The sequence below is a fragment of the Electrophorus electricus genome, chromosome 18 (assembly GCF_013358815.1).
Source record: "Electrophorus electricus isolate fEleEle1 chromosome 18, fEleEle1.pri, whole genome shotgun sequence".
Taxonomy (NCBI): domain Eukaryota; kingdom Metazoa; phylum Chordata; class Actinopteri; order Gymnotiformes; family Gymnotidae; genus Electrophorus; species Electrophorus electricus.
The window spans coordinates 9126242-9270420 of NC_049552.1; the positions used below are offsets into that span (position 1 = coordinate 9126242).

General features: G+C 38.6%; 2 protein-coding genes across 5 annotated transcripts in view; both read right to left on the reverse strand.

Moving 5' to 3' along the window:
• Nucleotides 1-49540: 49540 nt before the first annotated feature.
• On the reverse strand, nucleotides 49541-113238 carry gapvd1 (GTPase activating protein and VPS9 domains 1). 4 transcript variants are annotated; one of them, XM_035536125.1, is made up of 29 exons: nucleotides 113076-113238; nucleotides 97894-98115; nucleotides 96648-96915; nucleotides 95926-96501; nucleotides 95147-95233; nucleotides 94759-94893; nucleotides 87875-88067; nucleotides 84488-84526; nucleotides 77804-77958; nucleotides 75547-75676; nucleotides 75155-75280; nucleotides 74715-74888; nucleotides 68773-68910; nucleotides 67434-67568; nucleotides 65836-65955; nucleotides 62485-62562; nucleotides 61187-61536; nucleotides 60752-60839; nucleotides 60207-60239; nucleotides 59507-59578; nucleotides 55576-55710; nucleotides 55217-55346; nucleotides 54799-54911; nucleotides 54302-54461; nucleotides 53921-54108; nucleotides 52137-52350; nucleotides 51932-52004; nucleotides 51536-51733; nucleotides 49541-50897 (listed from the first exon to the last, which is right to left on the reverse strand). In XM_035536125.1, the coding sequence occupies exons 2-29, from the start codon at nucleotides 98076-98078 to the stop codon at nucleotides 50757-50759; spliced, it is 4434 nt and encodes a 1477-aa protein (XP_035392018.1). In that variant the 5' UTR covers nucleotides 98079-98115; nucleotides 113076-113238; the 3' UTR covers nucleotides 49541-50756. The 4 variants fall into 4 exon arrangements, with proteins under 4 accessions (XP_035392018.1, XP_035392016.1, XP_035392019.1 ...); XM_035536123.1 differs by lacking the exon at nucleotides 84488-84526 and adding an exon at nucleotides 87094-87174; XM_035536126.1 differs by lacking the exon at nucleotides 84488-84526.
• A 25940-nt stretch (nucleotides 113239-139178) lies between these two features.
• unm_hu7912 (un-named hu7912) overlaps nucleotides 139179-144179 on the reverse strand; it is a 13133-nt gene continuing 8132 nt past the window's right edge. Inside the window, exon 2 of the mRNA XM_027030462.2 lies at nucleotides 139179-144179. This exon is cut by the window's right edge and continues 49 nt beyond it. Within this exon, the coding sequence (XP_026886263.2) occupies nucleotides 140992-144179 (3188 nt within the window). The 3' untranslated portion in view covers nucleotides 139179-140991.

The following is a 144179-nucleotide window of genomic DNA, read 5'->3' on the forward strand; positions in this document are numbered from 1 at the left end:
TCTATCCATAATTCCTCTGTCACTTGGCATCCCTGCTCAGCATCTCTGCAGCACAAATCCTTGTGCTTTGTTTGTTTCAGATGATGCTTGTGTTGGAAATCCCCTACCCTACTTTCCAGGCTTTTGACAGCTTTGTCTTGCAATAACAGGTGTCTCCTAATTTTACCTCATGGCTCCCTGATTCTTCCTTTCCAAAAGAGCGAGGCGACGTACATGTGCAGCCTCTCCTCTGCCTCTAAGGTTGGGCAGATGTTAGAATAATGTCAGATTTTCAGGCCTCCCACTCTGATTCAGCTCCTTCCCTTACACTCACGCCAGACCCCCATGGAGAGCTGCATCAGCGCAGAAATGCGACAGGGAGAATCGGAGATGGCCATCTGATCTAACTGACAGCTCCTGGCAGACGTTTTCAGCTTTGTTGACATTTTCCAGCAAGCCTGCTGAACCCCTTCCCACCATCCTCCTCCACACTGAAAGCCCAGAGTCACATACTCACAGAGTCACAAACGAGTCACAGAGGAGCATGCTGTCCTCCTCTCTGCTAATTTGGCTTTTTTCCCCTTTCCCTTCCCCCTTTTTAAATATTCAATGTTTAATATCTACTGCAGAATATATGCAGAAAGTTCTGTTTCGAAATCATCTAACTTTGCATATGCTGTATATTTTTAAATATATTGAAATAATATAACAATATTAACCAAGGTTAATATATGCTAATAATGAGATATAATAACAATAATAATAATAATAATAATAATAATAATAATAATAATAATAATAATAAAGCTTAATATTACTGCCAAGCACTCTGAAGCTACAGTTAATTGCTTCAGACAGATGATTTCATGCACTGAGATTACACAGATTGGGAATTGCTACAGGCTGTTTTAGTGTAGAATTTCCTTTTAGTTCTTGCCACAGAGATTGCAAATCCAGAGAGGACAGGTATCATACAACACCGTAATCCCATTGCCCTATCTCGATGTCACTTAAGCATGATCACCAAATGGATCCAAACCCCTCTGATTTTACAGCACACGTCCAGATGTCAGTGCAGTAGTGGGATCCATGGAATTGCTGTCAAAGTGAGTTTAGGGCCCTGCCCTGGTGCTTGACACGGCTCCAGGCCCCCGATCAGACCTGACATGCGGGAGGGTTATGCTGCCCACTCCCCTCAGTCTGCCAGTGGCGTTTAACACCTCAGTGTGCAACCAGGCTGAGACCGACTGCAGCCCTCTCATCTCATCACATTAGACAAGTTGTGAGGAGCAAGGGTCAAGTGATGGCTTATTTGGAATGCATGTGATCACCACTGAGTGTTCATGGGGAAAAAAATTCAAGTGGGGTGTTTTTGGTATAGTGAATACCAATAAGTGTTATAAGTAGGGCACAAAGTTTGCTGCACGTTTGCTATTGCTTCATTGTTATTATTAAATTGTGTTGTTAAACTTATGCTTAGGCAAGCGGATTTTGTTTTACAACCTGCAGTGTAATCAAACATTAATCAACTATCAGCAAGAATTTCTCAGTGCAAGGCACCGTTTGTTTCTCAATTCATTAGGCTGCAAGGCTTTTATCTTTCTCGTTAATGTGCGACTCCACCCAGTATGTAAGACCACTTCTTTTATGTAACTTCCCCTAGCAGACCCAGACAATGTGAAATTAATGCTGTTTATATTTTAATTAAGCACTGATGTATGTATAACATTCACTAAAACAAATATATACAATATAGGGGTCATGCAAAGGTTAAAAAGTTAAAAAGAAAATCTTCAAAGGAAAAATACTTGTAATGCAAATGAATATAGACACCTAAATGTTCAAATGTTTGTTTTAAAAGTAATGCAATCTAAGATTAACAATGCACACAGACACACTGTATTTTACAAGAATATCAGAAGTCCAATAAAAACAAAACTAAATAGCATTTCACAGAAGCTGTATTGCTGAAGGTTGATTGAACTTGGCTGATCTCAGGTGACCCATTCAATTTTTTTTCCTCTTTCACTCTATTCTTTTTTCTTCTCTATTACAGGAGTGTTGAATGATGGTGATTTGGTTGCAGCCAGTGAGTGTCTGAGGAAAATTGGTTGGTTGATAAAAACCCTGCTATCAAAGAGGGCTACTTTCTCATTTACATTTAGATGAGTATTGATTATTTATTTACTCAGTGGGGTGGGATTCTTTTCCAATCTTATCTCTCTCTCGTCTTGTGCTTGTCACCTGGAGAAGAGCGGGGGAAAGGCGAAAGAGATCGAGTTCTTGACACAGCTCGACGATAACCACATTTTGCAGCGCAGATAAAACTTAGAAGGACTCTCATGCTCTCTATTTTCTCTGTCTTCTTGTTCACTAATTTTGACAGATAAAAGAAAGTTTGAGGAATTAAAACGGATGGGCCGAGGTTTACATGGTAGGGTTGGTAGGGTTTTAGCTGTTCCTGGGAAAACAGGACATTTTCCTAAGTAAAGAGTGTAATTGGTTAGCCATGACTAGTGTGCTTTAAGGATGAAGGTGGTGTGTGCTATGTTTGATCTGTTCAGGACGATAATAAATTCATCCATTAGCATTTCTTCCTTGTTATTAAAAATTAATATACATTTTTCAATGATTTCAGTAAACCTATATTTGCAATTCTATTAGGATTTTGTCTGGAACTTTTCAATTGCTTCATTATTTAGGGTTGATACCCTATGTAGTTATTGTTTTTTAATGTAAAAATATTTAATTATTATTACAATTATTTCAATTATTAAATTAATTGTAGTACTTTAGTCATATTATTTATCATTTATATATTATTAAGTATAGTATGAGTTCTAAATATATCCACATTTTGTTGAATATATTTTTCCAACTATAATGTTTAAGATGAAATATGATTAAATGATAATCAGGTATTAAAGGAAAGCACCTTCTGGTAGTGTATAGTAACTCTGCCATTATATCATCACCAATCGAAGGATGAAATTTTTATAAAAATTTGTGATTGCCTGTAAATGTGTGTATACAAGTCAATACAAGCTTCTAACATCTGTCACTTACTCACCACACTGCATAAGGTTACTCAGTAACATAAATAAAAACAGAAAATGTATTGTAAATGGACTCGCAGGTGCAGCTTCAGCACAGGTTTTCTGGATATGTCTGTCTGTGTGTGCGTGCGTGTGTGTATGTGTGTTACCAAGCAGCATTAGCAGAGGGGCTCTCTGTAGCAGTGGAGGACCCCGGCAGACCCTGCCTCTTCCTCTCAGCTCTGTGACGGCGAGTGAGGCATCTCCTGAGGTGGCCTCTGTCAGCTCTGCTCCACTTCAAAACGCAGACAGGTGCTGCTGCTCCTGCCTGCCTGCCTCCACCGAGCACCTCTCCCACCACATGCTCCTCAAACCCTATGGGCCAAGGTAAGGACAGGCTGTCCCCATGCTCCCACCAGGATGATGTATTAGTCTGACGTGAAAAGAAACAGGGAGCACCAAAGCTTGCTTCCAGCAGCCTTCATTGTGAGATTATTTTGGTTTATGCAGTATTGGTGTGTAGGTGGGATTTTGTTTGTAGTGCACTGCTCTGAATAGCCATGAGTAGCACAGCAGACAGTCATTCATTTGTTTTAATTTAATCAGTATATTTCCATGTTTTTTATCTTTTTTTCTTTATCTTTCTTTCCTTCCTTCTCTCTATCCTTCACAGCCTTTTCCTTTCAGGCATCCAGATTTGCAGACTCAGTGGATGATTACCCTTCTAAACAGATTCAGCAAGACAAATTCAGGACTAGACACAGCATTGTCCAATACTACATCAAGAGTAAAACAAACATCTGTCTGCTTTACCAGTCCTTAATGTCACTAAATGGATGTAAACCTGCATTTGCCAAAGTACTGGGGGCAATTAGCTCAGCAGGACTAAAATGGAGAGTCACTGCCAGAAGGTGACTTCTGCTGCTGCTCAAGAACGTAGTCCCATTTTTCTTTGTTAGCCAGTCAGTCATTAGCCTAGTTACACATCTGGATCCCCACAGCAATTTAAGAATATGGACTACTCGAAGGGAAAAAGCTAATTATCCAAACTGGAGAAGAACATCTTGTTTTTCTAGCTACCCTAATGGATTGGACCAAGGTCTTTTGAAATGTGAGCTTATGAAGGCGATGTGGTTAGAACAATGACTCTCCTCAGAGATGTTAGTCCCTGTTTGTTCTCTGTGCTCTGATCTAATAAGCAAACATAGATCAAGGTTTACTATATCTTTACTGATGGTTAAACATGACTGTTGTAGGATAGAAAAATTAAAAGGTCCTCCTAGCAGGATAGAATGTGGTACTGACCTATTCCAGATCCTTTTCCCTGATGATTTGACCATCTGAACATGTTGTAATGCTAGACCATTTTATTTGGTAATATTTTATTCCACATTTGAAGCAAGATAATTCTACAGACGTTGCCCTCAGGTTCAGAAGCCTTTTCTGCACTAACGTCATAGAGTGCAAAGGCTCCTGTGACATTTTGGGAACCATTTCTAAAAGGGTACATAGTGCCCAAAGTCTTTTCCCTTCCTTGGATGACAACTTTCAGCATCCCTATTTCAACTTCCTTACTTCCTTACTGATATAATACAAAAAGAAAGAAATCCCATTAAATGTCAGTACAGATGTTCTGGGATATAATTGTAATAATTTTTTTTTTCTATTTTACAATTAGATCTTCTCAGCTATTTTTTATAAGTGCAATCAAGAGAGCTTGAACATATAATTCCTAAGCATCTTTTGTTGAATTAAATGTAATTAGTCGCTTAAAAAGTGAGGTCTTCAATATATAAGGGTTTACCTCACACTTATTTCAAAGTAAAGACCAGAGGAGTTCAGGGTAGAAAAGACTTGTACATTTCTAACTATATGAAAAGCTATAAAACCTCATTGCAGCATGTATGACAACTTCAAATTTCCAGAACACTTTTCAGAACACATCAAAGAGGTACTTTTGCAACAAAGGAAGATGAAAATAATCTATGATTATTTACCGAAATGTCCAATTTTAATGTTTTTTCTATACCACAGTTAATTTTACTCTTCTTCTGCACCCTTTTCAAAAAAAGGATAAGGAAATAAATTTCGTTTGCAAACAAGAAGCAACTCTCAAACCTCGTTTGACATGAAAATTTTTTTTATCTAATTAACCTGATAAAACTAGAAAAGCACCCCTCCCAAACTGCAAACAAAAACAGCATGAAAGGCTGACTGATTTAATATTACTTTGCTTTTCTGTTTTGCAGGCTCCATTTCATTTCAATGCTTGCCTTCTTAGATGCGATATGATTGCATTGAGGTGCTTCCTGGCTGTAGAGGTCACATGTTCACAAAAAAAGAAAGAGAAAATGGTCAAGTCTCTGTTACTGTTGGGCTAAGCAGAAATGTCGGTGAATGTAATTGGACTCCAGTTAAAGCTTTCTAAAGCCAGCTCTTTTGGCATGACCTTGACATGAGGGAGTACTGGATGAATAGCCAGGCAGGGACATTCATAAACAACTGAATCTAGGCTTTTGTATGGTCTGATCTGTGGAGGACCAGCAGACAGGTCTGGATTGTTTACCAGATGAGCGGGGCTGTACACCCTGCCCTTGGTCGTGATAAGTTTAAGGTCTGACCTGAAAAGGTGTTTGTCCACACATGCCCACACACAAACACACACAATTGCTTTGATCCTGTTTTCTTACTTAAAAATGAGTAGCAGTTTTAAATTTACTTAATGATTTTACTATCTGATTTAGGCATTTTACATTGTCATTCACTAAGAGTTTCCTCTTTTCAAGACCAAATATGTGTGACATGATAAAGTTTTAAATGCTGTCATTGTGGTATTGCTGTTGCAATTGGTAGAAACACCACTTTGTGGAGGTAACTGATGCCACCAAAGCATGCTGGCTGTCCCATGATGCTTTTGTTGGTGGAGTTGTAGGGAGGACCAAACTGTGCCCAACAGGGAGTAAACAAACACATTTCCCCTCAATGTTCTGACAAGGTAGGACCCCGCCCTGTTCTTGACCCCACATTAAAACCTCATTATGTCTAATGCAATCTGAGCCTGGCTTGCGCGCCAAATAAAAGATCAATTAACATGATTAGTGACTCGAACACAAAAGATTTGCTAGTTCATCACAGATAATTTTGTTTTGTGTCATTGTTAGTTTATTTATTTATTTATCAGATAATCTTTCAACAAAAATACCTGTTTTCATATCTAGCATGTTTGACATCTAATTTCAGTTTCACAGTCACGCTTTAATCAAAGTTTCACAGATCTGCTCTAATCTCAGTTTTATAGTTCTACTTTAATCTGTTTCAAAGTTCTGCTTTAACCTCGGTTTGACAGTTCTGCTCTAATCTCAGTTTCATAGTTCTACTTTAATCTCAGTTTCATAGTTCTACTCTAATCTCAGTTTCATAGTTCTGCACTAATCTGTTTCACAGAAAACCTTACCACACTGGTACACTACTACACATTAAAAGAGTGCCATACATCCAACACTGAGTCTGATACACCAACACACATCATAAATGTGCCATAAAGTTACACTTGAAATGGCTTCCTCATTCACACAATCGTGGCCTCATTAAGGCTGCCATGCACTTTCTACCACGTCTGATATTGTTCTTAATTAATTTCCTGAGATGAGTCCCTGAGCTGCGTTGGCATATTAAACAGTGTACTACCAGTCATGTTGCATGGAAGGGAGATTACTGGCTCATTTTGAGATTAATATCACAACAGTAGTGATATACTGCCTTGATAAACTACTGCGCAGGGTTCACTAATCAACATTCCTTAAACGTTATACATTTCTCTACTCTTCTCCTGCATGATACATTAGTATCCCAGTGGTCAGTTTAGAGTCAGCTTGCCTTGTTTCTACAGCATAGTATTTATTAATAATTAATGGTTTTCTATATGTTAATCTGTAATCTATCCTAGATGTGTCCAGGACAAACTAATTTTTTTTTTATGTAATATGTGAGTTTTAGATTCTATATAGTCTGTTATAGGTTTGTAGCATCTCTTATTAATGAACATGTTTTCCACCAAGGGTCTGTATTATTTAAGTATAATAAAGGCCCTACAACCTAGAAATATCTAGGTCTATATCACCATAGGGAGAAAATGTTGGGGCTTTCAATAAACGTAGTTTAGGCGAAGGATGTTTTGTGTGTCCACAAACATAGAAAATGCTCAGCGTGGGATCTGAGCAGAGGTGAGCTGACAGAGACAGAAAAAGCAGAAGAGAATATGTCTTAATTAATTCCTGATTATGAGAATGAATGCCATCAACCAGTCTTTCATGATAAGGCATGACTGAACATTTACAACACTGTCCCATAGCACTGCGATTTATGCCACAGTTCTCAGAGTTCTGTTGAGCATGCCAAATCGTGTGTGAGTGTGTGTGTGAAGTTTGACTTAGAGTGTCTGGAACCTGTCAAATGAGGGTGCCTTGAAATGTCGGGACAAATCAGAGGAGAAAAATGGAGAAGAGGAACCACTAAAATACTCTCATCCTGCCATCAAGACATACTCGGCCAAGAATGATCTTCTGGAGTACAGTGCAGTGCACTCAGGCACATGGAGTTTGGCTTGTGTCCTGCAATGAGTCACAGCCTTTTATGACTGGGAATATGAACCATACGGAGTCATGCTGTCATAACATTTGGTTTCTCATATAAATATTACATTCTGATTCCATTCATCCATTGATAATTAGTATGTACTGTAAAAGCATTGGGGCAAAATCTGTGTTCCAAAGGGATGTGAATGGCCATTTGCCTAAATAAAAAACAGTCCCAAACTGCATATTATATATGGCATTTCATTATCTAAGGTCTAATTCTAACCTTTGACCTGCTCTAAATAGCCTTAAATTTCATTTTAAACTTAAAGTATCCAAATTCTGTAATTTGATTAAGAATGCAAATACTTTAATAACATCTCCATCTAAGTTCTGTACATCTACAATGAGTCAGAGGAGGGCATCCCATAATACTCAAATTGAAACTGATGATTAAAAAAAATGGTGGTGGAATTAATACATCATCTGTTTAATAAAGCTTGTTAACTGCTGTGCTGGAAATAAATGGGAGGAATTATGCATATGCTTATTGGAAATGTGTCATTTTGTATTAGAGTGAGAAGATCTCACTCACTGGAGATCATGCCTTTATTCTCTCAGGAGTAGAAAGCACTAATGGCTTCTGAAAGCAAAAATCGAATGCAACCATAAAGGTTTGGCCAAAGCAGGGCAGAAGAATATATGATCCAAACACTAATGATGTAATTATATGATACACAATGCTAGTTATATAGCATGCCATGTGATGGCAGTATTAGATGAAATTATATTAGTGTCTGTTATTGTGACCATGATCAGCATCCAGGGAGTCAGCAGGCCGCAGCAGACTCTCTGGTCAGGTCAATCCAGAGGTGGACATTCTGCTCTGGATCTGCTTTGCACCAAATGCATATTTGTCAGAAACAGTAGGTAGGTTTCATGGCTGCTTCCAAAATTATCTTCATGAAACCATTGGCGACTTGATGATAAATCTTTAAAACAAACTAGTCCACTGGACTTTACTACACAGCAAAAAACATGGTGATGAATGATCACCTACAGTGTTCAGCTGTAAGAGTTAATGTAAGCTATGGTTTTGTCATGTGATAAGGCAGAAGAAGAAAGGTTGTTACTATGCTGTTTTCATAAGTAGCTTAAATATGATACATGTTTAAAACTGTATACAAAATTTATATTCTAATTTGATATTTTACATGACACAGTCTGGCTTACCACCAAACATGGTTCAAGATGTTGGAGAGATTGCTTGTGGCACTGTCTCCTTATTAGCTTAAATATATGACACTTCCAAAAAGGGTTTAATGAGGTGATGAGTACCAGACCGCTGTGCAAGCTATCCATATGTCCAGTCCAGTTTCTATGGTACCTCCTGGAGCCTTGCACTTTGACTGACAGCTGTCATGTCTGTGTCACTCCAAAGTGATATTTGTCAGAAGCCATCTGCTTGGTGGACTCTGTTATAATTCCTTTCCCTACCATGAGCCATGCACAGACATACTGACATGCACTCCATGATGGCTGGAGAGGAGATCAATAAGTATGGAAGAAAATCCCTGCAGTGTCTGAAAGTGGTATGTGTTAATTAATTATGCCAATCCATGGCAGAACTTTATTTATCTCTGTAAAGTGACTGTTATTGTGTTCTTGTGAATGACATGAATGAAGTGATTGAATGATGTGTCACATATGAGGACTTAGGTTTGTCAAGAAGTTGATTTAATTCTGAATTAGGAGCCTGTGCCTTTAAAATAAATAAATAATAATAAAATATTTTATATATTTATATATATATATATATATATATATATATATATATATATATATATATATATATATATATATATATATATATATATATATATATATATATATATATATATTCCACACATCTCCTTATGAGCTATGCTTTAATCTCTATTCTGTCTCTGGTGTTAACATCAGTATCGGATGTCCTGTCAGCCAGACACTGAGCAGGATGGGCCACATGGTGTTGTCACTTCATGTGCTTCTGCTGTTTCCAGTACGACCCATACACTATCTAACCTCATCAATGCAGCAAGTGTTAGATATGACCCACTGTTGTTCATGCCCCAAGTCTGCTGTCAAGCAGCATAAATTACACTTATTTAATCCCCTAATGATTAAAATGTTGTCAAATAATGTCACTCTAGAATAATTTTTATATAACAAATGAAAATTGCTATCAGGAAAAAGTCAGTTAAGTTAATTAATTAAAGTAGTGCTAGCTTCTCTGCTTCTCTCGTTCTCTTTTGCTGCACTGGTATGGAAACGCCTGGTTGAAGTGATTGGTTTTAGCAATAATTTTACATAACATAACAATTATGCATGATCATTCCAAGTTCAAGTATTGACAAAACTAAAATAGCACTTATTCATCTCAGGTCTGTTTTTATTGAAGTTTTTCACTGGGCAACAACTCTGGGGTTCCTATCTTGTCTTCTACAAGAAGTAAATTTTATATACTTCATTATAAAAGGCAATAGAATACTTAGGTGATGTTTATGGCAATATACACTTTAAATCATAGTGGACTATTTAAGGTTGAAAATTAACTTAGTTCAGAATTTTAAAAAAACAAAACAAACGATCAGCCATGTTTCGTATTCTGTGTAGCATTGACCTTTCTAAAGAGCACCTTTGGCCACAGGCCCCTGACTGCACCAGAAACGAAAGTGTTAAACATCTATGATCCTTGGAGCATGTGTCCACAGAAAAAGGATGAGGTTCACCGAAGATAAAAAAAAAGGCAATGGAAGAGAATGAAGGAAAAAGGAGTTGAATATATTTTACGTGATAAGAGAAAAGATGAAGCGCAAGAAAAAAAAGATTCTATTACTGTGGCGACAGTTACAAACCTGGCCCTATACAGACTAGCCCTGCAGGAAAGATTGATGCAGTGAGAAGTGACCTTGGTTTCGAGCAGGGGCTGGTGATGTATGTATGAGTATCTGCTTGCTAAATGGACCCAGATTTGTAGCACTAATATACATGGAAGACCAGTACCAAACTCACTACACCGATAAATCAATGGCCATTTTAGGTGTCATTTCTGGTTTATAATCCACGATTGTGACTAATACTCTAATCCGTGTCAGTACTGTCAATCCATATGTTGCTGGTTTATTTATTTATTTAAATATATAATTGATTTATTTATTCATAGTTTTTATAATCCTAAATATTTTTAATTAAGACTGAAAATATAAACAGCACTCATATGAATCCATGCTAAGTAATTTACCTATTGTATAATACATACCTTTTTTTCACAGGTATAAATATATGTACTGCAATTATTTTGCAAAATATAATTTGAAACAAAATGTGTTTTTCTGTCTTGTCTCTCAAAATCATGTGCATACACTTGTCAGCATACATGTGTGTTTGTTTGTATGTCTGAGCTGTTACAGCAAAATGGGACAGTAGTATGGATGGGATACTGGAACCTTGAGGTAACAAGGTTAGTTTTACACATTGATACATGCCTCCTATTCTAATTCATTCAATTGAGTTGGAAGAGAGGGATGAAAGCGGATATGGAAGAAAGCGGACGCTCTCTGCTTCTTCTCCTTTCTGACCTCCGTTCTGAAAGTGACTGAATTTTTTCTTTGTGTTTTTGTCCACAAGAACCAGGTGCCATAACAGAGGGCTGTATTCAATGACCTCTCAGTCTTCTTCTATGTTGGGTTACCTTTTGTAGATCAAGCGTTCTTGTTATGGAAACAGCAAATTGCAAGCAATCTGCAAACATGTAAAGGCAGAGCCACAAACTGTTTAAACAAATCGCTCCCATAATGTATAAATGTGGTTTTTGTATCATTGATGTTGAGTGTAAATCTTTGAGTTGTGCTGGTAAAATATTATCATTGTCAGAAACCAGTGATAGATGGTAGAACATATGCTGTGGTAAGCTCTGACTGGAATGTATATATCAGGTCTGGAGGTATTTAGCTAAAATACTAAAAGGTTTCCCACTTAACTTAATCTATGTTATGTTATTATTATCTATTACCAGATTATAAATGATGATCTTGACTGACATTTTCAATCACTTATAATATCATATCTGACATTTGCATTGATCTCAATATGCTCTGGCATTTGTAATATAACCACATTTTACACCCATGTAAAATTTCAGCTAATCATGAGTAATCCCAATAAAAGTAATGCAGCCTAGATATTTTGTTTCAGCAATAAATTATTTTCACTTTAAACTGGAATTTTCTCTGTTTTTGCAATATCTCAGGGTCATTTAAAAAATAAAAATAGTACAAGTGAGATTCAGCACAGAACAGTATAACATTTGAATATGTTGTCCAAAAACAATTGCTCTTTTTGTCTTTGAGGCAATGACCTTGTCACACAGGAAGATGTCATGTTTTACCTGCTTCCAGTCACCAGTGCCGACATTCAACTGTGATTCCATTGGGTTTTTTTTTTTTGGATTTTCCTTTTTGTCTCTGTCACCTAAAATGCATCAGGCCCATCCTGTGAAACAGATCAATCATTATGCTGTTCAGCTCTGTAATGATGTGTTTGGCTTTTGTGTGTATTCCTATCATGTGTGACACTGAGGTCAGAGAGGAGTGTCTCTGTCTCGGATCAGGGCTCCTTCCCAGCTGCCACATGTCATATGAAATTGTACGCATCACCACAATCATCATTCCTCTCTCTCTCTCTCTCTGTCTCTCTCTCCCTCTCAGTCTGTGTGTAATAAAATTGCTGATAAGGTCCCTTTTATCCCACTACCTTTTCCATTTTAGCATGGTGTCGCACTCATTTAATCTGGCCAAACAGTGTCCCATTCGCATTATATTACCAATTCGGCTCCCAGATCTCTTATCAGCTTGGTGATGTATGTATGAAACAGATGTTGTAAGAGAGAGGGAGAATCAGAGGTGCTGAATGAATGAATTATTGGAAGTGGGGAACAAGGAAGCCTATAGATATGGAATTTTTGAGGCTGGTAATATGTTTGCTTTCTCCGCCTTATCACAACAGACAAAAATGGAGCTTATCTACAGACTCAGCTCGAAAGCAGCTCAATGTGCAGATACTTTCTCAGTTCACTCTACTGTCCTTATTATCACTTCTATTTGTTAGTGAGAATGGCAATCTAAAGGGAGTGAATGAAATATGCTAAATGCAGCATATCACATTCATAATGAACTCTTTTTGAACCATATCTACCAATACACACAGCAGAAAGGTCTGAATGGCAGAGCGGTGCATTCCGTCTGCCTCTCTTGCATTTAGAAGTGTCGTGTGTCTGCTCAGTAGCCATAGGGATTGCTGACACAAGAGCAACACCTACTGAGCTCCACAGGGCAACGCGGTGCAGATAATACACCAGCACATATGGATGTCAAGCAAAACCAAAACAAAGAGGGGAGAGAATAGGGGCAGAGAGACATAACAGGCAGCATGCATATGTAAGAGTCAAATTCAAAATCAAATTTATTTATATAGCACATTTACAACACACATCATCATAAAGCAGCTTTACAAATGTTTGGATCCTGATCCCTAATGAGCAAGAGAGTGGTGATAGTGGCATGGAAAAACTCCCTGGGAAGTGTTAAAGATGAAACCTTGAGAGGATCAAGACTCAAGAGGGAACACATCCTCAGTTAATAAACTGTCCATGCTTTATTACATTATATATAGTCCATGTGGTGAATTCACTGTAGGTGTAGGAGACTTATCTTCTCCAGTGAGTCTAAGGAGTCTAGGGTGGGCGAGCTGTTTCTGTATCCTTTGGAGTAGATGGAGTGGGTGGAGTGATATGGCAGCATCCGTTTATCTACTGGCATCGCCAGGACATTTTCTGGCATTGCCTCAGATTCTTTGTCACCAATGAGCAGTTCTAGTCCAGTCTTGCTATTATCTCAGCAATAACATACAGATAAAACAGAAAGCTGTAGTTAGATCTGTAAAGATGAACCACAGATGAACAGTCTATAAACAGCAGATGTGCCAGTGATCAGCATGCAGGTCTGGCAGGTTTATCTATAGCAGCATAACTAAAAGGGAGGACCGGAGGGTGACCAGAGTCCTGAGGGTTCTCTGAGACCTTACAATCCACCCACATCATCATCGCAAACCAACGTGAATGCATGAAGTGGCCAGACAGTAGCTATGGTCTACAGTGTCTCCATGTAAGGTGCAATAAAGGCTGGAATTACCCTTTGTATTGCAATAACATTAGCTTTCCTCTTCTCCTCTCACACAGTGTAGCAGCGTGACATTTGTGTTTTGTTGGTGTTTAATCTTGTGTTCATCTCTAAATAAAAGCAGCTGGCCCCTGCAGCTCACGCCAATCTGATGCGGCCCTGTTTTAATCACAGGAATTAAATAAGTGCGCTCTAGTGCAGGGCTGGGTCTGACAGCAGCTGTGACAAGTGCATTGCAAAGCAAAAGTCCCTCAAGTCAAATAAAGAGAAGAGATGAATGAACACTGAAACAGGCATGAGGGGGACAAGATGAGGACTGACAGAAACCTAAGAGCAAATCTGGAACAATTCATTGGTATGGAACAACAAGATGAGCACTTTATGTGCACCTGTGCATCTAATATGATTTGTATGTGTGATATATGTAAGCACATTATATGTATCAGCATAAATCCATGTGAAGAATTCACAGGATTCTGTCACATGATGTATTATATGCCCACATATAGACTACAGCTAGTCTGGTGAGATGTCTATACTGAGAGGGTTGCCAAATAAAATCAGCTACTGTCTTTAAATGTATTATTTTCCCAACTCATCCATGGTTATAGTCAAATTCTTGATTACAATAATAAGCAAGAAAACAAAATAATTAGTGCTATTTACATGTGGCAGTATATGATGGCAGTTCCTGGCTTCTGTCCTTTCCTTTTTGTTTCTCTTTTCTTTTTTCATAATGTTATGCATTGCTCCCCTGCAACCCAGATCTCCTCCAAGATCTCATTCCTTTGTTGCAGTGGGGCTGAACACTATGTTAACCTAGTAATTGGCATCGGGCCTTCCCCATTATACGGACCTCTATCGAGCGGTTCTACATGACTAGGTAAAGAAGATGGCATGAAGATTAATGAGGGCAGGCGAATACAGAAGGGGTTTCTTTCTTTCTTTCTTTCTTTCTTTCTTTCTTTCTTTCTTTCTGTCTGTCTGTCTGTCTGTCTGTTTGTCTGTCTCTTTCTCTCTCTCTCTCTCTCCTTTCTCCCTCTCAATCCGCCCCCCACCTCCAACAGTTCAACAAAGAGAAGATATCGAAACTCAGGAATAGGCTTCCTAACCTTCCTTTCTTTCTTTTTTTTTTACTCCTCCCACCGTCGCCTGCTTTAACCTGTGAACTCTGGACCCTTTTTGCCTGCTTCTGCCTGCCAGCATGTCCCGGGCCTTGATTGATGTCACTCCAGCAGTCACTCCTTTCTTTCCTTTGAATTGAAGGAGGGGGAGCGGGGTGGCGGGGAGGGTGGGGTGTGGGGCGTGGGGTCGCTCGCCCCAAAATTGATTTTCTACTGCAATCGGCAGCGGCTGCCAGGGAGCTGGAGTGGCAGAGGAGCTCTTTATGCCGTTTCATTCAAAAAACCTAAAAGGTAGCTGACGTATTCATTCAGTACGTGCACAACTCTGGCTTTTGATGGGGTCGTCTCCACCACTAGCCGCTGACTATCGTCCTTATTTCATTTCAGCAGCTTGTGCAGTGTAATCATGAAATGATCTCTACCTGGCAAAAATACATTCGCTCTTGACAGATACCTACCATTTTCTTCATGTAAGATACTACACACTCCATAATTTGTGAATTACACAGCATAAATCATTATAGCCTTTCTGTCTTTCATTTAAGAGCATTTTTCATTACAGCTAAAGAAAGAATACAGGGTTGAAAGTGTATGGTGTTCTTGGGGTGCTCTTTAATCAGATAAATTAGCTGCAGCTATCAAAAGACTGCAATAACACTCAACGCTACTATAAACCTGAGTGGCGCCTGTGCGCCTGTGTGCGTGTATGACAGACAGCAGTTGGATGCTGTGATTTATTTCTGCACCTCTTTCCTATCGATCCACTATGAGGGCTCTCCAAGTGAGTCTCTCCGGAGGGTCCCACCCCCATGAGTGCCTTGCCCACAGCCTCTCCACAGCACGAAGAAAGGAAGTGAGGAAGGAGGGGCAATAGGATAAAGTAGGATGCTGATGATGATAACACAGTTCAATCATCCTGAAGCTTGAGCTCCAGCTGTCACAGCAAACCTTTGCAGAAAAGAAAGTGGCATCATGAAAACAAACAGAAAGTACATGTGCCTCCAAAAGTGACACAAATACTTGAGTGATGTCAGTAATCAGTATTCTACAATAGCTTTCCTTAGCCTTAATAATTTAATGAGCAATCAATTCACAGTCATAGTTGCATGCTGAAGATGAGTACCATGTGAACATAACAAATATAAACACAATTGTATTGTCTGAATATACAGTATGATAAATGATTAATTTAATACTACAGACTAAATGTTAGATAAGAGTAGCATAAAAACATTATTAATTGCGCTTACCTCTTTCTTGCAGATTTTCATATAAGTGGACTCAAAGAATCCCATCTTACTTAGTTTTAATCATAAATGAAAACTCAAAAGGGCACCTAGTCATATGCCGACACATTGCCTCATCCCTTTTAACAAATATGTTTCATAGCCCTATTAAAAGGGGTCTTCATCCGTCCTGTCAAAAGGCAGTCTAGCGGGGTTTTTTAGTTTAATTACACCATCCAATTAAAAGAATCCTAGAGACAGAGAGCAGGAGCAAGGGGGAGAGAGACCCTCTTCAGTGGGTGCATTCTGAATCGCCTCTCCTTGGGTTTGAGTGGATATGACATTTACAAGGCTCGCCTTTCAGGCAGACAATGGTGTGATTGATGAGGTGCAGACGCTATGAAGGAGGCCGATTGCCATGTGGAAGCAGTGCTTAGTGCACTTTGATTTATTTATCATCTGTTTCTAAAACAAGGCAGCCTGCCTGGCTCAGCTCCTGTGCTGTTAGGTAGGGAGTGGAGTGGTGGAACACAGCCTTGGTGCATGGAGAGAGGTTTAAATAGCAGCTTGTACTCTGACTGCAACACGTCTAGTGAATTAGCCTTTGGCACCCAGTGTAATAAGGAGGGGGGAATGGGTTAGTCTTTGTAGTTGTAGATGACTGCAGGACCATTATATATTTATTTATTTAGAAGAAATTATATATTTACCAAAGTAAATTTTATTTACAGAGGTTGACATCTAACTAAGGAATTTTGTATTTTCATGGTTTTTTTTTAACCACATTATTGTTTTTAAAAAGGATACAATCTGTCCCAAAGTTCTCTAAACAGAAAATCTCAAGGCCAAAGACTACACATGTGACAACTAATGGTATGGTTTTCTTCAGTTTTTCCAACCTAGACAGAAATGTGAAAAACTGTAGATTCTGTTCAAATGAATGGAAACCTGTTAGAGCAGTGCTGGAAAAAATAATGCCCTGTTCTCTTGATGGACAGCACGCTTCAGTCAGGGTTTATGTACACACTACCAGTCAATGAGCCTGAAAAAATGTACTAGAATGATGTGATGTATCTGTTATTCTGTTCCAGGCCAAGCCAATCTATCTGCAATGGTCAGTGATATGTTCATATACAGAAGCAATGTTTTTAACATTCCAGATTGAGGATACTATACGGTCTACTTCAAAATACTCATCCTTCTGATTGCACATAGATGGGCAATTCATGCCAGTGTAGTATGAGATGCTTTAACTGTAGCAATATTATAAATAGCAGTTTCTCTCCAGGACTTCTATTACTAATTTGAGACCATAGTTACTAGGGTCAGGTTTATCATTATCTAATATCAAGATATGTTCTTCACCGGTTCCCTTTTTACAGTGTATCTCAGAATCTTTCTTTTTTAATTCCAAACATAATAGCCTCACTACCAACATGACCACCCTACTCTGGGGTATTACTGTAGCTTTTTGACTTCATTATTTGTGCATTTGCATAAACCCCTAAAAAACAAATGCAAATAAAAATGACTCATAAAAGGGAAACGGTTATAGACCCACCCACCACAGACAAAGGTCCCACCCACACATAGACAAACATTAAAAAAGTAAAAGATAGATAGATAGATAGATAGATAGATAGATAGATAGATAGATAGATAGATAGATAGATAGATAGATAGATAGATAGATAGATTTTAAATGTAAAAATAATGTAAAAACAAAAATGCATGTTTGTGTATACACAGTTAAAATCCCCTCATTTTGGCATATATGGAAAAAAACAAAAGGAATAAGTATAATATATGACTTTTTTTATTAATGTGTGCATGTGAACTTATTCTGTGTGCACAAAGATTTAAAAGACCGTATGTGTGTAAATGTATAAGACTACAAGAGTGTGAAAATGTATATGTATGTGTTTAAAATATCAATGAGATGGTAAATGAATTTGTATGGCGAGTTATCAAGATGTTGAGTGAGACTGTTAGATATTTTTGAGATGTAGTCTGTTATGCTGTATTATGCTATCTTTTTGCTACTCTTCAAGAAAAATTAGCTTTCTTTGCTATGGTAATGTAAATGGGTGTGGTACAGAACTGAATAGGGATAGCATCTATAGAGTGGTTGCCTGGTAAATAAACAGATAACGTTAGGACTTGACAGCCCAAATGAATGAAAATTTGTTCAACTATTTGCTGCCAAAAGAGTTGTACAGGTGAACAATGCCAGCTAGCATGAAGGTTATCGTCAGGTGCATTTAGAGAGCACTAGGTACAGGTGTCAGAATCAGCAATCATATCCCAGAATCATATTCCAGAACTTTCACAGGATTACAGTAAGATGTTTGTGGTGGTGAGTTTTACAATATGCATTTCAGGGCAAATACTATCATTTCCATATTCAATTTTGTATGCAGATATTGTTACAGTGTGGAAGTTTATTGTAGATATGTATTAATAGTAAACAAAGTTAAATGAAAGGATTAATTTCTCACTGTGCAACAAATAGTTTCTGGCAAGTTGCATCTGAAATACCGCAATGCATTAATTCTTTGATGTATTCCTGGAGTTACCTCAGCCTACTTCAGAATGCCTGAGCTTCTTCAACCAAATAATACATAAGGAAAGTCCAGATCACAAAATACAAGCTCATTTTGTATGTTCACTTAAGGACCTAAAAGACATATGTGACAGCTAATAAAGGTTTGGTATTATAATAAACAAGTGAACAAATAATACAAAAAAACCTGAATGTATGACTGTATAGAGAAAATCTTTTCAAAGATGACTGCTGTCTTCAAAAATAATGAATTAAGAGGAATGCTTTATAATGAGCCATAGGAATGGCCCTTCACTCATAAAGCATATGGGCAGTAATGCAATATGATGACACCAAAAGACAGTAAAATAGATTTCATCCACATTTGAACAATGAAAGTCAATAAAAGCACTAGGCAAACATAATGATTTTGGCTTAATCTTTTGCACAAAATTGAAATTTTTCATTAATACCAGATGTAACCCAAAAGACATAAAGAACAAAGGGTGGTTGGTCTTCATCAATATGACAGGCTTGGTAATGAATCCATACCCTCTTTAATGAGGACACACATAAAAAGGCTTGTCAGAGTTAATGAAAAACTACTTTCTACATGCTACACAGCCCTGTATGACACCACTGGAAGATAGCAGCCTTTGAATGGTCATCATCATCCATTTCAACTGGTCTATTTTTACCACTGCTCTTTGCACTTGATCTTTTGTTGCTTGTCATTGCGTTAGTTAAATGGAATCGTGCAATGAGTGAATACACGCACATTTTAGCCTTATCTTTCCTCTCCTTGAAAAAGCCAGAGTGCCAGAGAATGGGGGCATTTTAATTGGAACATATTGAGAGGAGAAGGTGCATTGAGGTCCAGTGGAGCATGAATGCTCCATGAAGCTACCTGCAAATGCCTAATCAGAGGTCTGGGATGAACCTTGCCTCTGACAGCCTGCTTCTTTGCCCTCTTCAGCTTATTGAAACTCACATCATATTGCATTACAAAGCTGAGCTTGGACATTATGAGCAATAGAGCTTGACTAAGGCATCGGCTATGGTAGAGGTGGAGACCCATGGTTAATACAGATACAATACTAGTGTTGACTGTATAATACTGATACCAATACCAATACCAATACCAATACCAATACCAATATTGATCAGTTAATAATGATTCCAATCAGAACACCAAGCTAAAATGTAGAACCGGCCATTGATAGGTATCCTGACTCATATTTGACTGGCCCTTCCAGAAGCTGTCGATGTTTAGTTATAAAGAAACGTACATCTTCTGGACTCCAGCTAAGCTGGTCAATAGATGTAGAACTCACTGTACTGAGAATCAGTTGGTTGACTGCAGTCATGCACAGGGTGGTACACAGCATGTTAGCTAAGCACTGGGTCTGTAGTGGCTTGTCCCTGGCAGAGGATGGAGTGGGTTGGAGTGGGTTGGAAGGTGCAAGCAGGAGACAGATGCTTAACGACTCCCCTGGGGCCCTGTCTCTGGCCCCTTATCTCATCCCCAGTTTGCACAAGTTGCTATAGAAACTGCCCCTGAACACACAAAGATGAGCTTCCCTTACATTAGACTAGCAGCTATTAGCTGGAGTTAGTGGACTTGGTCAACCATCTGAAAACATTTAAGTATCATTGGCCACAAAAGACAACTCAGGCTTATAACACCAGGTTTTATTATTTGACCCCTGAAAGTCAGTTGACTTTTATAGTAGTGTTTTCCTATAGTGTGCTCCATCACAGCTGTAGTTGATGGCCTCCAGCAATTCAACTGGTAGGAAAAAGTCCTAGCAACATAAAACCATTGTGTGTTTGAATTTCAAAAAACACATATCAGCATAAGTTGATGTTATTAACATGCTATCTCACATATCTCATACATTGTACTGAAATTATATCATGCTTTACTTGTCAGTTCTGAGCAAATAATAGCTGGTACATGTGTATCTCCATAGTGGAGATCTGTAACTGTTGAAAAACCTGCAGAATAATAATTTTGAATTCCAAAACAGGAGAAAGTAAGAGATTCTTGCTTGTTGCTGTATGAACTGAGGAGACATCTGTTTCTTCATTACCCTTCTCCTGCAGGAACATCTGGTAAAGCTGCTTTCACACTTAAAGTTACCCCAAAGGCTGACAGCAGTCAACACACACACACACACACACACGCACGCACGCACGCACGCACTACCTTATTTTAACCATTTATATGAATTTGTAATTATATTACATGTATTTGAATGCTATGCACCACATGAATCAGCATGTATTAGTATATAAATTATATCTTTATGAAAATAAATCACCTTAAACAGCTAACATAACAGCCTAAAATTAATGAATTCTAGTAACAGCCTTGGAGAATTATACATTGTCAGTCTCTTATATTGCAAGTAATTTATATATTAATAGTCACTTGCATATTAAAGTAGTGATGCAGTACCACTTTTAAAATGCAACTGAAACCCAACCACTACCACCTGGACTGCCCATGCTAGGGTGAGCTCCCTGCTCCCTGTGCCAAAAATCACACTTAGTGCCAAAGTAATCAAAGTGTTAATTTATGTGTAGTGTGAATTTATTTTTAACTCAACAAACTGGTTCAGTCAACCAACTGGCAGAGATAATAATTGGAATTTCATAAAACTACCATCTATATACACAGTTCATTTCACAGTATGACCTAAGTTACTTAGACTACTCAAAGTGCACAGTTTAGCCAGCTAATAACCCTGAAGTGACTGCTTGGTAGAGGTAGTTAGCTGACTGCTTTCTAGACCTCGTCTTCTGCCTGACCCTTGGACACCTCCCGGACGCTACCCTGTGTTTCGACCCCAGACCGACCTGACCACACTTACCTGTCTGATTCCACGAATTAGTTTATTTGCTAAAATAAAACCTCTAGCAATTGGATCCTCTTCTGTGTGTGTGCAAACATTACAGAATACTTCACCTTTCATGAATCCAGCAGAGGTACAAAACAGATTAGCCCAGTAAGAGGTCTCCATGGCCGAGCTACGTGAAACTGTTCAAAGACTTCACAGGTGGTTCTTACTGTAACTGCTGTGGCTCCCTCACCGTCTCCTGCAATTGCTACATGCATTCCCATCGCCATCCCTGAGAGGTTTAATGGCTCTCTGAAACGATGCAAGAACTTCCTGATGCAGTGTTCCATGTACTTCTCCCATTATGCCGCGCAGTTTATCACCTACAAGGACCGTGTACAATTCGTCTTATCACTACTGACTGGTGATGCAGGTGTGTGGGGAACCGCCCTCTGGGATAGCCAGGACCCAGCGTTACAATCAGAGACAGAATTCTCCAACCTTTTCAAGGCTGATTTCGATCATCCTGCAAGTAGAAGAGATCCCGGAACTGTTTTATGCGAGATACGTCAATGGCGGCTGAATATGCTCAAGAGTTCCGTACAGTCACTGCTAGCAGTGGCTGGAGCGAAACTGCATTGAAAATTTTGTTTCGTCAAGGACTCTCTCCAGAACTCCAGACAGAACTCACGTGCCGAGGGGAGTCAACTACACTGTCCGAACTGTTCCAACTTGCTATTACCGTGGATAACCTTTGACGGACACATCAGCCCTTACATCGCGCACCTTGGCCCATGTTTTCCTTCTGGAGAACTCTAACAGCGAATCCAGTAAAATCCCCAAGCCGATGCAAGTGGGTTGCTCGCACTTCACCCCCCAAGAACATGCCAGATGATTCGCCAGTGGGTTGTGCCTGTACTGTGGCGCTAACGGTCACTTCCACGACTACTGCCCAGTCCGCCCCCGTCGAGAGAACGAGAGGACTTCTACGTTTGGCACACACGTAGGAATGTCTTCTCTACTGTATATTAATCATCAGCTTACACTCCCTGTAGTCCTTACAGCCGACGGTAACAGTGCTTCTCTCTCTGCCTTGGTGGATTCTGATGCAGCAGGGAATTTTTGGATGTTGGGTTAGCTACACGACTAGGAATCCCTAGACTCGCCTTAGATCCCCTGTTACGTGGTAATTCCCTTAATGGCCAACCTATAGGTGAGGGTGTAGTCCAACACAAAACTGTCTCGGTCACACTAAAGACCGGCTTGTTTCATTGTGAGTCAATTCAATTTATATGTTTACCTATGTCCCGTGACTTCATTATACTCGGCTTTCCCTTGTTGTCTACCCATGTCCCTAGTATCTTTTGGTCCAAGGCTAAACCACTATCATGGAGTAAACACTGCTTTCAGAACTGCATGTCTTCTCCACTACTGTCGAGAGCCCAGAGATGCCAGCACTCCAGTCTATCCCTCTGCTCTATAGACCCTTATTGGATGTATTCTCTAAGGTTAGAGCGACTAAACACCCACCTGATTGACCTTGTGACTGTGCTGTAGAACTCCTTCCTGGGGCTTCCCTACTGCAAAGATCTAAGCCTTACCCTCTTTCCCAGCCAGAGGAGGCAGCTATGGAGGTGTACATCACTGAGGCACTACAACACGGTTTCATTCGGTCCTCCACTTCTCCAGTCACTGCTGGATTCTTCGTGGAGAAGAAAGGAGGAGGTTTAAGGCCATGCATCGATTACTGGACTCTTAACGAGGTGACAGTAAACTATTCCTACCCTCTTCCCCTCATCTTTTTAACCCATGAATGACTGCTAGGAGCAACCATCTTCACGAAATTGGACTTGTGTAGGGCTTAAAACCACATAAGCATACGTGATGGGTGATGAGTGGAATACAGCCTTGATCATAACGCGAGGCCACCATGAGTACCTAGTAATGCCGTATGGGTTATCTAATAGTCCCTCAGTTTTCCAAGCCTTTATGGATGAAATATTTCGAGATATGATGGGCAAGTTCCTGATCGTGTACATAGATGACATCCTCGTGTTTTCCCAATCCGAAGCAGAGAATGTGGATCACGTAACGGCCATCCTGACACATCTCCGACAACACTGCGTGTATGCCAAGGCCAAGAAGTTCGAGTTCCACAGGAACTGCGTCACTTTTCTAGGGTGTACCTTCAAACCAGGAGTCCTCTCCATGGTCCCTGATAAGGTGACTGCAATCCAAAATTGGCCTAAACCCACCACCATCAAGGAGTTGCAACGATTCTTGGGTTTTGTCAACTTCGACAGAAGGTTCATTCAGGGGTTTGGTGACATAGCTGCTCCCCTTTCAGACCTCCTCAAGAAACAAGGCAGACAGCAGCTTCCGTGGACCATGGCTGCGGATCAGGACTTCCTGACTTTAAAGGGGGGTCTTTGTTTTGGCACCCATTCTCCGTCAGCCTGACCCTTCTCATCCCTTCCTTGTGGAAGTGGACACTTCTCATGTAGGAGTGGGAGCAGTCCTGTCACAAAGGCAAGGCACCCCACCTCGACTGTACCCTTGTGCTTTCTACTCCTGGAAACTACAACCCACTTAGAGGAATTATGTAGGAAACCAGGAACTTGTTGCAGTCAAACTTGCCCTAGAGTAATGGAGACACTGGTTAGAAGGGACTGAACACCCCTTCTTGGTATACATGAACCATCGAAACCTAGAGTACCTACAGTCAGCTCGACAACTCAATCCAAGACAAGCTGGGTGGTCATTGTTCTTCGTTAACTTCACTGTGTCTTACAGACCTGGTTCCAAGAATCAATAGGCCTTGTCAGAGACCAAACCGAATCCAGAGACCATCCTGCCTAATAGCTGCTTCCTAGCTCCCATATGGTGGGGCTTTCAAGATGACCTGGAAAATGCTCTGAAGGATGACCCTAACCCAGAGGAATGCCCCCCAAAAAAACATTGCGTTCCAGCTTCCCTCAGAGGAACATTACTAGAATGGGCTCATATGTTATGCAACAGACATCCTTATATCACTCACACCATGCGCATGTTGTCCCATAAGTTTCGGTGGCCCTCCCTTCCTGATGATACGCATGATTACACAGTGTCTTGTGTAGTCTGTGCCCAGTCACGCATCCCTCACACTCTCCCTGCTGGAAAGTTACAGCCCATGCATGTGCCACATGACCCCTGGACCTACATTGCAACAGACTTCATCACAGACTTACCTGCCTCTGAGGGAAACACGGTCATAATGGTGGCGGTGGACAGGTTTTCTAAAATGTCTCCTCATTCCTTTTTCTCACTTGCCTACAGCCTTGGAAACAGCAGAAGCCATGTTCTCTTATGTATTTCGCATATTTGGTCTGTCAGAAGTGGGATGACTCCCCCACTGACATACAGGCTTTAGATCAGTGGTTTCAACAGAGCTCTCGAACATGGGAGGTCACCCACATCCACTTGCAGACGGCTTTACGCACCCGAAAATGTTTGCCAATCGTCACCGTAACCCCAACCTACAACTACATCCTGGTCAGACGGTCTGGGTCTCAACTCTCAACATGAGGCTCAGACTACCCAGCAAGAAAGTAAGCCCCTCAGTCCATTTAAGGTGCTTTGACAGATCAACCCTGTATCCTACAAGCTACAGCTTCCCCCAGGTATAGAATGAATGCCACCTTCCATGTATCTCTGTTAAAACCTATGCACTACAGTCCTGTGTCTGTAGCCATGACCCCAATCAACCCTCCTGCCCTTGTGGAGATTGATGGAGAACCAGCCCATGCCATCCGTGCATTGTTGGATTCCCAGAGACGTGACGGGACTCTTCGGTATCTGGTCGACTGGGAGGGCTATGACCTGAGGAACACTCGTGGGTTCTGAGGGCTGATGTCCTTCCACACTGCTCACCCAGATCGTCTGAGCCCTCAGAGCTGTGGTAGGCCCAGGGCTCCCCATTCTTGGGCGTCTGGTGCCATCCGTCAGGTGGGGGGGTACTGTTACGAATCCCAGGAACAACCCTCAGCCCTGCACAGCCATGCCCACTGAAACCCCCCCCCAATCTGACTCACCAGAATTCTAGCACACACTTGATTCCCATTCCCCTCATTACCACCCTTTTTATAAGCTTCCCTTGCCCATGTACACATCACGAAGTATTGCTTTACCTATGTGGCATACCGAGTGTTTCCTTATCCTGAGTGTTTTCCTGGTTATTGACTCCTGCCTGCTTTCTAGACCTCGTCTCCCGCCTGACCCTTGGACACCTCCCGGACGCTACCCCGTGTTTCGACCCCGGACCAACCCGACCACGTTTACCTTTCTGATTCCACAAATTATTTTGTTTGCTAAAATAAAACCTCTAGCAATTGGATCCTCTTCTGTGTGTGTGCAAACATTACAGTAGCAGAAGTGAAAGCATTGAACTTAATCCACTGATATGAGTATGTATGTTATAACTTCCTATATTTTTTTCATATAATCCATAAAATGTAGTTCAACAGTAAATTACAGTTCCTAAAGCGTGTTAGAAAATACCTATTTACTTACTTTATTTACTCATTTTCTCACTTAGTTAATGTTAGTTAGTCAGGTGCTTTAATTATATTTTAATTTTTAAAAAAAATAATTCCAATTGTTTTCTTTTAATATATGATGCTACCTATTAAGAGCTTCTCCCTGACCTTCAGGAAGAGTTCCAGACCTTAATCTTCATCTGAAGAACAGCCCTCCTTGATGATTGCAGTTGTTTCACATTGATATAGAGTGTGCATATTGAATAAGCTATGATTATGAATGAAGTATTACACACCATGTATTACTTATAATGTTGTCATGTTCTACAGTCCTTTCTGAAGTCACTGGAGTATTAAAAACTCTTTCATGTTATAGCTTCATAAAGCATTATGCTGTATGTTCTCATTAAAACCCACTGGAATGATGTAACATGCTTGGCCTACTGATATAAATGTCTTTTAGATTTAAAATAATTTCATAAGCGTTAGACAGTAGCAGGTTTGGAGTTAATCAAAGATCTTTTGCAGACCCTGTGACAGAAAAAGTTTACTTTTAATGACATCAAATGGGAAAATGCATGAAGAATTTGTGAAAAAAATTAGATAATTGGCCCCTGGACCAAGAGATTGATTGTATAAAAGCTGTTTTCAGTTCAAAATCCATTAGTGGTAACCATTTTTCCTGCTCACTATGACATCCAGTGATTTTATTAATTTTTATTCCCAAAGATGCATGATTCTTGCACTCTGATCTTATGCCCTTTGCAAAAGAGCACAGCAGACAGAGGGAGAGAGAGAAGAGAGATGGACAGAAAGACACACACACACACAGACACACACACAGAGTAAGCACTTAAATGGTGTCATCGATTGTGGCTAATTTGCAAAAGCCCTGAAATATAGAAAGTCTCCAAAAGGGGAATTAAGAAATCTCCATATGCTTACCTCCACTTGCTTATGGATCCCTCTGCTTGATTAACATTAACATGCATTAATATATTGACTGTTGAGATTACAAAGATGCTGATTGAATGTGAAAGCAAAGGTGTATCATCTGGTCCCCATGGCAAAGAGTGGAAAACTGCAGACTGACAGAGGAAGAGTGAGAGAGGGAGAAAGAAAAGGAAAGAGACATGAACAGAGAGAGAGAGAGACAGAGAGAGAGAGATGAACAGAAAGATGAAGAGAGATAGGGAGCTGAAAGGAAAACAAGAAGTCATTGAAAAGCTCTTTTCCTCATCACTCTATTCTTAGTTCTTTTTCCTTTTTCTTATTTCTTATCACAGACACTGTGCATACATTAACATACTAATTAGACCTCAATTAGTAGTTTCACTGACTGCTCTTTTTATCAATGGGACTTTAAAAATGGATCAGACATTAGCAACATTACAGGCTAATTTATCAAAGTTGTTTTAATATTAGACAATTTCTGTCTTGGGAATTTATGGTAATGGTTGTTATATCATAATGATGTTAAATTAACATATGATAATAAAATGCCAAGTTTTGAGCACCCTTACCAGTCATTCATCAAAACTTTAGATTTTAAGTTGGATTTGTATCTAAATGCTGTTATGCCTTTACACTATATTACTATGCAAACTATAACTTCAAAGTATGAATTAATATGCATGTTTAGTTTTATAGAGGAATATTTCAGTGGTTTACATTTAGTCAGGCATCATGTGCTAGTGACTGATAATAGTTTAAGACTGCTGAAGCACCATGTGTTGGTGTCTGAATACAGTTCAAGACTACTAATGTACCTTGTTCTGGTGACTGCATGACAGACATTAAGCATGTTTCCAATGTTTGACTTTCAAAGGTAACATTTAGCATGTATTTTCCAACACCACATCATTTGTTTTCACCTCTCTAAAGATGGCACTTTAAATCTTAGGCTGAGATCATCTGGGCATCTTTCCCTGGAGCCCGCTTGTGAGCACACACTCTAACCATCCAGATGATTAATTTTGTATCCCAACACCTATGATTAACTTGAGCACCTTCTTAAACTCTTATTAAACTCCGAGCTGTTGGGTAGACGTCACATATTCAGCCCCCGCCCCCTACCCCAATCCATGCAGCTGATGCTCTCGCCATCTTGCAGCCCCCGTCTGTTGTTCTGAAGGGACGGGGGCCATGGCCATCTGTTCCCCATCCTCCTCCTCAGCTTCAGCTCCAGCTCCCACAGCTGAGGCGTGCACATCTCCTCTCCTTACCCCTCCATCCATCCACCTCCCCATCAGCCCCTCTGCTCACATTGTCTTTGCCTTCTCCTTGTAGGTCATGCAATATTCAGGCGCTCATAGCTCAGCAATCATGCACTACACGCGCCTTAACTCTGAGGCTGCTGGCAGACCAGCGAGCTGAGCTTGAGGAATGAGGGCTCCAACTCACTGTCCCAATCTAGTCTGATTTAGTGCAAATATGAGGATTTTGAGATTCATACAAATTATATGAACAAGATGATGTTCAGAGTATGTAAAAAAAAAACAGTTCCAAAAAATTATTTTCCTGGTATTTGTAAAAATCTGAATTCTGATTTTAATAGTTAATCGAGAAAGCTGCATATATTCTAGGTAGCATTATACAGGAACCATGGTATTTGGTCTCCGACTAATCAGAGCTGTCCGAATTTAGCATTTTGGAATGTTGTGGAATAACAACAAATATACTCCGGCTCTTCTCTTTGTGAAGGGGTCTTAGGAGACCATACAATTAGGGCATACCTTACTGCTGTCATCATCTTCTGGTGAAGATGGTGTCTTATATTGTCTTATTCTAGATGCAAAGATTCAGAGTCTGGGTACACCTATGGTTATTACATTGCAAAAGCGAGAATATATTATGCTAATTTCTGTCATTCTCACTTTCTTTCTTTGTTGTTTTATTTATTCAGGCAAAGGAATGTGTCTCACATTTAAGCAATGAACCAACACTATTTATTGATTAATTGATCCTCTCTGCTGTGTTTATTTTGTGAATAACTGTGGGGATTGTAGAGGTCAGAAATGCCCTGGTAAACATTAAAATTTTATCTCGCTACACATATCCGACAGCAGAAAAGCTCACAGCCTTACACGTGTGCGTGAATATAAATTACTCACATAGTCTTGCACAAACTAAATCTGAAAAGTGAACTGGGATGCCATTAATAATAAAAGCAGCAGGACTCCATTTATTAAAATAGTGAAAAGTCATGTTTTCTCTGATGTGGCCTATTTAGGAGGACGCATCACTGGGAATAACTTGGCTCACCTGTCACCAACTGTTCAGGCCCCAACTCTGAAAGGAAGCCAGAGAGAGGAGTTAGTGAGAGGAGCTTTAGCATCGAGTATCACTCTGGAGAGATGTAAAAGCCAGAGGAGCATCAAAAAACAGTTTCAACTCAGGTTTCTTTACCTTGTCTGGAATACAAGCTTTCACTCTATCTCTTTCAATGTTTCCATCTTTCATGTTCTCTCTCTCTAGTTTCTGTCTTTCATGCTTGGACCCAAGATTTTATTATCCATGAAAATATTCCATATATTTTTATGTCTGATGCTATAAAATGTAATGAAAGGGGAACACCCCACAGTTCATAAAATACTCGCTTTTTTATTTTATTTTATTTTTTTGTGGCACTGTGTAGACTTCTTGGATAGAAGATCAAAGGCTTTGGACTTTATTTTTTTTATTCTCATATTAACATTCAATTAAAAATCGTCTGTCATCATTATCCCAAATTTGAGCTCATAAATGGATGCTTTATGAGCCATCCTAATACGAAGAATTAACATATATTCCAATTTACTGACACCTACCAGGTTTGATGCAACACCAACCATTCACTCATATCAGTGTCTTATGGTGGCACTAAATTGACCTAGACCAACAATAAGTGGCCCTGTGTTTTTGTATGTGTGTGTGATCAGGCAGCAAATGGTGCTAGAAATTAATAGCCCACGGCCTTAATAATGGAGAAAGGGCCAAATCCAGCTTTTTCCAAAAATTCTTTAATTCTCACAGCCTGTCCCATATGGTGCACAATCTTTCTTTTGGTCCTGTGTGTGTGTGAGACTGTGTGTGAGAGTGTGTCTATATATATATATATATATATATATATATATATATATATATATATATATATATATATATATATATATATATATATATATATATATATATATATATATATATCTCAATGGACAGTGTAATGCATAGAAATAAAAATGTATTTGAATTATGTGACCTTAAACTAGCTAGGTTAGGGGGCTCAAAGGTTATGTCCAAGCATGTCTGCTTCTCTGCCCTTATCCATGGGACAAGGCAGAGGGATGAGAGGGCCAAAGAAGTGCACATGAAGTGAAAATGAACCCTCCCTGGACAGCCGCAGCAATAACCTGAATGGATGTTGTCCCCAAGTGCAATTAAAGTCTCCCTGATTACGCTTCTCTGGCTATCGATTGGAAACTTTCACTTAATAACCACTAGCATGGTCTCTTATCGTAACCTCAGGGCCAGGCTTCAGGACCTAGACCGTTGAAGATTTATGTTCAATTGCTGAATTGCTCCTAGGGGAGTCTGTGTTATTTCTTTATTCCAATGTGTAAAGAAGAATTAAGAATTTATGTTTAATATTTAAGATATTATAGGGGCATAGGGTATTTGTTACATCATCAAATCTGTAAAATGAACACTTTAGTCAGTATTGTATCTTGAATTGTACTATGTATCTGCTGCTCAATTACAGTAAAACCATCAGTGTTTTTTTAAAGTATTTTACATAGTGAACTTACAGTTTCATAGTGAACTTGCAAGGCATGTAAATACTTGCTGGCTCAGATCCAAAAAGTGGGCCGACTCCAAAAGCTATACTGCTTTGATGTGTGGAGGACTCAGACTTCTCAGCCCACACCTTCTCTCCATCCACCTGTTTGGTTGAGTGTGCCAGTGTGGTGTCCTGGACCGCTCGCTGATCACTCATGTAAGGCGAGCACAGGTTGTCCGTGCAGCTGCCCTCAGGCTCTGCAATGTGTTCAGAGGACTGACTGGGGTAGAGACAGGAGGGCAGTAGACAGTGGGTACAAAGGACAGGAGATATAGAGAAACAATGCCATAGCATCTCTCGTTCTCTCTCTCTCTTTCTCTCTAACTCGGTAAGCGAACTGTCTTAATGCAAGTCACATGGCATGCTGCAAGGCTTTTTTTTTTTCAAATCAAGGGCCAATCTTACAGTCCACACAGGTTTATTCTTAAAGACAAGGGAATGTATTTGGTGACAGCTACTGTATCCAGTATACCAATAACTCACCAGAAATCCTCTATACTGCACATTTTTCCAAGTCCTTGACAGAGACTGAAGTGAATTCGGATGTTTTTAAAATATGACATTTCAAACGAGGCATACTGTGTTAGTATACAGTACAAAGAAAAGAAGGCTTTAAGATATGGGGAGAAAAAGTGTGCACTGAAAAGAGCTATCCTTCTGGTGCAAGGCTTGCCCTTTGTGTATAAGAGTAATACCGGCTCCTGTTGTGTCGCAGACGCTTTTCTTCAGCGTGGCAGTCTGGAGGCGACTGCTGCATTTATCACAGGGGTCCATGGAGAGGAGAAGACAATAGCTAATGAGAACTTGCTCCCCATTGGGCCGGAGATCCAGACAATGCAACAACATCTGCGCTGGCATGCTGATGTGCCCCTCCCCAGTGTTGGGTGTGGGGTGCGGGGGGTGTACAGGTTCACCTGTCCTGCGCTTCCAGACACCCTCCACCTATTCTATCCTCCCTCTTCTCTTCCCTTTGTCCTTCCATCAGCTTACTGCTGAAGGAAAGCACACTTGCTGAGGCGACTCCCAGGTCAAAGCAATAAAGCATCTCGCAGCGAGCTCACTGCCTTAGATCGCAACCTGAATCCCAGAAAAGAAACATTTAAAATGTCAGGAGATTTGAGTTAGCACTCTGAAGAGAGAGAGCGTGAGAGGGGGGGAGACAGACAAGCAGACAGATAGACAGACAGAGAGAGAGAGAGAGAGAGAGAGAGACAGAAAGGGAAAACCATATGTGTACTTCACTTCAGCTTTAAGTGATGTTTAACGAATGGGTCTCCTGAGTGGTTTAACAGGACCATGTCCATGAAGCAGTATGTTTCCCCTTTCCCCCATGGAAATGTGCTGGACATTCACATGATTCAGAGACTGAGGAGTGAGGGCAGTAAATATGTCTTGTTCTCTCACAGTTTGAAGATTACTCAAGAATTTCACTTCAATTACAAGAATGTTTGGTTAACTTGTACTTTCTCACAAGTGAAATGTACTTTTCAGTCAGACCACATGATTTTAAAACTTTGAAAAATGTGTAAATAACAAACAATCCTTCTTGTAAAACAACTGATTTATTTAATCACTGATATCCACAACAGTTCAAATACTTCAATAGTTCAATATTACAGAGGTTTGTTATATAACACTATTTAGTGTGTAAGTACACTGTAACATGTGAATCCAGATAACAAATAGCAGTGATCTTTTAGAACACCAAGAGAAACTCTCCTACCTGCAAAGCTTCAGACACCTCACACACTCCCTCTCTCTTTCACCATTCACTCGAGCACACAGTGACCCCCTAAAGGACACAGGAGAAGTGGCTTGTAATTAAAATGCAATCTCCACCACCTCAGCCCCCTGGAGCGGGCACACAGAGCCAGCAGTGTCACCTGAGAGCCCAGGGGCTTAAGGTGCTACCTGACCAGCCATGCCACCTGCGCCCATCTCCTTCCTTCATTAAAGTATTTATGCTACCTCTCCTACCCCCACACCCCCACCAACAGCAGCAGCAGGTCTTCTGTGTGCCCTAGTAAAGTGGTGCTTTATTAGAATTAATGTGGTGCTACAGAGAGGCACGAGCAGACCTGGAGTGGAGGTGCCAGAGGAGAGGCTCCCCAGCTCCTGGGTTGTCACATTGAATAAAAGCGGCAGGGCAAGCTGAGCGAGGAGATGAGCGTAGACGGCCACATGACAGCACTGTTTTCCATGGGGCCGAAGGGAAAGCAAAGTATTTTTCCTTTACAATCTGCTCCCATGCGCATGATAAACTGTTAAGTGTGCCCAGAATAGATGAGGAAGTGCCGTACTGTGGGGATATAGTAGGGGGATACTGCGTGTAATGTTGGTGTCGGGGGCTTCCAATTTGCACGTGGTGCTGCAAAAATGACACCCAAGTAACACTTAAGAGTACATTGTTTTACTGAAAGGCACTTTCTTGAGTGGTTCATCAAATCTTTTTCAGATATAAGCCTCTGTAAATACCTTGATATTAACATTTGTCATTCTATCTATAAAGATTCTTGGACTAAAAGTGCTGATCATTGATCAAATACCTATAATCCAATTTATAATTATACTGAAAACAGAAAACTGTTCATAAGTCAACTTTTAGTCAACCTTTTTAAAGAGATAAATCCATTTTTGTATAGAAATGTATGAAAGTCAACAGACTTGTTTATTTTCACATCCATATGATGCTATTTGAGTAACCATGAGCTGTAATATATGATCACTAACTGGATGGATATCAAACAACAGATTCTACTGAAAATGCACACTAATGACTCAGAATTTTGATTTAGCTCAGCACATACAATGGAAATGAAGAAGCTGGAAACTTATAGTACTTATAGTGATACAAGGGGCACGGCAGATGGGATATCTTCATTCAGTACCAGAAATTAGATGCAAATAACCTCCAAACAAGTATCTTTTCTGAGATGAATGGCCTAAGTAATGGCAAACTATATACCTTCAGGTTTTCATGTGGACTATTGTTTAACACATAAACCACTGACTATATTAACCATTTTACTGTATAAAATGGTTAACACTTATGATAGCTGTGGGTTGTGTATCTATCTGTAATGTTCTCCTAAAGCGCATTGTCCATGTGGTAACCAATTAAACAAGAAAGTATAAATGAGAACAGAAAGGATCATTTCAAAGATACACAGTCTCTCCTTTGAGTGTAACATGCAACTATGATTTTTTAATGTTATATTTGTAAGCATGGCCCAGATGAAACATAGAAATCATATAAACAATATAGACTCCAGATTCCTCATTCTTTGGGAGTGCTTCTGATTGAACATAGAGTATATACAGCAATTCTTGAGAGAGGATCACCAATCTTTCTATTACCCACCAGATATCAATATAGCATGTTTAAAGGATTTAATGCATTATATTCTCATGTAGGACATATGCACATTGTGTATAGAAAATGTGTAACAAATCTTTGCCCTCAGAACAGCTTCACTTTGCATTCAATGGCATCTTAAAGACCATTTATTAAATATTGTTCTCTGATGTCTATATAGAAGATATGTGACATTGGTCGAGCAAAGAATGCCCAGATGCAGTTATACACACCCCTTTACAACCCTATTATTTGCTCCTAGTATGAAACAAGCGGTTTCCATTTTTTACTACCCTTTATTGGTGGATTCATTAATAATTCTTATTGGCTGGTTTACAAAAATTAATTGCTAACTAAGCATATAAGGTGAACCATGAAGCATATAGTCATCCAATCATATATGTTGAGCATACATTGGAGGATATCTCAGCTCTCAAACAAAACTGATTAACAGATTGACTAAGTATTTTGTCAATTAACAGTTAGCTAGCTTGCTGTCAGCCTAGATTGGGTATCTCCAAGCAAGCAAATTAGTTAGCTTCTGAGTTATGTCTTGCTGATGAAATATAAATTAGAAAATGACCTGACAAAGGGGATCATAAAGATACTTATATTGTAAATGTATATGACAGTGTAGGCTAATTCCTTGAATGAGACACAAGCAGGAAAATAAAATGAAACTCCATGTAAATAAATACTAAACTATTTAGATAGCTAGCATTGTCAGCGAATTAGTTGGAGCTTGCTAGTAGCTAGCATTACATATCATAGATAGCTACTTGCCTTTGATGTCGACAACTCAAAGTAATTTAAAACCATGGAGAATTTAAGCAACCAATTATATATGTTTGAGCCCGTATCGGGGATACTTCAGTTCTCAAACAAAACTGATTTTAACAGGATATCTAAGTAATCGAACTAGTGAGCTAGCTTTTGAGTTAATGTTATGTCTTCTTGATTAACTATAAATGAAAAATGTATCTGTTAGGACAGGCTCAGGTCACATGCTTAGGGACAGATTTATTCAGACGAGCGCATATGGCGTCATTTACAGAAGGTTCATAATTTTATTCACATGTGAGCCATAAACAGTGTAGGAACAAGAAAAAGCAGAGGTTTTCATTTGGAAGAAAACAGACATTTTCCTTTTTTTTCCTCTGTTTAACTGGACTTTTATGACTGTTTTATAACACTGTTTAGTTTCCACTAACTACAAGATTAACTAGAAGACTAACTAGATGCAGTGCTGGCCCAAATTGGTGACTGGGAGTGTAAGCCATTGTGGCATGGAAGACAAAGCAGACTCCAAGCAATTTAGCTTCTCTTGGCTTCCCAAGCTAATTCATGCACACTTAAAATAGAACTGACTCATGTTTTTGCATTACATTGGGATAGCATTCACATTATGATCTGGCCTGCATATTAGACCATGGGCATATTAGGTCTTGCAAGATAACATTAGCCGAGTGAGATCAGGTACGTTAGGTTGACTGAAAGGGATTGACAAAGGGATTGACAAAGATACTGTAGACAAAGATATTGTAGATTTACATGACAACACAGGCTATTTCTTTGAATGGGATACCAGCAGGAAAATTAAATGAAGCTCTGTGTACATAAGCTAGGTCATCATACTATTTAGTTACCTAGCTAGTTAGTTGGAGTTTGGTATCGCCTAACATAACCTATACTTGGTTTTAATCTTGACAACACAAGTTGGTAGCTCACTATGAAACTTTCAAGGTAAGATTATATAAGTATAACTGAAAAAAGTGTATAAAATCACATAGCATATCTAGCTGTGCAAAGCCATCTCAAATAGTGTCAATATTGTCTCAAAAAGGTTTAAGAAACTGGAGTGAAATATTCAAACTAACAACCTGTCCAGGATCCTGTTAAATATGAATTCCCAACCATGCCTGCAGAACTGTTGAAGTTTTGGCTGTGTAAGAGCATATTAATATTTCTTGGGGTAGAAAGCAGGCTGGTGAATGCAAAATTTAGGGGCGATAGTATTAGTCACTCAAGACTGTTACGTAACAGTCTAAGATTTTTAGAATTGGTATGTTTTACAACCCTGTTTTACTTATGTGGGATTTACATTTGAAGGAAATGACAACTGAGTTAGAGGTTCATGGTATGTCAGTTCCATAGGCCAAACTCTTTATGCAGCTATGCCAAGCTAAACACAGTTTTCCATTCTATGGCACCTTTAAGGTGTTAATGCTGTAAATTCCCCACTGTCCTATTCCACATATGACAGTATGCTAAGATAAAGTGCTTAACCTGTGCGCAGTAAGTATTGTTAGCGTTGAGGGAACTCCGTTCTTGCCTTCTCGCTCTCATAACAGAGGTGCTTCATGGGCACGGAGCCGTTCCAGTGCTGTCACTTCTTATTGGGCACGTTGGCTTCCGCCAGGCGCCGCCACCTCAACAGGGGCATCACAGCAGATAGAAAACACGATGCATGATTGGTGAACTCTTGTCGTCTTTGTAATTTCATCAGAGTAATGGGATTATATTTCAAATCACCACTACGTCCTTCATTATGCATATAAATTCATCTGACAGACAGAAAAACTTAAATAAAATGTGCGCGTCAGAACCGCTCAACTTCGCATCACTTGTGCATTTGATTAGACAAATAGCACCAAGGTCGCGGCAATGGAATAGGGATGATGAAATAATGTGCTTATTTATTTTTGCTGACGAGTCACAGTAAATTTTTAACACCCAATGTCTGACCTCCCAAAGGTCTATGATGCTTAAGAGGGTTAATAAAGTCAATGTCTAGTGCTGAGGAACCGCATGAGACAGTGTGGATGTGAAAGGCTAGCGTAGCATAAAAATGGAAAAGAACACATGGGTCTTAAAACAAATTACACCCCCACTTCTTTTCTGTCGTAACCAGCACCAGAGCTATCCCAGAGAGGCAGTGGAAAGAAAGGAGAGAGACCAAGAATAAGCTGCTTTTCCACTTAGATACCAATTCTAGCAGTCTCTAAGGGACAATTAAAGGCAGCATGGTGCAGTTGAGGTTTTTTTGCATGCTTTCTGGCCTGTATATTAAAGCTGCCCCAATGATAGTCCCAACACTGGGGCAAAGAAGGAGAGACAGAATAATCAGGCCAGGTAATTAATGTTTAATAGAAGATAAACTTGTTTTTTTGCTTCTATAGACTGTAGGGAAAGGGAAATTGCCTTCTGATTGTGAAAGGTCTTGGACAAACTACACTACTCTAGATTACATTGCATGCATGTGCGTATGTGTGTGTGTGAGACAGATAGTTGAACTCATTAAACCATTAAACTAAAGCACACATCTTTTGTTCACTCTTATCAGTTTTAGATCTGTCTCCAGTACTTTAGAGAGTTTAGCTATCACATATTTTTTTCTTTCATAATGTTAGTGGACCACTTGAAATGGCTTGTGATTTAAACACAATGAACTTTAAAGGCCATTCAGGAATCAAAACTCATCTCCAAGCTGGCAGTAAGTGACACAGCATGCCCATTTAAGCACCGAACTAGTTTCATTCTGGTGTTCATGGCATTTAGCCATGTTCATGGCCTAATTCTGATTGCAATGTCCCTCCCATTTTTCTTTTAATGATAATTATTTAATTCCTATAATTCTATCAACCTTCTGTACACACTCTGCCCAACTTCCACTAGCAAAATAACTCAGTCTTTACATATAATATAGTATAAAATTGTCTGTTTTATTCCTGTACTTTCAGAAAGGGAAAGTATAGGAATAACATGACAAGTGGACAAGATTATTTACAGTTCCCTGTAAGAAAAAAATCATTATAATAAAAACATGTTTATTATAATATTTTTTTCTAGGAATATCAATCACATCAACACTGTTTTTAAACGCCATGTTTTATGGTTTTAACTAATTGTTTCTACATGTTGTAGAGTATTTGGATATGTCTTAAAATGCATACATGATTTATATTAAAGTTGGTTGGTTTTGCTGTTTTGATTGTTGGTAAAACACAGCAATTAATTAAAATCTTTATTTATAACCAGTTTTTTTTTTTTTTTACCTACTGTATGTACTGAATGTTTTGGTGCTGTAAAAAGGTACATGTCAATGCTGAAGAAGTTACTTTCAAAGTAATTATTACATGTTGCTTGTTATAAGTAACAAGGTTTGTTACAATACTACTTTTGTGTCAAGTAGTTTGTTATTTCTTTTGCATTACTTTCACAAAGCCCAGAGGAATAATATAATAATATAAATGGAAGGGAGTAGATAAAATAGAATGTAGAAAATTGCCATAGTAATGTTATTATTAAAATGAGAGGGTTTTTGTTGTTTACAGCTTGCAATTTCAGTGTCTGGGAAGCAGTTTACAGGCTGGAAATAGTATACATTATCAGTACAGGCTTGTATGTTGCATTTTGCACATTCCATCTTAAACAAAAGACTGTGGAACTGAAAGGTGTAGGTAGGACTGGAGCTTAAACAAAAGGCTATACATTTTGTCTTTAATGCCTTCTGAATCCTTTCATAACTCCCTCACCTCTGGCGCCTATTCATACCAGCTATAACGTGATAACAATACGTGCTTCATGGGCAGTCAAGCAAGCCCCAGCTGAAAAATGAAATCTATCCAGGTACTTTTTTTACTCTACATCCATGCATTATTTTTGTCTAATTGTTCATTCTCTTCCTGCAGCCCTTTGTCAGAGGCCACATGGGAGAGAGGAAAATTACAGACTACCTGATAATTAGCAAAGTTCAGAGCTGAACTCAGATCAGTGTGGCACAAGCTGCTCCCCACTACCACAAGCTTTCTCTTAGCAACTAATTAAAGCTGCCTCAGAGAGCTCTGGCTGTAGAGCAGCTAGATGCTGCAACAGCACAATCAAAAAAAGAAAGAGAAACTGAGTGAGCAAGAGCGTGTCTTTAGTATTTCCACCTCCTCCCCTGTCCTCAGCTTTGAATAGAAGCATAGAAATGACATTGCAATTCCTGGTGGTTTGTTATTGTTTCACATGTGAATGGATTTTTCCATATCGAAATGGCAGTGGCAGGAACCATTATGTGCCACTCCAAACAACAAGATATGCTTGGCTCATAATATTCTTTAATTATTCTAATGTCATTATCCATATCCAAAGCCGTGGCAGGACAGAAAGGAGCAGCAGAGCCCAGTGGGTATTAAGTGCAGCTTTTAGTTTCCTATGGTTGAACTAAACTTCTTTCCAAAGTGTTTTGTGATTATTAGCAATATGACCACCAATAGTGCAGATGCATCATCGAATGTCATTTCCCTCACACCCTGGGTGATAGGAAAATCTCCTTAGGGGCCTTGTTAGAGGCAATTATGATTGCACTATTTTTGTTTATTTCTACATTTAATTATCTCTTTGTTTAGAACAAAATATGTATTAATGTGTTGACAGTGGGTACAAAAAAACCCAATAAAATTCTAAAGAGAATATCATGTCTATAAGACAGGTGTATTAGCAATTGCATTTAGGATAGCACTAAACTGTAGTAACAATTGGGATATGTAAGCTCCAGTTAAAGGACACACTAATTAAATCCAGAAAGGTAGACATAATAACCAAAAAGAGCTAGAACACAGTGAGATTTGAGACACAAAGGTAAACAAAATTTATGAGCTTCATTTGTTTGTGAACCTATGTTTTTGAGAGTTGGTGGAAAACCATGAGCCCTGAGGATCATGAAACCTGCAGCCCAGTGTAAACAAGCTTTGATACAAAATAGACATGTCCTTCTGGCTGAAAGGCTGCAATGCAAGCCTATTTGTGATTCAATCTAAGAGATGCATGCAACTAGGGAGAGAAGGCAAGACAGTCATTATTTTCAGAGCAATTAGGGGAAACCTGAAGTCCTTGATAACGAGTGCAAAAAATTCACATAATTAGAAATACACCACAAACAGCATTATTGTCAGGAGAACACCAGCATATAATGAAGCAATTATAAATGAACGGCTGAGCTCCTGTCATTAATTTCTGCTTTTAAGAATATGAGTAGATGAGCAAAGGCTAAATATCTCAGAGAGAGAGAGAGATGAGAGGGTACATAAAGTAGTCAGAGCAAGCTAAGCCACTTGAGGTTCCCTTCATTGGCCTGATAAAGCTTTGTGGAGAGAATCCCCTGAGCCAAAGTGTGAGGGCAACATTTAAGTGTTTACCTGGAAGCAATTACATCCTTCTCAAGTGGTTTGCACACACAAACATGCATTTTTTTGTTCAATAGCAAAAGTCAGTCTAACATCCTTGATGCTAACATGAACCTTCAGTCAACTCTTAATCAACATTTATTACCTGTCACAAGCCCATCACAATTTTGCCATCTGTAATGCTTTATCTCATGTGTGGGTTGGCCAAAATGTGTCAAGTTTTAGCATGTCAAAGCACTTTTTACAACAGCAATTGTCACAAAAACAAGCAAAAGGCGACAAGGAAAACACTCCCTAAGAATATCAGGAAGAAACTTTGAGAGGAAGGGTAGCCCTTGACATTAGATAAGACGATATCCAGCAGCAAAAATAATAAAAATCATCATCATCATCATCATCATGTATAACTGTGTGGAAAAGAACAATAGGATTATGAACAGAATGATAAGGAGGACAATGAGAGAAAGAAAGAAAGAGAGAGTGATAAGGTAAATGAGAGTTATAGAAAGAGAGAAAGACAGAAAGAGAAAGACAGAGATCTCTGACCTTCCTGTAGTGAGTAAGGAAAGAGGCAGGAAGGTTCTCTCCCAGCATAGAAAAATAACTAAAATATATTGATTTTGCTTTGAAATGCACAACAAACTACTTTCAAAGCATGGCAATTTAAAAAAGACTGAATTTCATTAAAAAGCCACACTCTGGAAATTTATTTTCTCTCAATTTTGTCCAAATCATGGAGTGGACACAAATTTATATTAATATATTTTTTACTTTTTGATTTCTACCCTGCCTCTAGTTTAACAAAGATGCACACAAATTCCACAGCCTTCCTTGTATTCATTTATAATTTAAGTGTATAAGGAAGTTCTAAGTCTCAGAAGCTTCAAACATGCAAACATTGTGGAGGGGTTGTGTGTTTAGTGGGGGTGTAAGGGGGACGTCACTCTGTACTCATCAAGTGCATGGAACTTTGTCCTTTGTAGTTACAAATACAATCTTATTAAAAGGCAGACGTATACTACAGGCACACTACATCATTACTTGCCTTGAGAATGCAGTGGTTGAGAAGAAGGCAATTAGACTGGGAAAACTGCGAGGTTGCTATTATTTTAGTATTTAATGACTGGCTGCTACAGCAGGAGCCTGATGCAGAAATGAGGGTCTCAGCACAGAAATTATGCATTATCTGGCAGATCTTCATGCACCCCCCTTAGACTCTCTCTCCTAAACTGTGAATAAATTTACATGGGAATGCTTATTTCTCTAATTTAGGCAGTGGAATTAGAATATACAATACAAATCTACTGGCAGAAGCAACTATCTATGTGCTGTATTGTTTTATAATGGCCCTATTCATTTCTCTTTTTTCTTTCTACTTCCTAGGGTTCAGGGTTGAAGGGGCTTTGTAAGAATAAGATTTGTTTCTCTCTTCTTTGTCAGCTTAGGTGTCATTTTTGACAAAATTGAGGATTAATGTGTGGACCAAGTAAAATGGGCCACATCTCAAATTTGTCTTTTTCCCAGTTTTACATGAGCAGGTTTATATGAGGGAGCATTTTTATGGATGTTTACATGAAGTCATTAGGAAAATATAAATGTAAGCCTTTATGTAATGTGTTTCAGAAGTAAGAAAGTAAGAAATCTGAAGATCACATTGCTTCTGTCCATTTGAGGTACTGTATTATAGTAGCTACCATATTATAAAATTAACGAGCAGCAGGTTTTGTTTTAAAATATTTTGGTGCTTGAGATATTTCCTGGCATCAGGAACACATCTGATTTCTGCATTAGAGGCCCCAGCCATCCAGTAGAGTTAGGAGTTAGGGAGAGGCTTGTCTCGACTGCTGAAAGATGTTCATCATTCTTGATCTGGCTGTCAGGCCCTGGTGTTTTAGTGCCTCTTGCCATTAGGCGGAATTGACAGGCCAAGGAGGCAGCGCACAGCAGAAACGTGTGAAATTAAGGAGAGCGTGGGGGAGCGTGGGGGATCGAGAGAGGGAAAGCAAGTGGAGTGTGGCCGCCATTTAATGTGCAATTTATCAGGTTAGGCTGCACCTCGTTACAATGGAGGGATATAGTTCCTGCCTTCAGGAGGGATAAGAAGGTGTCTCGTCTTTTCCTCCACCTTTGTCTCTGTTTCTCCCTAGGTATACACCTCTTAATGTTGGGTGACAGCAGGGGTGGGGGGTGGGTAGGGGTTTAGATAGGAGGGCGAGACTTAGGGTTGTGGGAATTTTTAATGTTATTAGTATTATTTCAGAAAACCATGTTCATTTAATGGATAAATGGTGCAACTATGGATGTGTGGCATGTGTGTGTGTGTTTGTGTGAGTGAGAGAGAGCACATCCAATTGTAGAACTTGTTTTATGCCTGTCTTTAGCTCCAGGTCTCACACACTTGTTTCAGAGAATGTTCACGCACAACATACACACATACCCACACACATCTCCTATACACCATGCACATTCATTTTGGGGCAATCAATGCTTAATTGGCATATTTTTCCATTAGGCAGCTCTATTAATGTCTTTTTAAATCAGATTTGTATGAGTTGTGAGCTAGTTCATGTTAGATTTCCCATTTTAGAAGCCCAATTGAATTACCTCATTGGGCTTGTGTCCAATGGTATTTTTTATATTCATTCAATTTAAGTGGCCTCTTTACTAAGCAGGTTGATGCCCATAGTGTATTATTCTTAGAGCAGTGTCTACTGAAATGACAGGCAATCTGCCATATGCTTAACCAGGTTTACATGTGTAGATGTTTGGAGATGAACTGTCCATCACCAAAATCAGTAACATACAACACATCAAATCTACAGGATAAAATCCCTGGATTTCCTTATTTAACAATTTTAAATTGATATCAAATGCTTTGCTATTCTGTTTGGTCATTGCTTATAAAAGAAAGTGTATAGGTGAGAGCAGCAATAGACCCAAGTAGGACAGTAGATTCTACAGTAACATTAGCTGGTCTCTTTAACACTTAGCAACCTCAGCTGACATGCAAGGCAGGAAAGGCAGGCAAGGCTGGGGATGCAGCTCAGGCTGCACTTCACACCAGAGTCATGCAAAATGGCACTGTACAGCAGAAAGGTCTGGGCAGTGTACCTGGCAGGCATGCTTCAGGAAACCAGGGAAGACAGTGAAAGGGAGAGAGAAGGGAAACAAAACGGATGGAACTAGGACATGGAACAAAGAAGACAGGGAGTTAGAACTTCCACCTGGCATTTTATGATAACACATATATTTTGTTAGGTTTAATTCCCTTTACTGTTTAGTTGTTTAATTTAGCAATGCAAAATTGATAACAGCTTGTAGTTGCCACTTGCTGAGTAAAACTCCTATATTTAACTACAAATGTACTTAGACTACATAACAGACATAATTGTTATTCAGAATCAGAAAATTGCTATAACAAATACACATTATTTTTGTTAAGACAGACATTAATATAACTTTTTTTTTCAGCTGTTGCTCTGTCACTATACACTATGGTTATGTTGTGTTAAGAATTGAAAACATGTAATAGAAAAAGCAATAGCAATCAAAATAGAAATAGAGAGGTGCATACTATTTGCTTTGCATCCCAAAATTCACTGAGAGATCCTGTCACCTTCAGTTCATGCCCTGGCTATCTAATTGTTGGTATTGCTGGGGTTTTTATAAAATGCAGATTGAACCTTTTTCAGGACCCCCCCCCCCCCCCCCCCATGTCTCTGATACTGTAAACTGTAATCCTGTACCTCTGGGATTGTAAAATGTAATCCCATATCTCTGATACTGTAAAATGTAACCCCATGCCTCTGATACTGTAAAATGTAATCCCGTCTCTGATACAGTAAGATGTAACCCCTTGTCTCTGAATAGCTGTATAGCAGACTATAGCAGCCCCTGCTTTGCCTGGCACTTCCCACATAGTCCTGCACTGAAGAATCAGTGGGGCTGCAACTTCCTTTCACTGCCACCTCTAACCTAGAGCAGCACCACATTCAGAGGAGAGGTTTGATGAGGGAAGGAGAGGAGAGATTAGATACTGAACATTGTACATTTTTACAGAAATATCAGAGTTACGGCATTGTATTAGTTTTGTTTGTGGTACTGAGAGTACTGAAAGAATATCAAAAAATATTTATGATACTGGTTGTGTTAGGAATTGAAAACATGTAATAGAAAAAGCAATAGCAATCAAAATAAAATAGAGAGGTGCATACTATTTGCTTTGCATCCCAAAATTCACTGAGAGATCCTGTCACCTTCAGTTCATGCCCTGCCTATCTAATTGTTGGCATTGCTGGGGTTTTTATAAAATGCAGACTGAATCTTTTTCAGACATGGCATGACACCATCTACATAGTCACTGATCAGAACAGCTCAATTTTACATCAGGAAAGTTGCTAGGCAGTCTACTGGATAAGGCTAGATAAGTCAGGCTGCAGTACCAGCAACTCAGATTTGTTTGTAACTTCTGTCGATCTGTCACCTGTTGCTCCAGGGACATGCAGTTTAGCTAAAGCAGGTCACATTAGGGCAAAAAAGAACTGGAGGGCTGTTTTTGGTTGTTATTTGCTTGTTTGTTTTGTATTTGTAAAATGATAAAATTTAGGCAACACAGTTACCTCAGTGATATGTCTCAAACCGGATCTCTAATTTACGCACTGACAGAAATCATCATTGCCAGCATCAGGCACACAGATGCAGGCCAGATCACTCTAATTCTGTATCCATTAGCAAATGATAACAAACGACTGAGAGGTAGTGGACATTGGGGAAAATATATGTCAGCTTCTCAGGTGTAAATCAGAAAAGTGATGTTTTGACCTTTGTGTAGGCTCAGATGAGGGCTTTGTCTCCTGTCAGGTTACTTGTCATTTGAAATACAGCACCCACAATCTTAGATTGTTACTTTACCACTTGCTCAATTATACACTTTTTTTTTTTTTTGGAGATGTTTCATTAGTTAGTCCACCTGTCTCTAGTTTTCTGTTTGGCAAGTACAAAAAAACTGCCCAGTGGCTTGGTTCAGCAGTTCTCATAGCTGTTTTCCCAATGTGTGCAGGTTGGGCGATGTTTCATTATATATGGATCTGTTCACCAGTGTCACTAAGACTGCAGCCTCCTGAGTGCCAATCTGCATGCCATACAGTAGCCTCGGGGCAATTTCATTTAGCTTTAATATGTGCACTTGAAGTTTTCTTCGATTAATCCCCCTCACCACACACAGACACACAAACATACATACACATTCATTTAATTGACATGCTCCTGCCTTGTTTTATGTTTTTTTAATCTGTGAGGGAATTTGCTTGTCAGCAATAGTAAGATTACAATAAAATAGCATAGTAAAATGGTGTACTGTAATCGATTGAATTAAATGGGATAAATGGATCTAGTTAAAAATATGTGAATGAAATGACAGGTTTATATCGATCACGTCTTGCAACCAACAACTTTCTTCAGAAGCATTTTTGGTTTACATGGTGGTCGTTAACTGTCTCGTGTTTAAATTTAAAGCATCTCGTCCCTTTTTAAATAAAGCATATTATACCCCAGTTTTAGGTTAAGGTTACAAACACTACGTTTAACGCGTGGTATTTCTTCCTAGTATTGTTTCATATTGTAGTTTTTTGTTTGTTTGTTTTTTTTGTCCAAGGACACGGAAACCTTAAATTTGTTAACGCTCTAAAATCACGAGCCATAGAATTCAAAGGAATAATGAATTACAGAATTATGAATACATTTGTCGGTTGAAGGTGCGTTTTGGGTTATTTCACAACGCAATCAGCCACGTTTACAGTGACCGTGATCTCTTCATATTAGATTTTTCTGCTATTAATATTATTATTTGCTATTATTGGGTTTGCTATTTGTAGTAGTAGTAGGCCAGTATAAGTTGCCCACTTGTTGAGAACTCGATTCGTGGCTTTTATTGTTATGCGATAAAAGACTTATACATTTCCTCTATACGCTTTCTAATTTTCCAGGCCAACTTGAATGGTGCATTGAAATGTTTTACTCACATTTTCCCCTCAGAATTGCACTGTATGAGTATAATTTTTGCAGACGGGATAAAAGTGCCACTAAAATCGTTACAGACAAAACGATGCAGCCTTTTTTTGTCACATATGGTGTGACTGCCATCTGCGGGCTCTTTGGGGTACTACTTACATGCTACTTGTGGCGTACTTAGGCCACAATCTTGTCCATCATGAATGCAAAATAAACGCCTTGTGACAACACTTGGGACAATACTCACTTAAAACCAGTGAGCTTAATCTAGTTTCACATCATAGCATTTTCATTGTGTGTCCATAACTGCTAGCAATATTGGCAGCCCTTATAAAAACTTTTCATCTTGCCTGAACCTGTGTGGATGTGGAATGGCCAGTATTGCTGACCAAGTATACCTACTTTTCAGAACTTTTTTTGTGGCTAAAACTAAAGCACTTCAAGCTCAAATCTTCCAAACTCTAAAATCTTAAAAAAATAAATAAATAAAAAAAAAATAAAAAAAAAACCCACGAGATTAATTTATTAGAGGGAGCAAGAACTTTACGAAGTGGTCTGTGTAGTCATATACAAACCTCTTTGCACTGGTGATCTATGATTCCAGTGCCATCTGGGCTTGGCCCCAGGCTATTCAGATCCTCATGCAACTATCTGACATCAACATGTAACAGTTGCATCAGATAAAGTCCATTCCAAACTCTATTCTGCATATTCATTTCCTAACCCAGCAGAATCTCTACTCTTCAACAAAAACTGACATGACCATTAGGTGATATTGGATATTATGAGACTGGAAGAGGATTAATAATTTCATGTTGGGTGATTAAAGACTATTCATATATAGCTTTTGTCAAATTTGGACTTCAATGAGCCTGTTTCTGCCACAGTGGGTAGTCCATATCAACCCAATCTCACCCAAACAAAAGACATCCCATCCCACAAACAGCAAGTCATTTTATCTTATTAATACAACTAATTAACTTTTCCTAGCCAAATTTGAATTTAAATGAACAACTGTAGATATCATCAGGAAAGGCAAAGGCATCCTACTGTGTACTTTTTTCCTGTTAGAGAGATTACAATTAGTGCAGCGGAGTGCTAAGGGTGGGAGAGATGGAAGCTATTAGACTGAGAAAATCTCCAATTACAAATCCGCCATAGACTTGTCAGTGGTAATGAAATGTTTGGTAAGTGGGGGTTTCGCTATTCGTGAATCAGTAGTCAGGCCGGTCTTGTTATGTAATACTTGAACACAATGAATGCATTTGCTGGACGTGCTAGTGTTCAGAGTGGACTTGGACCAGAAAGTCTAGAAAGAACTACTTCAAGGAAGCCTGGCTTCAAATGGTGGGATCAGTATTTGATGTTAAAATGGCTATGGAGTAAATCACACAAACAGCATTTTTTAAAATCCACAACAGAAATTAAAAAAAATAAATTATTGGACTATTGCAAGATAAAGAAAAAAATGATTTTAATAGTTTTGAAAGAATTATATACAGAATTATATATTAAATCACAAAAGAGACAGTTTATCTTCCCACCATGTGCCTAATTGTGCAAGCTCACATATGTAAACTGCTGTGATCATTTGCATGATTAGCATATTCTTTACAAAGAGTAGTGGACAAATATGCATGGTGATGCTCATAAAGCTTTTAAATACATATGAAGTAAAATGCCAAGCTCCTCGCATATACTGTACCACTTAGCATCCATAAAACTGTGCAAATACCAGTGAACAACTTTAACCAATTTTCAAAATTCAGCCTGGCAAACACTCAATTTAATAGACTATTAACAATGTTAGGATTGGTGGAGTTTTAAAGTAGGCAGACCACCCTAACTATTCAGTAGGCCTTGTTTTGCAGCATCCAAAAAGAAAAGAAAAGAAAAATAAAATCAAATCACAGTATTCAAATTCATTGTAACAGAATATAGCCAACCAACAATTAATACAATTAATGATGGTTTCCATACAATCACAAGGAACTCATGTAAACAGATTTCTGTTTGACCATGATGCTAGACTATAGAAATTCTGCATTTGCAGTTATCTTGATTAAAAAAAAAAAAAAAAAAAAAAAAGATTTAAAGTACATTTCTAAATCTGTAGGGGGGGGCAAAGAATAAAAAAAGAAAGACTGCCTTTGATGTAGCCTAATCAAACAGAAAATATTATATCTATATAAAATCAAATTGTATACTGTAGATTATACATTCCACACACATTAAAAAAAAACAAAAAACAAAAAACAAACAAAAAAAAAACAACAAACAATCTGATCTAGGTCACTAGACTTGGCTATATATTTTTAAATCTATTACAATGATTTCCTACAAATATCAAGGTCCTTAACTGCTGCATTGGTATAGTGCTCCATAACCCAAGTGAAACACAAAGCTTTACCCTGATCCATTAATTTATATGAATTGCAGTTCCTGTATACATATAGCAGTCAGTATTTATGGACATCACGAAAGATTTGAGGGGCAAAAATCGCAAGTAATACATTTCTATAGAGGAAAGGTTTTAGTAATGGCTAACTAAACCTATACTGGGAAAATGGACTTTTGCTCTTGGTGTGCATTATGGCTTAGACAGAGTATAGAGTATAACTGCATCACATTAATAACTGGCCATCAGCAAAAAGTAAGCATCATTCATATCATAAGGAAAAAGATCAAAAGATGCAGGGATAAAGATAGAAAAACAGAAGGCATTACAATTTAGAATCCCTTTTAATAGGATGAGGAGGTAGACTGGCCATTCCATGTGTATATTTTGGACAAAAGTTAGCACTGCACCTTTGGTGTTTTCCATTTTTAAGCATTCTAATTTTCAATAAATGCAAGCAATGACTGGTCAACAGAATACAAACAGATCTAAAACTGAAAATGTATTCTACATGAAATGATCTACAAATGTTGCGGAGCCTCCAAATCAAGACAGAAAATTATAAAGAAACCTCATATAATGGAAATATCAACTACTATTTACCCTAAAATAATAGTTTTCTTCACCAGGGCAGACATTTATTTTAACTTGGAACTTATTCAGAAAATATTTTGAAATAGTTAGATTGAATGCACACTTCCTTTTTTGGGGGGGGGGGGGGGGGGGGGGGGGGGGGTTATATGCTTGTTTTCATCATATATCAGAGTTCCTAACTGAACAAAGTGTCAAATTATCTATCTATTTATTATTAATACACAATGTTACACACATCTGTTCAAAATCAGTAAAGGGAGATGATTTGGGTCACAGTTTTGTTATACATACCATTATAAGCTGTACTGACAGCATTTTAATTGCTATAAATACAACTGACACCAATTGGGGCAGACAAAATAAGAAATGTCTGAATATGGAAACTAAAACTAACTACAATAATGCTGTACAAAACTAAAATTTGCAAGGCACTGTTTTAGAATTAAACATGAAATATACTGACCAACTGTTAACAGAAGTTAAGCACGTTCATCAGTTTCAGTCTGTTTCCAAACTATTGCCTTAAATTGCAATTCTTTATCTCCAGAGTATGTATTTTCTTCTTATATCATTGTTCAATGGCCAATCCAAAACACTGTGCTTAACAAATGATAAAAAAAAAAGTTTATATACAGGCAGAAAATAATAAATACACATTTATTTTATATAAATATGTGGGCCCGTATTTCCAAATTGTTCATGAGAAAAAAAGGTTTAAAGAAACTATGACAGAACAAGGTCAACTCCAGCTTTCATTCATTTTACAAGATGCCCTGTGTAATGAGAATAGCTATTGTAAGTACTGCGGTAGCATAATTTATTTGACAACAAAATCTTAGTGATGATGCTTTGGTTATATCTATGACTGTATAATGATAGTGGATTTTAAATTAGGAAAGACTGAAAAATCACATGTGTCTTTCATTCTTTTCTAAACCTCCTATATTAACTTGATTAAATGATCACAACAAGGAAGCCTGGTCCCTTTTTTAGTTTACTGAGATTTTTAAATAACCAAGCTACCTCTTGACCATTAAAAAAAAACCCCTCATTCTAAACCCCAGCACCAATCATACTAATAAGAGATGTGGTCAAAAATCGGTTTTAAGGTCAGTATAAGGAGTTTCCATAGTAAAACATATCTGTTTTACCCACGCAATTGTACACACTTTCTATTTTATTGATTGTTATGTTAAACATATTTCTGGCTCTATTTACACCTATACAGGTTTGATTAGGCAATGTGAATCAGTGCCTTGCTGTGTGGGCTCAGTGAAGGAGTGAGCAGTTGGTTGGGATGTATCATCTTTTACTCTCATTCCCTTCCTACAGTCTGCCCATACAGGTGGCTGTTCTGCTTCACTTGCGATCATCAATGGTTTTAATGAATTCCACAGCGGCCGTGAACTGCATCCACCAATAACACTCCTCCCCGCTCAGCCGGCTGGCATAGAAATTATTGATGTACTGAATGGTGGACAGAAGGCAGGGCGGATTTGCCTGGAGGGGGAGGGGGAGAGAGGAGTTCACATTGGAGAACCACACATGCATGCATGACACACTTCCAATCTGACAGACACAGATATATACACATTAAAACTATTCAAACATGCACCATTCAAAGATTTTGGAGACACAGTGAACACTAAGCAAACCCAAAAACTGACACTTTCTTGGAAATGGGGAACTTGTGTGGTAGTAGTTTGTTTCTGCTGTATTCTAGTGTTTCATGCTACCTCAAAAACACTGACTGAACAATGCTTCAAAAAGGACTTTAAGTCATATTTAAGGTCTTGACAAAGACAAGGGACAAAATGCCAAATTATAGGAGGCAAAGTTAGAAGCCAGATGCTTAGTGCCAGGGCCTGAAGGGACTGGGCCAATATGTAATACATCCTGTATACATATCTGTACATAAACAGTTTTAGGGGCACAAGTTTTAAATTTTTCCTAGAATGTAATATTCAAGGGAATAATAGTAACAAAATGTGTGTGTGGCAGGTTTTCACACAGTGCCTTGGGGCATGTAGGACATATTCCAGTGTGTACTCTGATTATTATAATAAAGTTGGTCAAAAACAGTCAATATACTGGATGCTGTCTTCAGTCATGTACATAATGTGTTTGGTTTAGCTCACCCTGATGAGGACAAAAACAAGCACAGGCACAAAGTCATCAGCTCCAGGCACAGCATCTTCATTGGCTAGGCTGAGCAGATTCATGATGGTGGAGCACATGCGTAGGATGCACTGAACTTTGTCCCGCGGAGTTTTGTATGCACTGATCGTCCTGATTTCTGCCTGCGCGGAGGGCCATGGAGCCTCCTTCAGATACACCTACACAAAGGCAGGTCCCCACATGCACACATTCAAAGGGACACTTACTTTGGCTCTTATACTTGACTCCTTCAGTAGTTATTACACAAAAAACAAACAAATGAACAACTGTTGCCTAGTATGGTCTGAAGTAACTGTCCGAATACTTTTGTGCTCTTTAGAGAAAATATAATGTGTGGAGTTACTAAAGGCAGTTACCTCTGGGATTTGCAGGGCCTTGTGGTTAGCAGTAACTACTTTGGCCAGGCGATTAATGTGCTCTTGCAAGACCCTGGAGACGAGGTGATCACATAAACAAAAAAGATGGGAAAATCTCAAAGCCTTTCTTTTAGTTACACAGGTGAGAAAGAGATGTGAGAGATGTATATAAAAAGACAGAAAGGTAGCTGTTATGTTCCCTCACTGGTCTCTGAGAATGTCTCCATCCTGATTGGGGTAGAAGGCTAGTTTGAAGATGCGGTTCATGACGCTGCGCTCAATGGCCATCTGGGCATCCTGGAGCTGCTCCTCACTGGCATACTGCCAGATGGCATCATGCGCCATGGTGCCGTAGAGGGAACGCAGGAAATCCTCCACTGCTGCAGTCTTGTCATCAGCTGCTGTGCAGCCCTGAAATGCTGCCAACGCAGCCATAAAAAGACCAACAGAGGTATCTATTGCTACTGAGTAGATTTAAGGATAATAATCACGATGATTATAGGAGCCAACATACAAGATACGGAATATAACTGATGTGGACAAATAAATATCCTCTACATGAAAGGATTATAATGTCAAAAGTACACAGTACCGGGCTCATGCACAGTCATGAGAAGAACTGTTCTCTTGTTAATGAAGAGTCAAGAGTCAAGTACACAAATACACTGTGTGCACAATTATTAGGCAAGTTGTATTTTTGAGGATTAATTTTATTATTGAACAACTACAGGGCTCTCAGTCAATCCAAAATGTTAAGAAACCTCAAACCTGAATATTTAAGAAAGTGAAAGTGAGGTTTTGGCTTTCTTAGGACAATATCTGTCTGCTTAATTTTTGGGCAACTATTACTGTGCAGAATTATTATGCAACTAAATGAAAAATGGAAAATTTCCCATCTCACTTGTTTATTTTCATTTGTTAAAGTGGGAAGAATAAACAAACAATTCAAAATTTACAAATAAACATTTCTAACATTTAAAAATAAATAAATAAATCAGTGATCAATATAGTCACCCTTCTTTTCAGTAACTGTCATAAGCCTTCCATTCATGGAGTCTGTCAGTTTCTTAATCTGCTGATGATCAACTTTTTGTACAGCAACATCCACAGCCTCTCAGACACTGTTCAGCGAGCTGTACCGTTTTCCATCACCATAAATCTCCCATTTAAGAAGTGTCTACAAGTTCTCAATAGGGTTTAGGTGAGGGGAGGAAGGGGGCCATGTCATTATTCTTTCATCTTTATGGCCTTTACTGGCTAGCCACGCGGTGGAGTACTTTGATTGTCCTGCATAAAAAACATTGTCTTCTTGAAAGATTCAGACTTTTTCCTGTACCACTGTTGGAAGAAAGTGTCTTCTCATCTTTAATAATACCAGCCCATAGCAGTAAGCCACCTCCACCTTGCTGGTGTGCTAGTGGAAGCGGAGCTCTGTGCCCATTACTGATCCAGTCACGGGCCCATACATCTGGTCTCATCAATCAATAAAACTGAACACCTTGTATTTCTGGGCACTCCAGGTAGGTTGCAGTTCTGGAATATGACAGCACTGGAGGATAATGGGTTCCTGGTTGCTTCACATTTGATTCTTTTCAAATCTTTGTCAGTTAATTTGCATCTTTTTTTCTCTCAACATGTTTCTTGCTACCCTGTTGACTATTTGCAACAAAACATTTGATCATGCCCCAATATCTTAGCTATTTTAAGAGTGTTGCATCCCTCTGAAAGACTTTTTACTATTTCTGACTTTTCAGAGTCAGTTAAATTTCTTTTTTGGACCATTTTGCCTGAGGAAAAGAAGCTGCCAAATAAAGACTACACTCTCCCTCATTACACAAATACACATCACCTGATATGCTTAAATTCAAAAAGCATTCAAGCTTGAAGTTGTAAAATATGCATAAAAATGATGAAATGATCAAAATACTTTCTTGCCTAATAATTGCGCACATAGTGTACACATGCCTATCCCTATACCCAAAGGCATACCTCTAATGAAGTCCTGCATCTTGGACTCCATGTGTTCTAGAAGCAGTCGGACACAGACAGTGGTGAAGTAGCGGTTGGCCACTTCTTTATCTCTAAGTACCCTCTGCAGCAGCCTCTCCAGATGAGCCTGAGATGTCTGTAGCCCCTGACGACACCGGGTCAGGTAGGCTATGTACGGAGCACGCTTCCTACCAGATACATTTCATTACATAACTCATCTGAACACCAATACACTTAAAAGAAAAATAGCTACATGCCTACAAATGTAATCATATGTCTAATGCTATGGTACATACTCAGTTAAAGCTGTTAACAGGTTTGTTTGCTCTCTCTCTGTGTGTGTGTGTGTGTGTGTGTGTGTGTGTGTGTGTGTGTACGTACCTGTAGTCCTCAGCGATGGCAGTGAGGAGTTTTCTGCAGGTGCGGGGGTCGAGGCGGCTTACGCAGCGCATGGTCTCCTGGATCTGAGCCATCTGGTTCTTATCCTGCAGGTTAATGGCCTCTGCCAGCTGCACCTTCAGAAAGCACACAATCTCATTGTCTGATGAGAGAGAGAGAGAGAGAAGAGGGGGGGTGGAGGGGTGAAGAAAAGCAATGAGATCTTTCAGTGGACTTCAGGCTTGCACTTATTTGTAATTAAAAAATCTAATCAGATTGGTTGTATATCCCTTTTTTAATTATTTATTATTCATGAAGGCATGGCTCCCAGTTATTATATAAATACATAAAGTTTTATAATTGGGGTGAAAAACTGCATGTTTTCTTGGCAATCTTTCTCATTTTTCAGGGGAACAAAATGAAGATACAGTATAAGACTGCATGTGACATGAGTCAACTTAAAAACACCTAACTGGAGTGTGAGTGTGTATTATGTATACCCTCAGGGTCTGTGTTGTCAGGTAGGCCATTCCTTGTAGTTGCAGGGGGCATAATAGGAAAAACGACAGAGTCTGCAGAGCACAGAGCCAGTCGTAATTTCTTTTTAGCATCACTGCAGGTTGTCGAAAACCAGAAAAGAGAGAAAGAAGAAGAAAGAAGAATTTTATTAGCCATGGCTAGTCACTAAACAAAAAGTTTGAAAGAGAATCCAGAAACAGCAGTTTTTAAATGGCACAACTTAGTCTATCTTATACATAAAGGTATGTAAGGTGTTAATTACCATCCTGATTCCTAATCTGCAGAGTGGGTGTGTGTGTGAGATATATATATATATATATGTGTGTGTGTGTGTGTGTGTGTGTGTGTGTGTGTGTGTGTGTGGGTGTGGGTGTGCGTGCGCGCATGTGCTGCCGGGACCTGAAAGAGAACTTGTTATCCTGAGGCTGTGCTGTCTGACTGGCAGAGTCTGGCAGGTCATCTGTAGATATGTTCTGCAAGCCTTCTTCTCTAGGAGAGTCGTGTTCACTTTCACCCTCTCTACAGGCTTCTACACATTCATAGATCACACATACAGCACAGTGGTTAAGGATTTGATTAAAGACCATGCGTCTAACACTGCTAAAGGAAACACTTACTAAAGAAGATTTTTTTTTATTACACACACACACACACACACACACACACACACACACAGTCAAAATGACCTGGAACCTTGTAAAGTTGCACAAAAACTGCCATGATTTGTGTGTGTAAGTTTTACAGTTAGATGATCTTACCAGAAACATCATAGGCCGCTGCTGCTCCTCCATCACTTGGGCTGGTTCTCTTTATGTTCCTGTATTTGTCCAGTATGTCCTCTGCTGCCTGAGCTTGACAGTTCTGCCTAGGTAATGAAGGCTCATCGGAAATGCCTATAATACACACGCGCACACACACGCACATGTACCCATGCACGCATGGACACACACACGATCATAATGCTAAATTAATTGATTATACAATTAATTTATATGATTAATGATAAATACTAATAATGACAAAAGTCACATTTAAGTGAATGTTATATGTGTTAAAGGTTAGTGTTGAGGTGAATGTTCACTACTGAAAAAAAAAAAATCACAAACTTGCAGAGAATCTTATAATTCAGAAATGTAGTATCATTACTTGTATGTTATACATCTATATATCCAAGTGCTATGTACATGTTTGGGTACTGAGTAAGAATTGGTACATCTATAGAAATTCTAGAGGGTTATTTGCCATACTACTGGCACCAAGTAACCACAACCAACTGTTTGTGCCAGCATCCATTATTTAGGCATCTATACTCATTAGGGTCTATGTGTCTTAACTGCTCTGAAATACATTACCGCTCTGAAGGCTATATGTTTGGGAAGATACACAAATTCATGCTCATACACAAGCGACCATCATTTTTTCCAGCTTATCCAGTAATAGGTAATCAATTAAGACCAAGTCTTTATTTCATATCTACATATAACCAATAAGATGATCAAATAAAATAAATGAAATAAAGATCACTTTAAAAATATTTACTCTCAAAGTGAAGAACCATTTCTATTGGTTCACAACAATGTTTTAGTAAAGATGTTTACTTAAAGAGGATCATATATATATATATATAAAAAACACTTTTCTCAGCTGCCTCAAATGCTTTGTTGGAATTCAAACCCTCTCCCTTTGTTACAAGTTGATATAATCTCATAACACAATCCTTACTGCCCGTTTTGGTTTACACAGAATAGGCTATCTGACCAATTAAGGCAGACTGGGCTCATTGGGAGGCGGGGCTTAATGACACTGGAGCTCTAATGGAGTGTTTTAGACAGAGGGTGAATAGAGGTATACAGTATAAGAAAAATAATGTGTTTTTGAAACACTAAATCATGTAACTCTATTCTACCAGACCCTCATAACAGCACAATGGCTCAAACAAAACAAAAAGCAACAGGTTTTATTGGCAGGAGATATGGCAGCACAGACTTTCAAACTTGTGTCGGTGCTGGTTTTTGTGGTTTACCCAAGACATTTTATGTGTTCACACTGATACCAGGGGGAAATCTGGGTTTACAAGTACAGGGATGCTGTCATCATAATTCCTGTAGTGTATTTCCACTTGTCTAGGTAACAGAAGTTCCCTCTCAAATTTTAGTTTGATTACATCACAACAACAACAACAACAACAACTATATCTTAACACAATGTTAAACCTGAATTGAGGATAGTTCCCCCTTTAGTCTGGTGCCGGAGCATCATTCTCGTTAACTCACTGTTAAAATCTGCAGTAGCTGATTAGCTACTTTTGGATTTCCTACTTAAAGCTGTGGTTGACTGGAAAATATTCATGGAATGTATCCTTGTATCTGTTGGTGTGAAGAAGTAGGATGGAGGCCAAGATATTGGCAACACAGAGAGAAGAGAACCAGCTATCAGAACTGCAGAAAGGCATATGGAAGGTACCTGAGAAGTACAAGCTATCCATACATGAGATCTTGAAGACTGCCAAGCAAAGATTAACAGCTCTGGCTGCCCACCTGAAGAGGCACACAAGAGAAGTAGAAGACAGGAGAATAAACTAGATGTTGTCTCATGAGCCATCCAAAGTGTACTACTGATGGCAGGGTAACAGCATGAAAACAGACCCACCAAAGCTGGAGATTGAACAATACTGGAAAAGCATATGGGAGGATTCATCATCACACAACAAAAATGCTTAGTGGTTACTGAACCTGAGACCAGATCACAGCAACCTCTCTGAACAGGATCCAGTAACCATCACTCTTGCAGAGGTCCAAGAAAGGATCTCGAGTAAGAAGAACTGCACAGCTCCAGAAAGGGGCAATTCCAACCAACTGCCAGCCAATAACCTGCATCTGCACAAAATGGAAGACCATATCAGGCATCATTCTGGCTAAGATAAGTAGGAACGTGGCTCAGTACATGAGCGAGGCCTAGAAAAGCACTGGCAAGAACACCAGAGATGCCAAGTACAAGCTTCTGGTGGATAAAACAGTTATTCAAGACTGTAAGATCAGACAGACCAATTTGTGCACTGCCTGGATTGAATACAAGAAAGCCTATGATTCAGTGCACCCAACCCAACACAAGGATCCTGGAATACTTGAGGTTGTATAACATCAACAGGACTCCAAGAGCTCTCATCAAGATCTCAGTCGGGATGTGGAAAACAACCCTAGAGGTCAACATCGGAACAAAAGCATGAGTCACAATCAATTGCAGGATTTACCAAGATGCCCTGTCCCTGCTTCTGTTCTGCATAGGGCTGAACCCCCTCAGTGAAATCATCACCACGAGTAGCTACGAATACCAGCTATGGGATGAAACAACCATCAGGCACCTCCTGTGCATGGATGGCATCAAGCTGTATGCTAGACGTGAACAAGCCATCAAATCACTAATCCAGGATCTCACCAGGATATAGAGCAACAACATCGGAATGTCATTCGGACTGGATAAGTATGGTCGGAAGGAGAGGGAAGGTAGCTAGACCTGAAGGGATTGTGCTACCAGAAGGTAACACAGCATAGTTGAAAGCAGCAAAAAGTACCTTGGAATCCCACAGGCAAATGGGAATCATGAAAAGGGCACAAGGAAAGCAGCCAATGCCAAATACCTACAAAGAGTGAGGCAAGTCTTGAGAAGTCAGCTAAATGGGAGGAACAAGATCTGGGCTATCAGATGAATCATCTGTTATGATGAATCAGTAACAACCTTCAAATAATTAATATTTCTTAACTTTGTTATTTTTTAAATTAAAAAAATATATAGATTCTCATGGTTGCCCGTTTCATACAGAAATTTGAATGCACTGATGGCACTCATGGAAGTGACCCTTAAAATGAATGACAATATCGATGGGTATGTTTAATGTTATCAAACATATTATGGAATACTCTAAAAAAATGATGGAGGCTTTCATGGTATTTTATAGAGGATTATTTATATTTTGTTCTTTTTGTTCTTTCCCATCCTTCTTGCTCACTACTTAAGTGATATGCAATTGTTTCAATTTACTATTTCTAATTAATTCAGATTTTTACTAACTGAAGACAATTCTATGTATTGTGTTACAAGAATTGACATTTAGTTAATGCTGACCTAAAAGGCGTATTCTTTATTTAGATGAGTGCAAGGACAAAATTGTAGCAAATACTGAACAGCCTAGGAAGAGGGAATGAACAAAGTGGTCTAAGATGGAGGAGGTGGCTATAATTAAAAATTTCAAGGCTCATGTAACGAAAAGAAAACTGTCCATGATGGCAGAGTATCTGCAGTGCAAGACTGCTGAAGATCCTCTACTGGTAAGCCACACTGAAAAAAATATAGGAGATTTTATGAACAGCTTAATAAGGAAAACCCAGTGTCACTGTGAACGTTTTCAGTGCTAGACAAAAGACATCAACAGCTCATTGTTTTCTTTGCTAACTATTTGGTGCTTTGAATAATCAAAAGTTTAACTTCCTGCAGTTTAATAACTGCCATCGTAGGTGGAAGATTCTCAAAAATGTCCTCACATGTTACCATAAAGTCAGGTTGTTATGTTAATAGTTCATGCTGTATGGAAGAAATCGTAAACCATGATTCAACTGGTGAAGCCCTCTTAATACTTAAAAACCTGTGTGTGTGCGAGAGAGAGAGACACAGATGGGATAAAGAGGAATAGACCTTGATGGACCCTCTCTGCTCCTAGTTCATCCTTCTCATGCTTGTCTCGTTTTCGGAATGCCGCGATTGGTGCTGCAGAGGGAACATAATCAGTCAGCTCACAAAATCCCCAACACATTGCATCCTTACAAATAAAGCATGCTTTACACACAACACTAAACGTTCACATTCAAAAAGTAAAAGATTGTTTTACCTAGCTGACTTCACTAACTGTTTTTATCTGCTGGTTTGAGTTGTCAGTCAGTCATGCTACCTGCTATACTCTAAGGAAAGTCAATGTGTTCATTCAAGACACTGAAGAGCTGAACAACAAACAATAAACATTAGCCTGCTGTGGAAAAACAGCAAGACATATATTCGCAACATACAAGTGCAAAACAAACAAACAAACAAACAAACAAACAAAAAATCCCATTTTTGCTCTTATTAGACGTTTTCTAAATGTCTCAGCAATTACTGATTTGATCTAAAATACTTTGGCAATAAAAGAAGTGATGTGTCTTTTCTCCGTTCCTCCAAAGTGCAAACAAAAAATCTGCATGAATGAAGATGTGAAGCTTCACTGAGGTATATTACAGCTCTAACCATCACACATTGGGACAACATGGGAATCTACAAGAGCTAGAATGGGACTACTGTATATGAAAAACTGTTTTTCATAGCCTCTGTGTTACAGCACTAGCACAAGATGCTAGGTTACCTGGAATTTCACTCTCTGCAGTCCAATAGAGCACTGTGTGAGGAACACAAAGAGTAGCAGATACATCGGGTTTCATAGACAAACAATCTTTGCCTTACCATACTAAGTATTGATCACTAATGAACGCAAGAAACTATTCGTCACTTGGGAGGAACACTAGCCAAATATAGAGACTGCATGTATGCAGGTGTGCCTAAAAATCAAGTGATAATAGGGAAAACCAGCAAAACTGAACCATTTCAGTCATAATCATGGGAAAATAACTGCTCAAATGGAAAATGTTTTGAAAAATTGACAATGTCAAAAAAAATGTAATGTATTTTTAAATACATTTTAAAACTTGCAAATTAGGGCCTAAAATTCTCAAATAATGAAATACAATAGTTCCCTTTAAAAGTGCAAAAGCATACATGAAAATGCAATAGTCTTTCAAATAAAACTAAAACAAAAGCTAATGTGAAATTTACATATAATTCACACATTTAAATACAGCAAGTTTTTAAATGGTCTCAACCCAATCTTTAAGGGCTGTTATCAAATGTCACCTTTAGGAATGGCTGGAACAAAGCGTTTCTTCCACCAGGGTCTGTTCCTGTCAGACTTCTCATCATCACTGTCCTTCCTTTCTTCAGACTGAACGAACACACACACACACACACACACACACACACACACACACACACACACACACACACACACACACACACACACACACACACACACACACACACACATACACATACACACACACACATACACACACACACACACACACACACATACACACATATATACATGTGCAATGACATTACCATTCACACATTACAGATAATGCTATGTCTGAGGTAAACTGTTCACAGCTTCATCTGAACAAATTTCTCTTCATTTTAAAGAGGCCAAAACAAGACATAATATGAGACTGAATATGAAACACTTTTTAGGATGGAAAAAAAACCCATCTTGAAACCATCTGTGCACACCTCTACTTTGAGTGAGTCTTTGCTTGGGGAAGCTGTCTGTCCTGTGGAGAAGACCCCTGTCTGATCCCTCTCCTCCATCATGGTCCTGCGGTTCAGGCCCGGATCACTGTTGGGTCTGCGTCCTGCAGACACCACATCCGTACTGCGGCTCCTGACCAGACGCTCAGGGTACGAATGTCTCTGTTTGGCATGCTCAAGCTCAGCCTGGGTTAGGCAGTGGGGGGTGAAGAGCGATGGGCGTGGATCATGAGGCCCTATAGCACAAGCCTCTGGGATCGGGGGGTCTGGGGGAGGGTGAGGGGGTCTGGCATAGTGTACTTTGGGTCGAACAATAGTGCCAGTGCATGAGCCTGTGAGTGAGAAAGAGGGAAAATTATTTTCTTTTTTAAAGTTCATCTTGGGCATAAATGTTTACTGTCTATTTTAGTAATATTCATTAGAAAATTTACAGCAAAGAGAGTCAGGTCATTTCACTCTGTATTTATGGGATTTTCCTGTGAATACATGTGCTCTTCTGTTTGTGCCCTCATTTCCATTCATGGTTTTCATACATACATACGCACACACACACGCACGCACGCGCACAAGCACACATGTACAAAGTGAGCACAAGTGTTTGAGAGAGCTGTCAGAAAGACAGACCCCAGGTGAAAGTAGGCCACCTGTTTCAAGGGTACAACATTTCTACAGAGTGCTTTCCAATGGCAGCACTGAGCCACAACCTCAGTGGAGACAGGCGACTGTGCCAAAACACCTGCAGTGAGGTCTAGCAACCTGTCATCCCCTTCACCTTGTCTTACACACACACGTACGCACAAACACACACACGCACACACATCAACACAAGCAAGCATGCATGCAAGCACACATCCACAGTCTTTTTAGCTCAGCCAAAATACATTTCATTTAGCATGTTTAGCATGTTTCCAAGGTAACAATGGAACAAAAGACACATTTTAACACAATTTACAAGGATATATTAGATAATGAAGGACAACCCGCAGGTTGTAAATATTCCTGAGGCTGCCAATACTTCCTGAGATTGCTGCTAATAAGTATTTTAGTTGGATTCCAGAATTAATCTTAAGAGGGAAGGAGAAGCTTGCTATGTTCATTCATGCCATTTCCCTTGCACTAATGCTGAGATCCCGTTCATTGCTATGTTCATTCATGCCGTTTCCCCTGCACGCATGCTGAGGTCTTTGCATTTGGTAAAGGGTAGTGGCACTCATTTCGGGTATTACACATATAAGCAATTAGAATATTACCCATGAGAGCAGGCTGGCATTTCACTTTACCTTCTCCAGAGGAGAGTGGATCGAACATGGCCAACAGAGTGTCAGCTTGAGCAGGTGCACAGGACAGAGCATGCATTCCTGGAGAAATGCAGGAAGGGGTGGAGGAAAAAGGGGGAAAGGTGTTAACCCCACACCACAGATCCCCTGGATTCCTTCCAGACAGGATGACCATTCATCTTGTGAAGGCATTCTACAGAGCTAGTGCATTGTCTCATTACTACTGTGGTCCCAGCACACAAAGGTTTATTCAATTTATTCAAAATGGATACATTTGCTATTTTCACATACATCATTCCTGTTTAATCATCACTTATAGATATACATAACACAGCCCCACTGATACCTTCAGTATTTCAGAAACTTTATCTTCAGTGTGAAGCTACATAGGAGTACACACACAGTCCAACTGGGCAACCATTCAAGGCTCTAAAATGTCCTATGCCAAAGAAAAGGTCACTTCAAGTGTAAGAGCAGAGAGATGTCCAAGTGTAATGGGTGTGTCAAAAGAACAATGGAGGGCTACAATTGGCATATTTTTTCAGCCTGGTGCTACAGAAATATTTAGACCGGCTGAAATCATGATCCGGCATGGTATGTAGAAAGGTGGACTGCGTTTGGCGGTGGTGGCAGGCCTGCTCTTGATTCTAGTGGCCGATGGTGAGCTGAACTCTGGTCCTGTGTGAAGAAGTGATTTGGGAATGATGCCAAAAATGGACAGAGATGGACATGGCAAATAATGTTAGCAGGATCACAGGTGACTGACAGTCAATACATGCACAGATTGGGTCACTACTAAGAGATGTTATAGATCTATGGGAACTGGTTGAAAATTGTATGGATATGGTGGAAAGACGAACGTGAAAATAATTGCAAGAGCAATGTTAAAGCACTGAAAATTAGAGTAGATAAGATAAAGCTGTCTTCAGTGGTGAAAGTGGGAGAAAGTGTTGCTCAACACCCTTCCTCGGCAAAACTAGGACAGAGAGTTACCAATTGAACATGCACAACACGGACTGAAAGTTAGGGGAAGGCCATAAACAGTGGTGATCCGTTTGACCAAGTGGAAGGACAAGCAGAAGGTGCTTGAGCAGACAAGAATGGAGATGTGTGAGACAGTTGTTCATATGCAGGCCAGCCATCAGAGGCAATTAAATGTGTGAACGTCACTTTGTTTTGACAAGCTGTTTGTGAAGGGCAAACCATTCATTTATGACTCTGAATCTAACACAGTGATTGCGTTAGAGCCTACTAGTAAAGGATCATTGAATGCTGCTATGAGGTAAGACTGTGGTCCATATCGTCAAGGAACATTCAAAGACTTAAAACCAATATGCATAACAGTGAGTTCATAGACAGTGTTGGCAAAGTCCATTATATGAGAGAAGATGAGAAACATTATTATATGACTATTCTCTACCAAGATTTACATTTTAAAAAAATCTAAAACGATCTCTCTACCATAACATTTACACCGATTTCATAAATAGTGTGAGCATGCACTGAAACAAGCATCTTGTATACATTATGGATTGCAGAGAAAATGATCATTTTTGTCATTGTGATGCACCATTATTGATTTTTTTAATTTCCTTTTTATATATTGTGTTTATACATGTATTATGTGAAATACTTAAAACTCTGTTACAGATATGTTTGTATAGAGAACATGGAGCATATACTTTTGGTTACATATATGGCTGTATACAGAAATGTATGTTTTATATTTTTGAAAATAAATTGATTGAACAGAAAAGGTCACAAACCTTGTTGTCTTCTCATAATTTAAGGTCTATATTTGCATTAAAAAATGTAAATGATTGAAACAACAAATTAAATGAGATATAGTCTTCTGTTACTCAAAACATATAAACACAAAATATGTTGAATATGTTTGAGCCCTGTAAGGAGCTACAGTGGAGAGAGAGATTGTTTATATTAAATCTACTAGTAAGGTGTTACTATTCATGATTGTAACTCATTAAACCTATTTTTTTTTTTTAAAGTTATATAAAGGTGCGAGTAAGGCTCTACCAAAATAACAGCCATGAAAATTGTATATATAAAACAACCTTTCCCATGAAATGCATGAAATTTGGAGAAATCTTTTTTTAAATCTGTTACATGCCTTAACTGGACAGCACAGATCTAAATGCCAGAGCTCTTAACTTTTTTTCCTCATCAAGAACAATCCGTGATTAACTACCTAAAAGTAGTAATGTTATGCCTTTTTGTACCTGCACAAGTTCTCCTTTTGATATCTGATAAGGATTTAAATTGAATTAACTCTGGTATTTTTTTTTTTAAACATTTCGTTGAAATTACAACATTTTCATTTACTTCAGTTAGCTGATGTGTTTATCCAAAGCAACTTACAATTATGACTGAACATAACATAGCAACTGAGGATTAAGTGCCTTGCGCAGGGGCCCAACAGTGGCAACTTGGCAGTGGTGGGGCTTGGCAACCTACTGATTACAAGTCAAGTACCTTAACCACTGAGCTACCACTGCCCCTTTACAAACATTGCTTTTATGTTTTGTACATTGTTTGAGGCTCCAGTATCTTGCTAACCTAACTTTAGCATGGCACTGCCATTAATGCTAAGACACAGAGAAAGTCATGTCAAAACCCAGACAGGTTTTACATCTCGGTAAAACAGAATGAAGCCTAACCCAGTCTCCTGATATTCTGTTCTTACCACTCAGCCCAAAATGTAGGCTATTATCTTAGCAAGGCAGGCTAGTCTGGCAAGGCCAAATTACTTGCCAAGTTAATTAGATAAATTTTATTTAAGAAATGCCAAGAAATGCAGCAATTGTGTTCTAAAATCCATGAAATCCATAATTACTAAAAAATAAATAAATAAACCTAGGTCTAGACACTAACCACTTTTTCCTGTGAATTTAGTATTTAGAGATAGATGAGAGAATAAATGCTATATCTTGGGCACTGATAAATCCAGTTTTAGTCTGTGTATGTTAGGAGAATATGATATGGTCAGAGTACTATACTTTGATTCATATTTTGTTATACCTTGTTATTTGTTATTGCCTTGCAACATACAACTGAACATCCTTACAGCATAAAAACCGGTGAACCCTCAAAGTTGTAACATTGCTAAAAACAATGACAAGCAGCATGTTGAATTAAGTGAATGCCATTTTTCATCAAAACAGATATATTTTGATATATGTATTTGGATTGGTCAGAATGCTCACAACATACCATCAAAAATTATTTCTTAGAAGGCTCATTTACTTTTTGTATATCTCTGCCATATCAGTTGTATACAGTTGTAAACAACTGTATACTGTGCTGCCCATGTGTGTGTGTGCGTGCATGTGTATGTACCATGTGTAGACTCATCTCCATCAGGACTTGTCACCGAGTCTTTGCCTCCAAAGTCTGAGCTACATTCTGAACGCAGGTCTTCTATCTTGTTTGGAATGTCTTCAGATGTTGCGCTGATGCCTGCATAAGCAAAAACAACATCCAACAAAGTGGCTTTCATAAATGGCAACGTGTAGTACTTGTAATCATCAAGCCTTCACATCCCAGGCACAGACCCTGCCTGGCTAGCATACTGAAAGTATATTGCAGTCCCAAAAGAACAGTTTCAGGAAATGTCAGCAACAGTTTTTACCCCTGAGCTGCCAAGTGATTAATGATTCATACCTCACTTCTGGACTAAGTGAACTGCCATTTGTCATTCGGTTACTAAGTGAACTGCTGTACATGTATACTTCACTCTTTAATACACACTGTACTGCCTTTGTGTGATTTTATGATCCATCAATGACAAAGAACAAGTCGACCAAACATGCTACTGAAGCTAGTAATGAAAAGAAGCTAGTAGCCACCAATTAGCATGATATAATTGCATTATGCTTACAATGCACTTTTATCAGTTGGTAACAAAATATTTCCCAGTCAACTATTTAAGTGCACCAAACTGGCTTCATTCAATGTGCATCTTACTTTGACCTGTACCGTCACTATACTGAATGCTTAAAACATGCATACTATATACTGTACCACAACACTGTTTAAAAAACTTCTCATGGTACTCTATATATTACACATTGCACAATCTGAAATGTAGCCATTTTAAAATAATATGCTGATGGATATATGCCAACATTACATATTACATTACACATGCATCAGTGTTTCACGTTGTTCTACTAAAACAATAAACTAAACAACAAAAAATTGCTAAATGATTTGATACAGATTCTTATCTACAAGCCAAATCTAAGATGATTAATCAGGTACTTGTCAACTGATACATATGAATAATCGAATTTGTATTTACTTTTCAGCTTTAGCACAAATATGAATGAATGAAAGTATTTTACTCCTAGCCAAAGTCATCAGAGGGTGAGAAAGAGAGCATGACATGCGCATGAGAGAGTGGTCTTCATGTTTAACAGCCCATCTCTCCTCAAGGAAAAGTACAATCACACCATCAGTCCCTTGGATATGAAAAGAGGGTACAAGGGAACCTGAAAAAACCTTGAGGGAGTCTCACAATGGGTGAATAAGGGACAGAAATGGCAAGAATGAACAAGAAGAAAGAGAAGGCCATCCATCTGCTAAGTCCTTGGGGAAAGCTTCATGAGCGCAACCTGTGAGTGCTACTGCACTAGACCATTTGTCTTCATTTTCATTAATATGTCTGAGCTGGAGAGCCCCAAAATAAAGCTGAAAAGGTAGAACAGTGGCACTTAACTCTACGGTGAGAGAGGAAGTCTAGAAACTTTAAGCTGCCATCAGGTGTTTGTGTGTGTCTTTTTCCATTTTATATATTCTTTAGTCAAAAAATATATATATGAAACATGCTATGGAAACTGGCTTGGCTTATTGATTAAGCTGTTGGGAAGGAGGAGATTGAGGGAAAAGAAAGTGAGTGAGAGAGTGTGCGTGTGTGTATGTGTGTGTGTGTATACCTGAGACCACGCTTAGCCCTGGGGTGCTGGGTCGGGAGCTGACCTCTCTGACTTCAGTGTCATCTGAAGTGCTGCCAACCCCTGAGCAGCTCTCCAACTCCTGCAAACGCTCCTCTTGCTTTAAATCTGCAGTTTCTATCAAACACATCACACACAATAAAAGTATTTCATTCAAAGTCAGCAGCTGGTCTGCCTTAATGTGTTAAGGTGTTTTTTTTGTTTGTTGTTTGTTAGTTTAGCTTTCTACTGTCAGTCATCTCCAATTCCACCAAACTAAATAATTAATTCTTCCCCCATTGCATGACACCATCAAGCCTGCAGGGTGAAGGCTAGCATGTACTTCTCCCAAAAAAGGTTGCCGCTATATCATTGAGCAGCTCAAAATGCTTGAAGGATAGTGCCAAAGCCCCAAAATACAAACCCCCCCCCCCCCCCAAACACACACAGAGTATTGTATCTATAAACAAATAAAGTACACTGAATTATTATAGCAAAGCTTTGCAGTTTGCCTGTTTATGTAGGTGAAATCCTCAAAATTATCTCAGGGTGTGCTGGACACTCATCAGTTGGGGCTCTACTGGCAGTTTATGTTTCTGCCATATGGGGTTTACTGAACCATGATATAACCTACATATCATGAAAAAGCAATATTAGATTGTGCTTCATTAGACTGTGATTCATTATAATCAAATAGTATTATGTATGACATCCGATGCCAAATTTATTTGGTCAGTGAGCAGTATAAATATATTTAAGAGGTAAAAGCTCCTCAGTGCACAATACATGTCATGCTGAAACAAAATGAATCGCACTCTCCAGACAGGATTAGTTTTCTGGACATATGCCCATAAAGTAATTTTACCACAAGACCTCTGTAATGTTTATGACCATACTGCACAGAATAAGAACTCTTGGTGTAAATTACAGATATTGGAGTGGAAACTAGATTTACACATCACCATTAAACTAAAAAAGTGGCCTTGCCTCTGCAATGCTCATACACTTAGATATTAATACCATACACAGTGTATAATATGTATGTGTGTGTGTGTGTGTGTGTATATATATATATATATATATATATATATATATATATATATATATATATATATATATATATATATATATATATATATATATATATATATATCTGTGTGTGTGTGTGTGTGTGTGTGTGTGTATATGATTCTGTGACCTGGTTTATCAGAAAACCTTACTTATATGTGAAAAATGCCTCGTGCCAGTAAGAATGGCTGTGTCACTGTTGTGGCTATTTCTCAGGTGATACTGTAGTGTGCATATCAATGACTTCAAATTTGTGTTTTACTTGTGTACTCACCTGAATCACTGGGTAGGACCTCCACACTCCAAGCCTCACTTGTGGTCTCAGAGATTGTTGAGCCATAGGGGTCTAGAAGAACACAGCCAGGCCCTGGCAAGCACAATAGGTTCCCCAGCATGTTCTCCACCGCTGCCCCTTATTAGAAAAAGTTCACATAAACATGGGTATGTATAGTGAGCAAAGTCAATATGACTTTAAAAAGATTTATCCTTTGTTGAATGACTCACAAATTAAATACTTGTTCTTTGTACGCTTACAAAACAGTAACACATTATAACTAAAACCATCCAAAAACGTATTAAAATGAAAGCATATATTTAAAAAAGGAATAGTCAAACATGTTGCTGATTCTACCAAAGGGCTTCTTTTTGAGATGTTATGCTGATTTTAATTTTTTCAGAATAACAGCAGCTATTTTAGAGGACTCCACATATTAAAAGTAAAGAATACTCTATGGGCATGACAGTGGTTTCCAAAGAACTTTTAAATCTTTAAATCTAACTTTTCGAATCTGTGGAATGGCACAAAACAGAAGATTTGTATAAATAGATTTCAACAGCTTTTACTTCAAGACATTGGAGCAGAATAAAGACCATCAAGAAAATGCAGAAGAAATATGGCACCACCCACATTAGGCCACCCCTACAAACTGGACAATCAAACAAGAAGGAAGAAGTGGATCACAGAAACCTAACAAGAGGTTAATGTCAACATTTAAAAGAGCTATAACCCTTAATTGCAAAGAGCAGACATTAGACTCCAATTTCATGTCTGTAGCGGGGCATTATAGCCACCTAATGTTGCATTTTACCCGATTTTGTAGGATGCACCGACATTTATTGCCCTTTTTAATTTGGTGGACAGAAATAAATGTGCCTGCGACAAGATGAATGGAGTAGTACAACATAGGGCTACACTACACAGCAAACCAGTATTAAAATGAATACTTCTAAGATGCAGTGGCATGACATCAATTTTGCCATACTGTGATAAGACCAAAACTAACGAATCAGAAACAGCCCCATTCAAGGCGACAAAAACAACAACATGAATAGCTGCAGCTTGCAAACAAACAGAAAAGCCCTTTACTGTCATATGTAATTAGAAACTAAACAAAAAGAATGTATGCATTTAAACCTTACATTTAGCTAGCTGTAATAATGGTGCAAGCAGAACGCTACTTTGCTTCCACTTAAACCCTCCATTTGCACACTTGGAACTTAGCTTCAAAGTTTCCAAGCATAGCCACTCACATAGGGTCCAGGCCACTCACTTCACTAATAATAAACCATAGATCTTTAACAACCAACTACCTTGCAAGTACTTCACAGTGGTTATTAGGCAGACAGCTCTCTTCATCTGTGTTTTGCTGAATTAAGGCCATGACAACTACAGAAAGTTCACCCCCCACCCGGTCACTTTTAAACCACCAACCTGCCAACATGCTGCCAATCACTCCCTAAATCGTGAAATCTATACTGGCTTCCCAGTGACTACGGCCATATCCAGCCACACTGGAACTGCTAATATGTGTTTAGTAACACCAGTTCCATATGGACTTTACACACTACATCAAGATAAACTGAATTATACACCTTATATTTACACACTGCGCTGTCCCCCGACAGCCAATCATTCCCTAAACCATAAAATCCACACTGACCTTCCCAGCAACTAAAGCTGTACCTAGTCCCACAGGCACTGTTAACGCATACTCAGGGAGACCAGTTCTATATAGATTTTCCACTCAATGCCACCAAACATTCCCCAACATGGCAGATCCATACTGGCCTCCCCAGTGACTAAGGTTGTAGGCAGCCTCACTGGCACCAATAATGCAGTGCCACTGGTTCCATCTGGATATACCATTCATGATATGACAAGGACATATGACAATCTACTCACATGTCCAGTCATCTTTGTACCTGGAAGACTGAAAAACTCTCTATGCTGCATCTCCCCAACTAGCCTTATCCGCAGGCCCTGACTAGCCCTTTCAACTACTTTTGATAACCTCTTCCACAGCTGCCCTTAGCATACAGCCTTTAACACCAAATTCCTCAAGCAAAAATGTGTCAGATTTGGCTATAAATTCCCTAGCTCTTGTCTCTATTGGCCAAATATATGCCTGACACCCACATTGTCTCTACTCTCTGCTCTACTACTGAGACTAATGCGCAAAGAATGTAAAAAACATGCTGAGGAAATAAGCACCTGATTATGCCTTCGTGTCCTTGTGACAAACTAACCTTACATGATAAAACACCATCACTTCAGACATAATTTACAACTAGAATCTTCACCTTCCCACTGTCCAAGGATTTAATTGACCACAAATAAAACATTTGTGAATCAAATCCATCATCCGCAACACTCATCAGATTCTCTGCTTTGGTAAATTGTCCCTGCTTTACCTGCAAGGCTATAAAAGTTAATATTAATATTATCATGTAATGTTTGTTTTTGTAACATTTTATTTATTATTTTTGGCTAAAACCTTTCTAAGATGTAACAAACTTTATGTGAAGCACTTTGAATTGCCACTGTATGAAAAGTGTTATACAAAAACTTGTCTTGCTCAATAATAATAATAATAATAATAATAATAATAATAATAATAATAAATCAAAACTTTTTTAATAGTCAATCTGTAGATTATTGAAAGGACCAACTGTCCATTCGAATTGTGAGTTACACAATAACAGATTGTGGGTTGCACAATGGATTTTATTTCACCATAAGCTTTTAAAAATAGCTTGAGACTGTTTTAGGCATATGCTTCCTAATAATAAAGCCAATAAAGATAAATACATAATTCAAAAAGACATATTTGTTCCTGCTGGTACAGAACAGAAAAGGTTCCAATGTCTATTTTTTTCCATCAAAATTTAAACCAAAGGATAAGCAAAATAGCAACATAAAATATAACAAAAGTACAGCAGTTTCCCTTAATCAAATAAATCAAACATTGTTTCTAAACATAAAAATAATAAATATGGGTGAGGATATAAGACATGTGTCACGCAAAATAGTAATATTACTCTTTTTTGTTCTTGATTCTTTGTTCATGATACTGAAATGCACATTTAAATGTGTTCTGTATAAATGTTGCCCCTCTATAAGTCCAATTTCACGATAAACGGAGGTGTGAGTTATTAGGGCTATCACTTTTTTCCAAATGAGATCAAACAAATCCATAAATCATTTTAATTAATTTAAATGCAACCAACAATGGGTGCACCCAGACAGGAGTTTTTTTTGCCATTTAGAAACTTGTGCACTCCGCTACAACACATTCTCCTGCCGTAAATGTCATTACAACAGTAACGTTTAAGACTGTAAATTTAGGACACTACTTCATCCGAAAAAAACAAAAACAAACCTCATCGTAGTACACGTTTGGATTGAACAAATGTGGAAGACTGTGCTCACACCATGGTGTTAACAGACATTTTATTAGCTACCATTCCTGTGGGAATACTGCAAGGCTTTCCTCATTCCCAGAATATTTTTTGTTTTGTCCAAGTACCCATGTATTAAAGTTACCACTATCCCCATTCCCATGCAGCTCTCTATGCAATCTATTTTATTCCTTTTTTGTATTGTCTTGTGATGCATCGTTAGTAGGGTGCACATACATTTATTGCCATTTTTAATGTGTTGGACCTAAATAAATGTGACTGACACATAGTAGAAAATAGTAGATAATAGAAAATACCACAATATGAATTTTAGTTGGTGTTGCAACATTTGTTTTGAACCAACTCTGTCTTAAAACCATACTTGCACTGCTGCTTCCTTGGACCTGTTCTTGTCACAAACTCAAGTGCAATGTGGCATTTTCCTCACTCTGAGCACATAAAGATTTGTTCAATTTCTCACAACTGGATTTTGACTATGAACATCAACCCACTAAAATACAGCTCCCAATTATTAGCTAAATACAACTGATTTAATTTTTTTTGTATGTAAAAATTTTGTTACAAATGTGAATTAGACAGTAGGTTTTACGAAATGTGTATAATTTAAATAATTAGTCATATTAGTTTATGCAAGTACAAATTTTATTTTCATCACAGTGAAAAACAATAAATGATCAGATGTATTATCTTCAAGATCCCTATATTTTGGCATGGAGATACTGTACATCCCTTACAAGTATGTATGTTTTCTCATTTGTGAATGTTTTGTTGCTGTCATTCCTGCATGCTCACTGCAATCTGTCGTCAGCTCGAGTGATGACCATCTCTAGTTACTGTATGGAATCAAAATTACAAATGTTCCAAACCGGTCAAAGTTTAACGGTGCCTCCTGCCTCATGTAAGCACGTACACGTACACGTACAAGCATGCACGCGCAAACACACACACACACACACACACACACACACACACACACACACACCTAGGTCATGACTTTGAGGTGCAGAGTGAACACTGCATTACTCATAACCTCATTACCCTCTCAACCAGTGTTACAAACACAAACACACACACACACACACAGGTTTCTTTCCACCATCTTCACATTGGGTGCCAGAGCCTAACAAGGCAAAAGAATAAAAGCGGCATGTGGCGTGGGAAGGGTTGTGAAGTAGCTAACATGCATGATGGCCTTATGGAGGCAGAAATCATGAGTGCTCCAGTACCTCTCGGCAGGTCTTTGCACACATACACAGAGAGAGAGCGAGAGAGAGAGATTGTGTGTGTGGCATGGGAAGGTTGGGAGGTGGGGGTGGGTGTGGGTAGGTTTTGTGGAGTAGCAGGAGAGCTTTCCCCCGCTGGCCGTGTTTACAGTGAGTAAGGCAGGAGCTGGGCTGCTCGTCTTTCAGGTGCATGATTAAATGAGTGGCAATCGCAGTAGTGCAACAATTAGAATTTCTGCCTCATTATCATGGTAATCTTATCAGTGGGATAATGAGGTATTAATGGATATTTAATGTGTATCTCATAACCCAATCCCTCAGAGAAAACACATAAGGAAATCGCTGTAAATTCACTTAATGATGGAAAAGTCCCCCAACACCATATTCTGAGGCATGAAAAATGGAGGATGCAAATGAGAAGGAAGCAAGGTCAATAAGACTGCAGGGACTGTGTGAATGTCAAAGAGAGAAAAAAAAGACAGAAGCAGGTTGTGGGGAAGAGGCAAAAAAGAGAAGATGAGGAATAAGAGAAAATCACAGAGGTATTAAAAAAAGCAAAAGCAAAATGATGGAGTAGAGTAATGACAGAACAAAGTATGATAGCATAGTAAAATGCAAAACAAAAATCTCTTATTTAATGTTTTTACAAGACCTCCAAGAATATATTCTCATCATAGAAAAAGCATGCAACAATTAATGATTTAAATCACTGTAATCTCCACCCCAATTAAATTCACAGCAGACTAGAACTAAAATATGGCATTAAAATAGCTACACAATGGAAGTAGTCTGTTCAATGATAACAGTATGTTCACATTACAGGATGGAAGTTCCCAAATCAGGTTTTTTTTGGCCTATGTAACTACATACCTAAGAGTGAACATCTTTTGCTCATTTGCAGCTTCCAAACCTTCAGCCACAATAATAGTACCATTCATTTAAAGTGTTACACCAAATATGAATTTACGGTTGAATAGCGATTAGCACATTTTATCTATACATTTAACTTTTGTCACAGCAACACCAAACCACAAAAAATATTTTTCTATACATTCTTTTATTTTTTTCATACTTCCAGACCCTGGAAATTATGGCAATAAAATGTCATACTTTTCCATACTGCTTAGTAAACCTGGTTAATGTACTGCCATTTATTTCCTTTATTTTGTATCCCCTCCTAACCCCCGAATTACAAGATTTATAATCAGTTTTGTTTTTTTTCCCTATTTGTTCTGCTCCCCAAAGAATGGATCTTCAAGGAAAAAAATTGACAAGAAGGTAAACTGAGCCTAACCTGCTATCTCCTGAAGCCTGTCTTCATCAATATTGGGGTCAAAGTCACTGCCGATGACATCAGTGCTCCATGTCTCACTAACTGTTTCTGAAATATCCCGATCATCTGTCAGGCCCATCATGTCCCGAATCTCAAACTTGCGGAGTTTATCATCCAGATTATCCTGCGTGGTAGCTAAAGAGATAATCATGCAAAAATGTAATGGTGATGTGTCAGTAGTTATTAAAACTTGATTTGAAATGCAGTTTAGGATAAAAAAAGACCAAAGAAGACTGCCATGACAAAACAATAGCCTGTGTCATGATTTATATTATGATCTATAATGGTTTGTTCATCTGCCACAGACCTGCTTGTGTTTAAAGTAAAAGAGAATTACACAAAATTAAGGCCCATCACACACACACACACACACACACACACACACACACACACACACACACCTTGTTCATGTTCCAATAGCTGCAGAGCCTCAACACCATTGCTGCTGGATGGTCCTGGACCTAACTCAGACACAGATTCCCCTTCCAAGTCCAGAGATGAGACAGAGTTGGAGCGGTTAGAGGGCCCTGAACAGACAAGAACATTTCTCCAATAGTTGCACCCTACTGCCGGAGCATCCAACAATTTTACTTACATAAATTACAAGCATCCAATGTAAAGTTAGATGCAACTTTATTATGAATTGTTTTTCAGACTGAATAAATAAATGAATAATTACTTAAATTAATAAATAAAACATTCCTTATAATTTGGGTTTCTCTACACGTGTGTGAGAATGATTCGTTAAGAGTAAGAGAGAGAGAGCCCTCTGCTGATCATTTTTGGAACACACCCTCAGAGATGCCTTCCAGATTGTCGCTACAGAGAGAGAAGCGCAAGGTTTTGTCAGGTTTCCCATGCAGTTTGGTCTCATCAGCTGGAGCATCTCCTTGAGCTCCATCTGACAGCTGCAAGTTCAACACCTGCAACAGAAAGCAGCATAAAATTAACTATGTTTCAAAATTAAAATAATAGCATGAATAGGAAACACCTTGCTGGTGTATAAAGTCTATAGACCCTCTTTTTGCTAAGCACAATTTGTGTTAATCATCGTCAAACTCAACAGTGGTAAATTTCTGACCAAAGGTTCACTGCTGACTTGCATGTCCAACATTAAAATGTTTAACAAACCCATCAAGAATGCTGACATTCACATCAGAATAAAATACACTACCACAATACCACTAAATCAGAATGGCTTCTAAGAATGCTCTGTCAGCCAAATAACAACTCAACAAAAGTGGTCCTGTGGCCATAAACATAAACAAGGAAGATTGTGAACAAAAAGTACTACATGACTGTAGTCTGTAATTGTTCACCTGTCTAATTAACCTATGATACAGTTGTAGCAAGTATAGTGGCCAGTGAGTGTAGAGCTAAAGCAGGCATTGCCAATTTTAGTGTTGGTACTTAAAGTCTGATTTGGAATTAACAAAGGGAACTGTTTTGTGAAACTGGCAAAAATGTGGGAAAAATCTAACATTACAACCTTATTTTAAGTTGTGTGCATAAAATTAAAATGGATGTTTGTATCTGCACAAATACAAATACAAACACACACCCCCACACCCCTTGTCCATCTATGGTTTGTGACTTATACATTTATACCAGTAGCCTATTTGTCCTTAGCACTATTCAGAAGCTGTGCAAAAGGATTCCAAAACCAGATAGACCAACTTAAGTATTGCCTGGATCAGCTATAAGAACGCATGAGAGACAATGCCACACACATGGATACTTAAATGCCTAGCCCTGTGGAAAGTCAATAAGACCAAAGTGCTTTCATCCAGAACTTAGTGGAACACTAGAGGACAACACTATAAGTTGAAGATAACTGCTCAAGTGACCATAAAGAGTGGTATATACCAAAGTCATGAAAACCCAAGAAGGGTGACTAGGGTGACAAGTTCAGATAACACAACCTGCTGTAGATGAGTCCAAATGCAGCATTCCCAGTCAGAATTTAATATGAAAATGTAACATTCTAGCACACACAAGATTAAACTATAGGTAAGAAAACAAACATGGTTCAATCTATCAAAAAGGTTGGTACACCTAAAATTCAATTCAATGATTTATAATATTACATTTTACAGACCATTCAGAAGCATTTACAATGCCTTCCAAAATCTTTGAAGCAGTAAAAAAGAGAGAAGCTAGTCTGTAGCAACAACAGCACTTAGCAAAACAGCTAAAAACAGCTATGCACAGAAGTGCTTGCATTTGACTCATCAGAAAAGGTTGGCCATCTCAAATGCAGTTTGGATTTCTGTTTCTTACCATTTAAAATAAACATATGGTGTCATTCATGAAGCTGAAGTTGGCTTTTTATTCATATTTTCTGTGTCACCTTAAATGGTAGAATGAAAAGATGAGAAAATGAGATTTAAGGTGTATAGCTGTTTTTAGTCATTTTGCACCTTCAGCCAAATAATAGCTAAAAAGAAGTGGTCCTGTGGTCCTTAGAATTAAAATAACAACTATAGAAAATTGACTGACTGCTCTTATATTGTGTTGAATAAGGGGATCAAAGATTCATCTTGCTGATCCCCCCCCAAAAAAAACCCAACTGAATAAATCTAGACATTTCATGTGAATGGCCTATTTAACATTCATAACAGTGAATTTCAAAAGGCAACACATTTCCCTATATGAAAAAATATGCACTGACCCATACATATATATCCACAAAGCCGCAACTATTGATTGCGGGTCCAAGGACATGTGGGGCCCTTGGGCCCAGTGGACAGAAAGGGCCCAAAGGTTATCAAGAAGCCTCTGTATGTTATGATTAAAAACCTTCAACAAAGATGTTACATTTTGAAAAGATTGACCCAGTGCACTGGGGTTTTTTTTTTAAGAAATGTCTAAATACAAGTCTAGCAGTCTGATTTTTATAGAATTTTAATTGCAATATTATTCAGTTCAAAATGTCAGCTGAAAGGAGGGGGAATGCAAGGCTTCCAAAGAAACAGGATGTTTCAGGCAGAGGCTCTCCATCAGCTGTGCATGCAAAGTGAAATGAAAAGAGAGACAGACATCATTGTTACCTCATTCTCTGACATCATTCCAGGCACAGTCTGTGGGGAAGTTCCTAAAGAGATCACGAGCACCTCCTCAGGTGTGACCTCCTGTTGGGAGTCCTGGGAGCTAGCTTCAGGCTCGCTGTCCTGAGCAATATTGGAGCGGGAACGGCTACGTGATCCTGCAGGGGGTAAGGAGCACATGAGTTCACTTTTATGAGAAAGTGATGACTACAGCTGGGACATTAGCATACATAACACTGCATTTAATTTAGCAAAGTGAAAATTCACAAAATACAAACAGCCAGTGCAAGCTTGCTTGGATGTTAATACAATTGCATAACTAATAATACTAATACTACTGTTGCAAGTAAAGCAACATTCACAAAATTTTTCAAACAGATATATTGAGCTACATATTAGTATAGCTGACAGTATAGCATATTAGTATAGTTTAGAATTCACAAAACATTTAAACTTCTGTATTTTCCAACCTAATCTACATCAACTGCTTCTATAGCATTTGTTTACCAAAGACAATTTTAAGTTCCCCTGTACTTACAAATTAATAGATAAACCCATACAAGCAATGTAGGCTTATGAGTGTTTTAAGAAACAGATCAATGACTGCCTTTAGGTTTCCATGATAATTGTACAAGTCAACAGATTGTTCCATTCTTTTATAAGTACAGAGAAAGGCAACACATTTATAATCTGTGATATTTGACCATGTGCTACAGATGTGGTAGACAGAGATTAAGTTGAAAAACACAAACATTTATTTAATGGAGAGCATATGCAATTAGGTCACAAACAAAAATATATGAATGCTTCTGTAGCCAACAGCAGGTAGTGTTTTATAAATACAGTTGAGTAAAATAAAAGCCATAATCCACATCAAGATACAAAATGAACCAGTCTTATCACTCTGCTTTGAGATTTTATGGATACCCTTAAAGCAGTCACCATTGCATTTTATATGAGAGAGTGGAATGGTCCTCACTAACTATGAAGAGGGAAACAAGAGCATATTACCTTTGTCTTCACTGCGAAAAATGCACTCTATTAAACCCACTCAAACAATCTTATTGCAGTCAGGGTTACTCAAGTTTATACTGAATTAGGTAAAACTGCTTTTAGCTACGGTGCACTGGTAAGATGGAAAATGGTAAAAAGTACTCTAAAGCTTAGCTAACTTGTTTCTCCTAGGGTTTTAAAATATGACTTTCTAATGGTTTTAGTTGTGTTAATATATAGGTAATTTACAAATTTTCTTTAATATCTTATTTCTTTTTACAATTTTTATTTATGTTTATATTGTGATTTTCTATTTTATTTAAGGAGAGATCAAACTACTATTTTACTAATAAGATCACTTAACATAAATCTTAACATTTTCAAGCTTTTTATTAGCAACAGATTGCCATGCCTAACAAATAAATTTGGACACCCTTCTCCCTGCGTATTATACTTCCAGTAACTTTGTGATGGCCATTTTTCATAGCAGTACACAAACTTAATTCAGTAATAAATGCTCCAATTTCTTCATCTTGACTGATGATGATTAAAAACCTTTTAAAAACGTATTTAAAAAATGGGGTGTTAGAATTGCTCAGTCAGTTACTCAAAGCTTGAAAGTTACTATTTTACTTTTTTCTGTCTGAAATAATATTTATAGTTAACAGAAGTAGCTGTAATTGATGGTGTTAGTAGTGGGCATGTGGCAATCCCCTCATTAGGAGTTACAAGACTTAATACTTCCATACTTCTTTAATAGTTTAATCAAGATACATTTTTAATTCTAAATTAACATTTCCTAAAAATGCTAAAAAGAAGAACTCTCCTCTCTAAGCTCTATGTGGCTCACTCATTGGAATAACCAAGGAGTTAAGTTGTAGCAAGTCTTTAATTATTTAATAATTTAAGGAATTATGGCAGGGTGCCATCTAGAACGTATCAAATGTGAGAACATACTGTTGAATAATCTTTACAGATCAATGGAACCTAAATCTGTTTTTTAAATACACTAATATTGGTCTAAACACACAATGCTCCAAAGTACACTAAAAGGCAAATTTATTTAACCAGAATTTCTCCTCTTCTTTAAGATTGGTGCTACTTACGTTCCACAAACTTTTTTCTCAGTAATCAGTAGTCACTCAGATGTATTCCTCCTTTATCACCACCTCTGAGGCTGAGAAACATAGCTAGTAAATGAAAACTAGTGATTTATCTAGTGATAAAAATCCTCTGCCAAATGTATAATTTACGTCTTTGAGATTGTTCTTCTCTACCAGGTGAATTGAAACTGTGCTGCCTACAGTTTAGTTTGCTCGTTTGTATTAGTCCACTGATGGTTTGTGGTCACCGAAGTAGACAGGCTATAGAAGATTTTCAGTAAAGCTGGAAGGAACTGGCTAGGGCTGCCATGCTGTCAAGTAATGCGGCATGATATGGGAAATTGGGTGTTGAAGCTACCACTGATGAATTTAGTTGAGGAATTTTAAATGTGCCAAGGTAAGTCACAAGTTGACTTAGAGTCTAAGGACAGGGTGATAGAAGAAGCTGCACCAGTCACCAAAGCAGGAAGAAAGTGGAATCTGCAAGTTAGCTAATAGTGCATTGGAGCATAGAGATGTGGTAGGGCAGGTGCAATGCAAAAGAGCAGGACTTGGGTTAGATGATACAGAGAAAGCTTTTAAGAAGGCCACATTACCAGAGAGAAAGCAAATGATTATTAGTTTTATTCTTAAACAGGAAAAGTAAAAAACACACAACAGTAGCTTTGCAAGGAAAACAATGACAATGAATTTGTTGACAAAATTTAGAAAAATGGAGAATGATGACAGTTGTGTGCAATGGATATTAGTCATGTTAAATTTTTTCTTGAAGTGATTTACGTGTGTGTTAACTACGCTGAGGCTGGATATGGTGTTGTACTCAAAGTAAGTGGATAGTTTATTTTGTTTATTTTATAGAGTTAATTCCATTTGAGGATGCAGTGGATGAACCCTTTGGAAAGGAAGAAGCTGAAATACACATAACCGGTGGCTAAGGTGAGAGACCATGGGTGGCATGCATATGTAAGACCAGTAGAGAAAGGGGAAATGGGATTTGTAGCCAAGTCTGCCACATCCTTGCTTGTGGAATTTGGTTTGAGAAGCTGTAAACTAGGGGAAAACTAAAGGAATTATCTGAACGTGCTAGTCAGTTGCTGTAAATGAGGAGAGCACAAGATAGTTGGAGAAATGTATTATAAAGATGGAATGGCTGAGAAGTTAAGTGTCTCAAGTACATGGAGGACTGGTAGGGTGAGTGGACAGTTGTGTCATGTAATCGACGTGTCCAGAATAGTAGATCCAGACAGTACTGGCAGCACTGAGTATGCATTAACAGTATTAGTGAGGCTGGGTATGGCCTTAGTTGCTCAGGAGGCAAATATGAATTTTATGGTTTAGGAAGTGATAGACTGTGCAGGGCCAATGCACTAGATAAATATAAGGAGTTGAATGCAGCCGGTGCTGTTAGTGTAATGGGCCATATTGGACTGGTGGCACTGAGCATGCATTAACAGTGTCACTGGAGTCCAGTGTGGGTATAAAGAGGTTTTTGTATGTGGGTGGTTTAAAAGTGAGCTTGGAGGGGGTGGGACTGGGATGTCAGACCTCACTCTTGTGCCTTCTAGAGGTGTTGTGATCTTAATTAAGCTAAAACACCAACAAATAGACATGCCTATCTATGAAGTTCTTGCAAGGTTGTGGTGACTACTGTGAAGTGAGTGTGCTGGGCCCATGTGAAACTCTAATGGTTTGGCACAGGATATCTGACATCTGTAATTATATCTTGTATATAATTGCAATTTTATTTTATAGATGACAGTTCAGCACAAAATCAGGGCAACCCTGTGACATTTAGAATCAACTTGATTCTATAAGATGTGTGGATTTGTCCTGATTTGCATCAAAACAGTTGTTAGATCTGACTGACTACAGTCAACGTCAAATATAATTAATGCTAGGCATAGTTATTTTGCAATGAGGTCTATGCTGATTTAATTTGTTCATAGAGCCAGAAATCTGCATTTAAGCCAATTAATTCTGTTTACATCCTTATTGAAAAAAACCTACGATTCCATTAGTGTTGATGAATGAGACTTATCTGATACCTGAACTTCAGAAATTGTATCGCATCGTCATTGGTTGGTCCGCACATGTACGGCAGTATTATGCTGATGCACCATTATTCTCAGCTCTGCTTGAACTGTGTAGCAGGCCACAAGTCTGACACAATTGGGCTATTAATCAGGCATGCTCAATGGCATATTGGGACCATAGCAAGTTCATTCTCAGCTAGGGCTGATGAGCTAATTAGACTGATTTTTGAGCAGTAGGTTTTTCAAATTTAAAATTAGCTGAATAATATAACACTGTAGTTTATTATCAAACAATTTGTAATATTTTACAGTACATTTTTGGGTCCCTTTAAATATCTCCAAATACACCTTTTTAATGTGTTGAAATTGAATAAATTGGTGCCCTCGACCCAGGTCAAAGCACATGATACGCTTGACAAACAAGTACATTAATTGTTTGAACACTATTGCTAGAAAACTAAGCAATAAAGACTCAAAAGGTTCCTCTTTGCTATTTTATTAAGCTACTAGCTATGTAATTACTGAGGCTAGACAGCATGTACTCTCGAGATGTTACATGAATAATGTAAAGGCAAAATAATGATGTACAAAATTAGAAAAAAAAATGAGGATTTCAACAATTTCCTCTCATGTACTGGTAGTTTACTAAGAACCAATTCAATATCAGTAAAATTAGCTACAGTGTTCAGGTTTCAAATAACTAAAATCTTGCTGATTGGTAGCAATAAGCTACCTAGAAACAATCAAGCACGTTATAGCTAGGCAAACTTTTAATCTCTTCTGTTAGCTATAGCAAGTAAATAATTAAGGACTCGCACATAGTAAAACAACAAAGTTCAGACTGGAGTCTGGATTTTAAATATTTCTAATTGTTTCATTGCAGAGCTGACAGCAAGTGAAAAATGTGCAAAAGTGTAGTGACCTGTTGATAATTGGCTTTATGGCTGCTCAATCAAGGCATAGCTCACTGATTATATACACCATTCTAGGGAACTACATATATGGTGTCACATGATGTATTGCTGTTTGCAAAAAGGAAAGTCCAAATTCTGATGTAAACATTTGCACTTAATCATTGAATGAGCTTTTGCATTTTTCACTGTGTGTACAGATTTGTAATTGAACAAAAATAAATATTTAAAATTCAGACTACAGTATAAACATTTATTGTTTTCTACAAGCGTTCTGTTTTATCGCACTGGAACTTTTTCCCTTGACTACTACACCAGAGAAGAAGACAAGTTTGTGTAAGGTGCACCTCAACCCTCATGAATCAAGTACATATTTAAGTCATTGAGAAAAATGCAGTAGTAATGTAGGACAGCTTTTAAATGAAAAAGTATTACAGCCCATCTGGCCAGGTCGAATAAACGGCTTCAAAAGCTTGACCACTCTATGCAAAAGCTTCACTCTCCAGATGAATTATGCAACACAAATTAAAAAATAGTAAAACCAAGGAACAGTGCTACAGGTGGATTACTAATGAATAAACAGGATAGCCATTTCACATATAGCCATTTTAAAATACATTTGAAATGTACTCTAAAGATAATAATTATTTTCATGTATTTTGACAGAATATGCTACCAATTTGATTTAGGACTGTGAATTTGGTATTGCATCATCAATAATTTTTAGAAGCAATCTACCAAACACTGCCTACAAAAATCTAAGTTTTGAAATAAGAATACTAAACTACATATGTAACAATACTCTTGGTGGGTAGTCCGTGTGAGCATGCTCATGTCTTGTATATAAGATCCTTATGCATTGACCTTTATCATCATGTCAGATTAAAAGTGTAGAAAACTTTACTTGTGGTTGGTATCAAAAGCATTCATAAATGTCAAAATATAATAAATTCACAGCTGCATTCTTGTTTTGTTTTGTTTTTTAAATACAGACTTCAAATAAGTTATAGAAAATTATATTTTATTTCTCAATCGATAAATGTAACCTTTTGGTTCTGAACTTTTGTATTAACAATGCAAAGCATAGGAATAGGTAATGAATGTATATACAGATGATGTCATGTTGAAAATATTACATTGGCAACAAAAAGTGCCACCAAATGAATGAGTCAGAGTGTGTTCATCTGTGAAAAGAATTATTATTAGGTAGGTCTCAGTTATATATGTACTATTAAAACAAGAGAATGACGATCCCAGATCCATTTAAAAATGAACACACACTCAGGGCCATTTACTAGGTTGTCATGTATGTACAATTGACTATATGTATAGTCAATTGTGATAAACAACCCATTCATTTTCTGGCAAAACACATACTTTAAATTTAGCTGTCTGGTGGAAACATGCACTGTATTTTTCACAAGCACCAAATGTAAGCAAATGATTTAAAGAATATAACTTATTCTCTAAATAAATGTATAGGGGTGTAACGATGCACAGACGTTGCAGAGTTTGGACATCATGATTCAGTAAGAGTTAGGTACAAAAGGAAAAAAAGCAACCCCCCCCCCCCCCCCAATCCCCCAAAGCATAAGGCTAGGTTTCTTTTCATTTTTTGACAGTGGTGCAAGTTACAGTTTGCTTTACCTAGTGTCATGTAGTCCTCTCTAAGATAGTTGGTACAGCCTACAGTAAAAAGTAAAATGTTAACAGTGAACATAAAAAAATGACCAGGGTGAGAGTGTATGTAGGGCTGAAAAAACAAAAGGTCACAATCAGCTACAAAATCGAAAGAGCACCTCTTATGTTGTTAAAGTACAAAAGAAATCATTTTAATTTGTTCCACTTAGGTTATATATTATTTCAACATGTTTAAGCACAACCTGATGAAATATAAATGCCAATTGCTTTGGTAGCATTTTTAGCTCTGTCTGCTTTCACAGCTAAATGTTGCTGAAAAGCAGCAAGGATAAGCAGTTGTATTCCTGTTTTTTTGGCCTAGCTCTGATGATTTGTTGGTTGGTATAGTGTGGTGGGTAGTACTATACCAACAAACCAATAAGAATCCTTGGGCAAGACTTCCAATACTAAATTCGTCTACCTCTATAGACTGAAATCGTAAATTGCGCTGGATAAGTGCCAAACACGTGAATGTAAAATTTAAATGGCAATGCCACTGAATATGCATTAGCATATTCATATACAGTCATGGCCAAAGGTTTTGAGACTAGAACAAATTTTGGTTTTCAAAAAGTTTGCAGCTTCAGTTTTTATGGTGGCAATTTGCATTGTGAAGAGTGATCAGATGAATTGCAATTAATTGCAAGGTCATTCCTGGACATGAAAATTAACCTAATCACAAAAATTACTGCATTCCAGCCACTGTATTTCAGCCGTGCCACAAAATAGCCTGCTAACATCATTTCAGTGATCTTCTCGTTAGCTCAGGAGAGTGTTAACAAGGACAAGGCAGCTGATATCACACTGTCATACTGATTAGAAGAGCAAACTGGTTGCTTCAAAAGGGTGGTGGTGCCTGAAGCTTTCTTCTGTTAACCAAGGTAACAAGTGCAGTCCTCATTGCATTGCATCAAAAGGGCTTCACAGGCAAGGACATTGTTGCTTATAAGATAGCACCTAAATCAACCATTTATCGAATCATCAAGAACTTCAAGGAGAGAGGTTCAATTGCAGTTAAGCAGGCTTCAGGGCACTCAAAAAAGTCAAGCAAGTGCCAGGACCGTCTCCTAAAACTACGGGATCGGGTCACCACCACTGCAGAGCTTGCTTAGGAATGGCAGAAGGCAGGTGTGTGTGCATCTGCACGCACAGTGAGGCAAAGGCTTTTGGAGGATGGCTTGGTGTCGAGAAGGGCAGCAAAGAAGCCACTTTTCTCCAAGAAAAACATCCAAGGACGGACTGACATTCTGCAGGAAGTATAGGGATTAGACTGCGGTAAAGTTATTTTCTCTGATGAAGCCCTCTTTAGACTGTTCAGCATGACGGAGCTCCATGTCACAAGGCAAATGTGATAACTAAGTGGCTCGGTGAACAAAGCATTGTAATTTTGGGTCCATGCCTAGGAAACTCCCTAGATCTAAATGCCATTGAAAACCTGTGGTCAGTCCTCAAAAAGAGGGTGGACAAACAAACACAGAAACTACGATCAACTCCAAGCAAGGATTGGACAATAATGGGTTGCCATCAGGCAAGATTTTGCACAGAAGCTGATATCCAGCATGATGAGGCAAATTGCAGAAAAAGAAGGGTCAACATTGTAAATATTAAGTCTTTCCTTAAACTGGATACATGTCAATAAAAAGTTAAAAAAAAAAAAAAAAACACGTTAAAGGCTTATAACTGTATTTCACTATACCATATAAACATCTGACAAAAGGATCTTAAACTGAGGCAGTAAACTTTGTGAAAAACAAAATTTATGTCGGTCTCAAAAATCTTGGCCATGACTGTACAATGCAGACACATCATCCTTGTCCACCACTCACTGTTGTGGTTCAATGGGAATCACAATTTTCCTACCTAGGTAATCAGAAAGAAGCAAGCGGGCTTCTAGCTTCTGTTTGTTATTTGTATTCACAAAGTATGCCACTGCCAATGAGCTTAGTTTAGCATCTTGATAACTAGCTAATGGCTTACAGCTTAAGCTTTCAGGGGGAATTTGTGCATGTGATATTTGATTCCACCTTACATTCTTGAATCTTCACACATAATCTACCACATATTCTCCATATGACTGCATTTACCAAATGGTAACATCTGTCCAGTTGAGGATGAATACACGTACCGTTACACCCCTATAAATGTACTACCTCTCAATAAGCGTTAGAAACATTTGCATGGGTACATCCTACAGGTCCATCAGAAGCAGACGGAATAAAAGAGAAAAAGTACCAAAACATGCAACCTTGACAAAGAAACCAAATTTCAATTCTTATGGGCATCCAATAGTAAAGAAATTTTAAACCTTCGCTTATTTGTATAATAATCAATAAATATCAGGTTTCTTGCAAAGGTGTTTCTTGCGGAATCACCACTCCATTAGCACACTTTCAGAGAATAAAATCTAGGCCAAACAGCTAGAAGCAACAGTAAAGTGACGACACAAAATGTACTGGCATGATGAAGGCTGGCTAGCACATTCACAACTTAATGCAGTGTGGGATATGGAACCAGGCATACAGGGTCTGAACTCTGTGCTAGTTCACCCACAGCTGAGCAACATCACTACCCACCAAATGGGGTTACTAAAGGAATATGAGCAGAGAGAGCTGTGGCAGGGGAATCCCAACACGTTATAGCAGCTAACTGTTGTCCTGATGGTCATTTGCAGCACAGAGGAACAAAGAGGGAAAAAATTAGGGAGAAAAGAGGGGTCATAAGGGTTGTTAGGTGAAAAAGAGAAATACCATGTGTCAGATTTGCAGATGAGGGCATCTGACTAGGAATGTAAACAATATAAGGGAGCATAAACTTAGTAACTGACTCGCATCTAAAACTTCTAAAATTTCTTCACTTCTAACTAAATGTCTTAAAAAAAAATTATACTGGGGAGACACAAATGCCAACAATAAATGCCACTGCAATGTGTAATTCCACTGACACTAAGGACAGGGAAAAGGTATGTGATTTTATCTAGTCAACAAAAGCCCCCCAAAAAATCCACTCCATCAGAAGCAATGTAAAGCTGTACATTTCTATATACAATCATTATACCTGCATGATCACTTATCAGTAGTACTACTGCTAATCATGTCTTTCTTTGATACTATTAACAGACTAGCAGAGAGTGCAAATGGCTCATTACTTTGTACACACAGAAACAAACAGACAGAAAGTGACTTTACTTGCACTTTACTTGCACAGCAGCTGATGGACTGCTGTCCAAATCATTGTTTTTACTGGAAACCTTGTGTACTGTTTGGTTGATATAGATATCTGTTATGAATTAGTGGTTAGTTTTAAACACTGGAGATGAACAAGCAAACTAGCCTAAGTAAAGTGTGGTGCAAGTACCTATGGGTAGTCTGTTTTTCTTATTAGCAGGTGTAGTAGCTGGGGAAAGCTGGGGCGTGTTGGAAGGTGTGAGTTCCAAGCTGTTGCTCTTGACTGTGCGGGACTGAGGTACATTGGCTAGCAGAGTCTCCAGTGCTAGGTGGTCTTCCTCTCTGAGTTGGTCACCTGCAGTCACACTTCGCACAAAGTCCACCTGAACACAACAAACATTCAGTTTGAAAAATATAAAGAGAAAGTATTTCAAATAATTTGCTCCATGAAATGATTTTGATGACTGCCAAAATCTGTCACTGAAGAATTCACTAAGAACTCAAATATTTGCCATACTCCATGTTTACCAGATTCATTTTTTAAAGCCACAGAATAATCTAAATTTAGGGAAATTTAAATGCTCGCTAATTAAGTTGGTTAATCTTGGTCTTGTGGGCATAGTTTTGTGAACAAATAAAAGATTAATAATGTTAACTTTTCAGTGTTCTCCCCTTACAAAGCGGGGCAGACCTAATTCATTCATGTGTTCATTCCTTTATTTAAATATGGAAATGCATTGAGAAAATCCTTGTTTTTAATAGTTGCCAAAATCAAATCAAATAAAATCCATAAGTCGTTTTAAGATAGATAAGCAATTAAAAATAAAAATGCTTGCAGGTTTACTCTGTGCAATCTCAAAGCTGATGCTGCTTGCTCATTCCAGATAGCTTTATCAAAACTGACTTTGTGCTTCATCAGTCACTAGCAGAGCAGCCTATGAAGCAAAAGCTGTTTTGAAAAGTAGCCTACTGCAATGGTAGACATGCACCAGTAGGGCTGAAAAAATCCCTGGCCACACAGTTGATATATTTATCAAATTCAACTGTCTCTTAGATACACAAGTGAATATCTCTCCATCTTCATATCACCTTATGCAAGCTTTTAAAGAGTATGAACAGTCAAAACAAATGTCAATGAGATGTTTTAAACTTAACAAAAAATTTGATTTGCTTGCTGTAATTAGAGCTTCAAAACACTTCATAAATTATATAAAAAACAACTACGTATATCTGGAAATCTGCTAAATAGCTTTGTTCTGATCTTAATGACATGACAGTGCTTCATAACAACTCTCAAAGCTCTCCCAACCTTTCTCATGGACAGGAAGAGGAAGCACACAGCAGCTTCACAGGGAAAACAGGGCTTCCTTGGGAAAATTTTAAGAAGTGGCAGATCACCTGGAGACAGTTGTAGTCAATGGATATGAGTCACTTTACATTTTTGCTTGGAGCATCTTATGTCTTTCCAACTGTTCAAAATGATGTGCAGGGTTTGGGACACTGAACCATATTTTAGAGTTGCACATTTTGCCTAACTCTTTGCCCAGTAGTGATATGAAGAGTATGAATGGGAAGTTTATTGGAGAGTGAGTGCAGACTATAAATATTGGTAGAAGGGTTGAAGCATGAGATTGGAAATTGGTAGTGGATGTAGGTTAAATGAATAAATAGATAAACAAACAAACTACAGCTCCCATAGTGCAATGCTTTAACAATGCTGAGCCCAGATATGCTGTTGCAATCTTAAAGTAAGAAGATAGGATTAAAGGTATTTTAAGGAAAGAAACTGAAATATGCACACTTGGTAGCTGAGGTGAGAGAACATGGGCATATATAAGGCCAGTAGAGATAGGGGATTTGTAGCTACATCTGCCACATCCTTGCTTGTGGAATTTGGTTTTAGCGGGTGTAAGCAAAGGGTAGCTCTTAAGGAATCTGAAGGGCTACCCAGTGACTGTGGATGAGGAGAGCACAGATTAGTTGGGGAAATACAGGTGCATGAACGACTAGGCAGACTGTTGTGTCATGTGATTGTCATGTAGAAATTGGTTGATCCAGATGGAACTGGTGGCACTGAGCATGCATCAACAGTGCCAGTTAGGCTGGGTATGGCCTTAGTCACCAGGGAAGCTAATATGAATTTACTGTTTTGCAGAATATTTGCATGTAAAACCTATATCTAAATAGTGGCACTGAGTATGCATTAGCAGTGATCATGGGGCTCGGTATGGCCTTAGTTGCTGGGCAGGACAATATGGATTTTAAGTGATAGGAAGTGATTGGCTGCATGATGGCAGCACAGTGGGTAAACATGGGGAGATAAATTCAGCGTATGGTGTTGGTGTAGTGCATAGTTCAACAAGCCCATATGAAAATGGTGGCAAGCACACTTTACTGTGTCAGTGGGACTGGGTACAGCCGTAGTCACCAGCGAGGCAAATGTGGGTTTATGTCTCAAGAGGTTTTGGGGTTGGTTTAAAAGTGAGCTTGGAGGAGGTGGGTCTGGGATGCCAGACACTGTTGAGCCTTCTAGAGGTGCGCTTATTTCAGTGAAATGCTGATGGAGAGGTGCCTACCTGATAACCCCTGTGAAGAGCTTGTAGGTTTTCAAGGTTAGTGTCTTATGAATTTAGAGGACAGGGTTATAACTGAATCACTAATGGTTTGGCACAGGATATGAGACATCTTATCCTGTATATCCTGTACATATCCTTATCCTGTACAATCCATGTCAAACATTTATTTATTCCTTGCTATTACTATGGTTAGTATTACAGTTAGTATCATTTACACGCTCATATGTGAGATCAAGGCTCACCTGTTTTAGGTACACAATGTCTACAGGAATTATACACACTAAGATGGCAGACCACACACACAACACAAGGGCCAGCATTTCACTTTTTATTCCTCCATTGGGTTTCATTTTCTTCATCAAACTGCCTGGCAGGCATCTAATATAGCTGGAAGATCTTGCTTGATATTGCATAAATACTTTATTTAATGATCTGCAACTCCCTTGGGACATTTCCAGAATGGCAATGACTGCTGAACCTGCACATGAAGCTGACAGCAGTTGGCATCAGCATTAAGACCATAAACAAAGGTGGGGAAAGTGAGGTGGACTACAGACTAAGTTATGGCTACATCGACATCGTGACTCTGATGTAGATGTAGGTCAACAGCAACATCCACAGCAGCATGGCAAAGGTGAATGGGAGCAGTGTGTTCAGAGTGGCAGATGACTCTGGTAAGAGGAAGGGGCAGTGTTTTGCCAATCTGGAGTATTTGATGATTAAATACAAATAAATACATTTATTTAGGAAGAGTTTTCAGTTACTGTCACCGCAGCATACATCTCACCTTATGCTAATGGAAGAGCCGAGTGAAGAGCTAGCTATGGAAAAAGCTGAATACTGTAATCAGCAAGCAATAAACTGCATACTCAAATTGAGTTTTTATTATTGCAGCAGACTTTAAATCACTCCAATTAGCTGACTGTGCTGCCAAAAGTCCATTAAAATGTCCACTCCCCTACCAGAGGAGACAACACTTTAGATCATCATTAGATCTATACCTCTGCAATGTTTATACAAACATTGCAAAGGTATAGAAGGCTGTTCCCTTCCCCTACCTGATTACCTCTCATCTGATCATCCTACTATATACCACTCAGCAAATGTGTGAAAACATCAACAAGGACCATGTACATAAGGGGTCATCTCTTCCCTACAGCATCTTTCATAACACTGATTGGAGTACATTCTACTCACAAGCCACTACAGACTTGGATACATACACCTCAGCTTCAGGGACTATAACAACTCATGTACTGACAGCATCACAATAATCAAGCTTGTGAAAAACTTTCCTTATCAGAAACCCTGGATGATTGATAAGGTTCACCTACTGCTGAAGGCACACAATGCTGCTTTGAGATCTGCTAACACTGAGGCCTACAGTTTATCCAAGACAGAAAGGTCAGACACACCTTTAAATTGTCTGTCATGGTTCACTTCCACATCTCCACCCCCTGCAAGAGTATCTAGACAATTACAGATCATCACCTCCAATCCACTCCGAATCCAGCAGCGCCTCTTTCCTGGATGAGCTTAATTGTTTCCATGTTCATTCTGACCACAACAATGGACAGTATACCATATGGGGTGAGCTTCCTCATGATGCAATCTCCTCACACTTTCCTGAACGGATAAGCGTTATATTCTTAGGCATCTCTGGATGTATCCTCAGCGCAGGTTGTTTCACAGCATAGGGCTTCACTCACATTTTCAACCTGTCACTGGCACAGGCTAATGTTCCCACATGCTGGAAAACAACCACCATCATACCAGTGCCAAAGCCTCTTGTTGCATCATTCCTGAACAACCTTTACCCTGTTGCACTGACCCCCATTGTGATCAAGTGCTTGGAGAATCTGGTTCCCAGTCACATGAAAGAGGTGCTTCTATCATGAATGGATCCCCACCAGTTTGCATACCCTTCGAACACACCGACATTCACATGGTTTTTCATTCTGCCCTCAACCACCTGAAAAAAGGGAACATCTAAACGCGGATGTGGTTCATTAACTTCAGCACCGACTTTAGGTCCGCCGGTCATCTCTACCAGGCTGGTCGCCAAGCTCAGTAATCTGAATCAGCACCTCTATGCATAACTGGCTCTTGGACTTTCTGACTAACTCTAGCCTTACTCTGAACACCAGAGTGCTGCAGGGCTGAGCGGAGACCTCTGATCTTCTCCCTGTTCACCCTTGACTGTGCGCTTATGATCCAACATCATCATCCAAGTTTATCATATAATTGGCACGGATCACCCTGCCATCAGAGACCTCAGCCACCAGCACTGTGTAAGCAGAGCATGCAGCATCATCAGGGACTCCTCACTGTATAACCTCCAGCCTTCCATGAGGAGATCCAGGAGCATCCATACCAGAACCAGCTGGCTCAGGTCCAGCTTCTTTCCAACAGCCATCACTCTGCTAAATTCTTCACTTGAGCAATAAACATTACTGCACATACTGTAGACACTGGATTAATCCATATAATGTATATATTTACCAATACACATTATACTGTATACTGTAAACAAAGCAGAACCTATTATATACTGAAAACACTGTTCATATTTAGACTGTAAACTAATAGAATATTTTCTGCACTTTATTATATGTTTAATACACATTTGTATACAGTAGTGTGCAAAATTCTTTGACCACCATTATATTTGTTGTTTTAGCAATGGTATAATGGAAATTTGTATGCAATATTGAAAAACAGAAAAAATAATTTTAAAAAGTGCATCCAACAGGCTACAGTGGCAAGTATTTCGTGTGACCTCGTCTTACACTTGAGCAATAGCAGGAACCTGTCTCTCTTAAACCTAAACTGAATAGAACCTGAATGGAATGGTAACAGAAGATTACTTCAGAAAACTTTAGGCCAGTCTCCCCAAAAGTTCAAGATACGCTTAGCACCATGGGAGGTCACACTAAATACTAACTTTTGCCTGTAAATGCCATCTTGTTTTGAAAATAGTTTTTTTTATGTCCATATTTATGCCTCAGCAGTTTTAAGCTCATTTTTGAATGAGTTATACTTGTTCACTTTAACACTAGGTATCTGAAATTGTACACATAGCACAATGATCATTCAGGATTCAAACTGACGTAGACACTTGGGATTAGACATCCATTCACATCCAGGCTTATTTGTCTATTTAAGTTCCATTTGAGCTCACCTAATACAGAAGAAAATGTTTAAAAAAACATAAAACACCTTTGATTTTTTTGGTGTGTGTGTCTATTGATGCTGGAGATTGCTTTTTCACTCATACTGTGCATTTTCTGATTCATCAGGGTCTTGTGTAATAAATTGACCAGTTTTGAGCATATACATGAAATGACTAACTAGCTACACAATGTTTTCCACTAGGTGTCCTAGACGTCTCCAAAGGGTCCAAAAACCTCTCCAAATGCAAACAAAGTCATTAATTACTATATATCAAGTTTGTATGTTTGTTTTTGCTAAAACATCACAGTAAGTTACTCTAGTAAGTTCCACAACAATATTGGCTTCACAGCATCATTGTTACCATCATTAGGGGAAAATACCGTAGCTAATACTGTAAATGTTGGGGAAAATACTGTAAATGCTGTAATACTGTAGAAAAATAGTATACTTACGATTTGTAGCAGGATTATGAATTTTTCCAGCAGTGAATGGAAACATCCAGTGATTTGCTATGCAAATATCGAAGCTAGTCCATGCTAGCAGCCAAGCTAGTCCATGCTAGCAACACCCAAACAACTCCACAGACTTCAGCTAAAATAAGCTTCTTCCTTTCCATGATGTCCAAAAGTATTGGCAAAATCATCAAATCATTCTTATGGTTGTACAAGTTTTGCCAAACAGTGTCAAACCGATGCGCTATGCTATCTGCTAACAACATTGAAGCACTGACAGTACACAGTACGCAGACCTTTAAACATTAAAGGGTTGACTAAATAAGGCAAATGATGGGTGTATGTTTTCATCTAAGCCTCCTCTATTTAATTAAACTGCTGCCAATCATGCAGCTTGCCCTGGAAACTCTTGTAAACGCCTAGAAGTAAATGATAGTTACCCTCCCGCCCCCTTCCCCCTTAGGTAAGAATTGCTGTCACTCCAAGACAATGGCGCTGCAATGGCCAATAGAACTCAATATAAAATAGAAAAGGGGGGTCTAATGCTCTATTCAGGAACACTTTTACGTCAGTAGCGTGCATTTTCAGTTAACCAAAGGCTTGCGTATTTTGCGTTTGTTATGAAGGAACTGAACCAAAACAAAAACTCTGTTTTATGCAAAGAAGTCAGCACACAATTAAAAGAACTTTACTAACACTCCGTATACCATTTAAACATGTCACGCAGTTGTTTTGATGGTAACTGAATTTTCTATGACAAAATCTGAACTTATACCAGAAGAATGTTTTAAAAGGCAACTCTAATGGTGGCCTAAAAGTGTTGCACACTCCATCTACACCCTTCTGCATTTAGCTGTCACTTTATAACATACCACAGTCAGGAGCTGGTTATGTGTGATATAAACCACAGTTCGTGTGAGGCCTTCTAAAAGATTCACTGATGACATGGGAGGGGTCTCGACAGCTCTTCCACCAATCACAACATCCAAAAAGGCAGCAACACAACTCTGAGGGGAAAATCATAAGTACAGTTGGATACACAGCATAGGATATGAAAGAGATTAGTAGGAAACTACTAAAATGACATATTTCCCTGTTTTAAAAAACAGAACTACAGACTATATGGCTTCACACACATACACAAATTTTATATTATATATACACACACATACACATATATATATACACACACACACACACACACACACACACACACACACACACACACATACCTACATATATATATGAATTTATTCTTACTTTATCGAATTTAGATAAACTGCTTTTTCGTCGAGGATCTCCTTCATCTGCATCAGCCATGGCCAACTGTTGTAATAACTGCCCCACCTTAAACATCATGTAACAATCTGAATGAACATTTCAAAGAATATGAGCTAAAAATATTCTGGATTTATTCAACTCATCCCATGCAAACCTAAAAAGCAAACATTTTCTGGCCATTTTAAATGAAAGTTTCTAATGTCACATAAAATGAAATAATTACCTTCTGTATGCTACCACCAGCTAAGACTGCAAAATTACATTTAAGAATCCTAATATAAGGCTTATGCAGTGAAGAAATATTATTCCTTATTTTCATTAACATATGATGTGATTCTGAACTTGGTTTCCAATTAAACATATCAACTTGAGCATAGAAACAAAAGTCATATGTATAGGAGAACAGGTAAATAAAGCTTTTATGGCCAGAATCAAGCTAATAGGGATGCAAGAATGAATACATCGGAATAGTGAATATGTGAGTGAAGTGAATATGAGTGAAGCTGGCATTTGTCTTAAAATTGCCAAAAACCGTTCAGCCATAGTTTTTCAGACTTAGAGTCCAAAGCTAGTATTAAATCACAAGAACTTGGTTTCTCTAAAAATAAGTTAGTTTTTCACTGTAAGTAAGCATACACTGGTTGCTAACAAACACACCTGCTTTTTAAGACAGCAGAGAAAAATGTATTTCAGACAGTAAGAACAAAGTGAGTGAATCACGGCAAACAAGTGTGACACATTAGCATGATCGACCGTACCTGCATGAGATTAAAGCGAGCTACTTCATTGATGGGAGCATCTGAGATGATTCCATACTGTTCTGGGTTGACAATGGCAGGACAGATGAAACAGGTCAGCAGCAGGTCTGTGCACATGGTCTTCACCTCTCCTACTTCCAGACCCTCCACCCGTGCCAGGGTCTTATACATCTGAGATACAATCCAGCGCAAGCTCTGAGGGAAGCAGTAAGTATTCTGTTTCAGGTAGCCAATAAAGGAGTTCACCAGGGCTACCAGCTTGGCCTCATTGGCTTCCACAGCTGCCTGCACTTTTCGGCGATAAGCATCAGAACCCTTTTCCCCAAAGAGGCGCTCCTGTTGAGTCGATGTAAAACGCTCAATCAGCTTTGCTGGGTCAATCTCCAGGTGGTCTTCATCCTCCACCAGCAGCTGCATAATGGGCTCATGTAAGGTGGCAGTGAGAAAGAGCTTGGCAGAGTAGAGGCCCTCAGAGAAGAGCTTGAAAAGGATGCTAAAAGCACATGTGCCCCGACGAAGCAGACGGCGAGGGTTGTCGCTCTCCTTAAGCTCAAATTCTACTAAATAACGCAGGACCTAGGTAAAAGAAAGAAAAAAAAATGAGGCTCAGAAATAACCATAGGATACAATAAAATATCAAACAGCTACATTCTTTTTTTTAAATAAATGTAGTAGCACACCAAGTAAAATCAAAGTGGCATGGGTTTTTTCTCTGTATATACCTGTAGCAGGTAGCTCTCATCCTCTTGCATGATACAGTTCCCATAGAGTGAGGTGAAAACAGTGTAAATAACTCCTTGTGTATGTTCCTGGTTAAGCTTCTCGCCAGCCACCAGACAGGAGGCCACCAGGCGTGGATTCTCCCTTAGTCGCCCAAGGAACTCCCCAAAGACAGTTTCCTGAAAGCCCAGTGTCTTATAGCCATCCACAAACTGTGTGTCCTCTAACACCTTAGCATGCTGGCAGCACTCAGCTGGGGAGGCCTCCGCACTGAAGGAAAGACAGAATTCAAACCATCACAGCAGGCCTGCAGTAATTAGTTAATTAAATCAAGAAAGTCGATTATGAAAAACCACGCAAGTGGAATTTTATCGTCTGTGTAGTTTATTTAAACAACAACAAAGAATGCTTTACAAATGCGTGGGTTGTAATACACTACTGGACTCATGGGGCAATAACACTTTTGTTGTATCTTTGCAAAATTAATGAAGCAATAATAGGCAGAACTTTGAATGATGGTCACAAAGAGGGGCCAAATTAATATCCAAAATGTTAAAAATGTAAATGAAAAAAGGTATTTTCCCAAAAAAAGTAGCATAGTGTCTCAATTCTATCCTGTCCCTTCTTTTCTGGTTCTGGTTATTTTGTCTGTCACTCTTGCCATGTGTTCTTGTTTACTTCTTAGCCCAGCCTTGGTTTACCCCCCTTGTTACCTATGATCCTATCCATTATGGTCATTGTCTCCATGTGATTGTACTTACCTTCATCTACTGTATATTTATACCCCTCTATTCCCTGCCAAAACTAAGAAGTATTTGTTTTGCTGTCTGCCTGGTTCAGTGTTGATTTTGCCTGTTTTCTGGTATTCTATTGTGGTCCCATTATGTGGTACTGTGCTTTATTTTCTGTTTAAACACTGATGAGCTATGGATATTCTGTTACACCGTACCCTGAACACTGGATTGTGGAAGCAACGTTAAAAAGGCTTTAAAACCTTTGCTCTTGAAACCTATCATTACACATAGTAATAATTCAAAGGGAGGATTTCATAGCAGCACAGTCATGAATTGAAGTCACCTGATGAATCTTTAGCTCCTAACTCATAGTAATTGCCCATCTATATTCTTGCATAATAAATCAACTGTTACAGTCAGACGCCAGACATTAAAGCAAATTTTAAACTTTCCAATGACACGGCAAAATATATTTTGAGTTACTACATTTTCCAGTTTGGTGAGGTAGAGTTACCTGGTGAGGATTAAGCGGTCAAGGTTAATCCTCTGCTGCTTAGCTATCCAGGCTGCACGATACAGCCTCTCTGCTGTCTTCAGTACTTCGCCATTGAGCCGCTGGATAAGCTGTTTCTCTGAAGCCACATAAAGCCTCTCTTGCTTCAGGTGGTGGGCCAGAGTGTGAATGTCTGGCTTCACCATCTTTCAGCTTAGTCACAGGATGGGAGGTGTTGCACTGCTGGAGAAGATGGTAGAAAATCCAAATGCAATATTACCATCATACTAGAATTCCACTGCTAATACAAAAAAATGGATATAGCAGACAGACCTGAAGCAATACAAACCGACTGAAAGATTTTCCTTCCATGCTTATCTGACAGGTGACTCACTCTCTATACTCTTTTAAAAGTTTTTACAAAAAGAAAATGCTGATTAGCAATTAGAATTTCCTCTAAAAACAAAATATTGTATCCCTCAAAAGAAAGAGCTTTACACACAATGGCATACCGCATTTTGTGTGTATTTAGGAAACGGGGTGGGGGAGACATGACTTCAGAAATGGTCACTCTGGGAGATGGTTAAATGAAGTATAATATTTTAGAACATAAAATATCACAACCAATTAATACTTCCACTTTGATGCAACATTTTTTTTGGGGGGGGGGGGGGGGGAGTTGTTACTGTTTTTGCTTTTTTTCTACTCTAACCTTCAGTTAGATATCAGATTTAATCCTTGTTTCAGAGTAAACTGAGGATAACAGTTATGGCTAGGAACTCAGATGTTCAAAATGCAAGCAATCAAATCCTGAAATCACTATCTGAGTGTTCATTATATTTCAGATATATATTTTCAGAAGACAGATAAAAACATACAAGCCAAGAACACTGCTTTTATGGTTATTTTGTGGGTAGATCCTCATCAGCATATAGTTTTCTATAATTTAGCTGGTTTAGCTCAAATCTGATAAGGAAGCCTTCATTACTCAGGTAACACTAAAACTACAGAGTTCCTTTGCATTAAACCTGATATTTGTTAATTAAGCCTTTTGGACATAATTCTGCATATAATTCTTAACACACATCCAAGCTAGGCATAAAGATATCATCAATGCTGACCTGCTTCATGTGTTTATATTTTAATAAGGAAGAAGTTATCCAATTTAAAACATATTAATAATTCACATGAAAGTACAATTTAACTCAGGTACCCTTTTTGGACAAATCTCAGGTCTTTGTATAGGCTCTGACATGATGATCAATTTTGATTTCTAAAAAAAAATAATTAGGGCGGATTATTAGTTAAATTGATTTATTTTCTTATTCTGGAAATTAAGCTTCTATGTGTATACTGCACTTAATTTTATTCTATGCAATGTAAAAACAAAAACAAACAAACAAACAAACAAACAAACAAACACCACACAGGTGTCCAGCTGTGCCCAATCCCCATAGACACTGTAAAGGCATGAGGTCTACAGAAATACTAATCTATATCTGATTTAGAATGGACCAAAGAGTACTAATATTAGTCCTAAGAAATGCTATGTGGATAGATGGACTGTATTTTAAAAATATTTTATGTTATCAATTGATTTATTTGATTATGCCAGATTGGGTCCACAGGCTCAAACATATCAATAAACCGATACTGAACATTTTGTAATGGTATAATACTCATTCCCTAAACTATTGATACTATTCAAGTCAAATGCATTTTCCTGATTGCACTTTCTTTTAACCCACATAGGCTTTCATAATGCACTGATCATTAAGAGGTCTCCTAGAGGAACAGCAAGTTCACAGTCTTGGCAACCGGCTTTAGTCAACAAAGAAAACAATATGAGTGCTATGTGGACATAAGAAAATAAGGATGGAAAGCAAATAAGTACAAGAGCAAGCCAGTATTCCAACGGTTCTGGTCAATTCTACATAAAGCTCAATTTTCACCAGAAGCGGTGAAAGAGCTTGCTGCATCACACAGGATGCTGTATCACACAGCTTTGGAAAGATCTGCCCACGAAGACTATAGCAGACTCCCAATACATGACAGTTCCAAAAGATCCAATCCCTTGGTCTAAGAACCCTGGTCTCTTCACCTTCATCGGCCTTCATCACCAGAATGACTTCAAGGAACAGCAGACTCCCTCTCTCTCTCAGAGCCATCAGACAATTTCAAGGAAAGTGCCTTTGCAGCACTTGGAGGAAGGACTGACCTTACCTCCTAGCATGCCAACCCAGTGATCTGAAGTTAGATGGATGCTCTCTCTCATTCTCTCAGCAGTATACGGATTTCAATTATGCAGGCATCACAAATTATGTTTGATTAATAAGTTTCCCTTGTTGGTCTTGTTGGTTAAATAAGTAGATTACCCAGTTGACCATTCCCAGAGGTTTCCTTTCTCTTTTTGTTTCACCCCTCTTTCCTTTATTCTCCTTATTAGCTCTATTAACCCAACCCTTTTAGAATTTGTCAATTATTGTTGCGCATGTTTTTCATATCTTGGGATTCTGAATGAAGGTGTCTGAACGACTGGTACAGTAGTATTTATCCAATTTGAAGTATTTGGAAATGGAATAGTTCAGTGAATGATGCAGTGTCCTCATGTCTCCATGATGTTCTGCATTGACTTTTGAATCTCTTTTGAACTTTTTTTATTCTTTGGGACAGATGTTATTTTCCAAAGTAATCTAACCTGTAACACATCAAATTTTACATTTTTGGATCTATGCAGTAGGCATAATCGTAAACGGGACTGGAGTAAGTTAGCTCACATACAATTGTGTGTATATATATATATATATATATATATATATATATATATATATATATATATATATATATATATAAACTTAATTTGCTCAACTTGTCAAACAAAAGTAAAGCAAATCTCTGCACACTTATGACTTAATGATGTTGCTTTAGACACCTAACCCCTGAGCAGCAGTATTTTACAACTTTGTATTTCATTTTCTGGAACTTACAGTATACAGAAAGTAAGAAAGTAAGTCTCACTTTCTAGAATTTGGGAACTAGTGCAATTCCCCTTTTCATTTCCCCCCATAAAAACCTGAAGCAGATTATTTCAGACAGTACTACAGCAGGTAACTCAGACAAGAGCCTGAGAATATTTATTTAAACATGTAGTGTGCATCACTAAAATGGTGTTGACATCAGGGTTGATCATGTCTTTTCAGTGTATGGGTGCAAAAGATACAGCCTAGATAGAGGTTACAATCATAATATAAAGTCTACACCTACCAAATGCATAGAACTGCCAATGCATCCCCAGTAAACATTTACATTAGACATTAATACTTGAACAATTATACAAGAAAAATGTCAGCAAAATGAAGCTATACAAGCCTTAATGTGTTTATTTTATTTTGTATGAAACGTATTCATGCACCAACCTGCAATAACAAGTAGTCTGGTCTGTCAAATGGTTCTGACTGATTGGCTCTTGAAAATGCACTTCATGTGTCCAAGGAAATGGAACATTTAGCCTAAGCCAAGTGGAGGAATCTTTGGAAGAAGTGCATTAGTAGCTGTCTATTTTTCACAAACAAAAAAAAAAAGACCAGAAATTGTGTGCAACTTGTGTATTAAACTTAAAACATTAAGTTATTATTTTTGCAAATAATTTAGGCTACTGCTTTCAATAGGCTTGTCTGCATAGTGCCATGGGTGCACAGCCCATTTTACACCACACACACCATGTCGATAGTGATATGCTCCCATGTTACTCAATGTAATCTTTATACCAGCGACACAAGGCACTGCAGTGGTAATATTCATGGAACATGCTAAAATAGGCTGAGTCCATTTTTGCTTCTTGTTGCATGGCAAGTCAACAGTTTCTGCCCAGGAACAGTACAAAATTAAGTAATCTAAGACTATAATCAAAACAGACAATAGTTAGCCTAGATAGAAATTCTCAGATAGGAACTCAACATCAATAAAAGGTCTAGGCTACCTTTTTTTTTTTTTTCTTTTCATCAGAATTTAAATTTTTTGAAGGGAAACTAGCAAAACCCCTTAAATAATGTGGGAAAAGCACAGTCACAAATTTGTTAACATATTTTACTATCTATTCAATGTCATTGTGGGAATATTTTTCTATTGTATCCCTACACACGCAAATGAGAGTGGTGAGATACGTCCGGTGTGAAACAGCAAGCATGGCAGAGTACATGGAACTCATGCTCACCAGACCACTTCTGGTGTAAAATGGGATTTAGGCTCACATATTCCAAACATGTTCAAATTACTCACAAAGCAGTATGGGTCTACATACTGTTTGCTCCCATTCAGACACCTCACTCTCACCAAACATATGTGAAGTTTCAGGCAGGACACGTTTGGATTTACCCGACATGTAGTCAACATTTCTGCCAATCCAATAGCATTATGGCAGTGCTCCAATCGCAATGTTCTTCAGAACACTGAGAAAGGCCAGGCAATAAGATAAAAAGATATGTAAGATATAAGATATAAAATCAAATTTAATTGGTCAGATTGCCTGTCATTTTGCTAATAGACGTACATTACCAAACTATTCATATGACATCACCAGGAGGGGCAAGTACGCATGTACACAGCAACGACTACCTAACCCAACGATTGTAACCATTTAATTGAGCAGTATTGATTAGTTCCACACTCTGATAGAAATGCATACAAATATGTAAAGTAGCGTATACAACTAGACTTTTGTTTTTAATTTACAAAATATGTTTCCTTAGGGTTAGAATGGCCTGACTGCACATCACTGGCAACAGTTGTGTATTATTTAGGTTTGTGTATTGTTTAGGCTTTTATTGTAAAAGGCATACTGACCAGTCGTTTACCACACTACAACAAAAGGTACAGTTTTGATTCATCTTCTCTGAAGGGTTTTTTTCTTCCACAAAGCCAAAGACTAACCACTGCAGTTATAGATCCAGATGCATTAAACAGTTAACATAAGTCTGGTAATAAAGTCCAGCTGAACCCAAATTAACACTGCATAAACGTATCTGGTTAAATAGGAGTCAAAGCTGTGTTGGGTTATAAAATAATCATCATCAAGAGAACTTCCTTATTTTTTTAAAAACCACGATACTTTAAGTGGAACAATACCAATACAATAACTTAGTCATTGCACACATAGTGGGTATTTTCCAGTGAACAGTAAAAAAAAAAATTAAATTATATTTTTTTTAAAAAGAGGATTTTTAAACTTTAAAAACAAATGCAAGGCATAAAGCAACAATCACGACAAGTGTGAAAGAGACATTTCCAATATGTCAACAAAAAGAATGTGGAAAAACAAGAGAAAAAAGACAATTCACCTTATGCAGGTAAGAAACATACAGAATTGTTTAATGCATTATATAAGGCAGTCATTCTTTAATCTTGTAAAACAAATGGTATAATAATTGTATAACAAATGGTATAATAATTTAATGGGGGGAAAAAAATGCACCAATGTTGATATTTTACATAAATAACCTGAAAAGTTACTTATGTGTTGCACCTGAAAGTGGTGCACTACAAGCCTGCACAATAAGGTCGTGAAACTTAATAAAGCAATTTAAAATATATACGCGTTATAAAGAACTGCCTCGAGCAAAAATATGCACATGATAACAACCAGGGAAGTCTAAATCGACACACTGAGATCGAGGTAGTTACTGTAATATTTTGTTATACCAATTAAAAATGTTAATTTACCTAATTAACAAACTGCTCACATAACTAGTTAGAAGCTAATTATTTAGCTAGAAAACATTGTTTGTTTTTTGCAGTTTTATTGCATGCCTTCAAATAGCATCACGCTATTTAGCTAGCTTCTACTAAGGTAGACAGTAAAAACTGAATAACTAATGTCACTGTCAAATGTGGGAAATTCCAAAAGCCATGCTTTTTGCATTGAAAAATGCAGTCTTATAGATGGTGTTCTATCTGCTTCCCAGATCTTTGCACAAGTCTGTTAAATGTCTAATATTTGAAATTGTTGAATAAAATGGATTTCTAGCAATTAGCCCCAAAAAAATCCAAGAGTGTTCATTTACGGCATTACATTGCCGATTCATAGATTTGTTTTTAACCTTTTTGATTCAAGTCTTTATATTTAACAGTTCATATTCCTTAAGATTATATTAATGTTAAAACATACTATTTTTTCAATTTTTTTAATCTAAAATGTGCTTGCTAGGTGTGTTCCTTTCTTTTAAACATGCCACAGAAAAACTTGACTGTATATGAACAATTAAGGTGGTGACTGATATGTGCCTGGTTAATGTGATAGAGAGGAAAAAAGAGGAGGAGGTATGAAACCTTTGGTGTTTAAGATGCTTTAAAAAAAACCACGACAATTCATTACATCTAGATGCAGGTAAATGGAAAATAAAACAATTGAGTTGATTAGATTTTTAATGTTGAAAATTTAGTTAGTTGTGATTTTTAAACCACCATTCAGAGCCGCATTTTTAAGGCTGCTGCTCCTTTTTAAGATAATTATTCTGAAAACCCTGCTGGTGTTATCTGCTTATTATATTAAAACTGTTAGTGTTATACATGTTGAGGAATGCAGCTGATGAGGATGAACTGGAATGCAGTGAACATCTATAGTGAATGCAATGAATCATGCCTAACTATCTCTGGTGTACAAGAAGTATGTAAAAACATAATACATAATGTGTATAAAGACGAGGTTTCCTTCCAGGTGCAGTAAGACACTTAATTTTTAAATATGGTGAAATGATGTTTGAATTCCATGGATAGGACAAGTCACAGGCTACACAAATCAGAAAATGATCGAATTGGGAAGGTTTATGCTGGTTGTAAAGAAGCTCGACCCTGCTGTACAATGACTAGTTAATGCTTGTGTGCCATCAAGATTTATGTTTTCCATAAAAGCAGCAAAAGAAGAGAGTGGATTTAATGCATCAAAAAATAGCTACGATACTCCCTCTCTTGTTTGTAAAATTGGATACACCTTAAAAAGAGTGCGAGATTGTTGTTGGTCAGAGTTTAATAGATGATGTCACTGAGGCAGGGCAGAAGGCAGAGAGAAAAATGAAACAAAGCCAATGTTGTCCCACTGAATGAGGATGTTATTAAATTGCAGAAACACCCAAAATTGTTTTTAACAACTGTGAACAAACAAGTGGACACATTGTGTCAAATCACGAATTTGAAGGAAAAGAAATTGATATGGACTAGCTGCCCAAATTAATGGTGCATGATATTTGTATCCACAATGAATATTTTTAGAAGAAAAAAACCTCATCTTGCTCATCTTTGCAAGTTGAAGTACTTCATTTTACTAGGGAAAACCCTTGATGAGATAGACTTGAACCTGGAATGAGAGTAACTAAATGGCAGCTGGGAGCCATGCCTTAGTAATAACATCCACCACCCTGACAGACAGACATCTACAGACATCTTATACATATGAATGAAGAACGCTAAAGAGGTCCAATTGTTTATGAATATTTTGGTCCTCATTCTTTAATGTATAACAGAAGATTTAATTTAGATCTATTTTGTTTGTTGCTTCCCTGTGTCTTATGCTTTCTAAATTAATGAAACAAAACCATCACATAGTATGCCTAGTATGAGGTATAGTGAGCAAGTGACTGCCAGAAGATCTAAGAATGTGAGAAGTGTTACACCTCACTCTCTGCTTATGTGTGTGTAGTTCAGGGGTGTGTGCTGTGTTCCCTGTTCTGCTTCAGTACCTGCTCTGGTCTCCCGCACTTTGTGCATTTCCTGTACCTTCTGGTGACGTCACTCACTCTGCGACGTCTATGTGGAAGTTGCTGGTTATAAGAGGACCACCAGAGACTGTATGGGAGACCTAACTTCAACTAGAGCTTGAAGGCGTTTCTGCTGCATTTGTTATTATTTGTTTCACTAACTGTTGTTCTGTGTTAGACACTCTTTTGCTAGATTATACATTTATGAGATTGGATTGCCTGCTTCCAGAGATCACTATCAGAGTGAGGTATTTTTATACAGACCAAGGACATTCTGCTAACACGAGAATAAAGAGAGAGAGGTTGGAGATAGGCACGTTTTAGTCTGATGAGCTGATACAGAGGATAGTGAAACTTCCTTCATAGTTCCACAAAGAAGGATTGAGATAAAACACCTCACTCTGTTACCCAAGTTAGAGTGTAAGGGAGACTGCAAGAGGCACTCCCCTACATGCTACCTGCCTCAGAATCATCTTAAGGGGCTTTTTCTTCTACACAGCCAATGATTAACCACTGCAGTTACAGTCCAAGAAGCATTAAACAGTTAACAGATAAGTCTGGTAATAAATTACACATGAAATTAAATATGATAACACATTGAATTAATCTCTCAATAAAACAGCAATTACTTTACTGAAAGAGAACCAGCATCTACTCTCTATTCCCTGAGTCGATAATCTCTCATTAATCAACCTGGTTGAAACTCACAGCAGCCATAACACTACTGTGATACATCAGTAGCCCTTACTGCTGGAGTAGGTAATTGTGTAGAAGGCAACAAGGTACTTTTTGAAAATATTTAGCCAAAACAAATCCCATGCCCTACCTTCAGCCATTCTTTGAAAGCCACTTCCAAAAACACATGAATGGGTACTGCCTGACTACAGCTGGAGGAGTCCATGAAAGAGGAGAGAAGCGCAGCAAGTAATATCACTGTATCCAGCTACCACTGTATCCAACTTGATTGGAAAGAATTGATTTTTAGCATCAGAGTATCTTTTGAGCCATATAACTATAACAACTATATTCCCCCGCCCCATGATTCCTTGCACATAAAATGCACATCCATCAAGTCAAAATCAGATTCTATAGTAGGCTCGCCAACAAAAATGTGTCAGCATACTAAAACAATGTTAAAGCAAGGTGATATTGTATTACCTCATCCTTCTACCATAGAAGGGCGAGAAGATAACATGAAGCCAAAAGTGACTTTTTTGAAGTATTTTTGTGTGCTTTCTGGAATCATTAACAAACGACAGAGAGGCTATGAATAAGATACCAGAATCTAGAATTTTCATAGCAATAAGGTCGAGTGCGTGTTCTAGTGAAGACGACAAATACGTTCACTCAAAAGCAGATACTGAGCCTAGCCAGAGTTCGAACAGTCTGCAGCATGCCTAACCCAGTAACTACAGACAGTAGAGGTTCACACAGCAGGGTGCTTGAGCATGATTCGAGAGTCATGCCACTGCTATTTAGAAGTAGGTTATCTTGAAAAGTAGTTTCAAGCTAGCCATGTGAGATTGTTGAATTGTACGGGAACGATATCTCATGTTTACTGGCAGAGACACTGAACTTTAGTCCATTTACTCTAATGCCTACTGCATAAATCCAAAAATGTCGAGTAAGTTACATTACATACAGTTGCATTTTGAGTGACTTAATTAATCAAATACACTACTACGGAATCACCTTTTGTACAAAACTGCTCTGTGTTCGTGAAAATCTAGCTACCATTTTCAAAAAAAACTCTGCTTTCACACAAATGCTGAGGCCCACTGAATTTACTGTAATGGTTGGAGAAAGCAAAAGGCAAAGTAGTTTTATCTAGTTTATATTTTTATGTTTGTAAACCAAACTATTTCGTGTTTGCCATACCTATAACCAGTGAACTATATAATTTTGTGATCAAGAAACACTTGGCACCATTACACCAGCTTTGACAAAATAATGTTGAACATCTCTTCCTTTCACAAATGGATGTTCTGCACAGCAACTGAAATACAGGTGAAAAATAAAAAAGATCACATAAAATATCATGCATACATGAAGTAATTTGAAATTACTTTTTTTATTTACTTATTTGTTTTTGCATTCCTGAAAATGTTTCATTTAAAACCCAGAATGTAATATGGCACACTACATAAAGTTAACAAATTTAGCTGCGCCCAACTGTACTATTTAAATTTTTCAGCATGTACACCATTCCTCAGTGCCGCTTTGTTTCACTTTATAACTATATAATAAACACAATATAAGCAAATTTAAGATAGCATTCTTGAAAAATATGTTATCAAAAATACAAGATTATGTACTTTTTCCACAACCTCTCAACCAAGTTTAAAAACCACTGCCTTGAACACTGTGACTTACACATATCTCAAGAAAGAATGAAATAGGTTAAAAGCTGGTATTTTTCCACAAAGTTGTTTACTGGCTATGCTCTTTTAAATACATACAAATGTTTCATGAAATCAGCAGTCCAAGTCCAAATCATATTACAGCCTTAGGTTATTTGGTGAGTTTAGCTAGACCTCTTGCCATGACCTGGCATAATTTAATACAAACCAATCATCGAATTTGGCATGTTTTATGTCATGTGCGCTTATTTAGCTATTCTTAATGTGATATGCATTACATGCCATTCTTAATGTTATAAATTACTGCATGCCCTGATTATAGTTATTGTCAACCCAATAAGTCTGTATGCCCTACACATGACAATACTATTTTATTAGTGGCAAAATTGTAGTTATTGGCAAAGAACATGAAACTTTATATCCTCCCAGGAAACTGATTAAATAATTTTTCAATTGTTCTTAAATCATTTTCTGAAAAATTGACATACAATGATATACAAAAAGATTTTTGTAAATAGTTTTCACCAAAAAATGTCCCGTTAATTTTCTCCATTGGCTAGACGGTTTTTGTCAAATACCAGAAAATTTCATAGTATGAAAAATATAACACCTTTAATTTCAGCACAGTCCAGTGTGATTAACCAATCACTAAACATCTTTGCAAGCAGGTGGTCATTAGCCTGGTCACTACAGCCTTGCTAATACAGCCTCATTTTGCTACAATTTTTAAGAGAACAGTCAAAAACATTTTTATTATAGAGCAACTACTTTAATGATAGCTTTCAGGATATAGCACTAGGGTTAGGGGGAAAAAAAGGTACAAATCTTTTCTTGTAACTTTGTATTATTGTAATTTTATTGTTGTGAAATTATATTAGTCAGTTCCAACATTTGGAATGGAGTGGCAAGCACGCAGCCATTCATGAGGTTTTACAGCAAAAAACATTTATTCATGAGCCAAGAAAAAAAAAAATCACAATGAATATTAACTCATTTTAGCCTGCTTTGATCATTTTGAAGCCTGCTCTTTTTGATCAAGTAAAATAATTTGAGTGTTTGCTACCGTTTCTATGTTGAAATACAGTTTGTCAAGCTTATGTTAGACATTTTAGTATTTACTGTAATGTTGGCCCGAGTACCACAGGGCGCGGAGCAGGACGCACAGACTCCCTCGACTTTGTGCATATAGGACAATGGTGGCACTCACACGTAACATTAATAGAGAACATAAACATACTTAACGCTAACGATTAACATAGGCTAGTCAAACAAACACAATGGCTTCACAAACCTAGATACAAACGTTTTACTTCAGATGCTAACAAATAATGAACAACAGTGAGGTAGGCACTGACAGGGGTTTAAATAGACTGACAAACAATTAACGATAAACCCCATACAGGTGCATGCCATCACAGGGGTGTGGCTACAAACAATTGAAACCCCCCCCCCCCGCACACTGCAGGCCGTACTGCATGACTCTTGGGGGTGGGGTGGGGGGGAGAGTTCCATGAAATTTACAAATGGGAAACTCTGGATTCTAAATGACTCACGAGTTTACAAGATATAACATACCGTAAACTTTTACCTTTTCGGTTGGAGAAAATGCCCGTGAATCCTCTCATGAAACATGAAAAAACATAACTGCTGCATTTCAGCTCTAGTTATTTCCATAAAACAGAAAAGTAAAAAGATACAACTCTGGTTGTTGTTTTTTCATATAAAGAAAAGCAGGTTGCGTTTTTGTACCACAATGCTTTTAACATGTAGTAGGCAGATCTTCCGACAAGCACCCCAATGGAGTGATGTTGTATCTACTAGTTAACCATCTGATGTATACAGCTTTGCAGCAAGGCATCTGCCATTTAGAAATAGTGCTTGCCTCTAACAGGTATGCAAAAGCAACTACTTTGAGTGAATCTGCGCATCAGCCACTCAAGTATATTAGCCATAACGGCACTATTGGCAATCAAGACTTACCAACTGCAACTTTAGGGATTTATGGAAATTTAGTTTATAACTTTTGACAGTTAATTGTTTGTTCTGCTCGGTGCACAGTTCTAATTGGTAATTAAGTTATTAGCTCTGACTTTAGCAGAATGCTATGTGATGGTAACACTTGCTCAAATTTATATTATAGCAGACTTTGATCAAGGACATAGGCTATAGTTGTAGACAGGTAAGAAGAGCACAGTAAATTAAAGTGAATGAATTATTAAAAAGGATCCCTTATCTATGCATGTTCACGTCATTAACACCATTAGCATAATTAAATCCACAAGAAAAGGAGGCTTGTGCTGGTTTCATTAACTGAACTATTATTGTTAGGCTGTAACCATTAGTAGTTAAAACATAAGAACTTGGGAGGGAATTCTGGTGAAACATCAGCATCGGCATGTGGAGCTAAACAGCTTCAGCCACCAACCACCACGAGTGGCACCAGCAATCTGAATGCCATCTGCATCTTCTTCTCAGGAGTGGCACCATATACCCAATGTCAGACACGGGCAGGTGTAATTTCTGAAAAGCAGGTGCCACAATTAATTGGAGAGACTTCTGTGAAGTGGCACTTGCCAATACGTGCCACTTATGGATGACGTAGCTATAATTTTGTGCTGCCACATGCCAAAGGGAGACCAAACTCCCTCTCCTGTTTTGTACACAGAAATACATGACTCTTAGCTAAATTTAAGTACCATTTATAGTTTTTGCACCAACAAATTTTAAATGCCCTGTGTGGGTGGGAGCTTTTTTGGAAAATGGTTATCTCTAATACAAAAGACATTAGGAGCCATGACACTAGTTAAGATTCCAGTTTTTCTTGTAGTGTTTCTGCAATACACGATCTTAAGTCTGTCAACAGTCAAAATTAGACTGTCCTAGTCAAAATTAGGAATTTTGGTAGCCATCAATAAAATCCAGCATGTCAACAAATTGCAGTTTTACAACCACAGTTCCTCAGTCCCTTTTGTAACACCACTGGCTTTCCAAAATAGTTAAAATAAATTCTACTACTGAGGATACAGAGAGGCTGATGGGTAAACAGTGATGGACCACTCGTGACAACTTAATGTACTTTGGCTATTGTATCACTATTATTCATGTTTTTAGCAAGAACAATATGCCTACAGCATGGAATTTACACACCCACACTCCTATGTGAACATTTATTTTCTCTCACCTCATACCACCAGTACATGACTCATAAATTTGCTGTTACACACACAGACTATGACTCTGTGGAGTATGTTCAAAATGTTCATAAAAAGACTACTTGAAATCAAACAAATATCTACTCAATTTGCTGGTTACAAGAACTATCTACTCTGTTAACACCCCACTTCCCCGGTATGTGTATGTGAAACGACACACAAAGCCACATCCTCTTGGCCATCACACTTCCTAACTCCTGACTATCAGAAGCGAAGCCTACTTGACCTTTCCATCCTCAGTAAACCATCAGCCATCATACACAGGTCCATGCTCATGTGATACAAACAAAACAAAACCAAAAAAAATTAAAATACGCACACACACAACATACTGCTTCCCTCTCCAATAGTGACATTTTATCATACCAAATACCTCTCCATATTACTAGTGGCCTATAACACTTCAGACTGTAACATCAGACCAAGAGGCAAGTGATGAATTGGAAAATTCCAATAGAATGAGTAAGAATACAAAATGGAGTAATAAACAGGAAAAAGAACACATCTAAGATATTGCAATCATTGCTAGCATGTGTCGACGTGTGTTCAGACTCCTGTCCTTCACAAATCCTTACTAAAGCAGGTCCTTCCGCAGGCTGAGTCTATTAAAACATCTTACAGGACGACTAGCAATAGGCTTATATTTTTGGCTATAAAAACCTATAACTTTTGACTGTCTGTCAATCATGTAGCGTTATTCCGGTTAGCCTGATGCGACACAAGTAGGTTAACGTTAAGTAGTTGTATTTTGGATATGACAATTCGGTGAGACGTATTCAACACTTCCTGCTTAACCAAATAGTTAGCGAGGAAGAGTAGCCCGCACCCTAGCCCTACAAGTAATTATATTAGGCCTATTTTTCTAAAACAGCATACAATAGCAATTCTCTACACTTGTAGGTTAGCTAGCTAGCTAAATAAGTACACGGACAGGAACATATTTGACAGACGCTGAACAATGTGTGATACAGAAGCAAAAGAAAACACTGCAACTAACGTAACCTATCTTAGCTAGCTAACCAAAACCCATCATTCTAACAAATACAAAGACGGTTTAGCTAGTTAGCTGGCGTTAGCTAGTGTAAAGACAGATGCTTAAATGTTTAGCCAGAGAAGTGTAAAAGCTATAAAAAAAATTAAAGCTAATATGACATTATCTAGATTAGCTACAATTAAAACACTGACAGGCTAGCTACTGGAGTGCCAGCCTGCAATCCGTTTAACAATTATAGCTAGATAGTTACTTTTTATAGTAGAGTTACCACAATTTAGCTATTAGCGTTAGGTATCTTAACGAGAAATGATGAACGTTTTCAGATAAGCAATAAACATAACCTAACTAGATAGCTAGCTAGAGCTGTGAGCTGTAAGATGGAAGCACTAACGTTATCCACTTTTTGATGTTACGGCCTTGACTTATTTTGTGCATTACCCATGAAATTATAATGGTTACATAGCCATCAATGACTGACAGCAATGTTCTAACTATGAAGTGATTATTAGCGTTAGCTAACAGATTAATAGACAAAAAAACTCGATAGCTAACGTTAGCTACTTTAGCTAGCTAGCTACTGCCAGAGGGCTAATTTAAATGCACTAGCTAATTTAACGGACATAATGGGGTCAAATAGGAAAAATAAAGCAAAACTGTCCAACTAAAATCTACCAATTAAAAACTTAGCTACACATCTATCTAGCTTACCTATCTATGTTTAGATAGCGAGCTAGCTACACCTTACAGAAACTTGTCAAATAACGTTGCATATGCTCGACGTATTTGCAGTATAACCTAGCTAAGTAGCTAGCACACCGGGATTAGCACATCAACATGCCTGACGACCACCAGACCTGAACAGAAAACCAGCGCGATAATATTAACTTACCAGAAATTGACCGTTTATGACGTGTGATCAGATGAGTTGTGTTCGTTATGGTTTAACAATAAGGAACAACCCGTTTCGTGTTCCAAGATGACACCAGATCCTGTTTACAGACCTAAGAAGAGAAACGTACCGCTAGCAAACTTGTAGAACCTCACATCGCCAAATGTCATCACCCAGGGACTTATTGTATCCGCATACATGTACCGTAAATAGGTCCTGTCTGACGAGCTACTGAAATTCATGAACAATAATCACTTGTTTGCACGTATCCAAGCGCCAACCATTTAGTATTGAATTATCACCGTGATGTTTGATTTTTACAATATTACAATAAAACGAATATAATGCTAATGAGGACTGTAAAATATCTTGTATTCACCAGCAAGTGGCGCTTAAGTCACATAAAACATATCGCAAAAGTTCAAAGGTAATCTGTTTAGAATTCTGAGAAGCGCGAGTTATTCTATCAATAACAATAGTATAATAGTAAATGTTTTATATATATATATATATATATATATATATATATATATATATATATATATATATATATATATATATATGTCATAGGTAATTTACTATATATATATACTATTACCTGTCAAACAGCTGGAAGAATAACCAAATAAGTAAAGCACTCCCCTCAAAATTCATGAAATTCATTATTCTATGGCTTTAGTTTATTCAAACCTTATGCAAAAGCAGAAGAACTGTTGAGTCAAGCCTTCTGAGTTTTAAGGTGGGCTGTAAAATTTTAATAAGATACTGGTTAATAGTCTAACTTGTAATAACTTTGTCCATAGATTTCTTTTAAACTAGAAAGAATGACAATTTTGTAATCATTATCAAATTACATTTCTTTTAGTTTTCAATTGCGGTTGACTGAAGAGACACGAGTAACCTCTCTCTTCACTTAGTGCCTGGTGGGAGGGGGGGGGGGGGTATAGTGGGTAGATCAGCAATTTACTGCTGAAATTCATAAAAATAATTAAAAGTTGGAATCACAATTGTATTCAGTAATGAGAAAAAAATTCAGATGAACTACAGGATAAATCTCAGGAATCAGTGAGTGAGGCAGCTGTACTGAGCTGTGTGTGTGAGTGTGAGTGTGTGTGTGTGTGTGTGTGTGTGTGTGTGTGTGTGTGTGTGTGTGTGTGAGTGTGCATGCTGTGAGTACAGTACAGCTAAGAATCAAGCAGGTGATGACTAATAAGAGAGACATTGTATGGCAATGGAAGTGAAAAAAAAATCTTTAGTTTTGTAAACAAAGTTTTTCATTTTTTAAAATAATTTGATTTGTATTTAACTGTCATTCATCATCCATCTATGCATGCAAATCCAAAGAAGATTCCAGGTGAGTAACTGTAGTGTACTGTGTACTGTAGAGATCTAGAAATATTCAACATTGTAGTGAAGTACTCAAACATTCCAGAAACACAGGCCATTTCAGACAGAGGTCCTTCAACATCTGTGCAAGCAAATTGCTTCTGGATTTGTAGAAGGAGGAACAAGTTTATATTAGAAAAAGTAGATTTTAAATCATAACATTCATTTTTTGGGGTATTAAAATTCTAAGAGTGTAGATCATGTTTCTTATGTGTTTCCTAATTTCATTGTTGCCATAGAAACAACTGGGAATGCAAAGAGCTATGTCATTAATGCAATGTCCATTAGTATTAAAATGATTTGTCACTAGAAACGATAAATTCTTAATTCCGATGGTCCAAAGGTGGTCAGTAAAATGAACAGCAAGCCTCTTCTTGGTATTTCCAGTGTAAAGCCGATTACATCTCTTTCAAGTAATGCAGTAGACAACTCCACAATAATGCATGATGAGGAATGCAGTTGATGTCTATTGATCCTTTGGTGCCAGTTATTTTAGTGGCTGTGTTAATAAATTTACATGTAGTACACCTACAGTGGTTGCAGGTTACAGTACCAGTTATTATCTGAATGGTCCTTTTTCTCTCCATGCATGTTATCTGTAAAATATAGTATAAATAATATATCTCACAAAAAACTCCCAACAGTCTTATGTTTCACCCATGAACTGAACTACAGCTCCACAGTGATTTTTAATGAAACAATATTGGATTGGTATCAATATCAGTTAAAAAATGGTATAGAGCATCTCTGAGCATAAATGCCAAATCCTTAATTTGCTAATGAATGCCAAATTCTTAATTCTGCTGCTCTGAAAGTGTTCAACAAACTGATCATCAGGCCTCCTCTCCAGTGTAAAGGTGATTACATCTCTTGCAAGTAATACAGTAGACATCTTCTGCAGTAATGCATTAGGAGGAATGGGCGATGACAGTTGATCCTTGTGTGTCAGCCATTTTAGAGACTTTGTTAATAAATTAACATGTAGCACATCTAGAGCAGTTGCAGCCTACAGTACCACAGCCATTATTTGAATGATCATTAATCTCACTGTAGACAAGTATGTCTTTGATGTTCTGTATATAGATTAGAGGAGGATCATTAAAAAGGGATATTGTCATGTATTGTTTCCAGTGGCATTTTAATACTAATGGATATTGTATTAATAACATATCTGTTTGCATTGCCAGTTATTGCTATGGCAGCAATATATGGAAAAAAAAGTCATGCAAGAACCTGTTTTTTTTGTTTGTTTGTTTGTTTTTTTAAATACCTGGCTCTGGTTGTCATGACTGGCCACTCCCTAGTGTCCTATTGTCGTGCCTTTGTTTTGCTGCACTTCCTTGTTGTGGTTCTGTTCCTTAGTTTTGTTTTGTTTTGCCCCTCATGAGTTTTACCTGTGTCTTGTTTAGTGCTCATTAGTCCATGTATTAAATCCCTGTGATTGCACAGTCTTGTGGCTGATTATTGTGAAGCCATGTCACATGTTCGGTTTTTATATTTGTCAGTACAAACCTCTGTAAGTCTTTTCCTCAGTTCGTGTAAGTTGTGTTCCTCTTTGTAACCTGCTTCCCTTTTTTGCCACTGTGTTCCTTTTAGTAAATCATGTATTCTTGTGATTGGCTCTATGACCCTGGACTCCTCCAACGATTTTGTTCCTGGATTTGCCCCTAATAAATCTCACTCTTCTCCGCATATGCATCTGCCTCCTAAGCGCTCATTATTAACCTGATATGCACTTATATAGACACTTCAATGCATCCAGCTCAAGAAAAAATATTTTGGGAAGCTTCAAACATGTGCTTCAGAATAGAGGGATAGTCGGGGCATATGAGTCCCATCAGGGCTGCACAAGCTTTGGACACATTCTTATAGTCTGCCACCACCTCCGTGCCTTCAACAATAATGTCAACATCACTGGGACCTTCACTGTGGAATGTTCAGCTCATCACTGATTTTCATGACATGAAAATAAATGTCACCTATGTCATCCCTGCCATCATCCTGCAAACAGAAAGACAAAGGATATAGCATATAAACAAAATTGTGGGGGTAGCCAGTCTTGGTCCTGGTGATCTACCACCCTGCAGAGTTTAGCTCCAACCCTAAATAAATGGTATCCATCCTACTATGCAGGTGCTGCTCTCCTTTCCTGTAGCATATGTCACAGTCTTATGATAGAATTAGTTAACCAATGGTAATACAGAGTGGAGGCCAGGCAGCAGACAAAGAGGCTAAACCAACCATCTGCTGATCTCTATGAGGCAACTGTCACCGAACACTCCTCCCCCACGAGTCATGTGGTATGGCCCGCCGCATACAGGGGGATTCACATGTGTCATTTGTAACCACGCCACCCCGGGGATTGCCTACACCAGGATAGGGATTAAAGTTACATGTTAGTCTGTCTACATAAACCCCTGTCAGTGTATGCTCCCTGTTGGCCATTGTTGCTCTGTAATGTTAAACGTCTGTGTAGCTGTTATGCCTGTTTGTATCATCTTCAGTTACGTGTGGGTTAGCCTTGTTACGTGTTAAGTGTAGAGTCATGTTACCCGTAAGTGTTATACGTGAGTACCACCGTTATTGTCTACGTTGTGTGTGAATAAACAATCGAGGGAGTCTGCGCGTCCTGTTCCATGCCCTGCGGCACTCGGGCCAGCGTTATAGCAATACCCAATGTTCACCATATTGGCTCTGTGTCTCTTCCCAGAGCTAAGCAGAATACAGACAGCCAAGAAGAACATAATAGGTCTTAATAACCTAATTAGTATGAAAGTAAGTGATTCACAGAACAATGCTAGCACCTTTGATCTAAAGATAGCATTACTAAATGTTAGGTCCCTAACATCTAAAGTACTAACAATAAATGAAACCATCACAGATCAGAGATGTAATGTACTCTGTCCAACAGAAACTTGCATCAAGCGAAATGAGTATATAGCTTTAATCAGAGTGTGTCCTTCTGGCTACAGCTATGTACACCACCCTTGTCTAACTGGCCATGGATGCCATATTGCAGTTATATATAGTGACACATTAGGTGTAAACCAGAAATCTTTGTATGATTTTAAGTTCTTTGATATTCTTTTTACTGACATAAACAGTGTAGCCAGCGATAAGAAGCCCATCCAGCCTCTTCCACTAATTGGCATCTACAGGCCATCAGGACCCTATTCAGGATTTATGAGTTTGCAGATTTCTTCTCAAATCTCGTCACTGTAGTAGAAAGAGCCATTGTTGGTGATTTCAGCATTCACTTTTATAGTGCCCAAGACCCTCTGAGATTGACCTTTAGTTCTATATTAGAATCAATTGTATCAATCAATCAATTGTAGTGAAGATTAAAAAGTATTACCCTGATGAAGGTCTAACCTGGTCAAAAGGGGGGCTCTCTTCCACCCCCAGACCACAGACCAGACCTGGGACATGGTGGTGCCTGGAGGATAAGCAACAAAACCATAAATGGCACAGCTATCAGGATAGCCTGGCTCCTAACCCTCAACCCCTTTCACTCTAAGGGTCATAAACAGATGGATGGTAAGCTGGAAAGCTCTTACCAGCCTGGGTATAGTAAGGAAGACCATAATTTCCATTAGATTCAAATTCCTATCAGGGCAAGTAATTTTGCTCATTCCATATATTCATGTAAATAACAACTTACCATTTAATCTACTATGATGTCAAATAATCAAACAATAATGTATGGTTATTTTAATGAAATTTCCAAATTGTGATGTGTGGTCCTGTTGTTTTATAAATACTTGTTGTTGCTTTATTCTTTTCATTACTTGTCCTTCATTAATTTGTTTTATTCACTCATATTACCTCATCTTTATGTTGCTTAACCTCAGGCATATTGTAAACAAATTATTACTCACTCCTAGTTGTGTTTGTCAGAAATCCTATATGAACCAATTAGACAATATATTAAGTTAATAGTTTGTAATGTCTAGAAACCAGAAAAGTAGTTAAAATGATTATCTAAATGCTCTACCCTCATTCTAAGACCAGAAGGTAGAAATGTATATGAATATGATGTTCTATATTTTTATTATCTTTATTATTGTTGTTTTTATTATCCCTTTGTTGCTTTATTTCCTTATTTTCTTATATAATTCTGTAATTGATTCGTGGTGGATCCTATGTGTTCCTCTGTCCCTATATCTCTTAAATTCTTTTCCCCCAATCGTGAACAGAGGTTATTGAATATGCATGACCTAGGCAGGCTTTGTTTCTTCCAAAAGATTACTGATAAATTCTAAACCCCCCCCCCCTCATTGAGTGGAAGTTGGGTTGAGGGGTTGGTAGGAGTTGTTGAGAGGAGAGGAGTGGTGTCTGTCAAGGCGAGCAGTTTGAATTTCCGAGTTCGTCAGTCAGAGGTGTGAACTGTGACTGGAACAAAGTGAGGGGGCAACCCCCCCACTAAACTTTGGCGAAGTCAAAAGGTTTTTTTCCTTCTTTTTTTTTCGTTTCTTAAACAAGTCAATAACCTCTCAATAAGCTGCTAGAAATATTGGGTTGTCTTAGGTTACCATATTTTTATTGGATGTCGTTGTTTCTTTTTTTTCCATCTTATTTATTTCTTTTCCTTAGTGTGTATTCATTGGAATTGACCCATCACAGGTCTTATTGATCATACCTGTCAGATCGAAAACGGAATTCCAATACACTAATTTCTTAAAGGTCTGCCCGCACATGCCTATGTGAATCTCACTCAAGCCAGATCCGAAGATCCAATTCTTCGGTCTAAGAACCCTGGTCTCCATACTGTCACCGGATGCCAAGAACTTCAAGGAACAGCAAACTGCTTCAGAGTTATCGGACAATCTCACAGCAAGGATGCTACATTCATCACCTCTCGGGCAGTTGCATGAAAGACTTATCTTAATATCTGGCACAGTGACCCGACACCCGAAGTCAAATGGACGCTCCCTTTCACTCTCCGTGCTGTCCGGATGATCTAATGGAACGCACTCATGCATCTCCAGACTGCTCGACAGCGAGTCACAAGAGCGGATATTTCCCTCCCATGTTAACAGTTGGTATCATTATTAGATTTAGTATTTATTAATCAAATTAGATTAGACTCTATTCCCTTACCTGTGACACAGCCTCATTACTCTTAATTAGTTCCCCACTTCACTGTTCGCAATGGCTTTCTCTACTGATGCTCCTATTAGACTGTAAGCATACTTTTATTTTGAACGTGTTGTTTGGAACAGGACGCACGGACTCTCTCGACGTGGTGAAACATTTAATGACACAAACATTTAGACAATGGTGGCACTCACACGTAACAGTTATGGCGAGCATAAAGACACTTGTGTAAACGATTAACATAGGTTAGATAAACATACACGAAGATCTATGAAGATACCTGAATACAAACATACAACTTCAGACACTGACAGGCAAGCAGACAAACAATAACCAACGGGAAGCATGCAGTGACGGGGGTTTAAATAGACAGACACACATTAACACGTAACCCCGTACAGGTACGTGCCTTCACGAGGGTGTGGCTACAAACAAAGGTGAACCCCCCTGCACACGACAGGCCTTACCGCGTGGACATGTTTAATAAGCTTCATTTGTTGGTCTTGATCAATAATAGATTACCTGTTTGATTACTCCCATAGATTGCGTAAGCCATTCTATTTACTTTCTTTCTCTAATTATTTTTTTATTAGCTTATCTAGATACCTGCATCCACCACGAATTGTTTGTGTTAACTTTAGCGTGTTTACATTGTTAGACTTGTGATTAAAATGATTCTAGTGAACTAGCCACTCCTGGTCATTAATAATTGTTATGCATGTTTTTCTTAGCTCATATTATTCAATAAACACACCTTGGTTAGCCCGGTGTGACATAATGTTTGGTAGATGAGAAATAATTACATATCGAATTGGTGACTTTCATGAGTTGAGACTGAATTATTAGTCATTTATACATTCAGTAAAATTAATAAATTCCCCCCTGTTAACCAGGGTGGTGCCCCAGTTAAATTTACCATCTGTAACTGACAGTTAATTAAAATACTAAACTTTCTACACATTGTATAAAAGAACCCACATGCTCGGGTGGACATACGTTTGATTTACATGATTAAACAAACAAAACACACGAAGGCAAACAGGGGAAGTAGGCTATAACAAAGGCAAGGAAACACTAAGGAACAACTTAACATAATGTTAAACTTATGTTAACAGTATGTTAAACTTAACATAATGATTCAACTATCCAAACACATAAACAGCAAAGACACCAGGAACACAACAAGGTTTAAATACATGAACTAACAATGTGGAAATGAGGGACAGGTATAAGCAATCAAACGAGGGGCAGAGAAAACGAAACCATGGCATCGAACTAAAATACACAAGACAGGGAAAACACGGAAGCTGCGCGAGACTAATCGTGACATAGACATAGAGAACATAGCCATTCTATCCCAGTCTGATGCCATCTCAGACCATTCTCTCATTTCATGTGAACTACATATGAGCCACAATATAGTAACCTCGCCTCGCTCTCACACCAGACGCATGATTATGTAAGCCACTGCATCTAGATTTATTGCAAATCTCCCAGACTAATCATTTGTGACTGGGATACCCTCAAACCCCAATGGAATTTGATTAAATGACTTAACTCTTAGAATCAGTATTTTGCTGCACACTCACTGATGTTGCTCCACTTAAGAATAAAAAGAAATTAGGGACAAAAAATTAGTACCTTGGTATAATGATCAAATTCTCAATTTAAAACAACACTAGAAAGATGCTACACTAAACTTGTAGTCTTCCAGCTTGCATGGAAGGAGAGCCTTGTAAGTATTGAAAATCACTTATTACTGCTGTAATAGCTAATCTCTTGACCCTAATAGAAAAAAAAATAATCCTAGATTTTTATTGTTACACCCTGGACTGCTGCAGTGTGCTCCTGGCCCAGTTTGGGATTTGGGACTTTCTGTGCACCTTGTTACTGGCTCCGCCCTAACTTGAGTGATTGCTGTGGCCTATATAAGGACCCTGCTGTGAGAAGATGGCAGCTTGCCCAAGCGCATACTAGAATTGGCTTAACAGTATATGATTTGTGAATTTCTAGTCTTGTGATATCCCTAGTCATCAAATGTTTGTGTATGTGTAGATCTGTACGTGAGCATTCCCTTTTTTCTGTTTATAATTGTGATCCCTGTGATAGAGTTCTTGTGTCAAGGACAACCTGAGTAAACAGAACATTCTGGTTTTAAATGATCATTTCATTTATTTGAAAAAAATGGCCTATTAGTTACTTAATTAACACCAATTAACCAAATGTAGTTGATAAATAGAATCAATTAAACTAAACAAAACCCAGGCTTGATTGTGAATCAAAAATGATCATTTAAATATAGTATTTTCAAGTGTGAAGTAGGCACACCCTGCCCACTGTGTCAGTGTGCCAGCAACAGAAGTTACAGAAGAAATAAGAAAGAAAATGATCAAAACATCTTTCAGGAAAGGGTTGCAAAGCACAATACTAAAGTTCTGGAACTTCCCAGAAGTGAGTAAAAAAGGAAATATTTTGGAAGAGGAGTTCTGCTATATCCAGCATAAAGATAGGACAGTATTACACCCTCATTCAAATATGCTGGTACTGCAATGGTGTGGAGATGTTTTCCTGTTTCAGTTTGTATAACTTGACATAAGTGACAGAAGCATGAATTCTACTCTCTACTAGAAACCCCTGCGATAGAATATAATCATCAATCTGTGATCTGAAGCTCAATTGATTTTGCAGCTGAACAACAATTTGAAACAGAAGAGTTAATCCACAGCTCAAAAGAAAAAAATTAAAGCCTAGTCAACATCCTGATTTGGACACCACTAAATGGTGTGGCAGGAGCTTAAATGGACAGTTCATGCTTGATATTCTTTATCCTCCTCTTTAAGGACATTCTGTACCCGAACCCACTTGTGTCAAATATCCTCTCATCAAACATATTCTACAAAGCTCTCTAAGTCACCACAGTGTCAAATGTGTTGAAACAATAAATGCAGTAGATTTCTCTGCTAAGACTTCCAATTTTTTATTATGATTATCATTTTTTTAATTGAGCTTGTTCATTTATTTATTTTTAATTATTCTTAATAATGTCCCACTTCTGTTTTTGGATTTTTGGTTTCTTCTGTTTTTTTTGTTTTTATTTTTTATTATCTGCTTGTTTTCTTTTCAAGTTAACTTTGTATCGTAAAGCACATTGAGCTGCATCTTTAATGTATAAAAGGTGATATATAAATAATGGTTATTATTATTATTATTATTGTTATTATTATCCATTCTTCTTCTTCTTCTTCTTCTTCTTCTTCTTCTTCTTCTTCTTCTTCTTCTTCTTCTTCTTATTATTATTATTATTATTATTATTATTATTATTATTATTATTATCCCTGGAAAAAAATCTACAAAGAAGACTGGACCAAAGTGTCTCCACAGAAATGAAACTGATCTCTCATAGGAAGTTATAGGAAGGGTTTGTTTGCTGCTGTTGCTAAAGGCAGTATATCCAATATGAGGCACTCTCTCACATGGGTGATATAGGTGTTCAAAATGTTCCCTCATCATTTCCTCATGTTTTCCTTTTACATTTTGTATATGGACCTGAAATGAATCAGTGTGGCAAATATGTAAAAAGAGATCAGATCAGGAGGTTGCAAATACTCTTTTAAGTCATACATACATATATACAACTGACCACTGATGAAAGGCTATAGAATGGCTAGCACAAACAGTGCATCAACAGAGCTACAGTAACTAAGTTAGGTGGAGAAGGTTTTCTAATAAATCCAAATGGCCAAATGTACACAGTGTGTAAAAACCACCAGCAACACTGCTGTACAATTATACACACCCATACCTACAAAGTAGTGCATATATGTCTACGTATTTTATAGACATATCTCATGAAATGACAGGTCCACCCATGTTATGTATAGGGCCAAAGTTAGTATATTTTTGTATTTAAATGTTCATTATCAAAATGTATATGTGTGTGTGAAAGAAAGATGCTTATAAGGAAAGGTGCAACTTGTTTATTTTTAATCTATTTATGTTTTTTTTTTAGAAATTTGGCAAAGAAGAATAGTCAGGAGATTATGTTGATTCTCAGATGTTTATTTACATGCATGGAAAAACTTGGAAAGATAAGAGAGAGGAGTGGGAGTTATCACCTCCTGCCAGGAGTGAATGAGGCCTGGGAGTCATCACCTCCTGAACAAAAACAATTGAAATTTAGCAAATTCTCTCAATTTGGATGGTCAAACACAGGAATATATAGCATTTTCTTTTCTTGAAAACAACTTAGTAATTAAGATTATTATTTATTTTCTGACTTATGTAATTGTGCACTAATTTTTCAAATCTAATTCCTGATGTTTAAATGTTGTAACTTAATTTTATTGCCTTTTATGGAGATGGTTAACTTGAATAACATGAATAGAGCTTTCAGTGGTAAGACATCTTAATTTTGTTTTTGACTTTTTTCCTTGATAGATATCTTCAAGCATGTCCCTTTCAGGAAGTGGAAATGTAAGCTTTGTGCTTTCTCCACTAATGGTCAAGGAAGAATACTACAATGAAGAATACTACAATGAACATCATGGGTGTTATAGAAGGTGTCCAGGCCTCATCTGTATTCATATAGACTGTTTGAAAACATTTCAAATACAAGCAGAACTTAAAATTATTTTGAAAGAACACACAAAAGAAGCTTAAGACTGTAACCAAATTATCCCGTGATTTGTGTAAATTCTCAGAGCCTTTAAGAAATACTCATCTGAAGACTCTTTGGAAAAACAGAGAGGTTGGTAAATGTCCCTTTGCAGGTTGCTCTTTCAAGTCTAGTGTGCTGTTATATTTTACTGCTTATAGAAACCACAATCATGAGTTCTCCACCATAGAAATTTTCACACCAGAGCTTTTGGCACCACATAAGCATTCTGTGCCTGTAATAGAAGTGGATTTTATTTCTGACACATAATATTCTTGATTCTGTTTCTGTAGCTGAGACTGAGTCTGGACTTGAAAATGGAAAGGCCATTGAGCATCAATTGGGAACTTTGTTTCTTCACAAGTAAGCACTTTTGCATGTATCAAATTCATGAATACAGGAAATAACTGATGAATTAATTGATATTGGAGAATTTGCCCATCAAAATATTAAGACTTTCATAGATAAAGTTTTGAATTTTTGCATAGCTGATGCCTCTGTTGTAGTATCATTGACTGAACAGTTACAAACTTTGAATCCCTTCAAATTGTTTTCTAGGCAGTGGCCTCTTGGCACAGAGTGCAAAAAAGAATTATAGAAAGAAAGTCATTTTATAGAAAGAATTTTACTGTTATTGCACCAGTTGGGTATGTGTTAAATGCACAATGCTTTTGTTTATGTGCCTATTTGAGATTTGCTCAGTAAATTGTTGGAAAGAAATTAGATAAATAAGATACTTGAGAGATCCAGACAGCAAGAAGGTCATTAATGTTCAGTTAAAGATGGAGAATACTTTACAGAAAACAAAATTATCTCAGAGCAATTAGGCAGACCTCTTGGACTATATATTAATGATTTTGAAATTTGTAATCCATTAGGTACAAAAAAAGAAGCACAAAGTTTGTGCTATATATATATATATATATATATATATATTGGGTGCTTGCCAATTTACTCATAAGTCTTCAACCATCATTATCATCAGTTTATCTAGCTGTGTTGTGCAAAACTCTACACATAAAAGAATATGGTTACATCAAGGTTTTGGAGCCCTTGATTAGGGATAGCGAACTCCTTGAGCAAGACTGTGTGTTTGTTCAGAGTCTTGGCTCAAATGTTAAAGGGACAGTTTTGTATGTATCTGCAGATAATCTGGGTGCACACTAATCACTGGAATTTAAATTACTGGATTTGTGTTGATGGAGTGAAGAAAGACATTTAAACAGACCGGCTCACATTAATTGATGTCTTGTCGACAAAGTTGTCTTATAGCCATAGTGGCTATTTGGAATAAGTTTAAAGCCATGGACTCTTTCACTCACCTTTGCTTATTTACATGTGACAAAATATTACAAAGTAATAGTGCTCTCTTTTGGGTACACAAGTGGACTACCAGATTTGGGGAGAATGCCTGAGATCTGTTTAGTGGATGGCTGCATATTTTTAATTGTTGAAAAGTTCACAGCTGGCATCTTGAAGTAAAGAAGGTCAAATCAAGTCAAATGTATTTATATAGCGCTTTTTACAGTTGTCACAAAGCAGCTCTACAAATGTCCAAGTCCAAGCCCCCAGTGAGCAAGCCAAGGTTGACAGTGGCAAGGAAAAACTCCCTAGAGCATGAGGAGGAACCAAGACTCAAAAGGAGGGGCCCATCTTCCCCTGCCGACAACAGACACTTGAATAGCCACAATATAAATAATAAGGAGCTTAATGAGTAGTGAAAGAGCAAAATAAATAAATAATAATACAAAGAAAGCAATTAATGTCTAGTCCGGTCCAGATGGTGTGCATGTGTCTGAAATCCATCCTGCATTAGAATGTCCATGAAGGGCATTGGAGAAGTAGTTGGCTGAGGTCGAGATATGGTGGGCTACAGCAGGGGGCATCAGGGGGTGGTGGGAGTAGCCATGGCAGCTGAGATGAGTTAAGGCTCAGTAACATCATGGCATCATGGGTAGGTGTACCTCAGCAGAAAGAGAGAATAGATTATTAGGCATGTCCAGGTACAAATGTATGTAAATTAGGGAAGTAAAATGTGAAAAGATGAACTCCAGCAGGTCTAGTTATAGCAGCATAGCTAAAAGTATAGTGCCAATAGGAAGCACTGGCATGAAGTCACCCTGAGTAACATCCCAGTTTACCATAACTCTCAATGACCACGGACCCCGAGAGCTACACCTTTATCTAAAATGGGAAGTAGTTAATAAAAGGCCTGATTGTGCAGATAGATTTTCAGTCTAGCCTTAAATATTGAGACTGTGTCTGAGTCTCGAACATTTACAGGAAGGTTATTCCATAGTTTGTGAGCTTTATAGGAAAAAGCTTTGCCCCTTCAGTAGATTTTCTTATTCTTGGTACTAGTAAAGATCCTGCACCTTTTGATCTTGATGTACTTGGAGTTCTCAAAGGTATTGTGGGGCAAGACCATTCAGTGCTATGCAGGTTATTTTAAGTATTTCATAATCAATACGAAATTTTACTGGGAGCTAATGTAAAGTAGTTAAGATATGAGTGATGTGATCAAATTTTCTAGTTCTAGTAAGTACTCTGGCTGCTGGATTTTGAACTAGGTGGAGCTTGTTTAGGCACTTAATGGTACAGCTACATAGTAAGGCATTACAGTAGTCCAATATTGAAGTGATATGCATGGACTTGGTTTTCTGTATCATGTGAGGAGAGTATGTTCCTAATATTTGCTATTTTCTTCATGTGGAAAAGGCAGTCCTAGAAATATTATTTACATGATCTTCAAATGAGAGACTGAGATCCATAATCACGGCGAGATCTTTAACTGTTAGAGAAGATGTGATTGAGAAACCATTGAGGTTCATTGAGTAATTAGAAAGTGAGAACCTAGCTGTATCTGGACCTAATAGAAGCACCTCTGTTTTGTCAGAATTAAGTGAGAGAAAAATTCTCAACATTCATTGTCTGACGTCCTTTATGTATTCCTCAAGAATACTAAACTGATATATGTCCTCTGGTTTGGCTGAGACATAGTGTGCATGGGTTTTCTCTTTGGTTATTCTCTGGTTGGTTAAGGTAGGTTCAGAGTTTATTTACTTTTGCCTTAGATTTCTGTTTTGGCAGAGATGGCCCAAAATTCTCTGATCAGTTCTACCACTGGCTTGACTCCTGTTGAGTGTATACTAGGGTACCAGCCACCCATGGCCCCATGGATTGCTACCCCCCCCAGATCTTCCTGCAGTAGATGACTTGATGCAGAGGAGCAAGAGGGAGACACATCAGTGAATAGAGTTGGTCATTCAATGTAAACAAAGAGATCGCTGATTGCCATCAGGGGCAGATGCCAGTACATCACCCTGGAGATGGAGTTTGGCCATCCACTCATGACTTTCATAGCACCAAGGGAAGTAATAAATTAAGACCTAAATACATAGGCCTATTTAAGATATTAAGGACTGAATGACATGACATATCAGCTGGACCTCCCCCTCAGATATAGGGTTTCATGGTCATTCCATCTCTACTTAAGCCTGATTTCAGGTCCTCTGAATGATGTCCTCCCTGATGACACACCACTAACACCCATAACCATATATAGAGCCAACTGCTGGATTCCAGGAGATGTGGGAGATTTCTCCAGTATCTGATTGATTGGGAGGGGTTTGGACCAGAAGAGCACAATTGGGTCTCGGCTTCAGAAATTCTTGACGCTGCGCATAGCAGGTACCCTGACAAGCTACCACCTGATCATGGGGGTCGACTGCACACTAGGGAGAAAGGCACACTCCCTGGGCATTCTGGTGTCAGATCTCAGGGATGTTCCAGTGCTTTATGCTCCAGTTCACAACATGGAAGTCGGGATGGTCCCTCTGGGCGGTGTGGGTGTCCTCATACCTAGCCAACCATTTTTAGGGGGGTGGGGGGGCACTGTCATGCAGCCCATCGGAACTGCCACAAACTACATGCCCCAGAATCCTCCAGGGAGATGCTAATCTCCGGAATATTAAGTGCCTGCACCTGTTCTCCATTTACTTAACCTATGTATTCTTTGCACTGTCATACTCATTGCCAAGTTGTTTAAGTGCATACTAAGCATTATTTTCTGACTGCTGTGCTTTTTCATGTTGTGACCAATGTTCGTATTTTGTTCTACCTTGATTTTCTACCTTGCCTTGGATGTTCCTGTTTGTCCCTGTTCTATTGCCTTTCCCTCGACTTTGGATTGTATTTTCCCTATTGGATTTTATTTGCCTGGACTGTGTTGTTAATAAATTCTTATATTGTTGTGAATTTGTGAGTGTCCAATCTATCTTGGTGTGTGACAAATACAAACTTTAAAAACATTAGTGCTTTTAACTTGGCATTGACAATTGTTATGAATATAGTTGAAGTTCTTAACGTGAAAGTGTGAATCTAAAGAATGAGGAATTGTTTTATTTCACAAGATAAAGTAAATTCTCTGAAATTGATAATATAAAGTAGTAAGCTGTTTTAACTCATTATATCAAATTGAAACAAATAATGATCATTAGAACTTCTAAATCTTGAGTTGAAACAAATGTCAAGTTGAGCTTAATCACATTTTTAAGGCAGCAGGTAAAGGTTTCTACATTTAACCAACATGAAATGTGTTACAGTGTATCTTTCTTTTCATAAACCTCCTGCAATAAGTAAGTTTGTTTCACCTGATAGAAGTTGAGTTGGGTGTTTAAAACTATATACATTGTTTGTGTTGTCAATCCTGCGCTACTGTTTGTCAACATGGAATGGGTTGGAGTCCTGTTCCAGTTTCTCAAATGTTCCAGAAGCTTTGGAGTATGAGATTTGAGCATATGAGATGAGAATCCAGATTTGTTCTAAATATCAATTCCAGATGAACTGTTGTAATACTCCTGAATTCCTCTTTGATCTGAGAGGGGGGTGGGGGGTTCTCTGGTTAGTTAGTACTGGTGCCAGTGTATTGTTCCTAGAAGTATTCTTTCCATCTCTTCTTGATGTCCTGTTGGTCATGATTTCTTTCCCATCATGATCATTGATGGTTGCTTGGCAGGCAGAGAAAAGCTTCTTCACTTGTTTCACTTGACAGCATTGAGTTGCCTCGCCTTGTCCCACCTGCCTTTAGCCTTAGCCTCTCTCTTCATCAATGATATGTAGGGTGGATGCAGTTAGCCAATTCCCACCGTGCACTGGCTTCTTGTATGGCACGTGCTCTTGAGCAATGTCAGTGATGGTTTCTTTGATCTCAACCCACAGTTCATCTGGTTCCCCTGCCTCCTTCCTGAGCAAGTCGAACCTGTTCCTTATTTCAACTGCATATTGCTTGGGGACATCAAACTTCCTCTGCATGGCAGCACGCTTGATCTTGCTTAATCTGACTTTGGCTATAAGGAGTTGGTGATCGGGCCCACAGTCTCCGCCTGGTAATGTTTTCATGGAGAAAATTGATCCCTTCCATTTTCGCTGACAGAGGATGTAGTGGATCTTGTTGCTATGCTGCCCATTTGGGGATGTCCAGGTTTAAAGGCGCTGCTTTGGCTGGGTGAAAAAGGTGTTGGTGATTCTAAACTTGTTCTCCTGGCAGAACTTTCAAGGCAGGGCTTTCAAGGCAGGGCTTTCTACACACCTTGCAGTCCTTTGATTGGCCACAATGGTAACCCCCTTTCTCCTTTCTGTCTCGTTTCCTGAGTAGTAAATGGTGTAGTTGTCTAAGCAGAAGTCCCCAGATCTAATCCAATGCAATTCACTGACTCCCATTAGATCCTTTCCATTTCCCTCTTGATGGTGTCCAGCTTTCTGATGCTGATCCCTCTCATGTTCAAGTTCCAGTGGTATACTGTTCTTTGCAGCTCAGATGACCCTTTTCACCATGGACCAAATCAGCAATTGGGCACCCTTGTGAGTTTCCCCCTCTCACATCATCTCAGCTGTCCTGATTACTACGGGTTCTACTTTGTTCTTCCCTAGTTGCATAAATGATGCTGTCCAGCCCAGGGGGCCCACTGTCGAGCACCACACTTGAAGCATGTGTATTCTGATCCATAGAGTTTCACAGTGAAAGTTTTATGGGGTAGGACACCAAGTCTTTCCGCAACCCATAGCACTTAGCCACACGACTACCGCAGTGGTGTGTCATATTGCCACACTCCCGGCACTTTGAGCCAACTATGGGGAAGGAGGGACATTATACATAGGTGCCATTAAAGCTCTCTTGAACACCCAGTCTGGTATGTCTATGGCATTGCTTGTATTCAAATGTGCAATTCAAGTGTGAAGGACATTGTAAACAGCTGTGCCACTAGCAGTCCAACTGCCCCCAAGCCATACAAAAAAGCAGGCTTCACTATAATCTTAGAGACTTTCACTCTGGTAGTTACCATTCTATCACAAATCACTCCTGCAACTCTATGCAATCCACTCTACCCTGCTTGCACTCTCTTCCTCACCTCTCTATCATATTCTATATTACTTTATACACTTGAGTTCAAGTTCAAAGTTCAAAGAGGTTTTATTGTCATTTCAGCTATATACAAGTACACAACAAAAACGAGACAATGTTCCTCCAGGACCATGGTGCAACACAAAACAACAGTGCAACAGACAACATGCTACACAAGTGCAAACAGTCCAATATAGTGCAAAAATGTCATTAAATAAACATTAAATAAACAATAATAAATACAGGACAGGACAAATACAAAATGAGTAGACAGTGCAATTATTTAGTCGAGTACACAATACTGGGCATATGTAAAGCTAGATGTGCATAGGAATCAGTGACATGCTACCCTGAAGATAGCAGTCACCGGTAGCAGCCAGAACAGTTCAGAGTACAGTGCTGGTTTAGTACAGTACTCTAGCAGCAAGTAGGATAATGTGCAAGACTGCAACAGGAGTGCATAGTGTATTTGTGTGAGGTTTGACCTAAGCACTAGTCCGATGCAAAACAATGTGTGAGTGTGTGTATAGATATGTATGTATGTACGTATGTGTGTGTGTGTGTGTGTGTGTGTGTGTGTGTGTGTGTGTGGGAGTGTGAGGGTGGGGGTGTGTGTGTGTGTGTGTGTGTGTGTCTGTGTATAAGCATGTATAAAAGTGCCCATTTTGGAATATGAATTGGAATTGGAGTTAGCCAGAGTTCAGGAATCTAATGGCTTCTGGGAAGAAGCTGTTGCACAGTCTGGAGGTGTGGGACTGGATGCTGCGGTACCTTCTTCCAGATGGCAAAAGGGTGAACAGTTCATGTGAGGGGTGTGTGGGGTCTTTCACAATGTTGGTGGCTTTCCGGGTGCAGCGTGTTATGTAGATGTTTGTGATGGAGGGAAGAGAGACCCCAATGATCTTCTCAGCTGTTCTCACTATTCTCTGGAGGGTCTTGCGGTCAAAAGCGGTGCAGTTCCCAAACCAGGTAATGATGCAGCTGCTCAGGATGCTCTCTACAGTACCTCTGTAGAAGGTAGTGAGGATGGGTGATGGGAGATGGGCTTCCCTCAGCTTCCGAAGGAAGACGTTGCTGGGCTCTCTTGGTGATGGAACTGGTGTTCAGGGTCCAGGTGAGGTTCTCCGCTATGTGAACACCAAGGAACTTGATGTTCTTGATGATCTCCATTGAGGAGATCTGTATTGCCATTGATGGCAAGTGGGGAGTGATCACGCCTTGCTCTCCTGAAGTCAGCAACCATTTCTTTTGTCTTGTCAACATTCAGATACAGTTCTTGCATCTCCTATCTGTATGCTGACTCGTTGTCTTTGTTTATGAGACCCACCACGGTTGTGTCATCAGCGAACTTGATGATGTGATTCGAACTGTGCATCGCTGCACAGTCATGAGTCAGCAGTGTGAACAGCAGAGGGCTGAGTACGCTGCCCTGGGGAGCACCAGTACTCAGTGTGGTGGTGTTGAAAGTGCTGCTCCCAATCCAGACTGACTGAGGTCTACCAGTCAAGAAATCCAGGATCCAGTTGCAGAGGGAGGTGTTCAAGCCCAGTAAGCTCAACTTTCCAATCAGATGCTGAGGAACAATGGTGTTGAATGCTGAACTGAAGTCTATGAACAGCATGCTTACGTAGGTGCCCTTTTTATCCAGATGTGTGGATGCCAGATGAAGTGTGGTAGAGATGGCATCATCTGTAGAGCGGTTGGAGCGGTACGCGAACTGCAGGGGGTCCAAAGAATGGGGAAGCTGGGTCTTTATGTGTCTCATGACGAGTCTCTCGAAGCACTTCATGATGATGGATGTGAGTGCGATGGGACGGTAGTCGTTGAGACATGACACTGTGGGCTTCTTAGGCATGGGGCGATGGTGGTGGTCTTAAAGCATGTTGGGACCACGGCGCAGCTCAGAGAGATATTGAAGATGTCTGTCAGGACATCTGCAAGCCGGTCAGCACATCCTCTGAGCACATGACCTGGGATGTTGTTTGGTCCAGCAGCTTTCTGTAGGTTAACTCCATGCAGAGTATGCCTCACATCAGCCGCCACCAGGCACAGCACCTGGTCATTTTGCGGAGGGATGGACTTTTCTGCTGCTTCAAACCGTGCATAGAAGTCATTCATTGCATCTGGGAGGATGGCATCACAGTCACAGGAAGGTGATGTTTTCCTGTAGTTAGTAATGGCCTAAATGCCCTCCCACATGCGCCGTGTGTCACCAGTGTCTTTGAAGTGCCCATGGATCCTCTGTACATGTGCACACTTTGCTTCCCTGATCACATGTGACAGTTTGGCTCTTGTTTTTTTCTGAGAGTCTCTCTGTCACCTGTTCTGAAGGCTGAGTCATGGGTCCTCAGTAGCATGCACACCTCAGCATTCATCTATGGCTTGTGGTTGGGGCGTGTGGTGATGGTCTTGGAGACAGAAACATCATCAATGCACTTGCTGATGTAGCCAGTCACTGATGCTGTATACTCTTCCAGGTTAACAGTGCCAACGTCAGTAGCAGCCTCCTTGAATGTGATCCAAGTTGTCTGCTCAAAACAGTCCTGAAGAGCAAAGATGGCTCCTGCTGGCCAGGTTCTCACCTGCTTCAGAAGTGGTTTCGAGCGTCTGACGATCGGTCTATATGCAGGAATCAACATTACAGACATGTGATCAGAGTATCCGAGGTGGGGGCGGTATGCACCGGAAATGTTTGTGTAAACGAGATCCAGTGTGTTCACTCCTCTCGTTGCAAAGTTCACATGTTGATGGAATTTAGGCAATACTGATTTGAGATTTGCATGGTTGAAGTCTCCGGCGACAATAAACAGTCCGTCTGGATGAACATTCTGCAGTTCATTAATCGCTCCATACAGCTCCTGGAGAGCCTCTCGTGTGTTCGTGCTGTATGGAATTTACAGTGCGATTATAAACACGGAGGTGAATTCCCACGGTAAATAAAAAGGTCTGCATCTGACAATAGCAAACTCCACCAGCGGTGAGCAGTACTTAACGACAAGCACAGAGTTTTTACACCAGGACTCGTGTTTTGCCAGAGAGAGCTTGACCCCAAATATTTAAACTCAACCATTTCAGCACCTTAACTCCTTTGAACTTAAACTTTCTACCACCATCCCTCTCAGTCATGCACACGTACTCAATTTTACTCCTGCTAACTTTCATTCTTTTTCTCTCCTGTGCATAACATCATCTCTTCAGGCTCTTCTCAACCTTTTCCCTAATCTCGCTACAAATCACAATGTCATCCTGGAACATCATAGTCCATGGAGACTCCTGCCTAACCTTGTCTATCAGCCAACCCATGACTGTTGCAAACAAGAAAGGACTCAGAGCCGACCCTTGATGCAGTCCCACTTCCACTTTAAACCAATCTGTCATTTCTACTGCACATCTCACTGCTGTCACACTGTCCTTATACATATCTTGCACAACCCTCCTATGCCATTTCCAATTTCCTCATACAGTACCACAGTTCCTCTCTCAACACCCTATCTTAAGCTTTCTCTAGATCTACAAACTTTGCTGACATGAAACCATCAACCATATTGCTGCTCATAAATCCTCATCCCTTTTCTTAACCTATCTTCTAATAGTGTTTCCCAGATCTTCATGCTGTTGAAAGGGTTTAATTGGTCATTTATTAGAATGGCCATGCAGGGGACATGTAAATATCTAATTTTAAAATTAACATAGCTAGCACACTAATTAACTAGTTTTCTCAATAACAAAAATACAAATTTCAGTTGGAAGAGTGATAATACTATTGATGTAAGCATATTGTTCATGTAAGCAACAATTCATGTGGAAGAAATGGCAACACTCACATACAATATATGATGCATTTACCTAGCTATATACATCTTGCTGTTTGTCCCATTTTCTGTGGTCATCTTCTTCTTGACGTCTGTTAATTTGTGCATGCTTGAATGGTTGAAGTAAAATTTTATGTTAATTTACTTTGCTTTTCTCAGCAGCTAGAAAACAATGGTAAGCATATCCAAATAAGCAAATTAAAATATCCAATTTTAATGTTTACTACTATGTTTCAAGCATGAATTAAGTTAAAAAAAGCTTCAATAAAGTGATTCTAATAACATTTATATGTAAAAATCACAGGTTTGTATTTGTCAAATTTATTGAACCACTTGATCATTTTTCTGAGTACAGTCTTGACTATGTAAAAAGGAAGGAAGCATATGCGATTCTGGAGTATAATGAAATGAAATTGAATGGAATATATGCATGCACAAAAAAAGACACCATAACATTAATGATTGACAGCAGTCATACAAACAAAGGGTTTCTAAAGGAATAACATAACAACATGACACACAGGTAACATGGCAAATGAGACTCAATGCATGTCACCTGTGTGGAGTATGGCACAACATCACTACAGAAAAGCACTACTTAAATCAAAAGCCACATAGACATTTACATTTACGGCATTTAGCAGACGCTCTTATCCAGAGCAACTTACAAAGTGGTTTGTCATTTACTCATAGAATACATCCTAGCCAGTAGAGTAGGTGAGAGTCCAATATACCAATGATCTAGAATACTGCAGAAATATAGGGATCAATGCTGATGCCTAGAAGTACAAAGTACAGAAGTTATATCTAAGACAATGATAAGTGCAATAAACAAGAAGTACTAGAGTTTGATAGACAACATCAGTGTAATAAAGAATACCCTACAATAACTACTAGTTTTAGTTAGTCAGTATAGGAGTAGGGTCAGTGGTCATTTAAATATACCATGAATAGGTGAATCTTCAGTCTGCATTTGAAGACTGCAAGTGACTCTGTTGTCCAGACAGCAAGTGGAAGTTAATTCTGCCATCTAGGAGCCAGGACAGAGAATAGGCTTGATACATGTCTTCCACGAGACTTGAAGCATGGTATTTCAAGCTGAGTCGTACTTGAGGTTCGAAGTACTCAGGGATCAGACTTTGACAATTGACCTCATGTATGGAGGGGCTGGTCCATTTTTGGCTTTGTAGGCAAGCATCAAGGTTTCCAATCTGATGTGTGCAGCTACAGGGAGCCAATGAAGGGAGCGCAGCAGTGAAATAACATTTGTGAACTTCAGAAGCTTGAAGGCCAGACATGCTGCTGCGATTTGGACAAGTTGTAGAGGTCTGATGGGTCTTAGTGGAAGACCAGCAAGTAGTGAATTGCAGTAGTCTAGCTTTGAGATCACAGGAGACTGCACAAGCACCTGGGTAGCTTCCTGTGAGAGAAAGGGCTGAATACTTTGTATGTTTGTATGAAATCTGTAAGACGCCACCAGCGCCAGACAGACACCAGACTGCTGGCAGAGGGGCATGATTAGAGCACCCCCCACCAAACACACCTCCCAGCATGCGTAGATGCAGGTAGTGGTGGCAAGGCAGGGAAACGAGGCCACACCAGCGCACCTCTTCCCACAGTGCACAGCTGCGCCATCCTGCGAAGGGGGTGCAGCAGGCAGTGCTCCAAACAGATCTCAAGGCAAGGCAAAGACTGCACCACACAAGGCTTGAGGCACAGTGATCCTGTGCAATGCAAAGCCTGGGACACTGTAAATACCACACCACATAGGGCATGAGGAATGGCAAACACTGTCACACAGTGCCCAGGGCACAGTGAAACCCCACATCCTAAAGAGCATTGACACTGCCCCTTCTCCATTGATTTTCCTTTCAGTGACTGGGTCCCCTTTCAACAACTGGGCACACAGCCGGCACCCCCTTTGTCAAATAGGTTCGGAGCTGGCGCTCTCTTTTGTTGAATGTGCGTTTTGTCAACTGGCCATGGAATCGGGGTCTTTAATCAACTGGGCCTACTTTTGTAGGCTGGTCTTGGAGACGGTACAGCCCACTAGCCCACTAGCCCCAAGAAAAGGGGGATCCCTCCACAAGACCTCAGTCCTCCAGGCTGCAGAGGGTTCCGGCTTGGGCTCTTCTCCTTCAGATGTAGCTCTCACATCATGGTGTCCTTGATGCCTTGGATAGGAGAGCCAGAGCAAGCCACCTTGTGAGGTAAGCAGCAACAACATCCCTAGTGAGCTCCAGGTGAACTTCACCTATGCCTTCTGGTGAGTTCTGGGGCTTCCATAACCATACGGAGAGATCTTTATGAGCACCATCTCAACATGGGTCCATGGGCGGGGGGACTTGCATGTGAAAAAAAAAGAAAAGAAGACTGTTGCTTCTGAAAATCATCCATTCTATCACAGGCAGAGAATGTGTAAAAAAGAAGGAAGCAAATGTAAGTCTCCAGGTAAAGAGTTTAATGAAATTGAACAGAACGGAATATAACCGTGTACAAAAAGAAACTAAAGAAAGCTAATTTAACATTATTGACTGACAGCTGGTCATACAAATTCGAAGGGCTTATAAAGTAACCATATAATAACATAAAGACACTTAGATGACAAGGTGAATGAGACGTGCCACGTGTATTGTGTCGCACAAAACCACAGCATACAACATGTTTTTCTGTTGTTTTGTTACACCCCTAGTAGGGATGTAACAAAACACTCTGCTCATGATTTGATATGATTCACAATACTGGACTGACAGTTCAGTTTTCTCATGATATTTGAAACTAAATTTTTGAAAAAAATCTTATGTATAGAAACAATGCAGAAAATTGCACATTTTTTCTTGTATAATTTTTTCAACAAACAATAATATTTAATTCCCTGCAATTAAAAGAAATTAGGAGAAGTTGATAACTGTAAGCAAAATGTACTGTGAACAAATTATAGCTTCACCATATATTAAATAAACAAGTGAAATCATTACTTTTTTTATTTCTGAAACATAAGCAATGCAAAATACTGTGTGAATATTAAACAAGAATTTTTATTCTCCTGCAATTAAAAGAAATCACAAGGAAAAGTCAGGGAACATTTGTTTATAACGTGCTATTGTATCGAAATGTGTTATTGCAACAGCTTCGCCATAGATCCAGTGCCTCTGGTGTTCAAACAATGCAACTATAACATAATAAACATAATATGATATTGTTCATCTCCATGATGCATATTTCTGCATAGTGAAAAACTCTCAAGATGCATCATTATGCTCCATAGAAGCCAAAACATCTTACATTGAAATTTTCATAGTGAGCTAACAAGTTTAATTTATTTTGAGGTGTTTAGATCAAAAGCCTGTAGGTAGTATAGGTATTGTTAGGTAAGTAGCTAACTAAATGGTATGATGACCTATCTCATTAAAATGGAGGTTAATTTTGTGTTTCTGCCTGTGTGTCATTCAAAGAAATAGCCTGTATTGTCACATAAATCTACAGTATAAGATGTATCTGTCAATTTTTCTCAGGTATCTTTTTTATTTCTATTTCATCAAGACATATCTCAGAATCCAGCTAATTCAGTTGCTTAGACATGTCCAATCTAGGCATATATTGAACTAATTAGTGAGTTAATCTTTTTCAGAAGGGTCAAATTATTGGCATGCATCAAGCAGAGAAAACATCTAAGGAGATTGCTGAAACTACTAAAATCAGGTTAAGAACTCTCCAACACATTATTAAAATGTGGAAGGACAGTGGGGAAACATCATCTTCGAGGAAGGAATGTGGTCAGAAAAAAATCTTGAATGATCGTGATCGGCGATCACTTAAATGTGTGGTGACATCAAATCGTAGAACTCAGAGATCTGTTAACAGTGAAAGTAAGAGCATTTCCACATGCACAATGTGAAGGGAACTCAACGGACTGGGACTAAATAGCTGTGTAGCCTTAAGAAAACCACTTGGCAGTGACGCTAACCAGCAAAAACGGTTTCAATTTGCTAGGGACCATAAAGACTGGACTCAAGAGCAATGGAAGAAGGTCATGTGGTCTGATGAGTCCAGATATACCATTCCAGACTGATGGGCGCATCAGGGTAAGACGAGAGGTGGCTGAAGTGATGCACCCATCATGCCTAGTGCCTACTGTACAAGCCTGTGGGGGCAGTGCTATAATCTGGGGTTGCTGCAGTTGGTTGGGTCTAGGTTCAGCAACGTTATGTGCCCAAAGAATGAGATCAGCTGACTACCTGAATATACTGAACAATCAGGTTATTCCGTCAATTGATTTTTTATACCCATATTCCAAGACATTGCCAGGATTCATCGGGTGCAAACTGTGAGAGTGGTTCAGGGAGCATGAGACATCATTTTCACACATGTATTGGCCACCACAGAGTCCAGACCAGAACCCCATTGAGAATCTTTGGGATGTGCTGGAGAAGACTTTGTGCAGTGGTCCAAATCTCCCATCATCAAAACAAGATCTTGGGGCAAAATTAATGCAACTCTGGACAGAAATAAATGTTGTGACATTGCAGAAGCTTGTGGAAACGATGCCACAGTGAATGCATGCCGTAATCAAAGCTAAAGGCGATCCAACGAAATATTAGAGTGTGTGACCTTTTTTTTGGCCAGGCAGTATATATTGCAGCTCATATTTAAATAATGCTTCTTATATTGGCTTTTGGCAGTTGCAACAGTTGCTTGTTCACATTTTAGCATCAGTTCAGAAACAAAGGGAACAATGACTGGACAGGTGCTTTATATTTATTATTTAATTAAGTTCATTAACAGCTTGAGACTTTCTTTTACTGAACATAAACAAAACTACATTTAACATAATATGTAACTTTTGCAACAAGCATTAGAAATAAATAAATGTACAAATAAATAATGAACGGAAATTACCAAACACAGGGACAAATATTTTTATCAGCAAATTTATGGAATTTACTGTTCTGATTTTATTTTTTTAATTAGTGATTTTTGTGTATGGTTTTCTTTACAAATAAAGTGAATTACAATGATAATTTCCCTCACAAACATGGCCTGTATATCTCATGTGCATTACATTGCATACTTATTCATGTGTTAAATCATCCCACACAAAAATTATACAAACTTTAGTAAAATATTCAATTTCAAATATATTAGTTATATCATTTCTCATTTAGGGTTAAAATATAAACATATTATTTTTAAATAAGATAAAATATTTTCAACACTATCATCCTAAAGTGGTACAGTGAACAAAAGCAGAACATTGGAATGAACCTAAATATACTGCATGTAATAGAATAAAGATTTAACTTGTGCTTTAACTTACTTGAGATTTAACTTATGCATATAATAATATGTTAACTTATCAGTAGTGTGTATTCTGGTGATATTATGATTATTTGGGTTGCTTGTAACTTTATCCATCAAACGTTGACTCATGTACTTAATATTCTTAACCACATTAGAATGGTTTAGATTTTTACATTTTAACTTTGAGTGACAACCATGCAGTGCTCCATAAAAACAAAATAATTAGCATGGCTATATGGAATATGGTAATCTATGGCGTAGATTCTGTGCCACATCTTAAATGCAATTGTGACAATTAAAAAATGTGAAACATTATACACAATGATATTCCTTTTCATTATGACACGTTCAAAATGTGCTGCAAAACCAAAACTATTTTATTTTGTAAAATTATATTTCCCAGTCATGGCTTGAGTTCTATCCTAAAAACACCTGCAGAAAATTGCCCATGAATGCTAACAAAGTCTGATGGTGTTTAACTAGTGCTTAGTTAGATGTATCTACCTGCAAATGTTAGATAGATACATTGTAAGTTAATTTGATGGAAGCATGTCACTGCATTTCTAGTTAGCAACGTAGTTAATGTTACTTGAAACAGCACACAATTTTTCTTCTGCCCTGGAGGTGAGGCACAAAATCTGCTCCATAGTTTTCTAGCTTCTTTTCAGTTCAAAGACTGAAATATTTGTCATTGTATCCTGCTTCTTGACATTTAAATGTAATGTGTTTTATAGTAGCTAAACAAATCTTAATTGCAATCCCAGATTTTTGGATATATGCATGATAAAAGCACAGAATTTATGTTTATATATATAAAAATACAGTGTAATATTGCTTTGAATTGTTTGAGTGAATTCTGTAATATATTTATTCTTTTTTTTTTTTGCGTGCATACTACATGCAAGTGCATATTCATTTCTTTAACAGGCTAGAATTCATGGCCTGTTAATTTGAAAATGTTTTCCAAGATTATATTTAATCACTACAATTTACTAAACAAATAAACAAATTAAATAATCATCCATTAACAAAACAATTTGGGCTCATATATCTGCCGTAGAGCACTTTTCTGCATACATTTCATCCCACAAGCATTTTGTCAGTAAGCATAATGCTGTCGCAGGTTAGCAAACACCAGAAAGCTTTACTAATTACTGTAATAAAATACATATCTACAAATATTCCTATTACATAGATTTACACAGAGCATACTTCACAGAAGGGGACCTATACAACTGCAGAGGCAGGAGAAGCCTATATGGCCTATATAATGTCATCAAGCAGGTGTGGTGCACCAATCCAGTCTAGTGTCCTTGGCTCAGAAGCTGCCATAATCATACACATGAACTGCTTCCCTGTTCTCTTGTCTATGGGATAAATTGTTGTGGGTGTGAACCTCTTATTGCTCTCTACAAACTCACAAAGCTGGTTATATATTTGTGGAAACTCATGGCGAAGGAAAACCCCTCTTGTTCTCAATTCTTTTTGGATGTTAATAAAACAGACCTCTCGTGCTTTCCTACCCTCTTGTCCTTCTTTATCAATATCAGATGTTCCAGGGGGAGGTGTAAGAATTAGTGTCTCCATGTCACTTTCTTTTTTCAGAACTTTTTTATCTGGGCTTGAGGAGGCTAATGATACCTTGGCATATTTGCGTACTGTTGGTGCTTGTAATCTAGGTGAAGGTCTCTTGAACATTAGTTCACCAATTGCTATGGAAACATTCAAAAGGAAACATTCATTGGGATCATATTGCTTGCCTGCATCCTGGAGTTCCTTACAGTATTCTCCAAGGTTATCTTTGAAGCTGTCCAACTCTCTGAGTGACAGATATACTGGGGACATCAGAAGGCTCTCAAGCCCAACTTGGAGAAAGTTATCTGCAGAACCAGGGTTTGGGAATCCTATGAAAAGGACCCCTCTACCTCGAGACAGGTATCCCACTTTAGCAATGCGTGAGAAAGCTTTATGAACTTCTGAGTTCTCTCGGCAGTGTTTTAGGATATGCCTGCAAACACTACTGATCCGACTATACATGCAGGTCTTTTTGTGGGTGTCCCAGTCCTCCCATCTGCAGTTTCTGGAGCAATAGTAAGTGTGACAACTATGGCAGGACTTGAAGTACAAACTGGCATTAAACAGATTTTCCTTATGCTGGCATTTGCTGTTGGAGCACACCATAGCATCATCATCATTTCGAGTGTGGTTCAAAGATATGTCCTCAGCACTCCTTGGAAATCCCTCACAACCACTATCTGGATCTTTAAATGTATCTGGGCTTGTCTTTGAGGAATCTGTCTGAGTGGTTAAACGTCCAGAATCCTCTTGATCCAATATCTGCTCTCCCTTTACATCATCATCATTAATCAACTGTTTGAGCTGGTCTATCAATTCCTTATTGGACTGCCTGCTGTTTTGAGGTATGTAATCAATGACCAAGTCTGCTAACAGTTCATCCAGTTGCTCAAGGCTCTGTTTCAAGGTAGAATTATTATGTTTCCTCTCTAGTGGATCAGAGGGTCTCGCTAGATTATGAGCATTCTCATTTTGAACCCGCCTACCCTTTTCCAAATCCCAACTGACTGAGCCTGAATCTTTATTTCTGCTGTTACCTGCACGGATGTCATTATCTGTTATGGTGATTTCTGGGGTTACAAACCAGTTTTGTCCCATACCCATTTTTCCCTCACTGGCATACTTCTCCAGAGAATTTTCAGATAAAGATAAGGCAGCATAACGTCTTGGTGAACTTGAGAGGTTAATAATTACTGGTTTTTGTCTATTATCAGGCAAAACCTCTCGCTGCTGATGATAAAGGTTCTCATAACTCCTTCCTCGTGAAATAGCATGTTCCTTCTCCATTTGTGGGATAAGAATGTTGTCCCAGGACTTTGAGTAGTTTCTGACATCCCTTCCTAATAGAGAAGGTTCATTGAATTCATTAGAATACCAAGGGGTCAGTGTTGGGACTCTCTGAGGAGTTGTCTGTGAGGATGGGTACTGGCTGGAGTATGTGGCTATGCTTGATCGGTGCCAGTCATCTGAAAAAACTTGAGATATATGTGGTGGCTTTCGTCCCTCTGTGTTGTATGCTCTCATTGGAATGTGGTGTTCTGCGGGGGAATGACAAGCCTGTGTATAGAACATTTTTGAATGGTCTGATGGGAAGGCATATGATCTTGCACCTTCTCGACAGTATGTCCGTGCTTGTGAAGGCATGAAGTATGGTTCTGGCTCACTTAGTGGATATGGTCTATTGTAGTATGCCTCTAAGGATTCCTGGCGAGGGTCAGTATAGTATGTGCGCACAGGCATTGTATGGACCCAGCGAGATCTTGGATCATACACATACTGACCACTAAGGGAAGGGTTTTGGCCATTACTGCTGTTAATACTGTACTGGTCATCTTGATAGTATGCTCTAGCTGGTTGGCCTGGATATCTGCAGGGATCTTCTGTAAAGAAAAATTTGGTTGGAATGTTTGGATTTGAAAGAGTTCTGTACTCCCTTGCATCTCTGAGTGAAGTCCTACCTGAAGAGTTATCTGAAGGATGATAGTAACTGCTGGGTATATAGTTTGGAAACTGGTATGCTTGCCTATAGTTTGTGCCAAAACATTCACTGGGAGTGGGTGTCCTTGACGTGGGTATTTGACGTGGCACAGACAAGCTCCTGAAGCCTGAGGTGGAGTAGTGCGGCCAGGGAGCATCACCACTGGTGGTCCGCATCTTCCTTCTAGTGTGTTGGAGAACAGAAGCATCTGGCTTTATATCCACTCGACACCTAACATGGGGAGTGTTGGCTACTTTGTCCTGACTGTTTCCCTCAAAACAATTTGAGACATACAGTGGTGTATGAGGTTGCAGCTTGATAGGGTGCACCTCATTAACCAAAGCCCGATTTGTATTAAAAGATGTCTCTCTGGTTTGGGGTAACATATCAGGTCTTTTCTGGTGATCCACGGGTGATATCCCTCTCTTTGCTGAGGGTTGTGAGACTGTAATGGGTACAGGGGTAAGGGTGGCTCTAACTTTGGGGACACTTTTTGTACGGGTTTTGCCTTGAACAATAGTCCTTACCGACTCACTGGTTTTGTCTGTGTTGGTCATTTGTTGTGATAGTCTTGTATTGAATAGATCAGGGGAAGAAAAACGAAGATGCCCCTGCTGTCCAGTGCCATTCCACATGACATCTTTGTTCATTGCCTGGTGATCAGTTGGGTAAGGATAATCCATGGATGAAGAAAAGGTATTTGGGTCGTCTAGTAACTCAATGAAGTCAAAGCTACGACAGTGTCTTTTGTTGGTGATTTCAAAGTTTTGATTCAGTGTTCCAACCATTTGGGTATCACATTTTTTAGTGGACACAGAATACTTTGTTGGGCCACAGTTTGGGCCAATTGTGATGTCTTGATAGAGGGTTGATGCAATTATGTCAGGAGGATCAGTCC

Excerpts from the sequence above, each read along its gene's own strand:
- gapvd1 (XM_035536123.1), bottom strand. The coding sequence starts at position 98,078 with ATGGTGAAGCCAGACATTCACACTCTGGCCCACCACCTGAAGCAAGAG. Across the intron at positions 60,240-60,751 it reads TGTTCCAGCCATTCCTAAAG|TGCTCTATTGGACTGCAGAG; the intron begins GTGACATTTGAT and ends TTCCTCACACAG. Across the intron at positions 54,912-55,216 it reads GATAACAAGTTCTCTTTCAG|TGATGCTAAAAAGAAATTAC; the intron begins GTCCCGGCAGCA and ends GACAACCTGCAG.